The 103,405-nt window shown below is 38.3% G+C and overlaps 3 protein-coding genes, 1 long non-coding RNA gene and 1 other non-coding gene across 13 annotated transcripts; 2 read left to right on the top strand and 3 right to left on the bottom strand.

The window, feature by feature from the left end:
• Positions 1 to 474: 474 nt before the first annotated feature.
• Positions 475 to 12,284, top strand: DIPK1A (divergent protein kinase domain 1A). The gene is made up of 5 exons (XM_085068078.1): positions 475 to 900; positions 7,173 to 7,307; positions 7,581 to 7,688; positions 8,370 to 8,546; positions 9,500 to 12,284. The coding sequence occupies exons 1-5, from the start codon at positions 847 to 849 to the stop codon at positions 10,310 to 10,312; spliced, it is 1,287 nt and encodes a 428-aa protein (XP_084924204.1). The 5' UTR covers positions 475 to 846; the 3' UTR covers positions 10,313 to 12,284.
• Positions 12,285 to 13,416: 1,132 nt separating this feature from the next.
• Positions 13,417 to 20,196, bottom strand: RPL5 (ribosomal protein L5). Its single transcript, XM_085068079.1, has 8 exons — positions 19,789 to 20,196; positions 19,021 to 19,090; positions 18,809 to 18,924; positions 17,225 to 17,359; positions 16,459 to 16,661; positions 15,448 to 15,625; positions 14,245 to 14,333; positions 13,417 to 13,580 (listed from the first exon to the last, which is right to left on the bottom strand). The coding sequence occupies exons 1-8, from the start codon at positions 19,789 to 19,791 to the stop codon at positions 13,481 to 13,483; spliced, it is 894 nt and encodes a 297-aa protein (XP_084924205.1). The 5' UTR covers positions 19,792 to 20,196; the 3' UTR covers positions 13,417 to 13,480.
• Positions 15,778 to 15,875, bottom strand: LOC146433928 (small nucleolar RNA SNORD21). Its single transcript, XR_014853894.1, has one exon. It is a non-coding gene; the product is annotated as a small nucleolar RNA SNORD21 (small nucleolar RNA).
• On the top strand, positions 20,047 to 99,535 carry EVI5 (ecotropic viral integration site 5). 9 transcript variants are annotated; one of them, XM_085068069.1, is made up of 22 exons: positions 23,336 to 23,449; positions 33,680 to 33,811; positions 35,014 to 35,065; positions 35,321 to 35,550; positions 39,585 to 39,774; positions 42,792 to 43,016; positions 44,026 to 44,100; positions 44,778 to 44,903; positions 45,699 to 45,842; positions 46,384 to 46,473; positions 46,579 to 46,676; positions 48,075 to 48,135; positions 50,069 to 50,122; positions 52,426 to 52,458; positions 53,019 to 53,165; positions 59,437 to 59,571; positions 61,681 to 61,821; positions 62,352 to 62,510; positions 64,113 to 64,259; positions 66,597 to 66,692; positions 77,063 to 77,158; positions 98,263 to 99,535. In XM_085068069.1, the coding sequence occupies exons 3-22, from the start codon at positions 35,057 to 35,059 to the stop codon at positions 98,563 to 98,565; spliced, it is 2,559 nt and encodes an 852-aa protein (XP_084924195.1). In that variant the 5' UTR covers positions 23,336 to 23,449; positions 33,680 to 33,811; positions 35,014 to 35,056; the 3' UTR covers positions 98,566 to 99,535. The 9 variants fall into 9 exon arrangements, with proteins under 9 accessions (XP_084924203.1, XP_084924202.1, XP_084924196.1 ...); XM_085068070.1 differs by lacking the exon at positions 33,680 to 33,811 and having other exon boundaries at positions 23,330 to 23,449; XM_085068073.1 differs by lacking the exons at positions 23,336 to 23,449; positions 98,263 to 99,535 and adding an exon at positions 93,855 to 98,253.
• On the bottom strand, positions 74,517 to 101,055 carry LOC146433925 (uncharacterized). Its single transcript, XR_014853760.1, has 3 exons — positions 100,931 to 101,055; positions 84,442 to 84,587; positions 74,517 to 74,666 (listed from the first exon to the last, which is right to left on the bottom strand). It is a non-coding gene; the product is annotated as an uncharacterized LOC146433925 (long non-coding RNA).
• Between the last annotated feature and the right edge of the window lie 2,350 nt (positions 101,056 to 103,405).

The following is a 103,405-nucleotide window of genomic DNA, read 5'->3' as shown; positions in this document are numbered from 1 at the left end:
GAAGAAATTGGTAACTTTCCTTCACTTTATGGCACTAATGTAGAATCATAGAACGGCTGGGGTTAGAAGGGACCTTAAAGATCATCTTGTTCCAGCCCTCCTGCCATGGGTGGGGACAACTCTAACTAGACCAGGTTGCCCAAACCTGGCCTTGAACAGGGGCATCCACAGCTTCTCTGGGCAACCTGTTTAGGTGTCTCAGCAATCTCACAGAAAAGAATTTGCTCATCTGTGTTAATATGGGCCCAGGCAAATGCTCCTGCCTTATTTTGGAAGAACTATTCCTTTTTTGGTTTGTGTGACTTTTTTGTTGGTTTTTTGTTTAGTTTTGTGGGGTTTTTTTAAGCCTGTAACGATCCTGCAGCTGTTTTTAATACCCTGCCCAGTAAGTGACAGGAGCCTGTTCGCAATCAACGACACGCGTTATTTATTAACTGACTTGGCCGTAATTGTCCCCAGACAGCGCCCGAGCGCTTTTTGGCAGACACGAGGGGAACTCGGGGGTGCCTGTGGGCTCTCCGGGCTCCGCGCGCCCCTGGAGCGGGGCAGGGACTGGGACAGCCCCAGAGGCGCGGGGCGGGCGGGGCTCGCCTCGCCCCTCAGCCCCGCCTCGCTCCCGCACAGCTGCTGCGTTCGCCCCTTCAAGCAGCGGCGTGAGCGGCGCTGAGGCGGCAGCCCCCGCCCTGCCCGCTGACAGCCGCCGTCTCTCGGCGGCCGCCGGTGCCCGAGGCGGTTCTTCCCCGGCGAGCCGAGCGGAGCCGGCGGCGCGGCTGCAGCGGCAGGCGGGGGAGCGCTCCTCACCGCTCCGCCTCCGACCGCCGCCCGCTGCGGGGATGTGTGATTGCCATGGCGAGGCGGCTCTTCCCGGGGGCCTGGCTGAGGAAGCCCCACTCCGCGCAGGTAGGCCGGCGAAGGGCCGGTGCCGGCGCCCGTCCCTCCCCGCGAAGTTCCCTCCGGAGCGGGCGCCCCCCGCAGGCTCTCGCCGCTTCCCCCGGCCCGGCCCGGCGCGGCCGCCGCTCCTCTCCCGCCGGCGCCCGGCGGCGGCCGGGGCTCGGCTGCGCCGCGCTGCCGCTCGGCCGGCGGGAGGCGGCGGCGGCGGGCACGGCCGGCGGGTGTCGGGGCACGGGAGCAGGTGGCGGCGACCTCGGGGCCGCGGTGCCTCTCGCCGCCCGCCCGCCGTTCGGATCGGGCCTCTCCCGCCGCCTCCGGCTGCAGCGCGCTCGCGGAGCGCCCGCCCCGAGCGGCCGGCGCAGGACCTGTTACGCGGCAGCCGCGGGCGGCTCGCCGGGCTCGCGGCACTGCCAGCGGGGCAGCGACACCTGCGGCACTGCCGCGGCCCGGGAGCTCCCGTGCTGTGCTCCACGTCCCTCTTTACACCGACGCCGGTGCTGCAGGCATCCATCCTGTCAGCGCACGGACCAGAGCTTGCATGAGCAACTCATGTCCTTTTTTTCGTGTCTTCTAAAAAAATCAGTGTCGGGCAGTTTTCTTCTGCTGCTCCATGCGTTTGCTTGTATGTTCGTAGACACACTTTTGTATTTCAATATGCAGGTACATGTTTGCATTACTTCAGTTAGCCGAGCAAGGATGTTTTGGTTGGAAGTGTGGTGGCTATTGTGTAGTAGGAAGTTCTGCTGTAAAACGTTAGTCAGTTATGACGTTGTGGTAGCTTGGTGGTTTATCCTCTGGGTTTCCTTTTTGTCCTGGATTGTAGTTTAACTAGATTGTGACTAAGGTGAGCATTTGTTGAGTTGGAGGAGATAAATAATGTTTACTTTTCTTATGTATGCTACTTATGTGTTTGTCTACATATTTGTTGATATGCTTCGTGATCACTGGATTAAAAAAATTGAACTTCTTTTTTAAAGTCTTGAATGTTGGATTTTCTCCTCATCTGGAACTTTTCCAATCTTGTTCTCTTTTTGGAAGTACCTGGAGTGGGGTGTAATGTTTAACGAGAAGCATACAGATACAATTTTACCCCCTGTAGTATTTGTTTCATAGTATGTATCCGCAAGTCTGGGTCAGTATCACTTGGGTTTTAAACCAAAAAAGATTACTCTAGATCTATTTACTGAAGTAGACACTTGTAAAATATTTGGATTCCCATGGGATAAAGGCTTCAGTACAAATAAAAATGAGTTCCTGATCTATACGCTACCTTTCAAATTAGGATTCTCCAAATTGTTTGCCTCCTTTGCCTTGATAGTCTCATTATATGGTGATATCTGATAACACTCTTCTCTACTCTTCTTCTCAAAACTTCAGGCCTTCCAGGCAAAATATGTTATTTTAAAATCTGCTAAGAAACATGAAACCCAGAAATTTATGTATTAGAATAGCCAAAGAAGTTAAATTCTTGTTTCTATTGCAGATTAGAAAAAAGTATTTCTGATTGTGCTTTCTTATACTGAGAGCTGCTTTTGCATATTCTACAGACTTGTTTTAGGAGGTCTAATAGTGACTTTGTGAATATAAACATATTTTTCTGTGTTAGTGAATGTATGTTGATATTTGATGCATCCACAGAATGGCAGCAACTATCAATATATTGGCTTTTCTTGTCACTGCATGTTACTGTTGGTACATGATAAATGTAGTCATGACTTAACTACACTGCTTGCTGAGTGCTTTGTTGAGATTTATTTCCAAAGAAGCCAATTCTCTCTAAGTAAATGGCAGGCTTAACTCACTGAGGGCCATGAGCAAGATGGAAAGACTTGTGTAATGTTTCTATGCAGCATTTCAGGTAGCACACCGGGGAAGATGTTTGTCTAGTGGAAGGTTATCACTGAGTGAATTTCAGCTTTTGCTGGCTGCTGTTCCAGACTTTTTGAAAACTATACTGTGAAATTAACTGCCAGAACATCAGGTTCTGTGAGACAGAACTTATTACCTGTTCTGGCTTTTCTGCCCTAATAGGAGCATGATGTTATGGGCTGGGTTGTACCAGATGTTCTACAGCAAATGCTCTCTTTTTTTATGCATGCTTTAGCTTTTGTGCAGAATGCAAGATCCATAGGTAATCAGTTGATGATCTTTGAGCCTAAAAAAGACATGCTGCTATCTGTCAGCTTATGTAAAAGGAGCAAGGCAAACTCTTAGATATCTTATAGCTCAGCCCAAAATGTAGTGGTTAAGGACTCTCTGAGTCAATGTTAACATTCTGTCACAGAATAGTAACTCTGAAGTACAAAATTTTGCCATTGCTTAGACTATGTAATAATAGTAAAAAAACAACAAAAATACCTTAAAACCTGACAATCTTTTGACCATTAAAGACCAAAAAAATAATTTAATTGTATTTATAGGATTTTACAGTTTGGTGCTTAACACAGGGGTTTTGTTTTACAAGGAGAGGTTAGTATCCCAAGTTTAAGACACATTGCCCTGAAATTCTTTCTGATAGCTGTAGTTACCAATTGCATTGTGAGGCTGAGGACTAACAAGCAAGATTGCTCATAATAATAATCATTGCTCGTAATAAACTTGCATGCATGGAAGTTTGGCCTTTGTAGATTCTGGACCAAGTTTACAGACTCTCTTGAGGTGCCTCATGGACTTCAGTAATGTATGAGAGACTGACTTTGAAGGGCCAAAGAGCAAGCAAGTTTAAAGCCCCACATAACAGAAATTTCCTACATAATCTCTTTGCTCTAAGGTTTTAATCCCTTTTGTTTTGCTTAACCTTTTAAGGAGAGATGTCCTATTTTCCATCTTGGTCACTACTTTATTTCAAAAGATACCTCAGCTCTGTTTACTCAACTTGGTTACTCAGGATACAAAATAATTCAAGACACTGACATAATCATAAGCAGACACTGTCTATTCTTACAGATGTGAATGTGTCCCGTTCATGGCATCCAAAACAGTGTGGGCTAATGCTCTCAGACATCATGTCAGCCTACCTGAAGTGCATCCTGTGATAGACAAATCAACCTGAACAGAGAACAAAACAGAATTTCTAACATGATTGGCCCACTTTTTTTTACCTGTCCTTTTCTATTGTAAGCATGTAAGACAAATGAAATGAGCAACTCTGATTTGGAGAAGATTACTACACTATGGCTATGTAGAATACTTTCTAGAATTAAGCTCTATGTACTATGAAACAAAGAAACACTTTCATACTCTTTAACCATGAAAGTGTTTTATTTAAAAAGTACACTCACCAAAAATCTGTCAAGTTATGTTGCATGTTGATTCACTACTCTCCATATGCTTTGGAGTGCATCCAGGCTTGAGTTTTGCCAGAAGTGGTTTTCCAGTTCTATTTCAGGGGATGAATGTCTAATTATTATTCAATGCACGTGACTTAGCAGAATATGCAAGTGATGGAAGAAGTTGAATCTGTAACATCTATCATTACAAGTGCTTTCCCTCATTCTTGCATTCCCTGGCTCATATTTAAGTCTTGATGGAAGAGTAGGGTTGAAAAAAGAAACTGTTTCCTTGTTTTGAACACTTTCTTTCCTTTTTTGATAATTTTGGAACTCTCAGTCGTTCTGTTGCCCTATATATGTTCTTATTACAGGTTTCTTGGCAGTTTGTCACAGTTTCAAATGGAGTCCATCTATATGAGTTGTTCCCTGAATGCTGTCTGGGATTTCTTGCTCAGAAATGTGTTCCAATGATCTGCACAGTGGATGTAAGCAAATCCTCTGTGTTCAGGGTGCATTAGCACACGTGTGACCAAACCAGGCTCAGTGATCTGTCTCGCTGCATTAGGACAGCATATGCATGTGTCAGGTGAAGTGAACTGTGTTGGCACTCACAGACCAGATCTGGGGAGAAAATGAGAATTTTGTAGCGGGAATGTATGGGAAGAAACCAAATAATGATCAGGCCTTTTGCTGAACATGCTGAGGAAGTCCTTATTAGAAAAGTAATTCTCTTTGAGCCAGAGCGTGGAACTCTGTGGTTGTCGGTAAGCAGAGGAATGCTGCTCTCCATGCTCTGAACTGGCAGGGTGGCTTTTGCAAGTCAAAAGCTGCATGACTCCATTGGCACAGTGCTGAGCTCAAAATAAATCTAGCTTCTCTGGAACTTCCTGCCAAATACATGATGTAGTCAGATGGCATTTTGGGAGGATTTTTGGTCTCAAGTACATTCTCTTTCTGCCTAAGGAGGAGGGCAATGTATGCAGTATCTGTGACTGTGAGTATGGTCAATATTCTGCAGTGGTCCTGAAGCCTGCAGGCCACTGCTGGTCTCTGAGGTTGTACTAAATGTATACAATTAATGCAAAATTTCATTAAATAGCTCTTTGGTTTGAAGTGTATTGTAAAGGTTCATGGAAGGATTCAGCAAGAAACACTGCAGAATGAAGAGGGTTTGTTGTCCCAGAAGCTTTGGTTCCCAAGCAGTTTTTACATAAGAAACGTTTCCCTAAAATTTCCGGTTTTATTTCTGTTGATCTTCCCCAGATTTTACCAGTAGCTTTCTGTGCTTCATGTTCTGCTACATAACAGGGTTATTAGAAATAGCTTTTAAAACCCCCAAAATGATAAAATCTGTCTCTAAAAGATATCACTGGAATAAAAAGTTAATTATAGCTCTCTCTTTTTTTAACCAGGTAGTTTTAAGATTGTCAAATGAGTGTATGTGAAGGCGTGAAGGCATAGGGATGCACAGCTGAGGCATGTGGCAGGATCACAGCTGTGTGGATTGGAATCACCTTTGGGTCTTTTGCAACTGACTTTTTCTGGATTTGTTTCCAAGAGAAAGGCTGTAATGCATGCTGGTTGTCATATTTTAATAAATACTAATAAATCATTGCAGTCTTTCTAGTTAAAAAAAGTACTTATTTATGTCTTCTGCAGTTCTATAGATGTATGTATGTGATGGCAAAACTGTTCATCATTGCTACCTTTCTTGGAACCTTTTCCAAACACATGGAATAATTTCTCTATGATGAACAGTCAAGTTAGAACTGTCAATCTGGAAAAGAGGAGACATCACAGAGAGGACTACAAAATTACGTCAGATGGGGAGAGAGTAGACAGAAATTGTTACCTCTTCCCTTCTGATACATGAACTGGGAGCGTCTCAAGCAAAGCTGATATGAATCAGACTTCAACAAAATAAAGTCCAGTTCCTGACCTTGGCAGTGGATAATAGACCTGTGAATTAATTGCTAAGTTTGTTGTGTATACTAAAAGCTGGTGTGGATTTCTAAGGGAATCTGGGTAAATTAATGGAAGATAAATGATCTGAGATTTACTAAATATAGAATATCACATCTGGCTTAGCAAGCTCTTCTAGAGGAAACTGGGAGCACATTTTGTATATGTTTGTTCTCAGTCTTTTATAGCATCTTTTTATAGCTATTGCTGAAGATCAGGATACTGATAGAAATGGATCTCATATTGACCCAATATAGCTCCTCTCATGCACTTTTCTTATATCCTGTTCTAAAGCTGATTCTGACCTTCTAATCCTGATGTGGGTATGAAAATCAACCTGTTAGCACACCAGACTCTGAGGAGGAGAGGAAAAAAAGAAGGAAAAGATCAAAACATTCCCCCTACTCTGCCAGACACTTAGCTCTCCCTCAGTTCTTAATTTATAAATAGTTTTTCCTTCTGCCCTTGTGAAAACTGTATATGTCAGGCCACAAAAACAACAGGAAAGTCATCCAGAAGGTGAGGCTAATAGAGAAGAATTTTATTTGCATAATTAAATTGTGTCATTTCAAGGTAGGAGTGGGAGACTTCAGCACATGGAACCTGACCCTGATATCCACCCTGCTCATTGTATACCTATCTTGCATATTTACACATTAACACAGATTATTTTTTGACCGAATTGCTGGTCTGTTGGATTTGATTTACCATGAGTGGAACATAAGTAACTGGTCTTAGAGAAAAATGCATTTAATTAAACTCTGGCAGTTTATGATTTTGATCAAATTGGTTCCTGGAGTCTGGCTTGCCCTGTGAGGGTCTGACACCTTTTCTTCTATTTATTTATATCTCAATTTTCCTTCCACTTACATAAGTCAAACTGACCTCCCCTGTCAGTTTTGCTCACTGAAGGAAGCAAATCTTCCATGTAATGCAGTCTGCTTATTTTATCACTGCGGAAGTCAAATTCCTTAAAGATGAAACAGTAAATCATGTTTATTGCTGCTCAGTGAATTACAAACAATATTTTCTCTTTGTTTTGTTTAGGTACGTCTGTCATACGTGCGGATAAAGTATCTCTTCATCTCTTGGTTAGTAGTGTTTATTGGCAGCTGGATTATGTATGTTCAGTATTCCACCTACACAGAACTGTGCAGAGGACATGACTGTAGGAAAATAATAGTAAGTATATTTAGTATAGCTTTCTGAAGTGTTTGACTAATTCAGTCAGTGCCACATGTAACGTAACCAAATTCTCATATTCCATCATGCTGAAGTAAGATTACATCTTCAGTTACACATAAAACCAGTTGTGCCTCTTCACATTATTTTGGCATAGGGTTATTTAAATTTTTTCTTAGATTTTTCTTTCAAGACTTGGGTGTTGGAAGAGATACAGTTGTTGCCTCCTTTCTTAGGCACTTTGTTAAATATTTTTCTCCCTGTTTGTTTCAGTGTGATAAATACAAGACTGGAGTTATTGATGGGTCAGCATGTAGTAGTCTTTGTGCTAAAGAAACATTGTATTTTGGAAAATGTTTGTCAACAAAGCCCAATGACCAGGTAAGGCTTTACTCATCCAACCTAGTTTATTATTCCCCACTGCAATGTCTTTGTCTGGAATATTAAGTAGATCTTAGTGTCAGCAAGTTGAATCTGTTTAATATAGATTATTTCATACTTTATTAGTTGTGACATGCAGAGAATGCATGTGTGTGTGTGTATATATATATATATATATACTCATATATGCACCCACATATATATGTACACCTATGTAGAGAAGATTCAGTCTAATACATATTAATATATACAATATGCACCTATATGTAATAGTGAATATTATTCCTGTTTTTAGAGGGGTATATAATTATTGTATAATACATGTATTTTGGAAACATATATAGTGAATCCTTCCACAGTTTGACAGAATGTGCATACTTTTGTACAGTATACTGCTTCTTTGCTATCGTGCATGTCAAGTAGAAGCAGCAGCCTTGTAACAGCTATGCAAAGGTGGCAGTAGTGCCACTCTGTTGTTTGGGAAGCTGTCTCTGAAGTACCTGCAGCAATGTGTTTTATTTGAAATTGTCATTGTTCAAACTGCCATATTCATTGTCTGCACACGGGGTTCAGTTTTCTGATCTGTTGCTGTTTGACTCTTGAAGCAGAGGTTGGAGGACAGGTGGTCTTCAGATGGACTTCTAAAGTGTTTTATACCTTTCCCGCTCTTTTTCTGCACAGATGTATTTAGGAATCTGGGGAAATCTGCAAAGTGTTATAAAATGCCAGATGGGAGTAGCTTCTCAACTTGATTTTGGTACTGACCCAGAACCAAGGAAGGAAATAGTCCTATTTGATAAACCAACAAGAGGAACCACTGTTGAGAAATTCAAAGAAATGGTATATAGTCTTTTTAAAGTAAGTATATTCTTATTCATTCTACTTTGACATAAAGGCTTGTTTTCTTGAAGCTGGAGAGAATACCCTATTGTATGAGCCTTCTTCAAGGGTATGCTAGAAAAAGAATCAACACAAAAATAGTTTCTCCAGAGGTGCTTATCTTGAAGTAACTAATTATCAAGGTTTTTTTCCTTACCCTTTAAATGATGGAAGCTGGCATTCATCTTGTATGTCTATAGATTTTGCCAAAATTTGAATAGAAAATATGATGTAAAGCTGATGTCAGTTATCATGCATTACAGCAGATTTGTCTCTAACAGTGGTAAACAGCAGGTATGTTAGCGTAGTTTTTAGGAAAATTTGGAAAAAGTTGATCTGCCTTTGTGTGTGCATTCATGGTAGTTGAAAATGGAACAGCTCTGATTCCAGCAATAGCCTCTTTCTCTATAGTCCTACGACAGTGGTGGTTACATCAAATAACAAAATCAGGCATTTCAGTATAGTTATGGGATTTTTTCCCAGTTGTATCTTGGTACTTTTTATAGTTGGCCAAAATGTAGTTGATAATGTGATTTCTGTACCTTTGTAAGGTCTGATCAGCTGAAAACTAAACCTGCTCTAAACATTTGAATTCTGCATACTTTTTCTAAGAGAATGTTGAACAAGCTACTTGATAAAATTTTTCTAAAGACTGATCTGATGAAGAACAATGTTTGAATTTTAATGTTTGCACTTTGAAGTGCAAAGAAAGGTAGTACTTTCAGAGGATTGTATGCTTGGTGCCTATGAAAACAGAACAAAATGGAAACTCTGCAGAGATCTGATGGCAGGTTCTGTTACATCCATAACCAGTGAAACTAGAACATACCTTATTCATATTATTCATAGGAGAGTAACAGGAGGTAGAATGACAGATGGATTGGTGGTAGCTAATGAAGTCAGACTTAATCTTTTTTGTTTGTTGCTTTTAGGCAAAATTGGGTGAACAAGGAAATCTTTCAGAACTGGTTAATCTCATCCTGTCTTTCGCTGATGGAAACAAAGATGGCAGAGTCTCTTTGCCAGAGGCAAAATCTGCATGGGCACTCCTGCAGCTGGAAGAGTTTCTGTTAATGGTGATCTTGCAGGATAAAGAACATACTCCCAAGCTGATGGGTTTTTGTGGGGATCTCTATGTGACCGAAAGAGTTGAATATACCTCTCTCTATGGAATCAGCCTTCCATGGATTATAGAACTTCTCATTCCCTCTGGCTTCAGAAGAAGCATGGACCAATGGTTCACCCCATCATGGCCAAGAAAGGCAAAAATAGCTATAGGGCTTTTAGAATTTGTGGAAGATATTTTCCATGGACCTTATGGGAACTTTCTTATGTGTGATACAAGTGCCAAAAATTTGGGATATAATGATAAATATGATTTGAAAATGATGGACATGAGAAAAATTGTGCCAGAAATGAATTTGAAAGAAATAATTAAAGATCGTCAGTGTGACTCAGATTTGGACTGCATTTATGGTACAGACTGTAGAACACTGTGTGACCAAAGCAAAATGAGATGTACCACTGAAGTCATTCAGCCAAACTTGGCAAAAGCTTGTCAGCTCCTTAAAGACTATCTGCTTCGTGGTGCTCCTTCTGATATCCATGAAGAACTAGAGAAACAATTGTACTTGTGCATTGCCCTTAAAGTCACAGCAAATCAGATGGAAATGGAGCATTCTTTAATACTCAATAACTTAAAAACTTTACTGTGGAAGAAAATTTCTCATACAAATGATTCTTAGCTTCTCCACCAGCAGAAGAGAATATTGATGCCTGCCACTAGAGGTGGTCTAGGACATTTGATAAAAACAATCTGCACCTTTTTAAAAAGATATTTCTTTACTCAGATTTTATTAATGGTTCTTTTACTCTTGCCCTTCAGTCAGTACCTTATGACAGGGCTTCTCAAAGAATGAACGTACCACTGAATAATCAGGGAGAGGCCAGAAGTACTCCTGGTGTTCAGTGCTGTGTTATGGAAACAAGAACTCTGCATGCTTGACTGTTCTGTGCACTTTGTCAGATCTTGAACAGGATGAAAGTATTCACTGTGCCACCACATCAGCTGAGAGAACATCTTCCATTTCTGTGAAAAACATTGCTCACCTGTGAAATACCTGCAGAGGATTTTTTTCCTGAGTAGTTTTATGAAGAATCACCACTACTGCAAATAAGTTGTCCAAGTCCAAGCTGCTGTTATGAATAAACTGAACTGTGAGACTGAAGTTTACTAATACCTTGGCATGGCAGAATTTGCACATTAAATAATTTTTTAACTGTGGGAAATTAGAATTTTATTCTGGAATGGACAGGTTGTAATATGAGACAAATCAGATTCTGTTTACACATTGTTACCTCATGCTTACATCTTGAATGTTTAAGTAGTTCAACATTTTTTAATCAAGTCTTTGTATGGTGAGCCATGTGAGAGCCAAGAGTTTTAGAACGTTATTTCTTAAAATCATTTATATGGTCTAGCAGCAATCCCAGCATCCATTTGAAAAACTTCAGTGGAAACCTTTCACCCAAATAAAGCTGTAGCAAATACTGAAAAGCAAGGAGTTTGTGAACTAAGCTATAGTATGAAAACTGAAGTTAATTTTTAAAAATACTGAATAGCAGAAGTGTCCTACCAGCAAAAAAAAAAAGGAAGCTTGCATAGTGTAGGAATCTGCTGTATGACATGAGAAACAAGTTAACAGTTGTGGATGGTCTTGACTCTTTACATTTAGCTCCACACCTGTACTTCAAATTCTTAACTATTGCAGAAAGTACGTAAGCAAGAGCTAGACCTGAAATGTAAGACAGAACCTGGATTATTCAGAATTGTGCAATATTGCTAAATGGGAGCCTGAGATATTCTCCAGCTCATTCCTAGCTGTCACTAAGTGAGCTGCAGTGTTATTACTGTTCTTATTTTCTAGTAGCAGCTATGAGTTGTTAAGACTCAAGTAATGAGTACATAAACATCATCTGACTCTGGCACTCCACAAAGCATGACCACTCTACCACCTTTAACCTATACCCTTGTTATTTTTCAGATTTACATCTGTGTTCATAATTATGCAGAATTGGATGTCCATAAAAAACCCTAATACGTGCTCAATACTTACCTGTTGAATGTTTAAGTTATAAATGCTTTAAGTATAAAGTTGTTCAATCCTTGATGATTTTAATGGCAGTCATCTGTATACTTCTGAATCCTGGCCCCTTAATTCATTTTCACCAGAGGTAAGAACAAGCTTTATGTAAGTATTTGAAAGGTTAAAATGGCTTTAGGTATCCTGTCTTAAATGAATTCCTTGAACAATGAAACTGAAGTACAGGACCACTATAAAGTAATTTCTCCTTACCAGATATAATAATATGCAGCTTGGGTTAAGATTGTTTTGTGAACATCAGCTTTTTAGTTTAAGAAATACTATGCTCATGCTAATTATTGTCTTGAACTTGCTGATGTCCTCAACCGTGGACTAATAAGTATCTGTAACCAGCAATGCACTAAAAGTGTAAAGTGGTCATGTTCTTGGTGAAAAAATCTGACAGTGATTGCTACAATTTCGGCAGAGATTACTTAAAATACCTAACATCATTGGGTATTTTAACTGGAAAATATGTTTAATGCAGTTTGTTGTACAGAATCCTCATTTTTATTACTGTTGCATCAAGTTGAAGCTTTCATTGGAAAAAAAATACACTTTAGTTTACAATAAATCACAGGCCTCCTTTTCTCTTTCAATAGCGATATTTATGCCAACTACTAGAGCAAAACATTCTTCCATTGAGCCTACTTGACTCCTGTTTAAACTGTGCAAACAATTTCTGCCAGTCCAATGGGAAACAGGAAGTGCCTGTGAAACTGAGGTAGGAGACAAAGGATCAGAGAAGGCTGTTGAGGATTACTTCCAGATGGCTGAGCCTGCAAGCTGCAGAGGGAAACATAGATTGGGCTCTGGGTGGAAGCCACCCTTTAGGGTAGCAGAGGAGATGAAAACCGGTGACTGAGGAGATAGGTGGACATGGAGAGAGGAGGCAGAAGACTGAGGAAGTAGAGACTGGCGTGGGGTGGGAGTGTGAGGTGTAATAGCCTGGGGTTGCTCCTCAGAGGGACCATCTTGAGCTGTTACTGCACCAGGAAAAAACTGCCTTGCGGAGTAAGATGTTTTGGGCTCTACTAAGGGAAATCTAGGGTTGAACTGGAAGGGAACACAGTCTGGCTGCCTGTGAGTGTAGGGGGGGAATCAAGGGGCACAGTCTCTGGTGTGTAATTGCCAGTGAGTTTCATGAATGGTCAGACTGGGAAGTTTCCTTAACAAGGCCTCTGTACCTAACCCCATATACACAACTTCAAAGTGAATTATCAACCACTAAATAATGCAAAATATTCAGCTTGAGACAGTACCTGTTTGAGTAGAAGCCAGAACGTGGAGGTGGTAAGTGTAAGGTTACCTTTGAGCAGAGGCTTTAGAACCTTACTGTGACTATTCTGGTTTCTTTCCTAAGCTACATCCAGACTCCCCCCTAAAGTATGCTCAAAGAATTGTGAAGGACAGGTACAGCATTTTATAAAAGTTTAAAATCTTTCTCTTGTTAGAAGCAGCAAGCTCTTATACTTAGTCCTTGATACTAGCCATGCCAAAAATTTATTGAATTTATTCCCCTTCTTATAGGAGTAATTCCGATGCAGCAGCCTTGGTCTTTGAAGTCTGTCACCTCTCTTCTCTGTGAAAGCTCAATTCACACAGTACTTTGGAAGGGGAAAAAAACCAACGTTTCAGGTACAGAGTATCTAGATCAGAAAAAAAACTGTTTTCATAAATTATATGAATAAGCCAGTCTTACACAGTTGCTTCCTCAATAAGTTTATTGCCACTTTTTCCAAATCTTCACAAAAAACTGTGGAAGTTGTCTTAACTATCAGTTCTACGCTCCTGGGCCCTGAGGAAGCTGGCCTTCTTCTGAGCAACACGGTCTTTCTTCTGGGCGAGGGACATCTTGGGACAGTTCCACCTGCAATGCAAGGACAGTGCACAGTAGATCCAAGGCAGAAATAAGCAAAAAGGTAGGCAAGAAATGTGCAGTGCACCACAACTGTGATTAAGAGTGCAATGGAAGAATATATTCCCACTTCTCTAACATGCTTAACTTCCTTATGATGATCTAAGGCTGTAGTTAGGACACCACAAAAAGGCATGGTTGGACAGTTTTAATTTCTCAAGAGGTAAACTATGTACTCTCTTGTGACTAAAGTATAGACATTATCAAGCCTAATGCAATAACTGTGCTCTGATTTCTCCCACACCCCTGAAAAATCAAAATAGTTTAGTACTGACAAATTAGCCAATGTGCTCTCAGCTGAAGAGAAGCACCTTTCTCACTGAGAACACTGAAAGCTGAAGGTAACACACTGTTCCAGCTATTCAAGCCAAAAGCATTCTTCACTCTGATTTTTTAAATAGTTAATAAACTATATATTCAAATATTCAAGATATTCATATATTGAATTTCATATTCCTACTGCAACAGTTAAGTCCTAAGTTATACAGAATGGCTGCTTTCTTAATCTGATGTGGAACTATTGACACAACTGCAAAACTGCATTACTTGTTTTACTGTAACTAGAGTATCTCCAACAGAGAAATCACATGGATGTTAAAAAGAATGAGAATTTTACCTCTTTTTCTTGACTTCTCTCTTGGGTTTCTTTTCATGGACTGGATTATCCCGTATAGCAGCATGGGCTTTTTTATACATTTCTTCCATCTTGGGGAAAAAAAACCAATTAAATTCACCACAGTGGTCCAGTTGTAGGATTATCAGAAATCCAAGATCTCTGTGCCTGCATTGTCCCCAGGCATGCAATAATGCTGCTCTATCCCGAAGACAACTCTGGCTCCATAATGGCACAAATTTTAAGAATACCTTTGCTGGTGGTTAATTAAGACCACTCCATCTCAGCTGTGAAAAGCTTTCTAGATGTACAAAGAGAGTCTAAGACTCACTTCATTTGAATACAAGTTATAACTGCTGTTTGCTTAGAAAGCAGGTAAATTGGCATTTACATTACTTTTTAAAATGTTAGAAAAAACTAGCAATTAGTTAGATTTACAAAACACACCAAAACCCCATTGAAATAAAGGGATAGAGTGAAGTTAAGTTTGCCATAGCCTAAAAATGGGATATAAGGGAGCTATGTTTTAAAGCTCCAAGATCCCTTACTAGGAGAACCAAGCAAGAATATTAGAGGCAGCAGGACAAGCCATCTGGAAGGATTTTAATACTTGGAAAAATGAGAAGCAGCACCTCTGTGTTCTCACCTACCTTCTAGTATTTTGTACAACTCTAAAATGTGAAGCAGTACTAAAATAAAATGTATTCCAGTCTGCAGTTTCATGGAATGCTAGCTTGGGCTCTCTCTAGTCACCTGGAACACAGAACTACCCCTAGGGTCACACATACAGTAACACAGATTTGACACACAACCACCTGCTCACTCACAGCTACAACCAGTACAGCTGCAGGAATGACAGGCTGTGGTGCAGGATAAGGAATGAGTGGAGACCATGTATAGAAACTTATAATTTAGTTTCTGTATTTCAGAGAGGGGGAAGTGGTCCAGCACAGACTGAAGTGCTGTAAGCCTCAATTTATAGACAGAATGTTTAGTTTCACAGCAGGAAAAAAGGACCCACTTTCAGAAGTTCTACAATATACTAGAGCTCTTAATGAAGGAAAAAATATTTTCTTCATATGGGCAACACACAACACAAATAATGTAATTTTACATATCAAACTTACTTGCATTATTACACAAGTCCCTGTGCAAGATTTATCAGCATCTCTATAAATGCAAGAGCAACAGCTGGATAAATCTTACCCCATCAGGTGTTACATTGTTCTTTATGTACTGGGAGAACTGTTTCTTGTAAGCATCTTCATCCTCCTCCATCAGGTACCGCATATAATCAGCCACGTTCTGGCCCATGATGTGCTTGCGGTGAACCTCCGCATTGAACTCTTTGCTCTCTGAGTCGTAGCCAGGGAAACGTTTGGTGCTGTCAAACAGCAGGAACAGTCACATTAAAACTCTAATTCAGAGGCTAAGAACCACACTGAAATGACTGATACATCAGATTCTCTTACAGATAATTGAGGGATAGCACCCTCTAATTAAGAAATAAAACCCAGGAGTTTTAAATTCATCTCAGCTGCCATCAGTCCCGTCTTGAAACACTGCAGTACATCATATACACACCATGGACCAACTACAGCGTATTCAGTCATTGCAAAGTATCATCATGTAGCAGCCAAGTCAAAAAAACCTAGACAATTAGTCAAGGATATGACAGCATGGGAGAGGGAAGGAAAACACAGAAAAGACCTCAAGATTTTCTTTCCTCCACTGCTGCTAGCAGAAAGCAGCACTCAGCTGTACTACCAGTGCTAGATAACAGTCAAAACATCCACGTGGAATTCTAAATCAAGATGGACTGCTCAGACTTACTGTTGTACTGGCAACTGTAGCAAGTATCAGTCAGTTTGTATCTGGTACATAGTTCTGCACAGTGAAACTAATACCTATACACAATTTGGTAAAGATTTAAACCAAGCAAATACCCTTTGAAGATCAGCAACAAGATAGCTCTTTAGTTGCTACAAGTTTCATAACATCTCCTGACAGTTGCAAGATTCCCAGCAACACTATCAAAATTGCATTTGAGGATTAAAAAAACACCAAAAAAAAAAAGCAACCCAGAACCCAGATTACGTAACTATCACCATTATCCAAACAAAATTATTTCAACATGAAGTGATTAGTGTAAGTAGACTGCCACATGGAGAAGCATCTCAGAATAACCCTAAAGAAATTCTTCGTAACACACATTACCTGTGAGGGATAGACAGCCCACCGTCCACTGCACCCTTCAGAGCACCAAAGACTTTGTTTCCAGTGGTAGTTCTGGCAAGACCTGCATCCAGGTAGCATGTAAAAGCACCAGGCTTGCCATCCACGCTTTCCACATTGTATTCATCACCAGTGACTTCAACTTGGCCTTCATAGATCTTATCGAGGCCAAATTTATTCAAAAGCTGTGGAGAAAGAAAATGCACTTCTGAAACTGCTTCCATTTATTGATAAAAATGTAGAATCACCACTACTTTAAATGTGAATTTGCAGAAGAATCAAGTTTTTAACAAATTTCTTTACAAAAATTATGCACTCTATACCAGTAACAAAGCTTTAACAACCACCACTGTGTGCCTGTTAAGTCTCAACCTTCTGTTCCAATGGGTACACAACTGAACTTAAGACTTACTCGTGGGCCCCTGTGGAAAATGGATGGCTGCTGTTTAAACGTTTTTAAACTCTACAAGATACATTTCTTACATTTTTATCCTGACTCCCTCCCTCCACCAAACTTAAAGGTTGAGACACAAAAGTGGGCTGCTGGAGGTGAAACTGGGTACTGTCATACTTCTCACTGTGATTTGACAGTCACAAGACACATCGAATATATTATGGTAAAGAGCAAAAGTTACAGTTTTGCAAAACCTAAAGACTCAGGTGGGCTGACACTCCACTGAAGGAAGTGGGTTTTCCCCTCCACAAGGGCACCAGGAGAGCAGCTCCCAGGGGCCATGGCTGTACGTACCCTGCGTGCCAGGAGGAGGCCAGTGCAATAGGCGGCAGCGTAGTTGGTCAGGCCAACCTTGACGCCGTACTTGGGCAGCTCGTGGGCATAGGCAGCACAGACAATCACGTCACCTTCGATTCTGGCGTAGGCAATCTGACAACAAAGCAAACATTAATGTTTCCACCATTCAGGCCTCCAGTGATGGTTTCTTTGACATCTACTCAAGCCAACAGGAATACTGTATCCAAGTGTGCAAAAACCTGCCAACCTCTGCACGAAAGCTCAAGGAGTGGTGCTGTTTTGGTTTGTTGGGGTTTTTTTTGTTTGCCTCCCCCCCCCGTGGTTTCTTTTTGCAAAAGGAATAATCAGCTCCTCAAGTAAAGACACAAAGAATTCAAATCTGTATCAGGCCAGCTAAAATGTATGTCAGCAGCAACTCGTAATTACCTTTCCACATAGGTCAAGAGGCCAGAAACTACCTACAAAACCAACCTTTTAAAGAATCATTATGGATGGGATGAATTCTGTCCCACTTTCTGACACACCTCAAAAAATGCAAGAAGCATGTGATAGCCTTGTGGCAACATCATTAGTAACCTTATGGAATGATTTTATCAATGGTCTATCATCTCAGGGGTCTCCCATGAGACAGCAATACTATCAGATATGTTTCTGCTGTTCCCTTCATGGACAGAACCGTCTCCTTTTGACTCTCACACCTCCTCTCTACATTCAAAAGTTGTCCCCTTTTTGCAGGATTCCTACATACTGGAAAGGCACTATCAGTCAGATGTAAGCACCTGCTACCACTGATTTTTGCTTTGAGTTTCAAAGATAAAATAACTTAATCAATGACTGTTCTCAACAGGTAGCTGCTCTATGAAGAAACAACAGTTCAGCTTTTCTAGCTACTTCTTTTTCAAGCTTAACAACATATATTAATTATACAACAAGCATACAAATTAGTTAAAACATTCTGAAAGTGAAACAAGAAAAGTGAGCCACAGTGAGGAACTGCATATGATGCCACACGCAGCCACACACTTAATGACCATGAAAAAGTGCCTACTGTTCTTATTTACCAGTCCCTTTAAATCTCACAGGAAACCCATCATAAGGCCTCAGTGCCTCATGATCCACACAACATCATGGAAATAGAACTCTCAAAAGAGAAGGCACCTTTAGAGATAGCACGGGTCAATGCAGGTTGACAGGTCACACTTGCAACTTGGTTGGCTTCAGCCAAGCAAAAAAAGGCCTCTTTTTGAAGCCCTTTAAATATAGCAGAAAAACCTCAGAGACATATTCCCTCTCCCAAAAATCTTCTACTTATCCCAGCATCATTAAGGCAGTACAATCCTACATTGCAAATAACCTCACAGAAAAAATGTTAACACTTGTAGAAGTTCTTTTGTACAATGCACATGGTTTATTTCTGAAGTTGTGATAATCACTGAAGATTGTTCTCCTCTAAGGAGCTATTTTACAATAAAAAAACTGTGCAGATCCGGCCTAAAAAAACCCAGCTGCTCCACGCCTCCCTCTCTGTGCTGACTTCACAGGGAAGGCTGGCAGGTCAGCAGCAAACACCGCAGGCCTTACCTGGCAAATGATGTCTCTGTTGGTAACACGCACAATCATCCTGTATTTAGGAGTGTTGTACTTGTTTTTATCTTGAATTACCAAACGTTTGCGAGCATAGTAATCAGTTTTTCCCTCTGAAAAACAGCAGTTGCAGTGTGCAAAATGCATGAAAAAAGCAGGAATATTCACCAGGGACATTTAATTGTGTGCTACAGGGAATTTAATAATACCTCTCCTTCTCCTGAATTTCACTTGGTATCTCTTGAAGTACGCCTTATTCTTGACAACTTTCACAAACCCCTTGGATAAGAAATATAAACTAGATGTTATTATATAACCCTGTAAGCAAAGACCATTGTAACTAAACACGCGATAAATAAACCCATAGTGCAATCGGGAACTGAACAGATTTTCTTGTACGTTTAGATTAAAAAAACACCACTAAAATGAAATTGGAAAAAACACCTGGCACATCAAACCCCATAAATTCTACCCCTCCCACAGGAACTAATGTTACAAGAGAAAACTAAAGGGTATCTGTTAACTGAAGGCCTGTCTGCACGGAGCGGAGCAGAGACCGTGCTTATTTCCTGTCACTCCCGCACAGGCAGTGACTTCCCTGGCGCGTTGTGCCACGGAGCCGCTTGCCCCGCAGCCGCCCGCCCTCGGCCAGCCTGACACCCGCACCCCGGGGCCCGGCGCGCCTGCTGCGCTGCACCGGGGGCTGGATCAGACCCGGCCCAGCCGCCGCCGGCGGGACCCGGCAGGACGCGGCCGAGGGCGGCAGCGCAGCGGGTAACGGGGCCGTGCCAGGCCCGGCCGGAGCCCCTTGAGCCGCCCGCAGCGCAGCCCCGGCGGAACGGCAGCCATTGCCACGCCGGCGCCGGGCGGCCGCCCCGAGCCCGCGGCAATCGGGCTCCATCCGTGCGGGCGGCGCGGCGCAGCGGGCGCGGGACGGCGGACGCGATGCCCCCGAGCCCCCCGGTGCCGGTACCGACCATCGTGCCAGGCACTGTCCGGTCCCCGCAGGCCGGAGCCCGATCCGCACAACGACTGCGCTCTGCAGCAAGGGGGAAAAGGCCGCGCGCCCCGCGCAACCGCAGCTCCTGCCCTGCCCGGCGGGGCGGGGCCGCGCGAGCACCGTGCTGCCCCCTGCCGGCTCGGCGGACCGACTGCGGGCGGTGCGAGCAGCGCCGCTGGGCGCCCGGCGGGAGCGCGCGCTGCTGTGAGCCCCCGAGCGCGGGCCCGAGCCCCCCGTGCCGCTGCACACCGGCACCGCCTCCCGCCCGGGCCCGGACCTCAGGAACCACACCGAGGGGCTGCAGCGAGGCCGGAGAAGGGCGACAGAGCTGGCGACGGGTCTGGAGAGTAAGTCCCGTGAGGAGCGGCTGAGGGGCTGGGGGTGTTCAGCCTGGAGAGAAGGAGGCTCAGCTGAGGGAGACCTCGTCACTCCCTACAGCTGCTGAGGGGAGGGTGGAGCAAGGCGGGGTCGGCCTCTTCTCCCAGGCAACAAGAGGACACAGGCTAAAGCTGCACTAGGGGAGGTTTAGGATGGGCATTAGGAGGAATTTCTTCACAGAAAGAGAGATTGGGCATTGGAATGGGCTGCCCAGGGAAGCGGTGGAGTCACTGTCCCTGGAGGTGTTCAAGGCTGCACATGGCATTCAGTGGTTTAGTTGGCATGGTGGCTTTGACTAGATGATCTCAGAGGTCTTTTCCAACCTAACTGCTTCTGTGATATCAGAGAAATGCAATTCTAAGGAAAAATAATATTGCTGTCATTTAATGTCTACACATAATGCATGATTGCTTCCAAGTGTCCTTATGTTAAGTGCCTAGGCAGTTACTAGCCAGGGTTATGTCACAGAGAAGGGATTCTTATACAGAAGAGAATCCATTAATTTGATCCTTAAAAAAATCACCGATTATGTATATATTATAGGATTTTAATTCCCTTTATTTTCTAGGGAAAATTCTCACAACTGATCAAACAGCAAGTAATTAAAAATATCAAACCAACCAAACTCTCAAGTGAATACTGTTTTCACAATAAATTTTAGATGCTTGGGATTATTGATATTTGATGAATTAAAGCAAGACTAGGGTCTTGCATATATATATACATGCACTGGATCAAACAGGTCAAGTGGTATCAGATTTCTTGACATTGCCAGACAATAGTGAATCTTTGCTCCTGATGCATTTGTCTGGTTATCCTCATTCATTTCACAAAAAAAAATCCCAACAATCCAACTCACTAGTTACATAAACCAATATTTAAAATATATATTCATTTGATATAAATGAGCAAGGGAATGAAAGAAAAAATAAATGTTTACTACATCAGGCAAGTACCAGCTTGGTTCCTATTTGGTAGGGACCTGCTAGCTGTAGAAATAATTTAACTATCAGAAAGGATATTGTAGCAAGATGGGGATTGGCCTCTCCTCCCTGGCAACTAGTGACAGGAGAACCTAGGCTCGAGCTGTCCCAGAGGATGTTCAGGTTGAATATCAGAAAGAGTTTTTTAAACTGAAAAGGTGGTTAAGCTTTGGAAGTGGCTGCCCAGAGAAGTGGTGGAGTCACCATCCCTGGAGGAGTTCAAGAAATGACTGGATGTCACACTTAGTGCCTTGGCCTAATTGACACGGTGGTGATCAAAGGTTGGACTCAATGATCTTGAGATCTTTTCCAACCTAAACAAAAAATGATTCTGTGATCGAAGAATGAATTTTAGAAAGTTCAGAAGTCTATGTGCTTTTTGATTTTTATATAAAGTATCTCTTGGGGAGCACATTGTCTTAGCTACCCTGTAGCATATAAATCCACAGTCTTCAAAACATCTGCTGCTACTGCTGGGCAATTACTTCCATGACAAATGCCTCATGGTCAATAGTATCATAGGCAAGACTTAGTCTTTTCCTTAAACAAGGAACAACAAAATAAATTTCTTGTTCTTCTCTGTAATAAGATGTTTTACCCTCAAATAGCTCACCACCACAAAAATCAACCTGTTAAGCCACCACACCCACATGCTTTCTTGCTTATTGCCATCCTTAAAACGGAGGCTCCAACTGAGCTTATTAGCCTCACCCCAGAATCTCTTACAAATTCGGGGTGAATGGCTCCTCTGACCTTTTTTCCTCTGGCTTTTGGTGACAATGTTTGTTGAAAGGGTGACTGCTATTCATACACGCTTGGGCCACGTTGAGGTAAGAATATTTTCAATGTGTTAATGAAGTACCTTTTATTCACGACGCATTGGCAGGAAAAAAGAATATGTTTTGGTTTTTTTTCTCTAATGCTATTTCTCAATTTCTCTCATATGTGGTATTTTTACTTGGGTGTGTTCTGGAGAGTAAGGTATAAAGCAGGGATTTTAGAGCAGTGTCTTGTATTTCTAAGTCTCTTGGACCGGCAAAACTGGTACTTTAGCAGCAACTCCTGCAAGCAGGAACCCTCTCCCTGTTTGTCTGCAGAGGACTCAAGGCAGTAAAGCTGTTGTTTGTGACTGGACTGACCCAGTGGTCACTTGTAGGAATTGTTTTGGGCTTTTTTTGCTGTTACTTGCAGGAGTGGCAGCCTTCTTTCAGTGAAAAAGTGTTAGGCTGAAGGCCTGGCTATAACCTATCCCTGCTATTGCTGCTTACTTTCTTTTTAAAGAGTGTATTCTTCACACACTTGGCTATAAAGCAGTGTTGTAGAGTACTGTATGTGTTCTGGTAGTGTTCGAATTACTCTTATAAATATTTTTAAAATAAAAATTATTTATTAAAGGTTTTGTTAGAATTCTTCCAAATGGAAATTTCTGTATGGTTTTGTCGATGAGTGTCTATTCACTGTAGAAGGACAATGGCAAAGGGGCTCATTCTGAGATGGGGAGCTGCTCCAGGCAGACAGCCTCTCAGCTGTTTGTGTAACCTAATCGGCATGTGGCTGAAACGTGTCTGACAAATGCGGGAGGGACGGGCCCGGCTAGCCCGAGGCGGTGGTGCTTCCCGAGAACGCTACTGGCCGCAGCTTCCAGCGCAGAGACGGCATTATGGAAATGTCTGTCAGACGCCCCGATTACACCAAACCCCAGCTCTTCGCGGAGCAAGGGTTTCGCCTCCTCGCCTCGTGTGGTGGCGGTGCCGTGCCTTCGTGTCTCCGCCGCTGCCGTGAGGAGCGAGCGCGGACGAAGGGGATGCCGCGACCCGGGGCCGGACGGGGGCTCGGCTCACGGCCGGGGACAGTGCGGAGGCGGCAGCGGTGACACCGCGGGCGAGCGGCGCGAGGGGAGCACGCGAGCGACCTGCGCGCTGAGGGGACGGCTCGCCGCCCGGCCTGCCAGGACACGGCACCGGGACCCCCGAGAACCAGGGAGGGGAGTCGTGGAGGCGCCCGGGAGCGGCGCCGGTGCGTTCCCGACGGCGGCCCCGGGGCTCCGGCCCCCGCAGGCAGCGCGGCGGGGCAGAGCCGCCGCCCGCTCCTCCCGGGGGGCCCGCGGGGCCGGGGCTGCCCCTGGCGGCGGCTGCGCGCCCACTGCGCCTGCGCGCGGCGCGGGCAGGGACGTGGCCCGGCAGCCGGGGCCGGCGGAGCGGCGCGCGGGGTTCGGCGGGGCGCGGACGCCGATGCCCGCACGCGCCGCCGCTTCCCGCCGCGGGCAGCGCTCCCAAGGTGAGGCGCGCCGGGCGCGCGGCCCTCCGCGGGGCTGAGGGGGCGGCCGGGCCCGGGCTGGGCGCGGCGGTCGCGGCCGCGCTGTCCCGTCCTCTCGGGCGGTGGTGGGGCCGGGCCGGGCCGAGCGGCGTCGGGGCAGCGCCGGCAGCCCCCGCCCGGGCCCTCCTGGCGCGGTGGGCGGTGGAGCGGGCTGCGCGGCGGCGCTGCCGGGCGGGCGAGGGGAGGCCGCGCTGCGCGGCCCTGCCCGGCTCGGGGGCTGCGGAGCCGGCGTGTCCCGGCCCCTCCGTGCTTCGGCGGCGGCGGGACACGAGTGGGCAGCGGCAGCTGTAGAAGTGCCCTGAGGCACCGGCCACGGGAGGGGCCGCGGCCCGGGGAGCCTCCGGCCGCTCTGTCTGCAGGGGGCGAGTTCTGCCTTGGCTTATCGGCGTAACGCCGAGCCATGAACCCGCGGGTGTCATTCTTGAGTGAGATAATTTTCAAATGCGAGAACTCGTTTCTTAACACCTCCTGCTGCATCAGCCTGAATGTGATTATATAATGAGGGTAAAAAGTCGATATTAATGTTCTGGCTACTTGTCATATATTCCAGTTGTAGTTATTCAGTTATGGCCGTGTTTTTGTGGTTCCATGTATGATCTGCTGATCATCAACATTGATAATCTGAGCAATTTCATAGAGAAAGAGAAGTTGGCTTATACCATTTTCAATTCCAAGCGTGAGCTGCCATTAACACTGCCTGTATCAAAACACAGCATTCCACATCAGCTTAGGATAACTCTTTCTTTCCAAAAGATTGCATACAAAAGATGTAGAAAGGAGATGCTGATACAGAGAAAAACAAATAATACTCAATATGTTTTACTTATCTCAAAAAGCATTTATCAAAAAATTCAATTTTTTTCCGTATTTTTTAAATTCACTTTGCTTCACATGCCTAAAGGAGATGGTAGCTGGATCTTGTTTGGTTTATTGGTAGATAGCATTAAAATGTTTTGTATAAATGTGCCTGTTTATTTCTCTTCCCTTTCCCCAGTGTGAGTTGTCAGCTTTGATCACAATTGTACAGCTATTTATGCTTATAAAGATTTAAGGCTTATTTTGAAATACATAGATATGAGTTCTTTTTCAAGAAAGGATTAGGAGAGGAAGTAGAGACAGCCAGTGAAAGAAAGGCATGATCAGGAGGAAAGCACTCAGTGTTATGAGTCAGCATTGCCTGAATTTTATCAAGTGGCATGAGAGCAGCTGTAGTGGTTGTCACTGAGTGTCCATCCAGCCCCACAGTACTTCGAAGAGGAACAGATGTTTGGAGAAGAAAGCTTCAACAGAACAGCCCTACTTCCCTTCCATATCTCTTGCCATACTCCTGCAGGTTGAGGCTTAAAGACTTTTTGAGCTACAGCTGGTGGCTTGGATGTTTTGATTTGGTAATGTTGGTTTGTTTGGTTGGGTTTTTCCCATTGCTCTTCATATCTTTGTCTTCTATGGACTTGTTTAATTGCTGTTGAACAAGTAAGCAGGAGGTGGTTGGAGTAGGAAGGAGCTGGAGTTGGAAGGAAGAGATAGAAGAAAAGCCCTTCCAGAGTTAAGGCAGAAGAAGGGATGGAGAAAGTGACATACCTAAACAGTTACTGTCAGTTTATTCTCTGGGCAAGACTGATAGTAAACAGAGAAGTTTTAAAAATGGGAAGACAAGTCCTAACAAGTGAGTGTTAGAAAACAAAAATGCCTATCTTGCTATTTCAAGGGTCTAATATCACAATTCAGTAGGGACAAAACAGCTGAGTTGGGGATATGCGAACTTAAGATTATGTTTACTCTTTCTTACTCTTAAGTTTCCTTAACTTGTAGAAAAAAGAAATTCTAATGCTTAAGAAACAGACATAATGGAATTTAATGTTTTGCATATAATTTTAAGTGTCAAATGCATAGTTTAAAAGAAAAAAATCTTTTCTGGTCTTCCAAGAAACAATAATAAAAACTAACCCTGAGTTTATGAATGTTGCTTTCTAAACCAGCCTATACTTGCCTTGATTATAGTGTCTTAATTTTTTTTTCTAGACCCAAATAAAACAGTTATAATTTAAAAAAGGCAAATAGTAAGTATTATAGGATATGTAATCTTGAATTGTTTGTTGTGTTCTTTGAAGTTCTCGAATATATCACTGAAGTTTGTAGATAGCATGCTGAATTCAATCCTTGTGCTTTCTGTATTTGTAACAATTGACATCATCTGTTGCCAGTGTTTGGATTCCTTTAGGTTGGGAATACTGTCTTGCTTTCATTGTATTCATCTCTGCTCCAGTGTCTGTGGATTGCAGTGCATGCCTTCCCCTCCAGCAAGTGGTGATTGCAACAAATGGGTTGCTGGTTACTGATAGAGCCTGGATCTGCTCTGGCTTTGCCCATTTTACCTGCAGTTGTGCTTTGTTTTTGTTGTATGTGCGTGCACAGAAACTGACTGCTCAGAGGGAGCAGCAGAAGTGATTTAGTGAATTGTCATTTTTCTGTAATTACTGTCCATGTCATCCAATGTCTGTGAACTCTGGAAACTGTTCAGTTTAGCCATCAAGTGCTGTTTTGGGGACAGCCTAGGAAGTGTGGAGCTTGCTCTAGGGTTCAGGCAATGGATCTCCTTTCAGTCATGATGACAGGTGATGCTGTGGACCTCCTGTTATTTCAGGCTGCATGACTGTCAACTTTGTTTGCTAATTGCCTGTAGAAGTGATCCTTCCCAGTCCCAGTGAGGCAGATGTATATTTGGGGTTGAAGTGCAATACTAGGGTGGGTCTTTGTTCTGGACAAGAAGTAAGGTGGTATGATAGAATGACTGTGGACACTTATTTTGTCCTAATTTACAGTTTGAAAAGCAGCCAAAAGCCATCACCAAATATCTTTTTGTTCTTTTGTGTGAACAAACTTTACCTGTCTCTGATGGGTTATGTTACTTCATCATCTTGTCTGACCTGTATTGCTTTTGCTGCTACAGTTTAATCTTTAAAAAAACCAAAACCAAGCAAACAAACAAAACAATCAGAAAAATCCCCAAACAACAAAAACAAGTCCAAACATAGTATTTTTTTGTAGGCTGTTTTAATGTGTTCTGTTACCTGGTAAACTATTGAACTTCCCAAACTTCTGAGTTTTCTTATGGCCTATTGTCATGACTAAATCTTAGTGATTTTAACATAGCATTATTTAACCTGTTTGATGACATCATAACATGTTCTTGGAATTCTCACTCATCAGTATCTTATACTGTATTAACTATGTAGTTTTTCCTTTGTTTTCATCAGGCTGGCAGATGGGGTCAGTCTCTCAGTGGTGTATTGTTGTTGCGGTAAATTAACCCTGCACTGGTAGCTAAGAAGATGTTAGAGGAGCTTACTGTTATTTTTGTTATAGAAGGCTAAAACTATCAGATGTCACTTAAAATGGGTATAAAAAATTAATAGTTAGCCAAAACCTAACATTCTGAACATGCACTATCAACATAACTATTGTGTAAAGTTAGTTTTATGTCTCTCGTTTTTCTTTCATTCTTCTTGATGGTATGGACCTCAAACAGTGAACTGCTTCCAGGCATTGTAAAAATATATTCCAGGTTCTACGCTGTCTGATACAGCAGAGCTGATATCCAATATTCAAGGAATTTTTTTCTCCATTAGAGTCCATTACTGGTGGAACTTTGGGTTTGACTGAAGTCTTAGTAAATATTTCTCAGCCCTTTGGAGAAAGAATTGTGATCAGTCTTTCTAAAGACAAAACGACAAAAGCAAGTTTAAATTCCGTAATGAGTCACATTGTGTTAAAATGGGCTTGGGATTTTTACGTGAACTTTTTAGTGTCTGGCTGACACTGAAAATCATCTGTGTTTCATTGATCTCCTTTTGTGTTCTTCCCCTAGTAGGCTGTTTTGAAAGAAGTAAACAGGCCCTTATTTCTAAATAAAAGTGCAAAAGTCAGTTGCCAGCTAATCAGAACATAACTGACTTCATTTGATGATGAGCAGATACATTTCTCTGAAGAGTCATTTCCCTTTTTGTTATTCAATATCTAAGGAAAATCTAATTTTATGCTGTGCTCAGAGAAGGCTGCAGGAGCAGTGTTACAGACTTGAATAGCATGGAGGGACACCCTTCCATAGGACAAAAATACACTCTTTCCAGTTATGCTGTAAGTGCTTGTGAAGGCAAGTCATGGCTATGGTAAGTCAATTAGTGGCAAAATGAAATATTACTGCAGGACCACAGATGTTGGCATGGATTGTGTTAAAAGAATTGACTGTTGATGTTTGCAGCTGTGTTTATATCGACTCTGTTTACTGGATAGCTTGGACACCTTTCCTATGTGGAAATTACTAATTCTCACTGCTGAAACTTTTACCTTCCATTTCTTGTCTGTCAGCAGCTGCAGGTGGTAGTGAGTTGTTCACAAGAAAAGCTGGTTACCAGTCAGTTATTTAGAAACTGTTTCACTTGAGTTTAACTGACAGAAAGATGGCCTTTTAGCTGATCATTTAAAGGAGAGGAATATCCTGAAGGTGAGGGTCTCACCAACCTCTGTCATGTGGTTTATTTAATTCTAGACAGTAATTAATGAAGTTTTAGGTGTTACCATATTGCATAAGGGACATGCTTACGTCGTTTGGTTTCTCTATTAAGTCTCATTTCATACATCCCTTTGGAAAGGGAGCTGTGCACAGATTGGTACATGAGAGATGAGCATTTTGGTTCTAACCTGCACATTGTGACGTAAGTTAACCTGGTCTCTATAAAAAGGGAGAATTAGACCCAGAAAATTCTTGAGCTGCTAGTACATAAACAAAGTTGCATGGAATGGTATGTTTTCATGTGTCAGATACTAAATACTTTTAAACTTACCAATATAACTCCTTGTAAATTTTGTATCCTTTTAACATGAAGCATTGTGTTAAAAACATTGATTTTTATAAGGGTCAGTGAACGTTTAAAAATAGGACCCAGTTGTTTCTCACTTCCAAAATACGGACCTGAAGCTTTTAGTAAATTTAACTGCATTTGTGTACTTTTGTTTATTTTTGTCCTGACATAGTGTAAGTGCTAGACCTGTCTCCTTCCCAGGAGGCAGCTAGGCTTTGGGGAACGAGTAGGAAAGTAAGATCTGTAGAAAGGAGCTTTAGTTATAAACATATGTCCATCTGAATGTGTTACTCTTGTAAGTGCCTGGTGATACTTGAACTCCAGTTAAACAACTGAGTTGCATTTTACTGAAAAGACAAAACCCCTAAATCTTCCAATCTATTACATAAAAAAACCCTGACACTGTTGATTTTATTTAGTTGGTTAATCTGGTTGTTCCCTTTGTTCTGTTAGCCAAATATACTTGAGGATGGTCCTTCAAGTATATGTGTGTATCATTGGCATGCTGAACCTCCAATACGATGTTTTCCAGATTGAAGCTTAAGAGAACAAAGGAAGTTCTCCGTTAAAAGTTTTTACTGTAGTCCATTAGTATTTTCTCTTGCAGTTCTGTGGAGTTCTCAGCCATCTTTTGTACAAAAGCATTGTATCTAATTCTTTTCCCTCAAGAGAAGGTCTCAGTTTCCTGAAGATTGTTACATTCCTGTGTCAGATGAGAAACTTTCTGATAAATAATCATCTTTAGATGGACAGAGATAGTATCTGCAAAAGCACTATGGTTTGTCTTCTCAGCACCCTGGCACAATGCTTGACAAACTGTAAACCACACTGGACTGCAGAGGTAATTAAAAGCCTGGAATTGTTCTTGGAAAGAAATGAAATGTAGTGCAACTTTGGTTAGTGATGGAAATATTACTGATATGACTTTGAGCAATGGTTTCAACCTTTACTGAGTTGCTATACATGCGAACTGCCACTTCAAGTTTCTTTGGGACCATCAAAACCCCATGACGTGTTTGTCAGATGATGACTTTTAAAATATAATGCTAACCAAAGCTTTCTGATAGCCTAAATTTTATGCAATCTAAAATGTTAGACTGCTTTATTTTTTTGTATCAGAAAGACTTGGAGAGTTACTGTGTATCAACTGAAATGGAAGCTAGAGAATGCTAGCCATCATATTCCTGACTACTGTTAGGTGATACTACAAGAAAAATTAGGAATATGAGGGTAAGTCAGGACTTCTCACTCATGTTTTGGCAGAAATCAGTTATATGAGTTTGCAGTGTAAAAGACACAAATGAAGTTTATTGTGAAGCCGTGTTTGAGGCCTAAAGTAGGATTTTAGCTTGTCAGGGTGCATGATAGCAGGCTGATTCACCAGCTGCATCTCCTGCATGTGTCATTGACTGAGTCGGTTTAATTTATTCTACAGATATTAGAATGCTATTAACTTTGAAGCAAGAAGGAGACTGGAATGCTATAAAACTGGCTTCAAAACCACATATACAATTTAAGACCCAATTATGTCAGGCTTCTTTTTATATGTAGAGTAGTATGGAGATTCCTTCCGGTATTTTGGAAGTTCCCATTTCTTTCTCTTTTCATGAAGAAAAGAAATCGTTGAAATCGAATGATACATACAGTAGTGTTTGTGTAAGGCTTGCAGTTATTTTTACTTTGTCATATGGTAAGAATAGTTGAAACAGTATTTTGGGTAATGAAGATATCTTTGATACAAATGTTCCTCAGGGAAATGCAGGGAAAAGTTAGTAAGCTAATTCAGTGTATACATTGAAATACCTTTTAAAAAGAAATCTAAATAGACTTATTTAGGAAAAAACACATATTGTCTGGCAAATGTAAATACACGGGGTGCTAACATAATTGGGCTTTCTGTAAGGTGCTGCACATTACCTGAGTGTTCTCAGGGAAAGAGGTTTATACATTTGTGTATAATATGGAATGTTGCAGTCTACCTTTAGCTGGCCTTACTTAAAATAGTTTATATGCAGTGTCACTGCAGTATTCTTTTGAGTAACTTGGAAAACTACACACAGTATTGTAGTTCCTCTTGGTAATAAAATCCTGTAATCACCAGCTGATTAAATACACTAAACATGAAGTTGAGATACTGAATTTTATATAGTTTAATTGGCATATATATGCTGTATATCATGCATCTGTTGGAGCTTTGCAAGCGGGAGGGCTCCGGCAGTGGGTGAGGAGCGGCGGAGGTGGGACAATGATGGCAAAGACAAAAGTCCTGTGTCGTGTGTAGTTAGATTTATCTAGTGACCTGGCTAAGATCTTAGGAGGGGTGCTGTGGTGTATCTGGCTGTCCTTGTTACTGCTGAGCACAAACAGCTGAGCACATGACTACAATCTCTTTTCCACAGCAATGAAGAGTAGCAAAAGGAAGGACACTTTGTAACTGAAGTGAGGAGCATCGTTGTTGCAGACAAAAAGCAGACGCTGCTGCAGGCCTGCAGATGTATCCCTGTTAAAATAACCGTGTTTTTAAGAAAACGTTTAGGAAAGCCTTGAAGACAGTGTCCAAAAACCCAGAGATTAAAGGTTTAATGAGATTTGTTCTCTTGAGTCTTTGCAGAATGCTGTGTTAAGCAAAATCACATCTCTAAAGAAGTGAGGTTAAACCCAATGCTCATACAGGTTTTCCTGTGTTTGCTGGAGTTGGTGTTGCCCAATGAAACTATCTGCTGTCATTCATGTGAAATGTATTCTCATTGCCATGCCTGTGATTTTTAACTAGGGGAGCCCCAGTTCCTCTGACAGGGCTAGAGTGAAACCTTTAGTTCTTTCCTTTGTGCTGTCAGAGGAAAGAGGTACAGATCTGGACATCAGTAGGATTCACTTGTGTCCTGTGTGTACATATTGTCTTAGTAGAGTGACAGATTCCTTGTTGCAGGGGTTGTCAGCAGAAACGTGGGAGGCAGCAGTGGTCAGTGGTTTAGTGACTGCCAAACACAGCTACCCTGTTGGATAGAACAGTGTCCATGGGATTGGAAAGCTTGTGACATGTAGCAGGGATTTTCAGGCTTTATTAAGAGGAAGATAGAGTTGAAAAGGCAAGTATAGGAGTATGCCATTTGTCCATAGGAATGCCGGTGCATTATTCTTCACAGGAGAAAAAAAAATTAAACCAAACTATAGGTTTGCAGCTTAAAATTTGTAAAATAATTCAAGTAACTGGATCTTTATATGTTAATATTGATGTTCTGTGTTTTCCACATCACTAGAACTAGCTCAACAAATGTAACTGCTAATTCCATAATTTCCTGAAGAGAATCAATGTTACTAATAAACTAGCATCAAAATAATTTGCTTTATTGCCAGTGATTTTCTGTTACAATTTAGATTAAGTTCTATTTGCATGTTAGTATTTAAAGAGAACCAAAAGAAAAGACATACTAAAAAGAAACCAGCAAAACCAAATCCCTAAAATTACTAATGTCAATATATGCTCATTTTCAAAAATCCTAGTATTTTATAATTGACTTCCTGGACATTGTAATTCCTAATCAGAGTATTTTATTTCCACTTCTCATCAAAATACTGATTTGTTCTCAGATTTGAGTGAAACCACACAGAGGAAAGAAACTCTACAAACTGTGCATAAGATTTATTTTACAATTAGTGTTCTGATGCATATTGGGTTCTGGAGGCAGTTTGCTGGAGTCATAGATATAAAAATGTAGAATCATCTTAATTAATGAGGTATGCATTTGTTCAGATCAGGTTTCTTGGGATACAGCCCAAGGTTTTCTCATTTTCAAATTTCAGTGACCTGTTTTCTGGAAGGTCTTAAATAATTTTTCAAAGAGTAACTCTATGAAATCTCTGCCACTGTTATAAATTTTGAAATTAACTTAGGTGAAATGATGAAATACAAAAAATCCTTTTACTGGATCCTATTTAGGGAAATGGATGATGAACGCATAGCTAAATATTTTCATGTCTAAGTTCAGGAGCCTTCACTGATTCTGACAATTTAAGAGTGCTGGCTTTAGATATTTAGGAAACCAGGAAAAGCCTAGCAAAAAGGAAGTAGTCGTGACTAGTTAGCTGTTAGATCAGAATTGTGTTCACCTTAATTTAGCTTGGCCCTAGGTGACTGCCGTAACTGTTTTTCCCCAAACGAATTCTTCATGTGTTTTTGATGCAAACTCCACTGTGAGCCTTTTGATCTTCAAACATTTGCTTTTGGCAGCTGTGCACTCTGCCTGCTCTATGTGTCAGTGTTTTCAGATAGCTGGCTAGGAATAGTTTTGGGGTACTAATTCTCTGGTACATTCTAATGAAACTCTGGTACTAATTCTCTGGTACATTCTAATGAAACTCTGAGCTTCCCTGAGAAACATTATTGTTTGCCACATTGTTTTGACTGACTTAACTGCTGTCTTGCATGGTTTTCTTGAGCTTATGATATTCTTCACATAATTGGCTTCTACAAACCTTTGAGTTAATTTTTTTAGTGCCCAGTGGTATATTGGTGAATGAATGTAAGCAAGATTTTTGATTTCTATCCATACTCTACCCCCCTTCATCTCTCTTACTGTACAGTGAGCCTCATCATTTATAAACCAGATTGACCTTGAATTTTCTTTTTTGTCTTCAAGTCTTCCCAGTTACTTTACTTTGTGAAGGTATAAAGATTGAATGTGTGTTTTATCTTCCTGTTTGCACCACATAGGGTATTACTCAAAATCACTACTTTTCTAATCTTTATACCTAAGATTCTTAGAGCAGGTGACTCCTAAAGCCTGCTGTGTATGGCAGTCATTTTTACTGTGTTGAGATTGGCCCTGTTTCTGCCAGCATTTATTTTTGGAATAGTTGCATTACTTGTGATATTTTAAGCAGTTTAAAGCCTTTGAGAAAATAATCAGTCTTAAGTGAGATGTATGAGTTACCTTCATTATAATGTGATTTTATTCAAAGTGAAACAGTGGTAATTTATCCTTTCATAGCAGTAGTGAATAAAGGATATAAACTGAGTGAAATATTAATGCATGTATTAAACCTTGGATTTTGAAACCTCTAGTAATTTTCATTCCTTTCTTTTATAAAAGATGGTGTCAAATGCTGGTGTTGGAAGCAACTTTTTTCCAATATTTTATTTAAAAGATAGGTGTTTGGATCTTTGTGCTTTGGGTTGTTGTGGTGGTTTTGTTTTTGTTTTGTTTTTTTTTTCTTTGTCTTTTTTTCTTCTTTTCCTATACTGGAGTTTTTCTGTCTAACAGTGACACAAGAACCAACTGGAAACTTTCTGATGCTTACATTGGTATCTTACTATTTCCGCCTGTAGTTTGCATCCCTGCCTCTGAAGACTTCTAGCAAAATACGATACCATTTTCAGAATGAATGCTATGTGTATGGATATTGGAAACATCTTCCAGTCTTCTAGGAGGGCTCTTAGGTGTCACGTTGTTGTTGGAGAGTAAGTGTGAAGGTTGAGTACCACGTGTTTTGGTTTGGCCTGTGGTGTTCCTCTTGTTTTCTGAAGGCATTCAGTGTGTCTTCTTTTTGGTATGAAGTGAAAATAAAATACCGCTGGATTTGATTGACCAGAAAGTTCTTTGTAGCATTGTATCCAAATAAAAGCTTCTGTTTCAGGAACCAGTTTTTCAATCTATATATTGTGCTTCAGATAAGTGCACAGTGTGATGAGATGGAGTTTCTTATTCCGATCAAAATTTTGCTTTAATTGGATTCTATTGGAGGATCTTGGCAAGGGATTTTTTTTTCCCAGTAGCTCAGTGTCTTTTAGTATCTTAGTAATTATTTATAAGCTGTACTGCAGAATGGCTTGTGGCATTGAGTAATTCAGTGTTTTGAGGAAATCAGCAAAGTTCAAGATAGTTACGAACACCACCACTTCAGAAGTTCCTCTTCAGCCTTAGTTTTGCCAAGTTTTAACATTTGCTAGGCAGCCAGCCCTTCCTCTGAGGTGCATCTGGATTTCCTGAGTTGAGCTGTGGAAGAATTAAACTCTTGAGTCACTGTAGGTCAAAGCCTCTTACACGATGCTGAAGGGAAGCTCTAGTGAGGGTTCACTGAAAGATGCCCCCAACAGCTGCACTTCTTTCCATAGCATTGGTCAAGAAGCAGCGGCAGGTAATGATCTGCACCAGTTAACCTTTGCTTTCCCAACCCTACTGCTTCCCTGACTGTCTGCTTGAGTAGCACCTCTAGCTTTGTTCTCAAAACCCTGGCTCTGTCCAGGCACTGGCAGTGGGATTGGGGATCAAAGATGCTTGGTGTAGGAGTGACCTGAAGAGAAACTGAGGAGAGAAAAGAGGCAGCAATGGGATGCCTTACTGTGAGACTTTCAGGTGTTGTAGATTCATGGGCATAGATTATTTGTGACTGTTTTCTGCACAATGGCAGTGCTAGAGGATACTTTGCTTTGGTGTGATTAGAAATGTGGTGCCCCTGCTCCTCTGTTCTACCACTGTAGGGATTAGTGAAGGTGAGCAGTGGGTGGCCTGGGGGGTTACACTGGTATTCTGCTTCAGTGTCTATCAGTAAAGTAGTTGACTGTTTTTATATCTGTATTTCTACCGTTTCTGTGCCATTATTTTAGTTTATCAAGATGTTTTAAAATAAGCTTTTATTTCTATTTATTTTTATAATGGGAAGTCGGAGCTGATCCTGGATCCTGTGGTATTTCTGTACTGCAGAGATGAGCTCTGTGAGTATACATCAGGAGTTTCTCGGGGTTTGTCTTTGTGGATTAGCAACATACTTGCATGTTACTTCTATAATATTGTATTGCTGTTGATGCTTGTGTTACTTCTGACAGCCTTGGGGTCCTGGAGAAATAAATAATCTCAGTGTTGCTGTGTGCATATTGTATCATTTTTCCTTTGTTGGATGCAGCAGGTTTGCTGGAAAAAAGGAGTTTAAAAAGGACAACTTTAGCATCCTCTTCTCTTTGTTGATGCAGGTGGCGACAGACAAGGTTGCAGGCAAGCTGAGCTCTACTCTCTCATGGGTGAAGAACACAGTATCGCACACCGTCAGTCAAATGGCCAGCCAGGTGGCGAGTCCATCTGCCTCCTTACACACCACATCCCCCTCCACCACCCTGTCCACACCCGCCTTGTCACCCTCCTCACCAACACAGCTGAGCCCAGACGACTTAGAATTACTCGCTAAACTTGAGGAACAGAACAGGTGAATGGAAAACCTTTTGTTCTTCAAAGTACAATAATGAGACTAAAATTGGTTTATTGCAATTGTACCATAGAGACTATTAAAGGGGAATTAGTTAAAACTTCATGGCACAACACCTCAATTTGAAAGCCCAAAGGTTTAAGAACTTGTATTCTTGTGCTACGTTTTTACAAGCTATGTTTTTGTGGAACTCTAAAAGATGATTTTCCTCTTTTGGTCTTACAGGAGTATTTATAGCTGCCTCTAATAGTAAGAAATTACACTGACTCCATGATTTTAAGTATCCAATTTAAAGTAGAGTATCTCAGGGGTGCGACTTGTGTATAACCTTCTTACCTTTTAAGATCAAAACTATAATTTCTATTAATTTCTTGAAATCTTAAATATTTTTCAATTCTATTTTTTCCATTTTTATCCAGTTCTTGTTTCAGCTACATAACATGCTATGGTCAGCCACTGTCTTGCTGTTACACTAGTGGTGCCAGATGCGTTATGTCTTAAATTAATTAAAAGTAAATTCCTAATCAGTTTTTTCTCTTCATCTTGCCTGTATAGTAAGTAACCATTTTCCTGGTAGCCTTTCCATGAGTGCATATTTATCTGCACTGTGTACAATTCAAGATGCAGCTTTCAGGTGGATCAGTTGCTCTTGATATGCAAGGTGATTGCAAATTCACATCATCACTAAGAAATTAAATTGGTCTATATAATTTCTTAATGCTGAATTTCCAGAAGCCATACTCATTTTCACTTTTGAGGCAGGTCTTCTAAGTCATCTTCCCTTTTGCAAAATTTGGTTATACTTGACAAGTATGTTTCAGTAGTTTTTGAGAGGTTGACTGTAAACAACTTGAGCTTCAAGTAGATTTTCAGACTTGGCAGGTAGCAGCAGGGCTTTGTCACCTACTGAAGATGGCTATCCCTGTGCTGCAGTGATGTGCAGGGTTTGATAATCTAGATCAAACTAGCTTTAGTTCCAGCTTCTGTGAGTGTGCTGGACTTTGCACTGAGGCATTTAGATACTCTGGTTTTGGTTGGGTTAGGTTTTTTTGATTTGTTTGGGGTTTTTGGATATTTTTGGTTGGTTGGTTGGTTTGGGGGAGTTGGGTTTTTTTCTGGGGTTTTTTGGTTTGGTTTTTTTGTGGTTTGTTTTAGTTTTTTTGTTTGGTTTGGGTTTGGGTTTCTTTTTGTGGCTTTTTTGGTGTTTTTTGCTGTTTTTTAAAAATTACTATTCTTTCTAGAGGAGGTTGTTGGCTTGGGTTTTTTTGTTGTTGTCTAGTTTTTGTTTTGTTTGTTTGTTTGTTTTCTCTGCTGAGTCACTTCTGAGGGTAGCTACCACAAGTGGAGGAAGAGAGTAACTCTGGGGAGGAAGGGCCAATGCCTGTGTGTCACCTGGCTTGTGCTCTCTCATGTCTGCGTTCTGCAGCCTAATAGCAGCACGGTTTACAGGGAATTTGATACATCTGTCCAGATTTTGACAATACAAGAAATCTTCTAGAATCACCTCATACAGTCTTCTTTGTGATTTGAGATTGTCTCTTTTAGAAGATGAACTACGTGTGATTTTTGCCATGCAAATGAAAAGTTATCAAAAAAAGCAAAAAAGAGTTAAATAGGGGTTGTAAGAAAGCTAATTTGCATTTAATCTGAGGCTTTCTAGTCTATTCATGACAAAGTGATTAACTTTTATTTGAAAAGCAAACTGTTCTTTGGACTGCTTATCTATGTTGGAGCATAATGTTTTTACATCTGCAGTCTTCTCATCAAGGCCTGCAGTCAGACTACCTGGCTTGCTGAAACAATGTGAGCTTGGGCTTTCTATATCAAGTCAGCTCACTTCATTTAGTAAGTAAACTAGCAAATCTTGTCTGGTTTTATTAATTTTAGCCAGACATGTTGTTAGTCCCACTAGCCTTGTGTGTGAATTCTAATTAGAGGCTACCCTATCAAGTGTATCTTTGCTGGTGAGATATTGCCCTTTAATACTGAAATTCGATGCTCTTACACTGGGTGCACTGTGGTTTCAGAACAGTCTGTATCTGCAGTTTAGCACAGTGGCACTTTGTTGACAAGGAATTGTACTCTGTTCACAGGGAACCATTCTTCTTTCTGCTTGCTAGAAAAACTGCTGCTGATGGATGTTTGTAAAGGTTTCAGGTCTTTTGTAGGCTTTTATTTCAGAAGGAGAATATGAATTGGGTAAACAGTTAGAAAAGGGAAGAACTCAAATTGTTTCAAGCTTTGTCTTGTAGCATTCTGTAGTTTTATTATACTGAAAGTCCCCACAGAATAAAGAGGAAGCTCAGTCCAGAGTCCTGGTGGAACTGTTAGGCATTAGTAAATCATTTATAAAGTTTTAAATGAAAGCAAAGACTGACTAAACATCACAGAACTTGTGACTTACTGTAAAAAGAACTCATTTTCAAATCTAAGGACAATGAGTTTATCCAGGTAAGGTCAAATTACAGAAACTTAGTATAACTTCTACAGAAAGCAGTGAAAACTGGTAGTGTCTCATTAGAACCTTGGTTTTATAATCTTAATGTTTATTCTGTGCTTGTTTTTCCTCTGTGATTACTTTGAATTTGGTGTTTAGGCATTGTCTTGGATTGAGAGGAGTTTCAAATGAAATTTTCATTGTGGATCAGTATAATCCAGGTTTCTAAACATTTAACATGGATTTTAAAAGTATTTTCTTCAAAACTAAATTTTCTACATTCCATTAAAAATGGAAATTTATCTGAATTTTTTTAAGAACAAAATTTTAAATGAAAATTTGTCTTGAAAAGGCTTTGTTGTTTTTTTTTTTTCTGAAGGTATTACCATTTAGCTCTTTTCCAAACAAAACACTGCTGCTGAAACTACTATTTATCTTCGTGAATTAAATTACCTTTTCCCTGACTTTCAAAAACACCAGTAGGTGAAAACTGGAACAGGAAAAGCAAGTATAAACATCTTTATTGTAGCAGACAGCTTAAAAATTGAAGGTATGCTGAGATTTCTGTACCATCTCAGATACAATATACCCCAGGTTATAATTTATTAAATATCCAAAGCATAACCTGACCTTGCTGAAATGCTGGAGGATTAACCTGCATGCTAATTTTTGAGAAATTATTCAACCACGTGGCTCTGATGTACTGATGCTGGAATTCTTAGAAGTTAAAGTGCAAATGAAACTCTTGGTATAGCAAAACACTTTTAATTTAGTCTGAATTGTTGCTCGTACCTAACACATGGTGTAAAAAATTTCCCCCTGCTTATGGGGCTCAATATTGGTTAAAGATAAACAAAGCATTGCCTTTTTGCCACATCAATGGCCACAGCAACCAGCTCCCAGGGCAGTGTCCTCAGGAACTTGTCTGGCACTTGACACATCTTTATTTATACTTTGCTGCTGGATAACCCCAGAGGTTCTCACGTTTAAGCTTCTCACTTTAATTACACATTCATTAGCTCTACTAATCACTTCTGTTGCCTGGTCCTTGGTCTGTAGGTTTGGGATTTCTTCTGTGCACTTATAAAACACCATGTTGATTTGTGAACAGTTGTCAGCAAATGTCAGTTTTAAAATTGCTTCAAAGGTTTTAGTTGTTCTGTCTTTATTTACATTGTCAATTTTAAAACAGTGTGATCAGGTAGACTTCTAGGAGGCTAATTTTTTGTCTTTTAAATGACTGTAATTTTTAAAGTTCTTTGACATTTGATGCTATCATTGAGGATATTTAACTTCCTTAGGTTTTCTTTGTCACTCTGATCCATGACAGCTATGGGTGACAATTTTATCTGTTTCTTAAAATGCTGCAGTGTAAACTATTCTGTCTGCAGATTTACTTGAGATCTCAAGACAAAACGGTAGCATTGAAAGGTTTTTTTCACATTTAGTCCAAATGAGTGTTGGCAAAACTGTTTCACTGAACCTCTGGGGGCATTCCTTGTCAAGACGTTGGAAGAACTGACTTCTTAACAATTAATCCTGTGTGATCCTTCAATTGGAAGAACTTGAGTTTGGTTTTTGTGTGCTTTCTTTGCAGACTCTTGGAAACAGATAGCAAATCCTTACGATCAGTAAATGGGTCAAGAAGAAATAGTGGATCTTCTCTTGTATCTAGTTCATCAGCTTCCAGCAATCTCAGCCATCTTGAAGAAGACTCGTGGATCCTGTGGGGCAGGATTGTGAATGAATGGGAAGATGTACGGAAAAAGAAAGAAAAGCAAGTTAAGGTAGTAGTTGGAAACTGTTTTTTTAAAATATATTTTTGATGTGATATAGGTGATATTGTTTTATCTTTGTGTTGGGCATGTTCTTTTTAAATGAATATGTAATAGAAACTTCCAGCTGAATCTTTCCATCCCTAAGCCTTACTGCTTCCTATGTAACCTTCCTTTATGCAGTGACCCAGCAAATGTCTCCTGCTGAAAACCAGATGCATTTACTGTATCTTGAATACTAAAGCTTTCAGTTTATCTCTAATGAGAGATTTCCATGAGTACAGGGGTGATTGGCTTCATGTTTCCAAAAATGGAATTACGGCAAATCAACTTAAGGGCATCTGATGGCTTGATACTATGATTATGTATATACATGCTATGCTGCTATATACTCAGCAGCTTTCTTTTTAAAGCATTCTGAATAGGAGAGCTGATAATTCTACTTGGAGGCTCCAATGAGTTTAGGCTTTTGTGCATGCCAAATATGTTGACCCCAGGGATGACCTTAGGCAGAACACATAGTTTCTAAATTCTGGATGGAGGGGATGAACTTTGACCAGCATGTCCAGTCTGGGTTAGTTGTGGTCATGTACAGAAGTGGAGTTCAATTGCACTTTAAATTCAAACTAAAAAGCATTTAGTGCATTTGAGCATATCCATGTTTCAGTGGCAGCAAGTACAGCAGCGTGGGATTTTTTTGTTAGGCAAGTCTGTTCTGCTTTGGTCCTTTATTGGCTGTAGTCTGTAGTTTTATGTGCAGAATACAAATGTGTCAGGGTCTTTTGAGCAGTTTGAAATGTGTGTCTATGAATAGGTTGTGGGAAGGCAGAACAATGGGCTAAAGTAAAGTATCTTTTATATGAAGCAGTTGTGAAGAGAGAACATGACTTGAGAGAGGAAACAAGGGAAGAAAATGAACTCAAGATTTCTTGCTTGCATAGGCAAAGCAATTTCTGGAAAAGTGTTCCAAAAGGCCATGAAAAGAAGGCCATATGAACCTGGCAAGGGAAAGGAGAAGTGAAATGGTAATAAGTAGATCTGGTTAGTTAGAATTTGTTTGAACATTTTCAAGTGTCACAAGTACCACTTGTTTTTACAGCTGGCCAAGTACAATTTGGGGAGTATTTGACTAACTTTCAGGGAATATTTAATGATATTGCTGACTAATATTAGATTGAAAACTACCCAAGTTTCCCTTTGCTGTTAAATAATTCTCAGTCTTTTTTGGTCAAAAGTCAGCCTTAACTGTCAGTCTTCATTTTATGATGGAGTATTAGAACATCCATACCTATTCCCTGATTTTGCCAGTGCGTACATAGGTAGCAGCATCTTTTTGTCCTGGCTGTAAAAGCTGGTCTTAGGTTATTAGAAATCTGGTGAGTTCTTAAGTTTTAGGCATATATGTCTATACCTCCCTCCAAAGATGATGTGTTCAATCCACTTCACAACTTGCTTCCTGTTTATGGAGGGCTTTTGAAGGATGACTGAAGTCTTGCTGTTCAATTCACATGACATTGTGTAGAATAGCATCATTTTAGTGCTGCCTAGTAGGTGTGTTTTCCTGCTGTTCCTTTTAGGAAAGTTGGAGGGGTTAATGCTATTATTCTGTCAAGCAGGTACATGGTAACTTAATGAGGCATTAGCAAGAAGTTTCTTGCTTTATTAGTAGCCCTTGAGGCTTTAGATGACTGATGTACAGTCCAGTCATGTTGTTGACAAAGGGTAGCTACAGACAAAGAAAGTTCTCTAAAGCTGATGTGTTAGGGTTCTTGTCTCGGAGTTGGGAATCTTTTAGGCAATAACATCCTGTTGCGTTGTAGACAGGAGAAATAGTTGGAGTAGCATTACTATGATGGTTCTGAAGAAGGATGGATTGAGAGTTTAGGGATATTAGAAAATGGGGTCAGTGGTGCAAAACTCCTGCAGTAGAGTTCAAGCTTAAGAAAAGCAAAACTTGAAAGCAATAGTCTCTTTGAAAGATATCAGTGTTACATTAATTATTTGTAATGCTGGAGAAGCAGGAGAAATATCTAGAACAAACAGGAAGAAGAAGAAGCTTTGCAGAATAGAAGATAACTCTGGCTTCAGAAATAATAATAATAAAAGAAATTAGTTTTTAGGAGACAGAATACTTGATAACAGTTTTTAAAGTACAAAAATTATTAAAGGAAATAGTCTTGAAGAGACAATCTTCTAGGTCAGACTGATTCTAATTGCAGAAAGTTACCACCAAGACAGTCTGTAAAATTCCTGAATAATGCTGCTTTCTCTGGTTTCAGATCAAGCAACAAGACCACTTTGTCCTTGTGATTTCTTAAGAGACAAGTAACAGGTTCTTAGATATTTGAATTGTATAATACCTAGCTGATTTTTTTGGAAGATAAAATAAATTTAGTTAATTTAGTAGGTGTAAACTTAATGTTTTCTCCGTCCAGTGTCTGAAACTGCACTTAAATACTTTCTTAGAAGATAACTTGGAAATACTGGCACACCAGAGGAATTAGATGCAACTTGCCAAGCTTGTTAAATGACTTCTGTTAATTGTACTGTTCAGAGTTTTTGTTGCAGTTGGCTGTGCTACCGTTAGTTTTACTTTTTGTCATTTACCTGTTTTGGAAGTAATTCTTAGTTGATGATTTCTTAAATCTCAATTACTACAAATATTACTGAGGGTATTATCTTCAGTAATCTTTCGTGAAATAGAGAAATAATTGTATTAAATTCTGGTTAATGGAAGTTCTTGTATAAAATTATTTGAATATTCCATTTTCCATGTAGCTTACCATGGATAAGGGACTACTTTCTGTAGCTAATTTAGCCACTAAAAATTATTCAGAGACTGCTTACTTTTGTTAACTTAGTAATCTCACTAAAATTGAAGTTTACGTCTTTTAAACTGTATGAATAGTTTTTACCAAGATGTAAATTTTTTTTTGAAATTGTGGGGAACTGGAAGAGTTTTTTTCTCTGGGTTTATTTTTTGTAATATTCTCAGGAAATATACATTAATTTGTCTTTTTGTGCTTTAGGAGCTGGTTCGAAAAGGGATACCTCATCACTTCAGAGCAATTGTTTGGCAACTTTTATGTAGTGCTCAAAGCATGCCAATTAAGGATCAGTATTCAGAGCTTTTGAAAATGACATCTCCTTGTGAAAAATTAATAAGAAGGGACATTGCTAGAACATACCCTGAACATGACTTTTTCAAAGAAAAAGATAGCCTTGGGCAGGAGGTCTTGTTCAATGTAATGAAGGTGAGTTGCTATTTCAGCCCTTGACAGTATATTAGCAAGAGTATGCATCAACTTGGATTGCCTTGTATGTAGTGAATTTGCACCAGTTTCATGTGTTTTAAGTTTTTTTTTTTTTAGTTACTCTTTTTAAAACCATTGACTCTGGAATGGTTTAGCAAATCCCATTTTAGTTTCTATGGCATTCCTGTAAGATTTTTTAATCTCTTGTGAGGTTTTTTTAAATCTCACAAAGTAAAACCATCAAGTTGGCATTAAAACAAAGTCGCATATTAACTGCTGATAGTGTAATGGAATGAAGTGCCATGAATTAAACAGCATTGCCCAAGCCAAGAACATTGGCAATCAGAACTAGTATTCAGTTTGCAAGTGTATCTGAAGTGCATGTGGTAGCAGCAAATGGCAGGTACAAGCTAACGTGCAGTTGTTCCAGTGCCAAACACAAAATGAAAATGGCAACATAACATTGTTTGCATTATTTAGTCTTCACTACAGTTTAAACTTTGGAGGTCAGACTTTTCCATACAACACATTTTCAGCAGAAAAGTTGGCAGGTTTCCAAATCATAGTAACTTTGATATCTCTAAAACATAGATGCCGCGTGCATGGAGAGCACCACATTTCATCCATCCGTAAATAAAACTGCAGCACAAATTTTTTTTCTGAAGAGAACTTGTTTCATTGTCTGGTCTGTCTCCTATAAAAGTAGTACCTTGTGAGATTTGTATGCCAGTGCTCTTTCTTATCTTTTGGCAAATTCCTGTAGTTGAAAACTGCCTGTATTTTTGGTAGGTATGCCTTAGTTTTAGCTTTGTAGGTGATCAGAGAGCAGAATTTGTAGCAGCATTCAACATTGTACAATGTCTGACTAAAACTTCGGGGTAGGATGTCTGCCCTTGTTGGATTTAGGGAAAGGAAGAGTATATTATTAACAAGACAGCAGGATGAGCTGTGATTACTTTTTATTAATAATGAGGTTTTAATTGTTGAGAGTTTTAACTTTATTTCCCAGGCTTACTCTTTGGTGGATCGTGAGGTTGGATATTGTCAAGGAAGCGCTTTTATAGTTGGATTACTGCTTATGCAGGTAAAAATATTAAAAATACATGAACCTTTAAAATCTATGCTAGAATGCGTAATATACTGTGGTGGTTTATTGGGAATTTTTACAATAGTTTTCTTTATAATATTGTTACAATGGAGTTGTCAAGGGCAGCTGTTTACTCTGCAAATGAAATGAGATTTACTTTGTGTCATTCTATTTGCCAAGGCACTGTTTTGGAGTGGGAGAACATATTTCTCAGAGCTAAGGTAGGATTGCAGGCTTGCAAGTTATTTTAGTGAGTGATGTTTCAACAATAATGAAGTTCTCATTTTTGTTCTATTACATGGAATCTCCTCAGAGTTCAAATGGAACTTCCCAGTTTATGTGATTATCTTAAAGCTGCCTTTGTACTATTGGTTTTTGGTTTATGACAAAGTAGGGTATATTATAAGAAACTTGCAGACCTCCATTTCAATTTAGAAATTACTTGCTAGAATTTACAACGTGCTAGAATGTACAACGTTCATTGGAGTAATTGGCTGTAAATCCATTAAAACAAAAACCTCAAAACAAGCAAACCAACAACCAAAAAACTCCACTGCGTACAAACACACACACACAAACACAAAACCCCAACCCTGAATCCTCCCCGACAGTTACTGTGATATACCCTTATATTTGTCCAGAGTTTTTACTGTGCTTTTTTGTTTTTAATACAGATGCCAGAAGAAGAGGCATTCTGTGTGTTTGTTAAATTAATGCAAGATTACAGACTACGAGAACTCTTTAAACCAAGCATGGCTGAACTGGGCCTTTGTATGTACCAGTTTGAATGCATGATACAGGTATATACAAAATCTATCAAACTTGTTCTTCAGTAACTATTAAGAAGGAACTTGGGAATTACAGTTCAAGAGTAGTCATGTCTGTTGGCTAACAGGCTGTACTCTTGACAATAGCTAGTTTCAGAACTTCAGAAGTAAATGCATGTGGCTCTGTGAGCAATTTTTTTTAACCTTTGGCAGATAGTGACTGGCTTTAAACTCCAAAGCACGAGGATTTGTAGTGCTGCATTTTAAGTATATGAATGTTTAATTCTGTTTGGATGGAAGACTCTGAAAGTCAAAGTCTTCATAGTCAATTGATAGCATCTTAAAAGATGAAAACTGGGAGATAGCCTCATACATAGAATTAAAAATGTTTTCAGATTTGAAATACAGGTTCTTCCTGGCCAGGCTGATGGAGAAAAATAGGTTTCTGTTTTGTGATCCAGTTCCTAACATGATGATCAGGGGTGGGATACCACTTAGCCTTTGATTTTGTCAGCTCTTTTTAGTAGCCCATTCTAGATATTACTTGGGGATTTAGAAGCTTGACTTCCCCTTAGGATCAGGAAGTGTTTTTGTAATCTGCTTTGTAGGGTAGACATTTAATAGGATGTTCTATATTGGGACTTCTGTTGCATGGTTTTTGATAATGATGAGTCATATCTTTCCTAGCCCTGTTGCTAGTATAGATAGCTGCTATCTGTACAAAATATCCATTACTTTCTTGTTATTCAAAGTCAAAAACATGTCTGCATTAAAACTACAAGCAGAAGCTTAACATAATTGTATTTTTTTATTCCTCTTCTTTTCCAGGAACATCTTCCAGAACTTTATGTGCACTTTCAGTCTCAGAGTTTTCACACTTCTATGTATGCATCGTCGTGGTTTTTAACTATATTCCTTACAACTTTTCCACTACCAATTGCAACAAGAATATTTGATATCTTTATGTCTGAGGTAATTACTAAATACTCATAGGTTGTATTTCAAGAGTAGCTGTTGAAAGCCCTCATTTAGGTAGTGGTATAAATCCCATCATGATAAACAAATCTCATAGTCTTGGTTTTAATTTCTTACGCTGATTGGATTATTTTAAGGGAAGGTGTCTGTGCCTGCATTTTATTAAGGAAGAGCAAATAAGTCATTCAGTGTTGATACTGTGTGTAGCTTTGTGCTCTAAGCCTGTTGAAGTGTTACCAAATCTGTTCTTTCTGGATGCGGTGCAGTAGTGTTGTGGATGCAGTGCAATAGTGTTGCATGCAGCAGGGACATCCATTTGTCAGTATTATGGTGAGCTCGCAGTGGACAAACAGCTGGACTGCTTGTCCTTTGAACAAATAAAGAAACCCAGAAGCAATTTGTTGAGAATTTTTTTCAGTAGCACTTTTACTTGTTTAAGAAGCTGGTTGAGATTTCCAAAGTTAGTAAATAGTGGAATAACTGTACTGTTGAAAATGCCATGAATAATTGTTGGATAATTTTTAACTTCTGTTTTCAGGGTTTAGAGATAGTATTTCGAGTAGGTTTAGCACTACTTCAGATGAACCAGGCAGAATTACTGCAACTTGACATGGAAGGAATGTTACAGGTAAGCTGTGGTTATAATAATTTTAAGAGAAGATTGAAATGTGTAGAGTGTGTATTTCCTTGCAGCTGTTAATTATGTGTAATCTTGTGCTCTGATTGCTTTTAGCACTTTCAAAAGGTCATTCCACATCAGTTTGACAGTGGTCCAGACAAATTAATCCAAGCATCTTACCAAGTCAAATACAATGCAAAAAAGATGAAAAAGTAGGTATAACATTTTGAGAAAATAGTTTATACTGTTGCTGAATTATTGTTTACTCTTAAAACTTGTTATTCAGTGTTTCATTTTGAATTTTCCATCTTTATATATTTTTGGGTTTGTATACTATATAAACAGTTAAAACTGAAGTTCTTTCTGCAAGAAAATTATTCTAAAGTAGTATTTGCTATTTTTCATAAACATAATAAAGCTATATCTCATTTATAAAAATAACGAAAAAAAGCTTTTGAAGTAAACTGCAAGTTATGGGGAATTACAGCACTTCTGTAAAAAGGAAGTGAATAGGAGAGCTGGGTAGGGGGTGGTTTTTTGGAGGGAGGGAAGGTTGTTTTGGGTTTTTTCAGGGTTAAGCAGGGAAAAGAAATGAAACTTTTATGATCTGCCCTAAATTCTAAAGATTTTAATTCTCGGGCACTGGAAAAGTGTTCCTGGTGCTAAAGAGTGCATTTACAGTCAAAATTAGTGCTGTTTCAAATAAGAATTTATAAAACTATGTAATACCATTGACAACAGTAAAGTAACTTTCATTTGCGATTTGAAATCTTGAGAATATCACTACTTCTTTTGTTGTTGTTGTTAAGGTCGTTGTTGTTAAGGTTAGATGCATGTCTCTTTTGCTTTTGGTAAATTTTGTTTTGATTAGCCAAGCTGCACATAGTGCGATTTGCCAGGGTTAAGTTTACAGGTCACCTGTTGGTTGTCATGTATCTACAGTCACCGTTGCATTGCAAGTTGTGTCCAGGCTCTTCCAAGCTGAATTTGTCAATCTTTTTCTTTTTTTTCTGTCAGCAGCCTATGATCAGTAAAGTGAGCAGTCTTCTCTAAAAAAGAAGTTCAGGAAAAATATTTTCTTTGCAAACCTGTACAAGTGTATGTAGTTGAAAATCCTACCATTCCAAGTCTGAACTTCCTGCTCTGCCTCCTGTAGAGGCATTGTTATCTCAGCTTGTGGGTTTTTGTTGCCACCTTTTTCATTGGGACAACTTTGGTTTGCTGGGGAGAGGCCAAAATTGTTTTATATTTAAGGTATTTTTCTCAGATTTCTCTGCATCTTCTTTTTTCAGGTTTTCCAAGCTCTGTTTTCTTTTGGCTGAATCTATTGAATTGATGATTGTATTACATAAAGGGATTATTACAGAGTGGCTCCAAATCACTGTCACTGTAATGTATCCAAGCAAGCTCCTGCACTTCAGAGTGCTGGTTCAGTCTGTTCATATCTACTGAAATCTATATTTAAATGTAATGTCCAGTCTAAGCATTTACAGGAGTGCATTCCAGAGGAAATATCAATAATCTCTATCTCTGTTACTTGTTAAGTATTACACCAAAGAGTAAATTATCTGCAATGTTTCTGATCGTCATTTACTATTTCTAATTTTTAGGCTAGAAAAAGAATACACTACAATAAAGACAAAAGAAATGGAAGAACAAGTTGAAATTAAAGTAAGGAAGCCTCAACAAATTTATTTATGAATAAGTTTAATTCCTAGATGGGGGGGTTATATGGTTGGTCTCTGCATGTAGCAGGATGTCATTCAGGTCCCCAAATTATTTTCTTTCAGCATTTATATTTTGGATGTCTGTTCATAAAGGACACCTACAGTGAAATTATTAAGACTTCTGGTGGACATTAAAAAAAAAAATCTTTGGAGACCCACTGTACTTATATTTTTATTATTTCCTGCTGACAAAAGCTTAATGACAGATGCCCTAATTTATCAGAGGTTCCAAATATGCTGGTTTAGATGTAGGTGCTCCACACAGGAGGTTTGTATGTTAAGATAGAGTTTGTCAGAGTGCACTTGAGTGGTCTGTGTTTGATTTTAAGATCTTGATTTTTCTTATGCATTGGACCCAAGATGGAGTATCTTCCGTCTGCAGTCACTTTTTCTTTTGAAGCTTTTAGAATTAATACTAACTGTGGGGGGAAAAAAGCCAACCTGCCAGTGCAGTTTATTTTTCCCTTTTACTAACTGACCTACTTCCTGTATGTACTTAATCACTGCATCTTTTTGCTTTTGTGACATAAATAGGACTTTTATGCCTTTTTTCTCTATTTCACTTTTTTTTTCACAGCATGTTGTTTGATCTGGATTTTCTTCCTTGTGTTTTTAGCCAGTTCCATGAGAAAAGATAGTGGGAGAAATGATATTCAAGTGTATTATATAAAGCTTTGTTGAGGGAGTTATGTACAGCCTTCCTTCTTTTTGTCCACTGCTAGTCATTTTGCCTTTCAATATCAGTTTTTAAGGCATCAGTTCTTCAGAAAAATGACTGTGAGATGCACCTGGGAGCACAAAGGTGTTAGGAGCCTTTTCAGGCAGTTTGTTATTGTACCCCAGGTGGTGAGGCAGTTAGCAGCATGAATACCTGCTGTAACAGCAACTGCAATCAGATGATTTGCTGGGCTCAAATGACAGCTCTTTGCAGAACAAGACAAAATAAAACCATATGAAAGACAGCTGTAACTTTAGATTCTAGTACATTAACTCATTTCAAATCCTTTCTTGCTCCCTGCCACCACCATATTTGCTTCTCCCCCCCCCAAAAAAGATGAAAGCAACAAAAAACCTCCCCAAAACAAAAACCACCAAGCCCACCCCAACAAAAAACAAACCAAAAAACGCCAGCCAAACAATGCAAAACTGTCTAATTCTAGGCCTTACTTTGTGACTTCTGTAAATAATTTCTGACTTAGCAGAGCTTCTTAGCAGAAGAGACTATTTTAGGGAGATAGAAAAACAAGCGTATTTTGAGTTTGCCTTTTAGCCTGGAAGAATAAAGGGTTTACTGAACTGATATCCAATGCCCTGCTCTGAGGGGTATGAATCTCTTCTTTCTGACTGCTAAAATGTACAGGAAGTGCACTGATGAAGTGTACAGTTCAGTACAATTCATTACTTCTGGGGCATTTGAGGTAATTCTCAGTATAACCTTACAGATTAACATAAATTCTTGTGAGGAAAGGGAAGGAAACCTTGTTTCTGCCTCATTAGCCTGTCCTAGTGCAGGGAGTGCACTTTCATGTCCCTTAACCATGAAGACTTTGGCTCTGTTTATGAAGGGGAGGCTGCCAAGTCTGGTGGGGGGGGAGTAAGCCCTGTGGTTCACCTGCAGACATACTGCTTCCAGCTAATGCAACATAGATGCTTTTGTCTAACATGAGATGTCTTCTCATCTTCGCTGTATCAAGCTGTTTAAACTCATATTTTGAGCTAGTACATCATATGAAAGGATCATAAGAAGGTCTCTAATTATTTTTGTATTTGTATTGAACTTCATGGATGTGATCAGATAAAAATATTGTTTGCTTCGCTTTTATCAGACTTTCAATTCATAACTTAAGAAATGAATTTGTGAACTGTTTACCTTCCAGAGGTTACGAACGGAAAATAGACTCTTAAAACAGCGCATTGAAACACTAGAAAAAGTAAGTATGTTGGGGATTAGATTTAATACATGTTAATTTATACTTTAATTGATGGCAATTTCATTATATGAAATGGGAATCTCAGAATTATAGTTGACTGTATTCCTGATAAACTCTGGTGTTTACTAATAGTGCTTAGCCAAATAACATGGCTACCACAAAGCAATTAAGGTCTATGCTTCAAATATGTAAGGTTATGTCTGCTTCTTGTGATTATAAAATCAAACATTTTGACACATCCAACTTCTGTTGTACTGTTTTCTTTCTGAATTAGAAGCATATGTTCAAAGTCCAGAAGACTCCATGAAATAGTGGACTGCTTGGTTGGAAAAGAGGTCATTGTGAGAGAATCCTCAGTTTTCACAATCTGAAGTTGCTTGGTGTTTTTATGTAGGAGCAAAATGACAGACCTGCCAATGACCAGTGAGATGTTGTTGCAGCATTCAGAACAGGAACACTGCCATTCATTTGTTCTATGTAGTTCTGAGGTTTTGTGGCAATTTTTGGCACATTGTGGGGGGAATATCTAAAGACTTATTTCTCATAAGTTTAGCCTGCTGTAGAGTTTTGTTAGGTTTTTTATAACTGACTGAGGCTTCAGAAGTGTGCATGACAGCTGCTGTGGGTACATTACCAACATGAAGGCATTGTTCTCCAGTGGCCTCTCCTATATCCTGGTATCACACTTCCTGTGGCAGATTGCAGCTGAGCTGCTCTGCTCTAGAATGAGAACATTCCTGTCCATCTTAAGCAAAAACAGGGACCATCTTTCAACAAATGGGATTGAATGCTCTTGTGAGTTGCAAACAGTTGTTCATGTTTCACCAGGAAGAAAATGGGAATGTTTCAATTAAGAGTGACATAATTGAAAGATGTCACACTTCAGGTGTTCAACCCCTTTGCAATTTCTTGAGAAGCAGTCCATCTATGTTAAATTCTAATGATGAACTTATTTCAGAATTTAGTTTGAAAAAGACTCATAATAAGGACACATAGTGAAAGTTGTGACTAAAAATACAGTTTTATGAACATTTTTGTTTCTCATATTGAGATTTATAAAATGAATGGAAAAGAGCAGGCCCTCTTTTAGAAGTTTGAAGCTGTAGTAAATCATTTCAGTGCCCCTAACAAATTTATAGTAGTTAATATCCTTGGTTTATACTTAACTTGTAGAGTTTTGAAATATTTTCTTTTTTAAATTATAAAGTCCATGATGAACTGCCAGATACTAGTGCTTTTGCAAATTCTATACTTAGAATTTCAGAATTCACCTTCAGACTATCCCAATCTGATTGGAATTTAAACACTTCAAAATGGGAAAATATGATCTATTAATAAGAATTTCTGAAGATCCATTATCATTGCAGCATTTGAAAAACAGGTCATAAAATGTGGAATTTATTGGAAATTTATTTTTAAAATATTTTTCCATCATTCAAACCCATCTAATTTAGTTGTGATTTCCTTAGTGTACCTTAACTTCTAAATAATAGCTCTTACCTACTTGTTTGAACTTCAATTTTAATAAAAGTTCCAAGGACAAAGAAGGTCTATGAATAAATGTGTTTCTCTGTTGTATGATATTAAAAAAATTGAGGGGATGATAAAGTAGAAATTAATTAAATGCAACTGCAGAGGGTTAGTGCTTGTCAGTGTGCAAAAGTGAAGATTTTTCTGGCAAAAGTTTGGCAAGGAAAGAGAATCTATGAACTACTCAATGAGTTACTGTAAGAGTTCAGTTAAACAAAACATTGGCTGTCGTAGTTGACATTTCCTATTTGTCTGTCAGTTTGCACCATTTAACTTTCCTGCTTCGTCTTAGAGGAAGCTGTAGTTCTGCATGAGTGCCTCAGTGCTTAGTGGAGTTCCCTCTGTGCTCAAATTATGCCTTTGTTTCGTGTTGGGGGGGGACTGTAGATCGTGTCTGCATCTATCTGCTAGATCATATCAGATAATGCACCAGTAACTTTTCTGAAGTAGGGAAGCAAGCCATTCAAATAAAAATACCCAGTCTCCTGTAGGTCAATTTTAAGTCTTACTGAAATCTGGCTTTGAAACCTTTGTGGATCAAAGATGGACTGTGTTAAATCTATTGCAGAAAAGGCTGCTTCCTGGGACTTTTGGGCTGAGTTGCCTCAAGTTATATGAAGAGTTGTTAATTTTGCAAAAAGAGTTTGCACAGAAAATGGGTAGAATTTGGGCATTTTCTTTCTATCAGCTCTTGATCTTTTTTGTCACTATTATCAGCCCCTTGTTTTTTGGTTTCCCTTTTCCTTATTCCTATCTGAATTTTTCCTTTGTAGGAAAGTGCTTCCTTGGCAGATAGATTGATACAGGTATAGTCTTTTAGTCTTTTACTGTATGACTCTCTTCCTACTCATAAAAAACCCCAACTGCTTTAATGCATGCATATTTGCATGCTGTATTCTACCCCTGCTTTGCTGATTTGGAACAAACACAGAACTAATATCTTGCTAGAAACTTGTTTAATTTTGTTTACTAAAAATATATAAACCCAATACCTGCACGTTATAGCAATTTTCCTAACCTATTGTAATTTTTTGGTACAAATTCCTATGACAAATGGATTCTATGACAATGTATTAACAATGAAATTGAATATTGTGAACTTCAATCTGTGCATGTACAACTGAGTAATAATGCATGAAAGGAATTTTATTAAATGCAAGTACAAAACTGTTCTTGCTAAATGGATGCTGAACTTTGTCATAAAGTACTAAAGCAGCTGTTTAGTACTACCTTGTCCTAAAATTTCTACCAATTGTACTCTGTGCTGTTTGCAAAACCAATCTGATGAAATAAGCAGCTAAGCATCACAAAGGCAGTTTTCCTTGGATTTGTCATCAAATACTTAAAAAAAAAATTATGTCCTAAGGGACAAGTGACAAGGGCCCAGGAGGCTGAGGAAAACTACCTCATAAAACGGGAGCTGGCCACCATCAAACAGCAGAGTGATGAGGCCAATACTAAACTGGAGCAAGCTGAGAATACCATCAGGGAGCTCCAGCAACAGCAACAATGGGTAAGGAGCCTGGCAGCACATCACCTCATCTTTTTCATTCACTTGTGTTTATTTTTCCTCATCACTACATGACATGGTCTCTGTGCTGTCCTTGTAACCCCCTGTTCATTGTGATTTGCATTCTTAAAATTACACAAATTGGATTAAATGAAGTTTTGCTCTGTGCTGTTGATAGATGAGAGTCATAACCTTGGATAGATGGAAGTTATGAGCTTATTAAAAAAACCAAACAACACCTACAATGAAAGACACCAAGCAAAAAACTCAAAACTCCACAAACAAACCCCAAACCCTCCCAACCACAAAGAAATACTAATAAAAAACCACACATACAATGTTTGATAGCTCTTAATGCTAAGAATCTAGTCATTGCAAGTTGTGTCACTCTGAATACTCAAATTTGAAAATTGACTCATTATGCCCTTACCTAGTGTATAATTTGTCAGTTGCTTCCATGTTAATGTTTCTTCTGTGTACCTATATATTTTTTTCCTAGTATGCTAAAATTCACTGCTTGCTGAAGTAGAAGAGTATTGTCCTTGATTTTGAAATACAGAACTTGATTAAAAAGTGTGGGTTTATGTGCAAGTGGAGTAGGAAAATAATTTTCAGTAGTCCTTTATAGTACTGTGTTTGTGCACACTCTGTGTTTTAGGTAGTAAAATGTGCAAGACTTCAGACTGTTGCTGTGAGACTGAAGTTACTTCCTCTAAGACACTTAAAGTGCTCAGTGTCTTCTCTTGGCGGGCAGGGGGAAGCCATTTCAGAATCTCCACTTGCTGAATAAACTGTGCACTACTAGTGTTGTTGTGAATATCCTCATATTGTTTTAAGTAAGTGGTATCCAAGTGTTGCCTAGAGTCTTGGGAATTTCGGGTGCATGGAATACAACTTATTAGAACTACAGCATACTGCAGCTACTTACCAGGTTTCTTGAGATCAGTATAGCAGTTTGTTTTACACACCTTCCACCGAAGCTCAAGAAATACCTGTGTCTCATATTGAAAGGTAAAGATGAGATTTACTGTTAGACTGAAATCATTACTTTAATGCAACATTCTAGAACTAGTTGATTATGTCTACTTAATTCATTTCAGTGTAAAAATGATGCATATTTTAGAATAGTTGCAAGAAGTGATTAATGAGCTTTTACTCTCATGAAAAACTGCTTTTTATAAAATTTGAGCAATTTCTTTAGGGGGAAAAATATGAAGAAATTATGATTAGGAAGATGGGGGTGGTCTAGTTATGCTTTCCAACATTTTTAGATCTATTGTAATCTTTCAAGTGAAATGCAATGGGAAGTGTTGATAGACTTCTGGATATCCAGCTGTTTATTGTCTGATAACACTAGTACACAAACCTTTGGAATGTGTTTTTTAGAGGCATCCATGGTAATGACCTTGTATGCAATTAAAAGTTATTAGAAGACTAAGATACTGTATTTATTTATTTGTTAATTGGTGGGAATATGACTTTTAAAGCTAATACCTTTAATTTTGCCGGGGGCCTTATTGATTAGCAATGATGGGGAGTTACCTAGGTTACCTAGGTGTGGGAACTGATCCTGAGCAAAACCTTAGATAACTGTGGATTGCAAAATTGGCTGGATTGCAGCTGTGAGGGCAGACAACTGGACAAGTACTGCAGGAATTGACAGTAAGTTAAATTAGGAGCACTCTTCCTTCTTTCCCTGCTTGCAGCATTGTTTTCCTCCACTTAAACGTGAGCAAGGCTATAGGAAGTAGTCTGACTGTATGTGTGGAACTGAGACTGTAAATCCATATGGTTATAGACAGATTTCTGCCTTATAGCTGGCTTATCCTGAAGTGTAAGGAATAGCACTGTGGTTTTGAGATCCATTGGAATTAGACAACGTCGTGAAAGTGTTAAAATGGTTTAAATAAGGAGTTCGCTGGATTCTGCTGCAGCAGTACGATGCGTAATCGAACAAGCTTTTAACTGTTTCCACACTTGGAAGTGCGAGCAGCAAATGTAAGCCGTTGTGTGCGTTTAGGGCGCCACCTGGTGGGAATGCATGGATTTATTTGGAATTTTGGCATTTTGCTGTAGGCTGGTAAATTTTTTGCCACTTGGTAGTGCCAGTAGGTTTGTTCTTGGCAATACTCCTTTTCAGTATTGTCTTGCAAGTATCTGTTTTAATGTTTTCTTCTCTAATTATTTCATCTTTGTTTATTGTTAGCAAAAATGATTGCACTGTAAATTTATAAATGGCTGAATAGTTGTATCTTTAAATAAACCCAGATAAACATCTATAGTACATATTTTATCATCTACATCTTTTTCAGTCTGGAATATTCTGTTTCAGCATGATAGAAACTGTAATGTTTGAATATGAATCTCTGAATAGAAATGTTGGAAAAGAACTGCCTAAGGGTACTTGCAACTGCCTCTTCTGAGCAACAGTGTGGGATTAAAAAACCCCACTATTTTGCTGGTAGCAAAAACTATCTAAACAACAGTATTTCTAAGAAGGTTAACATATCCTTTGTAAAAAAGTTATGTATTTGTATTTGAGTATTATCAAGGGTTTATGCTATCTGTCCTGTGAGATTGGATAGCATAGATTGCATGGCTTAAAGGAAGTATTGAAAATGCTTACTGGATTTCTGTCTGAAGAAATTCTCCCCTGCAGCACTTCTGAATACAGAGATGGGTAGAGGAGTATTCTTTTGATCAAAGTCCAACACCAGAAGCCCAAATAAACACAAGTTTATTTCTTCCTGTGCTGAAGTATTTATAGGGAGGTTTTAGTTGGATCAGAATGACTTCATTATGAAGTGTGGAGTCTACTTAATGAGGTAATCATTGTACTAATGAAGGGTATTAATCTGTTTTTGGCTTGCCTAGTCTTTAAATGTAGAAACTTGCCAAAGGCAAGTCATGGTGGGTTACCAAATGATTAAGAGGAAGGTGGCTTCTTCCTCATACCACCAGTAAATCAAGAACTGCAGAGAGGAAATTGTACCCGACTTGAATGGAATACAGAGTTTTCTTCTGAGGCATGCTAAGTGCAATGGTGTTTGAGGAGTTAGGAGGAAGGGTAATCAGCCTTTTATAACTTACCCCTGATAATTTTGTACTGAAGGTTTTATTCTCTGCTCTTTTCCCCCTTGTGTTTCTAAATGAAAAAGGTAACTTCTTGCTGGATGTAAACACCTCCAGAATGCAAATCTTGTCTTTCCCAGTGACACTGTAATTGTCAATGATTGCCCAGTCCATCAGTCTGAATGCTTGAAAATTGAATCTGATAAATTAGAGGCAAATCAAGCTAAAATTAGTTCACATCTTATTTTTAAATAGGCTCTTCAACTATATTATGTGAAGATAGAATTTTAATTGACTAAGCATTCAGATGGAAGCATATGCATTTTGCAAGGTAATTTATAGTGATGTATTTGGTTATTGTTACAGAAAGTTCATAATGCATAGTTTCTTTTCAGGATCTCATGCTAAAATGACTGATAATAATTAAGAAGGTAGTAATTGATATTGGGAATATATACTTGTGAATGAGTGTTGCAACTTTAGGGAAGGCTTCACTTTATTTTACAGTATACTTTCCTAATACTGCCTTGTGCTTTGCAACCAAAAAGCAGAAAATAAGAATACTATATTTGGTGAAGTACTACAGTTAGTGCTTAAATGTGTAAATAAAGTTAGCTGGGCAGCTGCTGAATCATCTATTAATTGCTCTTCAGTAATAGTGTACTGGAGAAACATTGTGTAATTATATCTGTCATCAGCCCAAATAATATTTGATATGGTTATATTTCAAGAAAAGTTCAGTGGAAATAAATCTAGTTGTGTGAAGCCGAGCAAGGACTTGTTTCTCACAGAATTAAATGGCTGTAGAACTACAGTTTTAGTCCTTTATATTTACATATGTCTTTTCAACATAGGCAAGAAAGTGTTACTGTGGTCAAAATGTTTGGCTGGTACCTGAAAATCTGTATTTGCATTGTGGCTTTTGTCAGAAATTCTACGGCTTAAGGCAAATATATAAAAGCATGGTTTTCTCCTGCAGTCAATTTTGAAGTAGTTTTCAAACATTGTTTTAACTATAAACTTGTGTTACCTTCATATACTAAGTTATTGAAATTGTGCTTTGTTTTACTAAGGAGCAAAATTCACAACTTCTAACTTGTGAATCTTGTTTTCTTCAGTCTGTTCTGATCTTGGCTGGGGTTTTTTGCCAGTATATGAAGACTTGATTTAGAATTTGTTGTGGGTAAATGAATAAGCACTCTTAACATATTCCTTAGGCAGGCGAAATCTAAAGACAGATTTAAAAAAGGCATGACTTGTGCCTGAAACTAGATTAATAACTTTTCTTACACTCTCCATTACTAATTATTTGACAAATATCAATTAGATTTTTATAGAATTCACTTACATTATTGCAAAATCAGCATGTATTCAGCTCTTCAAATCTGCTGTTTTCTCTCAAAGTCCTGGAAACTACTAGAGAACTTCTTACCTTACAGGGGAGAGAACGCTGCATTTGTTCGTTCCGCATGTATCCAAGCAGAATCTGGAACAAGAAATGTAGAGTCTGTCTAAGTTGCTGTGTGTATCGTGTGATGAACTTGTACAAACAGCTGGGGAATAAACAAGAGCTGTTGCCTCTTCTCTGCACATTGTTACATATGGTACTTGTGTTCCTACATGATGTGAAGGAACTATAGAAATGAATCAGCATTGTCCACCATCCTCTTCCTTACATTTAAATCAGGTCTGCCTCCACTGCTTGCTGAGGCAAAAACGCTGTGTGGGTTGAAAATAATACAAATTATATTAGTATTGTATAAGGGAAAATTAATATTAATGTACAAAGATCACACTGTTTCTGTGTTCCATGTGTGTTCAAGTGCACAGTTAAGTAGGCTGAGTGCTTAAGTGGATGGTCTCAATGACACTAAAAACTGCCTGCCTGAGCTCTGCTTGCCTTTTAATGCTTTGTAAATACCCTCTCCACTACAGCTTCCTGGAGGCACATGTGTACAGGAAATACAGTCAAGTGTAACACTAAGAATAGTGTAGGTGTTGAATTTGGATTGAACTGTAAGTCATAACAAAAGGTTTAGTTGGTATACAGAAGTATTAAAATAAATGAAAAAATTATTTCCTTGACCATGTAGTATTTAAATCTTTGTTTTGTCCTGTTTGCCCTTTATTTGTATATTAAAAGTCAGGGAATGTCACACCCTAACAGAAGCATGTGGAACTGAAGACTTCTGAACTTTTTTTACTGTTTTTTAGATGCAGAAAACTAAATAGTTTGATGCAAACAAAAAGTAAGATACAGTGTGTCTTTAGTATAATGAATAATATTTAAAAAGTTGAATTGTAAATTAAAACTTAATCTATGAATCCAGGTATAGTACTTATATTTCACAATGTAGTTAATGACACCAAAAATGTATTAAATTATTTTCCTCTAAACTTAATTTTCAGGGTAGCTATGTAAACACAGTAACTAAACAACTACGCTTTGAGGATTTCAACACCCACTTTTTTCTTCAATCAGAAATTTAAATGCTGATTTAGGTTGGTATTGCCTATCAAGCAAGTTTGACAATCTGTCAATCAGTCATTTTAAAGTGACCCAGGAAAGAAATGTGTTTTTTAACTATTGACTGGGGGGGAAAGTTAAATGTGTCTTTTGAATATGAATGCTTCAGTTGGATGTGTCTGAATCTCAGAAGCAATATGTGTAGTGTGAGCAAATGAGAGCCAAGGGTTGGAGTGAAGAAAGTGGCAAACCAAAGTCATTGTGCATTGAAGCATATGTGGTTTTATTTTAAATCCAAGATTATGGAAGGATTCTGTTGAATTGGAGTTTAAGTGAGCAGGAATGAGTGCTATATCTATTACCCTTGTAATTAGCTAGTCTCTCCTAAGCATCTTCTGCGTATCACAAAATAATCACAGATCATTTGAGAAGTTCTCAATTTGATTGACAATGAGAGAAAAGTGTGAGTTGTTGCTTTTCAGTACTGCTAGGGGTCTCAGTTTAGTCAGACACATTTGGCTGTGTGGAGGTGCAGTTGTTTGAGGGGCAGAGCAGTAGGGATATATTCTTTAGCAGTCTGGATTGACGTATTAATTGACTTGTATAAGGTAAGCGCTTACGCTGGTATTCCTGGTCTTAAGCATTTGAATGTACTTTTCCCACCAAATCTGGTATATAAAACTCCTTTCAAACAATCTGTGCTTCATACTAAACATATTTCTGCAAACTTTGTAGCATAAATGCAGTTCACGATACAGTGAAGACTTTGTGCTACAGTTGGAAAAAGAGCTGGTCCAAGCCAGGCTGAGTGAAGCAGAATCCCATTGTGCCCTGAAGGAGATGCAAGATAAAGTTCTAGAGATGGAAAAGGTAAATCAAACCAGGACCCTCTATGTAGAAAAGCACTAAAACCAGACTACAGGTCCCTGTAATTTTTCGCAGAACTGTGCTCTAGAACCTTCTCTTCTCTGCTTCTGTGATTGCGAGATGCTTTTTTAACCTGAAAGTGCCACAACAAAACTAAGGTCTGTTTGCACTGGGAAGAGTTTGTAAATAACAGATCACTTTTCTTCTGTTCCTGAAGCCTGCTGTAGTAGAAAATTTGCATTCTGGTGGTCTTGACAGGAAACATCAGTTGTTTCAAAATTATATCCTGCAACAAGAGCAGTGGGCTTGGAGTGAGCATTGAGATTATATGAAACTGAATAGTTCGGGAGGGGAAGAGGAAAGTGTTCAATATTGCCATTCCTGAATATTGAGTATCTTCTGCTCCCATCCCATTATGGGCAGGGAAAGAATCCCTCCACTGCTCTGTAGCAGAATCTCTACTGCTTTTTGGGTGCCATGCTAGCTTGTAACTTATTGATGCCAGAGTTCAAGCTGTACTCAAACCAACTGTCAAACATTTACATTTATTTGAAGCAAAATTTAACTGCTAGATAAAATAGCAAAAGGAAAAAAAAACCCAGTAACTGACCTGGTATAAGGCATGATTTCAGGTCCTGCTGTACTGGCTTTGGAATTAGCTTCCCTAGGAAGTTTTAAAGAGCTATATACCCAGGCTTTGGCCAGAACTTACTAGCTAATTAGATTAACCCAGTGGAGTCAAGATGTACGTTTTCAATTATCTGAGGGGCTTGATGAGTGTCTGATGGGCTTGGTAGTAAAAGTGGTAGTTTTTACTGTATTGGCCACTGGTAAGAATTGAGGATATAAGGTATTTTTCAAAATTCAGGAGACTACTTAATCATCATCAATGTGGAGACAGCATACACTGAAAACTTATCTGTGAAGGAAAACTGGAATAGTGGGGTCAGTTCAGGCATACCAGACAAACTCAGATGTACAGGAGAATTTCAGTCTGCCACAGTGAACTTATGCACATGAGAAAGTGGCTGAAGTGAACTTCCTCAAATCCTACAACACAGCTCTTTACTGCTGTTAGTGATGAGTCGTGTAATCTGGGGAACTTCTCCTGAATAACCTGAGACTTGCATGGCTATACTGACAGTGGTGTAAACATTCAGAAACATATATTTGCCAATACTCAGATCACATGATTTTAAAACATGGAATGCTAATAAATGGCTGTTGTGCTGTGTTCTGTTAATGTTAATCATGTGCTTTACTTGACTCTCAAGAAAACCTGACAGCTGTCACAGTATTACATACCTGTAAAAACACTTGACTTTGCTGAAAACGGCTACTGGGAAATATAGTGGAAAGTGCTGAAGCACAGTTCAACTTCAAATATTTGGTGACCAATTATTTGCTGTAGGGATATTGTAGTTACGCAGACTGTTGATTTTCTTCCCCTCTTGATTTTTCCCCAGATTTGCATTATTAGGATTTCATCTCTGTTTTGCTTTTCCTGGTGTTTTCATGTTTTCTGTTTAGCCTTCCTTAGTCTTTCTGCTTTTTCCTCATGTGTCTTGCACTTTCATCTCTAAGACTTCTTCTTGACTGGTTGTTGTTTATAAATATTAACAGATGGTTCCTTTGTCAGCATAACTGTTTTCCTTTTCAAAGGCTGATGACCTACTTCCTAAAAAATAAATTTATGTTTATTATTTTTCCTGTAAACCTAAATAAAAGTCATAGCTTTAAGGTGTAATTTCAGTTTCTTGTTTGCTTTATTTTTATCAATTAGATCAAAACCTTTCAGATTCCTCTCTATATATTTGATGATGTGTAAAATATTGTAAATATAATTTCTTGTTGGGGATGCCATTCAGGGAAATCTTCAAGTCAGAATACCTAGTACTACTATCTTATATTTTTTTTCTGTAGTTGGCATTTAGAAGTTATTTATACACACTCATTATATCCAGAAGCTTAGATTTTCGAGGGATTTTATTTTGCGGAGGATGTGCGCCTGAAGTTTGCTTAGTTATTGTTCCATGTCTGTATTCTTGGAGTGGGTTTCACTAAGCACAATTTTATTCAAATACATATTTAAGAGGATGGTCCTTGTTGCAGAGGAACAGCTCCCTTCCTGATGAGGAAAATGTTGCCAGACTACAAGAAGAACTGATTGCAGTAAAATTAAGAGAAGCAGAATCTTTGATGGGTCTCAAAGAACTAAGGCAGCAAGTCAAAGATTTGGAGGAACACTGGCAGGTATGGGTAGCAATACACTTTTATGAATTTTTATTCTCAATGATAAAGCAAAAGACTGTAAAATTTTGAGATACAGAGATCAAGTAGAAACTAATGATTGTTGATAAGACTGCTGAGGTGAGAAAATCCTTAAATTCAGCTGCCACAAGAAACTCCATTTCAAAAGTATGTTAAAAATTGGTGCCTAGTTTTTATAGATGGCAGAGGGCCTGTACTACCAGTGAATTGTAATGGTAGGAGGGAAGTACCTGATCAGGATTCCTACTTTGCTAAGTGTTAAAGGGGGCTAGAAATAGACAAAAGTATCAGGATATACTTGCAATTCACTGACTGTAATTGGGAATGAATGTTGGGAATTCAACTTTTTAATTGTCTGTTCTTAAAACCAGTAAGTTTCCATGGGTTTTTAGCTTTTAGGATCAACAGGAGAACTATACCTATTTGTCCTTATATAACTGAGACCTTAAATGGAGTAAGGAAACACCAGGAAAGATCAGGCATTATCAGCAAAACCATGCTGTTTTTTCTAGCGTCATCTAGCTCGTACCACTGGAAGATGGAAAGATCCTCCCAAAAAAAATGCAGTGAATGAGCTACAGGATGAGCTCATGACGGTCCGGTTGAGAGAAGCAGAAACTCAAGCTGAACTGAAAGAGACCAAACAAAGAATGATGGAGATGGAAACACAGGTATATTATTAAACACTACCATGTGTGTATTGAACTGGATGCTGGCAATTTGGTGTTAAATAGTAGATATCTGATCAGGATCTTCACCATCTACAGGCAGAATTTAGTTCCAAAATGCGCAGGTCTTTTACTTCTGTTAGATGAGGATGGGAGAATCTTGTGCATACATTCCAACTTTAATGTCTCTTCTTTAATCTTTCCCAGGACTATGCTTACTGAATTTCTCATTCAGATTAGTTGGTAGGCTCTGAATGTGTGTGCATCTTAATTCATCAAACTTTAACAGGTGTAATAACAAGAAAAGTATTTTTAAGGTGTTTTAAATTTCACAAATCTGATTGGCAATTCTAATAATAGTAATGTTTAGCTGGCAGTGTATGCTTTCTTGTGATGACATTGGTGATACTAGATTTTCTACTGAGGTCATGAATTTGGTTACTAAGCTGTGGACTCAGCAAAGCTAGCCATGTATTGATCAGGTTTTTCTAGCACGAGGTTTGCCTTTTATGTGCCAGAATAGAAAAGCATGGGTTACCCCTGCTGAGGTTTGTGCAGAAAGGACAACTATACCTTGACTGCCAAGATTCTTTCTGTGTAACTAGGGAATAAGTTGTTAAGCACCTGAAAAGAAAGTGCACTAAAGTGGTGAGTTTATATTACATTAGTAAGCTTCCACTCAAGTTAGTAAGTACCATTTGCTGATGATTGAGAAGGATTTGCAATAGACTTTTCAGAAATCTTTGTATGAAAAACCTGTTAAATGTAACTTTTTGGAAAGAGACCTATGCATCCAAAAACTAAGTAACAACAGCTTTACTTGACAAGGTTCAGCAATTCTAGAAACCAGGAGAGCATGTAAGGATGTGCTATTGGAGAGAGATTAGGCAACTGCAATGGATACAAAGGCTTCTTTCTAACAGAGGCACCACTTTCTTGATACCAGCTGAATAAAAGCGGAATAAGTTTCCCTAGCCTTATTTTTACAATTTTCACTGGCATGTCAGTATTGTTTTGGTCAGTAGGGGGCATAGAGATCCTGCTGTCTGGCTTGCATGTGTTTAGGTACTTCTCACTTCAGTGTTCCACATTGAGAATTTGTATGTGCTTATGCTGTTTAGCTGTCATCTGAGAGAAATGCCATTCTCGTGATATGGTGGGCACAGCTTCAGGTACAAATGCTATGACTTGACCTGTGCACTGATCTCAACTAAGGTGTGATGTTGCTTTCAGGATCTCACTGGACAGAGAAATGTGCACAGAGTATTTCTGACATATCTGATCTTTCCTAGGTGCATATTGTAGGTGGGATACAAGTTCACAAAGTCTGCCTATCTAGGCAACAAAAAACCAGATCTACTGGAGCTTTGCAATAATGTTCTTACAATGAGTCATCTGTTGTTTAGGAACCATTTTAATATCCTGATCAGAAACAAAATGTCATGCAAACTCTTCAGATTACACTTGGAAAACTTGCAGTGCTTTTTCATCAAAAGTGTTTTATGGTAAATGATCTCTAAGTCTGTATTGTCAGACTTCAGGGAGTTAGATTAACATCCTTTCCTTAACATGCATTTTCTTTCCTTTTTTTGTCATGAATTTCAGAATCAGATCAATAGTAATCATTTACGAAGGGCAGAGCAAGAGGTTACCAACCTACAGGAGAAGGTGCAGTATCTTTCTGCACAGAACAAAGGACTTCTGGCTCAGCTGAATGAAGCAAAACGTAAACAAGCAGAGATTGAATGCAAGGTAAACAATATCCAGAAAAGACGACTTGTGTGCTTATATATGTACACTTTAGTCTTGTCTGCTATTGGTGGATAAAATTGTGTCTTAATGGCGAGGATAAATCATAAAACCAAAATTCTTTTTACTGATTTTGACAATATCATCTTGAATTTACCATCTCACAAAAACCACTTGAGGTTTTGACAGAGCTGCTTTTTTATGGTCCCATGAAGATAAACTTTTACTGTAAAACATGATTCTACTCAGGAAAATGTCGGTGGATAACATAAAAAGACACTCCTCAACAACAGATTCCTTCAGGTTTTTATCTTTTTTGCTGTCTAGCCAGTTCCTTTTGTTTCTAGTCAGACCTGAATCTAAACGGCAGCAAAGAGCTAACTTCTGCTGATTCATCAAACTCCGTCACAAGCTTCTAGGAAAAAAGATACTGAATCTTAAAGAGAAGAAATTACTTCTCCTGACTTTCTTGTTTGCCATAATCTCTGGTTTCCTAAGTATTATTTTTTTAATGCTGAGATGATTTTTACTGATCTTTTAAATAATCACAATCTTGGTGATGCCTTTTTCATATAACCCATAACTTACTTTGTTTGATTGGTTTTTGATACTGAAGGTGCTCATTAATCCTTAAGAGACTGAGGATTGAGAGTGTGTAGTCAATATTCTGGTTTTATGTTTACTATAAAGAGAGGAATATGTCTTTAACCTGGCTAATGAGTTAGTTACACATAACTATTCTCAGTGGGATTATACACTTGTAGAACAACATTCTAACATGGGCTAGAGAAAAGTGTGGTAATAGACAGAGTGCCAGTCACACTCTTTAGATTGTCTGAAAGTAGCAAGAGTCAGTGAAGTAGCTTTACTGACATACACTAACGTTAGATCCTAAAACTTCTTTTGTAGTTGATAGAAAAAGGATTAAAATTTACACAGTAAGATGTTTTACAAGTAATACTTCTTTATATATCAGAAACAAAAATTATTCCTGATTGCATTAGTAACTGATGGTGGATTATTTTTTCCTTCTGGTTTTTTGAAATTATTTGAAATCATACTCTAGTTTTATTTTTGTCTTGGCTAGGTAGCAATATTTCTACTTCGAGAGGTGTCTCAAAAATATATACTTGGATTTTCAACTCCCCTGTTTTATGTATAATGAACTAGTATGTTACTTCAGGAGCTTGTATTTTTATTTTAAAAGATAACTTAAAATGCTTAAGCAGAAATTAAAATTTTTGTAGCCAATTGCACCTCATACCACCTGTATGGCAACTATTTTTGTCATTGGTGTGTATGGTTATGTTTTTCCCTTTTTATCTGACTACTGCTTCTACAGCAAGGACTAGATTTGAAAATATTTTTTGAAACTCACCACTGATCTTTCTAATCAGTTTTGCTAAAGAATTTACGACATAAGATTTGTGCCCCCACCCAGTCTTGTCTTTCCTACCATATCAACTTCTGTGGTAATTTTTGAGAACACGCTCTGTTTCAGAGATAAAGCATCAGTGCCATCTAGAGCAACACTATTGACTCATCTCAGATACCAAAGTCAAACCAAGCCAGTCTTTCCTTCAGCTTTCAGTTAAATACATGCAATCCTGTGGACTTGTCGGTTTGGCTTCATTTGAGCAATCATGCAATAGAATTTAGCAAGAATGGCTAAACTTTGGCTAGCACATGATAGATTTCTCTGAAATGGACTCCACTGATTACAAATGCGGTTAATTGGATCCTGTAGATGATGTACCTCTGTTAGAGGAATCTTTTAGAAAACAAACAAATAGCATGTTTTGAAGTAGCTGCTATGGCTTTGATATGTTTGGTTTGATCTCAGCCATACTGTCTAATGAAGGGTGGTTGGGAACTGTTAATTTGAAGCACACATTGTGTTTGGTTTTTTTTAATTTTATTTTTTAAGACAGAGGAAATGATGAAATAAGTAACTCTTGTGTAGCTTTGTTGTTTCTATGTATAGAAAGTCCAAAATTAAAGCATGAGCTTGTTTTTTTTTTTTAATTATGTTGTTTCTTTTTCTTAATTTACAGTATAACATGTCTGAAAAACAAGACAGTTGTTTTCTGGACCTGGAAATTGATAACAGCAAGTTTTCAAAACTGCACAGATTTTGTTTAGATTATAACAGTTTAGAGTTTATATTAGATTATTATATACTCCTATGGATTAAAATTAAATTCGAGTTCTTGAAAATAGTGGTAGTTTGCACAGCAGTCTGTTAAGCTTTCTCTACTTAGGATTTTGGGTAAAAGCAGTGCACTGTCTTTAATCAGCTAAAACTGGTATTGGTTAGCTCCCATTTCTGACTTCTTTCAGAGTAAAGAAGAAGTAATGGCAGTACGGCTCCGTGAGGCAGACCGCATTGCAGCTGTGGCAGAACTCCAACAGCAAATTGCTGAATTAGAAATCCAGGTAACAAGTGATGGCATTAAATGTGAAATTTGATACTGATTAGATTCTGTACTTAGTGAGTTTTTTTTCCTCCTCTGCTGTCTTTCTTTATTAAGCTACTGTGAATACAAGGCACTGCTTTGCCAAGTGAGATAATGATATATTGTTGAATTCCTGTACAAGCAAAGCCTTAAATCTATCCTGTGTGCATATTTGTGAGCTGTTAGTAATTCCTTCTGTTCATGTTAAGGGCGACACTCTTTTCAACTCTGACTTCTGTTTTGTTTTTTCTTTCTTGTAATTGTTACTTCTTACCAATTGAATAATAATAGACGAGATTGAAAACATCCTCTGTCCAAAAAAAGATGCATACATTTTGATTCCAGCAACCATTTTTTTTCCTGTGTTTCCTCTTCTACTATGACCAGTATTGAAGGATTTATTGTAAAACTCTTGCTATCTTTATGTAAATCTTGAAACCAGAAATGTTTACAGCTACCATGTCACTGTAGGATCTCAAGATGCATCCTTTGGCCTCTGTGTTGTTCCTTACACTTTCAGTTCCTTTTGGAGCTTTCACTTTCCCATGAACTTGCTGCTGCCATGATGAGAAAACCAGAAATTTCTCATCTTTATATTTTCTTGGCTTTGGGAAATCATGGTGTCTTACTGTAGTCTGATCTTTCTATAATCATATACTGTTGTCCTGTCTGAATTCTGCTGCAATGATTTTCTTGGTTAGTATGACTTAGTTACAAGCTAGTTACTCACTGGTTTACTTTTTTAAAACCTGGTGTTGCTATTGTGTTTTCTTCCCTCTGAAATCTTTCCTTCGCGGTGATGATTTTGTTGTATTGTGTCAAAGCCACTTCTTCCCTATGATTTCTCAACTAGTTGTATCTTTTTCATCTCTTTGTATATGGAATGTACAAATGAATTTCATTAAGCTTGCATAAAGAATTTTTGTTTATATTATGTTTTGTTATGTTGTTACCCTAGTGCAGCAAGCGACAAATTTCTTTAAATCATATAATGCTTAGATAATGCTGTGATCAGTACATTAGAAATACCTAGATAAGTACAGTAAGCATTGTATATGAATCAGTTATCATCTAGTAAGATAACAAGACAGTAGCTGAGTTAAGGTCAATATTCTACTCATATTAACATTTTACTGAAAAAAAAGAGAGGGGAAGTTTAAAGGTTACTTCAAACAATGTGATTTTGTAGATGAGAAGTGAGTACTCATTTTGCATTATTTTTACTTTGGCACAGACTTCAAATGCCATCCTGGTTCCATTATCTGATTGATACACACCTCATAGTTGGGATCTTATGAAATGGTGAATCCCCTAATGATCAGTTGGGGGTTTTTTGATAGCTATCACAGAATTTGAATTGTGTTCATGTTTTAGTGTAAATACATCTGTCTTGGTTTTCTGTTTGACTGATCAAACCATTCATGCTCCATCATTTTATAGGTCTCTCCTATTCCCTTTCTGTGTTTCTGCTTAAATTTGGGATCCCAAAATTGCAGGCAGGTTTTTATAATACCTTGTCATGAGACATAAAGAAGTGCAGGAGCATAATCTATTTCATGACTCTGGCTAATACATCCAAAGATCACACTTTGCTGTTTTGTCATAATATTGCTTTCTCTCATGTTCAGTTGTTTATCCACATCATCTCTCCTTCCTTTTCACAAGTACTACTTCACATAATGCAATTTTTAGTAATGCTTGTATTCTAGGTTTTTTGTTTCCTTCCAAAGTGCATTTCAAGTTCCAGACTTTATGGTGTTCTCAGACTATCACCTGCTATGATTTCTTGAGTTTGATCTTAGTAAAATTCTTAATTTTCTTCACAAAAGTGAGAGTGGCTGTGCTGTCTTTGTATACAGTATGGAGTACGAAGTCATTTTGTGGCTGAGGTTCATGTTCATTTGATAAATTCATTGATGAGTTTGCACTGTTAGGTTTTTGGTGAATTGCTGATCTCAGACTTATACTAGCATAAAAGTTAACTTACTCAGTTGTGAAATACAGATTTTGAGTGTGAATTTATAATATTTAAAACAAATTATTTAGCAGATATAAGTTTTTCTGTTGTTAGTTTATTTTTGACCCTGTAGGCATGACTTGAAATGCTTTTATTGAACTGTGATAGATTTTTTTCTTTTAAGAGTCTAAGCAGATATTTATGACCAATGTGTTTTGCCAGCCAATATGAGACTTAGAATCAAAACTTCCTTTTTGGGTACTCATGCTCAAAAGCTTTTGAAGCACCTGCAGCACCAAAAAAACCCCCCCAGTAATAATGGAATTGGAAATCCTGAATTCTCAAAGCCTGTAAACTATAAAATGTGCAATCGATAATAGGGCTTAAACAAAAGCCACTTTTTAAGGGAATTGAAAATCTAGATAACTTCTTCCTCTTTGGAGAAAGAGCTGCCTCCCATTCTCTTCTGTTCAGCTTGTTGCTGTAATTGCTGAGATCTGATGTGGGGAGCAGAGGCCCTTTTAATCAGGGCTTGCCTTAATGACTTGAAATGCAATATTTAATACCAGAAATACCTTTAGCCAGTGTTGGAGCATAGGCGTCAGTATTAAAGTACAGATGCACAGACCATCACTAACAGGTCTGCTCGTCGTGCTGTTTCAAAGCTGATAAAAATGAAGGGAGGAAGTTAACCTACCACATGACCTTCTGGTTTCTATTGAGGGGGTGGTGCTTTTCCAAGGAGCTGAAGGGATTCATTGCTGGGTCCACATGGTCCATAGCAATGCTTAACCTAAATGGTGAGGTTTTCTTTTAAATGATTATGTAGGTGTAGGTGCAAGACAGTGATGTTAAATTTGTAATGCAGAGTATCACTACTCCCACATAAGAACTGATTTGACATTACACACACACATGCTAGAATTAAATCACAGTTTCTGGGCCACTCTTAGTTTTGGTCAATAATAATGACAGGGATGGAGAGAGAACTGTCATTCAATAGTAGATGTAATTCTACGACAAGTTGTCAGTTTATTATGATGTTATTTCTTAATATATTCTACATGTCACTTTGTCTTGTTTAAGCATTCAGTTCATGATGCTTAACTTTTAAACTTTTGTGTAAGTGTATTGAAATGCAATGAGTTTTTTTTCCACACTGGGGAGAAGCTTACATAGAATCATACAATCATTTAGGTTGGAAAAGACCTTTAAGATCATCAAGGCAGCTATTAACTCAGCATTGTCAAGTCCACCACTAAACCATGTCCCTAAGTGCCACATCTACATGTCTTTTAAATATCTTCAGGGATGGTGACTCAACCACTTGCCTGGGCAGCCTGTTCAAATGTTTGACAGCCCTTTCTATAAAGAAATTTTTCCTAATATCCAATCTAAGCCTCATCTAAGGCAACTTGAGGCCATTTCCTCCTGTCCTTTCACTTGCTACCTGGGAGAAGAGACTGATCCACACCTTGCTACAGCCTCCTTTCACATGGCTGTAGAGTGATTAGGTCTCCCCTCAGTCTCCTTTTCTCCAGACTAAACATGCCCAGCTCCCTCAGCTGCTGCTTGTAAGCCTTATGCTCCAAACTCTTCACCAGCTCCATTGCCCTTCTCTGGACATACTCCAGCACCTCAATGTCTATCTTGTATTGCGGGTCCCAAAACTGAACACAATATTCAAGGTGCAGCTTCACTTTCTCACAAAGCTTAGAGATTACCACCCTAGAACTAAATGGCTTGTCCTGGTCAGGTTGCATGCAGTTTGATCCTGTTTGTCCCATCCTTTTCTAAGATGCAAAGAGCCAAGGAATTGATATTGTCTCCTTCCGTGTGTACAGTCAATCAGCAAAGCGTCAAGTTTGCTTCCTCAGGAAGTTAGTCTTTCTTGTTTTCAGCTGAACTGATAGCTTCAGATGCTGCAGCAGGCAAATATTTCTGGCCTAATAATTAGCAAGTGCTCCTTCTGATTGCATATGGGCAGCCCTATTGGTCCACTGATGTTTTGTTTTGGTTTTTTTTTTAAGGTTTTCCCTGTAGTAATTGTCAGAAGAATAGAAAAATTCAGGCAAGGTTAAATCCATTACAAGCTACAGTCACTCATCTGCCTAGGGTGAGGAGCCATGGACCAGTGGAAGTGTAGACAGTTCAAGGAAGCAGAGTGGGGCAGTTGTAGTCTCTGCTTGGCAGCTTAATACCTTTCATTCCATTTCTATGCAGGCTGGTGACTTGTAGTATTCTCTTAAAATTATCCATGGCTGATTTGAGTTGGGAGGTATAGAGCATACTTGTAATATGAAAAACTGGTTTTACATCTGAGTAATCTCAAAGCAAAAAATATCCATAAGAATTAATTCTTTTTGTTAGATTGATCTGAACAGGCAGCAACATCACTTCCTCCTGCTGTGTTTCCTGGCAGATTCAGAGAATTTTGTCACATTTACCCTATCTCTAACCCTGTCAAAGCTGCTTTGAGAACAACTATAAAGGAAATCCATGATTGTACTAGTAATCTCCCCATGGTTTAAACTTTTAGCACTATTTCGTTAGAATGAAGCCTTTCTATGACCCCTGTTTAATAACTTTTCCAAGTACTGACTGTTCAGTAAAGAAATTGTTTCCATCTTTTCAAATTACAGGAAACCCATTTTTACTCTTATCAATAGTGGTGTGTGATGTTAGTGATGTGTTTTTTGAAAGTCTGGAATGAGTCACTGTAAAGTCACTGAAAGGACACAAGTTACCACATTTACCATTCTGAATATACTTAATTTACATTTTTAATGCAGTGCCTTTTGCCACAGAGTAAGAATATGAAAGCTTATCCTGAAAAGAGGCTGAGGCAAATTGTTACCAAATAAATATTTCTAAGTCAGAAAAGATTAAATTAAGGGTGTTAGGGAAACATCCTATCTTCCATTCATTATTAGTAAAAATGTTATCTGAGGACCAGCAACTGTCTAGTGAGCCTGGATTTTGACTACCTATGAAACAATGTTTTTGTTTGTCTGTGTTTTTAAGTTCACAGCTACTAAGGTGAAAACAAGCCTGGATGATTTCTTATTATTTAAAATGGCTTATTTTCTTGTTGACATATATTTGTTTTCTTACTCTGATGTGATAATTGAGTGTTTTAGAAAACTTTGTGCTTGCACTTCTCTTGGGATGAAACACCTGCAAATGGAATTTGATTACAGTGATTTTCTGTATCTGAAACTTGATCAAGCAGCAAAAGCTGGCTTAAGGCCTCCAGTGTTTTTCACGTGGTTTCTGGTGATTTATTTATTTGTTGTATAGACCCTCTTTTATTGTGAGTACTTAACTTGATTTTGGGAAGCCCTTATACAGTAATGGTTTCAGGTATTTTAAATCAGCTTTTTTTTTTTTTTTAAGCAATCTGTCCCTGCACTCTTGTGTTGCCAGCTGTACATCCTGTCCTGATGCTGATTGAGTTTGAAAGGTCTTCACATGTTCAGGAGTTCCCAGCAGGCATCAGGTGTTTCTTTGAGACTAGCTGCTCCTTCTTTGCAAGGTGCTTTTCTCTTAGAAAGCCAGACAAAAGAGGATTTAAATGTGATATGAAAACCATGATTGTCAGATGATACTTTTTGGTGGACAGATTTTTTCTTCATTTTAAAAAGCAAATTTTTGGGGTGCAGATTTTTCTTCTCAAGAGCTCTCAGTGTAACTCTTGGTATGCACATGGGTGGTCACTCTAATACTTCAGGAGCAGGATGAGAGATGTGAGAGTTTCCAAAACCGTGAAGGGGCCTAAGTTCTGTTTTAGCAGAAAAGGGGGTTTTTTTGATCTATAGCGCTCATTTCCTGCTTTGCTGCCCGTGCTACTCCCACTGTACACACAACCTCTGGGGCAGGGCGTTGGATTGTGTATCGGCTGTGTATGCTGTTACAAGCACCTGTCCCTAGAGCAGAGGTGAGACCTGCCATGAGGGTGTTTATTACCCTGATACACAGATTTCTAGCCCTGGTGGTGCTGGTGGAGCTGGTCTGTTGGAAGAGACTATAAGGGAGGAGTTATAAATCTTCAAAAGCAGTGAAACGGAGATGATTCGTCTTTAATTACAATGTAGCACCAATTGGCATTGCTTTTCTAAAAGCCCTTCTGGGACAAGTTGTTAGGCCCTGCAGTGGTGCCAGTATGCAGACTCAGTAGGCCAGGGATGTGGGTGTAGATTCATTCACATATGACTGCAAGGTGTTTTAAACAAATTCCTAAATTCTAGAATTGGCTGGCTTTCATTATTTTGTGATTCTGACAATACCCACACTTTGCTTGTTGATATCTGACCTTTTCTCTGTATATTCATTTTAAATTTAAAATTACTATTATTTGCCTAGCGGACCAGCTAGTTTTTGTGTTGTGACCTCTCCAAATATCACAGATTTTCTGTAATAGTGCTCCCCCTCAACCCCCACCACCAAAAAACCAAACCAGCAACCCACATCCTATGTGTATAACTCTAGATTTAAAAAATTAAACGTCAAGAGAGATTACTAATTGCTTATGCTATTTCCTTTCAAAAGGTGTGATGTTCATACCTTAAAGACTTCTAAATTGTACTTGGAGTCACAATATTCAGTTTTGAACCCATACAGTTGATCTGAGTGCTTTCCTCAGAAGTACAAAGCAGCTCAAGCACAGTAGTACAAAACTATTCAAGCACAGTATACAACCAATGCAGAGTGAAATGTCCAGTTCCTACTAAAGTAAGTACTACAACAGGAAGCAGTAAATGAAATTAAGCTGCGTGAAAGCAATTTAATTTTTCTTACGTCAGTGGGACTGTGTAGTAACTGGTAGTATGACCTCACTTTGGGTACTGCGTGCAGTTCTGGGCGCCACTATTTCAGAAGAATGTGAAGGTCTTTGAATGTGTCCAGAGGGTAATAAAGCTGATGAAAGGGCTGAAAAGAAAGAGTTGTGAGAAGTGGCTAAGGATTTTAGGCTTGTTTAGTTTGGAGAAAAGGAGGGTGAAGGGTGATGGTGTCAAGCTGCCTTAATGAAAAACTACTGTTAAAGAATATTACTACCAAATTTAAGTTCCTCACATTAAAATTTGCCTTTCAATAATGAATGCTCATCAGAAGGTGAGAATTATTTGCATTAAGTTCAGAATACTTTCTAACATGAAATGTCACTGGAAAGTGAAACAATTTGGAAGATCATGGTAATACTTTGTGTAAAAATGTATGTATTGAAGAGAAACATCAATCTCTTTTCACAGTATTGAAGAATATTGGGTAACTTAAAATCAAAGATGACAGATAAAGCTTTTTAGTATTTTTTGTTTGTTTGAAATACGTAAACTCTCAGCTGTCTACTTATTATTTTTTCTCTAAATTAGATGATATTGGTAGAAATATATTTTAATGCTATGGTGTCTGACTCGTGCATGTTTTTTAGTGGTTTTCTACCACTTGCATGATCATTTTTAAAAGATAATGGCAGGATCAACTTAGTAGACTGTATCTTTTCTGTTGGTCAGAGATGAACAGCAGCTGTAAAAAAGACTCTGATATCTTGTCCAAATTTTTTTCTGTCATCCTTCCAATTTATCTACTGTAGACTGACTCGGTAGCCCACAGAACATGGGATTATTTAATTAGAAATACATGATTATTTTTTTCTTAGCAGCAAGTTAAAAGGATTGGCTTCTGACCCCTAGCATTTTGAGTGCTGCAAGAGGAAGTCAGAACATGACCTTTTTTAAAGTATGTCTGCAGAAAGTGCCATGGCAGGGTTCCTTTTTTTTTTTGTCTAATGCTAAGTGCATTTTTGTGAATTGCCAGCTCTACAAAATCTATAGTCCTGAAAGGAAAACTGAAACTTGTCTTTCACTAATAATGGGCATCTTGCAAGGCAGGCTTATGCCCTCCATTCAGCTCCAACTGGCTGTAGCTATAGTCAGTTCTTCCATGAACAAATACACGCAATTATTCTGTGATATCTGCATAAGCTTTACAGTGTTATTTCTAGAATAAAAAGTAACAAAAACATCACTTAAATGTAGTAGGAGTGTGTAATTCTCATATGATACATACTAACAGCTTTCAGCTATTTGTGTGCCAAACCCAACCTTTTAAATTTTCCTGCTTCTGCTGTTAGTTTATACTGACTTAACTTGGGAGCACCTGGTTCATGGCCCCTTGTGTGCCCAGTTTCTGCATAAGCTCAGCTGTTTATTATGCTTCTGCTTTAAAAGGGCTATGGCACCTCTGATCTATTTGTGCTAAAACCTTGTTTTTCTGTTGCATTTTGATTGTATAGTGTATGGTGACGTAGTAGAGTCCATGGAGTAAGAGGCTTAAATGGGAAAGTCAAAGTTTCAAACAGAGGGAAAGGACTTAAGACAAGGATTTTTTCCTATATATTCCTGCTACCTCAAGAGATCAAGTCATTCTCATTGTGTGGAATCCTAGTGTCTGACAGCAAGGAAGATTTTTTCATATGCTGATGTATTTTTAGTCTGCGGGTTATGTGCCTTTTGTTTCATAGGCTGGTAGTCATCCTTGAGGGAGAGATGATGGGGTTAAGCTACATTTGGGATTTTTTGACTATTTAGGACAGGAACTATTAGTAATATTGTTAATACTTTCGTGTGTGTATGTGAATTTAACCATAATTTATCTTGGAAATTAGGCTCAGTGTGGAATTATGCATTAAAGAGTCTTGTTTTCCATGTTACAGACTATGGGAATTAATAGTGAATGTGACAAAATTATTGTTTGAGTACATCTGTAACGCATACCTCACTTCAAGAAAAACAAAGCCTGAAAATAGAGATATTGTTTTGATATTGTCAACACTGACAGTGTTCTAGTTGCTCTTCATTCAGCAGAAGGGTTTGGAAGGTAGCAGATTATCTCTCCTCATAGTTCTGTCCTGCGGTTTGTATCAGAGGGGTATTTTAAAGGAACCTTTTCATTAAAGCTTTTGTCTTATATTTTGAGGAACAGTTAACACTTTTCATTCTAAAAAATATTTAACCTCTGTCGCTGTTGAGCTGCTAGCAGAGAGAAGTAGTCCAGGTTCTCAGTGTGGCAAAAAGAGATATTTTATTAATTAATTCCAATTTATATAGACTTTCAAAGGTCACCCAGATTGGTCAGTTTGAAACCTCCCCCTAGGCCCATTGGCCAGGCCTGAACTGTCCACATCTTGAGAAACTGTTTTAATAACATCCAAACTTTAGCTTTGTTTATAAAACACAGGAAGAAGAAAGAAAGAATTCTCACGAGAAAGGTCTGTGCTAGCCACAAACCTCTCTTTGCAAATTACTTTTAATTTGGCTGTTGAAGTAAATGGTTTGCTTTCTTCAAGTGTAATTAAAACTTCAGCAAAATGAGCTATAGGTAGGAAAACAAGATATTCCCATTATATTTGTATTTCTGTAAGATATTGCTTGTATGTGATTTACAGTCAAGGTAAAGAATTATATGAAATCAAGGTGCTTGCATCCTTAAGAGCTGGTGGCTGCTTCAGAAATTACTTAGCTGGAAAAGGCCAAGAGCAGAGTTGTTCTGCATTGTACTAGTAGCAAGCAGAACACATGGAATGCATTCCTCATCAGGGTTATCATTTATCTCAGATCTGCCAAATTTGGTTCAGTCACATTCGGGTTCCCTTTAGGGACAAGATGGAAACTAGTGCTGCAGGCACTCAGTGCAGGTGAAACCTATTCAAGCATCCTGAGACTTAGGAGCTGCATTTGATTGACAAATGAGGGGAATACCATATTCCTCTTCATTTATTTTTGGGTTGGTTTATTTTTCTTTACTTGCCAGTTTTTCTGTATACTTCTTGAAGCTTTGGTGTTAGGGGACATTCCTTTCTTCATTTATACTCTCTGGAACTCCTACATGACAAATACCACATTATTCTGTATGTTACAATCCTTTTTACAGGAGAAAAAAACCTTGTCATATGTATTGTTTCCCAGTGCTTGTCCCACAATGCAAGGAAAAGACTGTTTTGTTTACTTGGAGACAAAAGGAAATGTCTTGTTGCTAAATGTAAAGTTTACATTAGTGAAAATAAAGTACACTAAGATATGTTCCATGTATGGATAGTATTCTGTAGGAGTGGTTTATTAAAATGCAATCTCCCATACACAGGATGTGGATTCCACCTGCAAAGGTGTTAATTCTTCATTTTCCTCCATAGAATCCTGCCTGTTACTACTGAGAGAGCCAGCTTGGTTTGGCCAGTGTCACCTCTAGATACCTGCTTCAACCAAATGAAAGTGCTGGGTGGTGTCTGGGACTAGCTTCTGTTCATGACAAAAATATGCAGAGAGTTAAAATAAGTTTTTTTAATGTAGGAGATCTTTGAATAATTTTAATATAATTCTATTTCTTAACCAAAACAGAAAGAAGAAGGAAAAATTCAAGGGCAGCTTAATAAATCTGATTCTAACCAGTACATCAGAGAACTGAAAGATCAGATAGCTGAGCTGCATCATGAGGTAAGTTATATATTACTGTCTCTGATTGGTTGTACCTTTTGTCCTTCCACCTGTAGCAGATTTTGCTTATTTAATAGTTATTACATCTTCACTGCCTGTTTTTGCTGAAGTATATTATTTTAAATGAATGCAATAAAACTCTTATACATGAATCTTGCCTTTATCTTGGTATGTAAGAGAACAAAAAAGTGTTTAGTTACATGATTTGATGTTAAATGAGATTGGCATTTATGTTCTGTCTTGGCTTTTTCTTTAATTTTATGAGTTGATTGTATTTGTGTTGCATTTACTCTATTTGGAACTGCATTTATGAAAATAAGCCCCTTTATGTCTTTATTTGCTACAACTGTTAAGGCTACTCTGCTTAGAAACTAAACTTCATTTGTGCAAGTAGAAGGATCCATGTGTAAATTTTCTGGTTCTTGCTGTTGTGAGGATGAATTTTATGTGGTAGTATACTGAGATTGCTTAAAAAAAAAAAAGGATGCTTGCTTAACATCTGTTAACAGATTTTTAAGTTTTAAACTGCCAAGACTTTCAACCTATGAAATTTCTGAATTCAAACTTCCTTGCTCTAATAGTTGTAGTAACTTTCTGTTAAAACGATGAGAAGGTCTTGAAACTGAAATGTCTTATGTAACTCCTTTGCTCACTGGCTCCTTTCAGTTCATGCTGCCTTGTGAAGAAATACCTTTACCTAATATTACATTGTGTGCAAAATGCCCATCATCTTTGCATTAAAGTCTGCTTCTGTTTCAATTACCTTTTCATACACAGCTCTGAGAGGGCTGCTTAAAACCATAGTCTTGTAGAGCAATTCAACCTAATTGTTTGTTGCCTTTTTGCTTTTATTAAATAAACACATCCTTTCTTTAAGTGTAGATATAGTGTTTTCGTAACAATCTTAGTAGATCCAAGCTTTTAGGATCAATCCCTTGAGAGTGATAACGCAGTTGATGATCTTGGAATGCTGTCTATGCTATAGATCACTATGCTATAGATTGAGGATAGTCTCCAGGGCCATCAGTCCAGCACCTTTACCAATCATTAAGCTCACTTAAAAACAGATTTAAAAATCAATAACCTGGCTTTTTCCATTAAAGCACTCTAACTAGTTTGCTTTGTTGCTTTTTTGTAGAATTCCCAGAAAGCCAGATATTTAGTGTATTTTTGCATTATGAATAACATAAGGCACTGTACTGACTTTTTCCTCTGCTCAGTGTAGGTTTAAAAGGTAACAAATACTGCTTTGGGGGAAAAGTAGAATTACTGTTGGAAAGCTGTTGCATAATTTTCTCTATGCAATGATTTGTTACATGCCTGGCTGAGCAACTGAATTGTCATGAAGGCAGACAATATTGTACGTCTTTATTGTGTATAAATTAATGTGAACAGGTTGGAATGAAGATGAGGTTCATAAGCTCACAGAACAATAATTCTGAGTAATACCAGTGATTTCCTAAGCAGTTCAGTCTAGACAGATCTTTATTAGCATTCCCATTTGAATGAAAGGAAATACTGTGAAGAATATGGATTCCAACAATAGCAGAGTTCAAGTAATTCCATGTAGAAGAGCACCTCTCTTCCAGATGTGTGCTTTGTTGTGGATTAATTTTTAATTTCCAAACTAGGTAAACACTATAGGAACAAAATCATTCTAGGATATAGAGAAACTTGATGACTTGATGATCTTACTGGTCTTTTCTGACCTTGGTGACTGTATGATTTTATGAAACTCTCTGTGTAATAGACAAGTTCTACCTTGGCAGCATTCTTACACAGACTTTCTTAAAGCCTGGAAGTCTTTGTTTACTAATGACTGTTTTCCCCTTTCCCCCTTACTGTTACACATCTATTAGTCTATTTTTAAAATAAAATCTTAAGAGGGAAAGTAGTGTTTCCTGCAGTGTTTCCTCAAAAAGCAAAATCTGAAGAAAATGGCAATAGAATGAGACAAAAATACTCTCAACTGTTAAATGTTAGGATTAGTATCATTCAGTCAATGCCAGTTAAATAAACAATTTCCTTAAATCTGAAGTGTTTTCATGCATGCATCCACTAATGACCATGTTATTTGGTATTTGGCTAGCTGCTTTCTGATTCTACTTCTGCAAAAGCTAAAAGAAACGTTACACATTTGCAAATGCACCTTCCTGAAGATAGCGTGATGGTGTATGTGACATGCTGACCACAACCTCCCAGCTGGTTAGCATGTAATAGGCACTGGAAAAGCAAAAAAACTCTCGGTGACTTTATGGTTACCTTCTAATATATTGTAATTGTGTAACTTTAAACTGCACATGAATGCAAATGTTCGTTAAAGCAGAAGTGATAGTTTATGGCAGGGATGGATATGTGTGAAGCAAGATTAAATTTCTTGGCATGACCATCAATGTTGATTCTGCTTATTTAACTTTTTCCCTCTCCAGCATTGCATTTTTACAGATTTTTACACCAGAAAAGTTGCAGGTTCTTCATCTGAGGGATGGAACAAAATAATGACCAAATCCTATATTGAATACAAATAACTGCAGACTTAGTCCATCTTCTGGCCTTTAGATAAACACTAATTCGTGCCTTTGGCCAGCAACGTGAATGTGTATGTTTCTGTATCAATGGAGCCTTGAGGAGCTACATACTTTGATTCTATCCTGTGATATCATCCATCAGATGGTGATGGTACCAAGTTGTGGCAACAGCATGATCCATTCCAATTGCAGAGCTCTTGTGAAAGGTCTACTGTTCCATCAGTGTTTGCAAGCCAGGCTAGTAGGCGGGCACAGAGCAAATCTAGAATATCAGTGAGGAACACTGAGAATGACAGCAGAGAGTCTCTATTACTGCCCAGTGTCTAAAGCTGAATACTTCACTGAAGTGGGGGTGAGAGTTTGCAATGGCACAGGTGCAACAAGCTGTTGCTGTATTGTCTCTTGACTTTCTAAATGAGAAAAGTTTGGCCCTTAAAGTTCAGATATTTTTCTCACCTGTTCCAATGTGGTAACCTAAATCAGCTACATATTGGAACTCTGCATGCTACATCAAATGGTTAATCAGTGGACTCAGATTACAAATGGCAATTGGTTGGAAGTTCTTGTAAGTATAAACAAAACTTTAAAAAAATTATTTTGGTCACCTTTTTCTGAGCACAAAATTTTGCATGCTGCTTAAATATAATGCAGCTTGCAGCCTAAAGGACAGGTTTCAGCAACCCTAGTACTCATCTAGGAATAATAATGCTACAGTCAGTCTTCAAATAACATTATATGAAAACTTATTTGTAATAAACTGAAGTTGTGTTCCTGTTACTGAATAAAACTGCACATACTGAAAATTGGTAGTATGGCACCAAAAATTGAGCGGATGAGCCACATTGGTACTAAATGTACAGGGTAATTAAATAAAAAATATGCCTTTTTTTTACCATTCAAATACAATAAAATAACTATAAATGGAATTCTTGGATTTCTGGCTTGTTCTAACAAGGTACCTGCCTGATTCCTTTTACACCTAATCAGAGGATTTCTGTAGCATGGTATGCTGAGTTGTATATTGATTACTTCAGAGTAGGTCTTACACATGTATTTGATGAACACTTCAGGAGAACAAACAGACCTAATTTGGAGCTTTGAGAACATTTTAACAAGAAGTTGTGGACTTCTGCTCTACTAGACTCTAGACTTCTGTAAACTTCTGCTTTAGTCATGAACACTGCAGTGTTAGGTTCATAGTTAGACTCTGTAGAGGCCTTTTCCAGCCTTAAAGTTCTATGGTTCTGTGCAAATTATCTTAAATCTACTCACATGCACCTCTTTGTTTGCACTGACTTGAACAATCAAGTATGGGTTAGAATATAGAGTGGGATTTTTAATGTTACCTAAAATAGTGAATTAATTCTTAAATTCCTCAGTGCAACCATAACTTCACTCAGAAGTCAAATACATGTAGATCAGTTACTACTTACTTGCATTTTTAACTTTAGTAAACATATCTGGTTTTATGCTCATTCCCTAGAAAGTTACTGACAGCTATTCTGTAATCTTTTACAATCCTATCAACATTCAAAGAACAGCTGATGTAGAATGAAAGGACACTCAGACTGTAGTATTTCTAGTTAGCCAGTAGCTAATCCTGTGGTAAGTCATGCATATTAACTGCTGTACTTCCTTTCTTCCTTATTGGCTGAGTTGCTTTATTGGGCACAAAGTTGTTGTTGACTTTATTGTTGAAGGCTGAAACTAATGTGAAAACTTGAAATGTTGAGGATCGTCACAAACAGGAAGCCATGATATAAACTTCTTTGAGAGCTTTTAGTATGTACTAGCCTTAGACACTCTGTTTGCCTTCTCAGAATTTCGTGTTCAGTTGCTGTTTGTTCTTTTCATTAATTGAAGTCTTTCCACCTAGCATTTTCTTTCTTCCTCCATTTCCTTCCCATTCTTAAAGCTATCTCTACAGCAGTCTTGACTTCTAGCTTAGTAGAATTGTAACTTAAAATGCTTTCTCATTGTGCAGCCCCAACAGGCTGCAGCTTCTGTGAAGCAACTTTTGTTACTCTTGTCAGTAAATACAGAAGTTTGGTTGCCCTGTGTTTGGCACAGAAGTATGGTCTAGTGATCAGTCTGTTCTGTCACTTGACCTTCCAGTTCACGTACTTTAACTGATGTAATATAAATGGCATGAACATACAGACACTGCAAGGTTTGTACCGTGGTTAGATACTTTCAGGCTAAACAAGGAGTGCTAGTGAAAGCAACTTCAGTGAAATATTTTTACCGCTCAAGAGAGTATCTCCCTAAGTATGTAGTAGTGAAGTAAAGCTGTTAAGCTATGTGGAAATTAATACGTTGGAAGTTTAGACTGTTAAAAGTTTACAATTAAGTAAATTTGAAGATTTAAGAAACACTATGGCTCTTGAACAAGCTGTTACTCTTTTAAACACAAATCATATACTGGAGAAACAAGGAGGAGGTTGTTTGTAGTCCCTCTTTTTCTTTTTAATTCGAACTGAATGGAATTAAATGATTTATAAACTGCTGAAGTTCTGCATTTCATGCACTACCCCTCTGTATGTGCAGTCACTTTATATATATATTACCCAGCAGCTGCCTCTGCTTCCTGTTGGATGTTGCAAGGCTTGCATGTGTTACCTAGATTACAGGGGTGGTACAAAAGATTAGGATTGACGTGTTTACCCACAAACTACACTGGCAGACCACAAGACACCTTTGGAGACAAAAGCAAGTGGTTTCCAGTCTTTCAGACTTTGTGATTTAGGACTGAAGTGCTTAAGTTGTTTCACATGAAATTTTACAAAGTTTGCCTTTGTCACAGCATTAGATGATTTGGGCTCTCTTGGAATCATTTCATGTGTTTGTTTTGCTGTTAAACTTCAGTTTTTTGTCTTTATATACTACAGTATTTCAAATGTGGGTTTGTTTTAATCTTACGACAGTTTTCATATTGAAAGCTGAATTCTGCCTAACGTGTTTAAGTCCACAAAAGCAAGTAGCCTCTACAGTTTGGGATAGTGGATGTATATTAGCTATCTGTGCTAGAGGACGGCTTTATGAAGGACAACAGCAACATACAGAAACAGAACTTCCTTCACTTAAGACTTTTTTTCCTTAGAAAGCAGGAATACGGATGTTGAAGATAGCCCATTTTTCAATTTTACTATGACATCTGTGCATCTGCAGAGACTATTCCATCCCACATCACTCTGATTGCCAGAGTTGAGGAAGAACATTGTAAAAGTACCACAACATACTTTGCCTTTTTTTTTCTGCATGCATCTGCTGTTGACCAATGTCAGAGGGAGAACACAGAGATAGTTTTCTCCTAGCTGTTTCTTTCTAATGAGATATCCTCTTGACAAATTATTAGTTGCAATATTTTGAGAAGAAGCAAGGATGATGTGCAAATCTTACACAGGTATGTTTGATATTTGAATGAAAAGCAAAGTCCTGTTGTTAGTGTGGCACACTGTTCCAACATTTAGAAAACCCTCTGCAAACTTGTCCAATTAACAATATTGCACCATGGCTGATGGAAAAAAACAAGATGTCAAATGACTGGAGCATTATTATTCTGCCAAAATATTTTTTCAGGCATTTAAAAGACTTCATAATAGTACCTCTAAGTAAAATTCTAGAGATTAAATTCTTGCATATTGACAATGCAGAAAATGGGGTGTTTTTAAAGGTATTTCCCATTTCACTATCTGCAAACTTGATAGCTCTTCAAAGAAGTAGTGACCATTAGTTTACTACTCTTCCATTTCCACGTACGTATGGTTTATCTAGGAATGGATCTGATATTATGTTTTAAGAACCTAATGCAGTCAGTAAGATTCTGATATAGGTGTTATCTCTTGGTCTGATCTTGCTCCTGGTGAGCTAACATTTTAAGATTGGCTTAATGAAAAGAGATATAAAAGTTGGAGATTAAATACTATGCTTTTAAAAGATTTTGATTGTGTAAATAAAATTCAAGACACTTTAAGTAATGACTTTGAGGATAAATAATGTATAAGTTGTGACTAAAGGAGTAATTGGTTATATGGCTGAATCGAGAATACATCTTGCAACTTGCATTAGCTTTCTAGGCTTTCACTGCTGAAACTAAAATGGAGAAGGGAAAGTGAACTGTAGCCCATTGGTGTGAAGGATTAAAAAAATTCCCACATAATAAAATACCTAAATAAATTTCAATGCACTGTAGTATACAGGATGAAATATTCAACCACATTAACAGTTTCTTTACCATAAACAGTAGGTAAACTGTGTTTTAAAGCTCTCAAATTATTTCTTCCTTGTTTTTTTTTTTTTTCTTGTTCTAGTAACTAATAATCTTAAATCAGTGAGTGGTTCTGGGCCCCAGCACTGATTGAACCAGGTTTGTCCCCTGAAGAGATGAGGAAATATCTTTACAAACAGCTAAATGATGATTCCTGCATTGGCCATAGATGAGAACAAAATTGTGATGCTGCTTATGGCGCATTGGAGTAGCGCATTGGCCAACAAGATGTGTTGGCCACTTCTAGTAGCATTCCTAGCTCCTGTTTCTGTCATAATAATTGCATCTGGGCTTCATGATGGGATACCAGTGGAAAGCATTACTCCTTTCCTCTGTTAATTTTATTACTAGACGTCCACTGAGTCAAATTCAATGCTTAACAAATCGAATGTTCTCTTATTTGTTGCACCACTAGACTACATTCAGAAGCAGCGCAAATAACTTGGAGTAAATTACATAGCTTTGCATAACGGAGATATGATGATTACCTGGGGAAAGTGAATTCTAGTTGAAGTCCAACCTATAGAAATTTTTTCAAGTTCTCTGAAGACATATTTAATGATGCATAGCAGTGGATCAGATCATATGCGCAAATGAGAATGAGAGAAGATCAGATTTATCACCATTCAAGTACCTGAGGAACAGAAATAGGTAACATTTCTTTCATCAGAGCTAAGGCAAAAACAGCAAGGCCCAAAAAGCCTAGAACTCTTCCTGTAGCATTTGCTATTCAATATAATGCTCTTTTACTCTCTTGCCAATTTATTCCGCCCCCCCCCCGCCATTTCTTCTGGAAGGAGTTTATTATTCCTTTTTCAAGCAGTACAAGCACATCTACATTTGTCTCTTGGAAACTGTCATTTTACTGGATCACTTTTATAAAACCAGCTAAGCTTTGTGGGATTCATTCCAGTCAATTTTTACTTCAGTCAATTGTTTTCCCTTCATAGTTCTCAGTAAAACATAGTTCTCAGTAATGTTGGTTGAAAGTCCTATTTTAACTTCTGTAAAACACTTGTTTCTCAATACAGACTAGAGTCACATTAACATCTTCTAATAGTTTTTTTTTTACTAGACAACTGCTTTCAAAATACGTGACTCTCTATAAATGTTTTCTTGCTTGATAAGAAATGTTGTCCCTGAAAGGAAATATGTTAGCACTCAGATTTACAAAGTAAGCATTTCAGCTTGTGGTGGAAGTTTATAGCACAATAAATCATGTGCTTTTCTTTTACCGTATCTTGCAAGCACAGTTGGACAAGAGATGATCAGATTTTTCCCTCCCCGCAAGTAAAGTTCTTGCAAGGACAGCTAAAAATGTAGTTGCTTTACTAGTATGTGTCAAAGTTACAGAGCCTCTGTGCTGGCAGAGTCTGATTTAAGTGGTTGTGGTCAGTCTGAGGAACCTGTGATGTGATAAGATAGCATTTGTGAGGTCATGTGGTTTGCAAACACCCAATCTAATGTAGCAGCTTTGTCTACACAGGATAGTTAAATATATACTCTATGGTTTAGAAAAGTGAATTGCTTTATTCCTTTAACTCAGCTTGTCCTTAAGAGTCAGAGGTGTTATAGTGGCTTGATAATGCCCAACTTGTTACAGAAGTGGAAGATTGAACTGATTGGGAGACTTAATTATCCAGTAACTTTCTCCAATTTAGTTAGTCCACCCTTAATAAAGCAACTAGCTTTAGAAACTATCTGGCTAAATGTGCAATCAACAGGCAGATGGAAAATACAATGGAATCCCTCTGCATTTTATGAATATAATTTGCTTAATCCAATTAACTTTGGGTCGTCACAGTGTAATTAACACAGACGTTACACCTGCCCAAAATGACAGGATTGATTCTATAATGATGGCACTTTATTCCATGAATCATTGTCTTTGCATCAGATAAGGTGGATTCCTCTCCCTTCCCCCCCAGTAACGCCATCAACAAAATATTTTCCGTCCCTGGTGAGGGTGAAGGAGACCTCTAAATGTGACCAGTATAACCAGGCCAGTGATGTAGTCTGTCCTTAAATGGAACAGCTATGACTTTGTTTACTTGGATGAGCGCAATGCTTTTCAGTATGAATCTTAACTGTTTCACTGCCACCAGTGACAGATTAGATTCAGTGGTAAAATAGATGAAGATTGGTGATTGCCGCTTTTATACACATTTTCCTCCTTTTTTTTTTCTGACTGTATCCTACTGCATGAAAGCTTCAGATATGTCTTGCTGAGCAATATAATTGTTCTTGATTGCAGCATTAGAGATAGCAGCAGATTGCAGCATTAATATTGCTAGCTATACTTAATTACACTGTGTCCTTTAGAGTTTGTGTGGATTACCAAAGCGAGTAAGATTATAATTATTTCATTATCATGGCAATAATGTTCTTGATTGTTGAAGCTGTGTGACCTGTCTGCTTTACTGATTAGAGCTTTGTCAGGGTTTGTTATGTTTTTCTGCCTATAAATCAAGTTTTGGGTTTTGAAAAGTGGAAGAATTGAGGTTCCACTGGTTTATCTGAGTGGTTGTTCCTTGCAAAAATTGTGTGCTAGCACCCATATACTGGTGCCAGCTATGGGAGAAAACAAGCTCAGAAGAGGACTGCTTATATTAGCTTGTAATAGGCGTCTGTAAACTTAGCTGAATATAAGTGGGGCAAATAGTGAAAATGTGATGGAAACACCTCCTAAAATTCGTTTATCAGTTTGAGTGGCAGCCAGCACAGATGAGCATAGTTTCTGCAATCAGGGGCAAAAATGTTATTTAGTCTATTTTAAAGTGCTGAGTTTAACTCCTGCTTTAAAAGGACAGAGTAAAAGTGTGAAATTATAATTTCCTGTAACTGTTGCCTGTAATGGGTACATTTTCAGTGTATCAGCTGGTACATTCTAGTTAATGCTTGAGGTTTCAGTAACGTTTGTATTTATAGATGCATACAGGAGGAGTATTGAGATTGAAGTATTTTCTTGGATATAGTAATTGGAGTGCATTAAGTGTGATTATACTGCTGTTTTAAAATATTTTTCTTGCCATGTCCTCACTCCAAATAAACACTTCCATTAGACCTTCTTGTAGAAAGAGTTTCTGGGAACTTTCTATAAATAACTAGCTAGTAGGTAGAAGGAAAATTCCTAGGCCTGTCAGCTTGGAACTTCCTTCAATTGCATACAATCTCACTACAACAGACCTGTCAGGTCTTAGAAAAATTCCCTGAAGAAATAAAACCTGACATAGTTACCAAATACTGACTTCTTTTTCAAATAGCATAAAAGTTGGGTATTCTTCAGCGCTGTTGCTATTTCAACTGCATATTTGATACCTAACTTCAAAGTTTAACTTGATTACACTGCACTAGATCAAAACCAGATACTTTCACCATATAGTGCAGTGATCAAAAAGTCATGACCTCCCATGGATCGCTTTATTGGTTTCCTGTTCTGATTCACTGGAAACCTTCTGGTCTGAACACTTGTTGCTGGTTTTAATCTTTGTCACGTTTACAATACAGCAGACTCATCTATGGTAAAACTGACATATAACATGTATTTAATTTAACATTGTATTTCATTTTAGCTCAAGTGCTCTCTAAATTATAATGTTGAAAAAATCCACTTTTTATAAAAAACTTAAATCAAGAAATTTAAGAGTACATTCAGAGCAATAGGAAATAAACAGCTGGAAAACGGAGATGAGCTTTCTTTTATGCAGTAAAATTATTCCATAGATTATATTTAAACTTCCTGACAGCTATAGGGATTTTGTAACACATTTCATATTACTATTAGACTGAATCTGACTTACAGAAGCGGGCAATTTAAATGAGAGGCCAGATATTTAAGTGCTGTTAAAAAAACCCCAAAGCCTGAAATTACTCAGTCTTGGAAATTCTCTGCTGCTCTTTTGCTTTTCACTTACAACACACTGCAGGGGTTTGAACTCTGTTTAGTGATATGGTCAGCAAAGTTAATTTGAGATAAATATTTCAGGTTGTATACCAATATATTAATTTTGGCCATCCTTTTAAAAATATGAGTTTTAAAACCAAAGGTTATAACTTCCTCAAACAGGAGATTTTAGTAATTAATCACATACATAATCTTGGTTTCCAAAGAGCTAATTATGAGTGGGGCAGATTCAATTAATGTTGTAATACCTCATGATTCTTGCTTTTAAGCCTGTTATAGATGGGGAAAAAAGTCAGTCTGGAGACAGAGTTTTTTAACTTTCAAGAATAACTGCCATACTGGCACAGCCTAGGTCTGTTCAGGTATTTAATATTGTCATTCACGGCTATTCTGGCTTAGGCCCACAGTACGATTATCCAGCCTGGAGTTTACTACGTGCTCTGATTTCTGGTTAGCTTCTGTTGCCAGTTTCAATGTTTTTTTGTAGCAATTGCTCAAAGAAGTGGATAAATGATACTGCAGTTATATTAGATTGAATTCAATTTATAAACTCCCAAAATCACAGAAGCACAGAATTAACTAGGTTGGAAAAGACCTTTGAGATCACAGAGTCCAACAGTATGACCTAACACCACCTTATCAACTAGACCATGGCACTTAGTGCCACACCCAGTCTTTTCTTAAACACCTTCAGGGATAGTGAGTTCACCACTTCCCTGGGCAGCCCATTCCAATGCCCAAACTCTTTCTGAGAAGAATTTTTTTTCTAATGTCCAGCCTAAACTTCCCCTGGCACAGCTTAAGATTGTGTCCTCTTGTCCTCTTGCTGGTTGCCTTGCTGGGAGAAGACCCCCATCTGGCTACAACCTCCTTTCAGGGAGTTGTAGAGAATGCTAAGGTCTCCCCTGAGCCTCCTCTTGTCCAGGCTAAACAGCCCCAGCTCCCTCAGTCACTCCTTACAGGGCTTGTCTTCTAGACTTTTCACCAGCCTTGTTGCCTTTCTCTGGATGCATTCAAGCATCCCAACATCCTTCTTAAACTGAGGGACGCAGGACTGAAAACAGCACTTAATGTGCAGTGTAACCACTGCTGAGTACAGGGGGAGATCAACTTCCCTGGTCCTTCTGGCCACACTATTCCTGATACAGGCCAGGATTCCATTGGCCTTCTTGGCCATGTGAGCACACTGCTGACTCATGTTCAGTCTGCCATCAGTCACTACCCCCAGATCTTTATCTGTCTGGCCACTGTCCAGCCACTCTGTCCCCAGCCTGTAGTGTGCAGGGAGTTGTTGTGGCCAAAGTGCATGATCTGGCACCTGGTTTGGTTAAACCTCGTATTGTTGGATTTGGCCCATCTATCCAGCCTGTCCAGGTCCCTCCCAGAGCTCTCCTACCATCCAGCACATCAACACTTGCTCCCAGCTTGGTGTCATCTGCAAATTTGCTGATGGTGAACTCTATCCCCTCATCCAGATCATCAGTAAAGATATTGAACAGAACTGGTGTCCCTGGGGAACACCACCAGTCACCGGCTGCTAACTGGATGCAGCAGCATTGCCCAGCACTCTCTGGGCCCAGCCATCCAGCTGGTTCTTAACCCAGCAGAGGGTGCACCTGTCCAAGCCATGGGCTGCCAGCTTCTCCACAGTATGCTGTAGGAGATAGTGTCAAAGGCTTTGCTGAAGTCCAGGTAGACAACATCCACAGCCTTCCCTGCACCCACCAAGCAGGTCACTTGGTCATGAAAGGAGATCAGGTTGGTCAGGCAGGACCTGTCCTTCCTAAATCTGTGCTGGCTGGGTTTGATACCTCAGCTGTCTTGTAGGTGTTGTGTGATCGTGTAGTTGCACTGTTTTGAGATAGTATGGATCAAGACATTCAAACATATATCAGACCCTGGAGATAACTGGATATGGACATTTACAGTCTTCCTACCATGAAGTATGCTGCAAATCAGCTGCCTTTGAATCCTTCTGCTATACTGAGAGTAACATAAAACTAACTTCTCCCTGTCTGCTTCTTTCTGCTTATCCTAAAAATTCTAACAAATCAAAATTAACTTTTCACCAAGATTCATTTTATTACACTTCAAAATAAGAAGTGTAATAAAATATTCCAACTTCAAATATTCCACCAAGTCCTCTAAAACTTTTTGTCAACAAATTTTTATCTTGGTATGGGCATTATAAAATTTTTGGGGAATCCAATGAGGTAATGCTGAAAGTAAACAAATACAGCTCTGAACACATCCATACAAAGCAGAGTTAATTTTCTTTAGGACCCTATTTTATATCCTTTAGAAATACTGTTTTATAGAAACCACTAAACTTCCACTATTCTAGAATCACTAACTCTTATCAGTGTTTGTTGTTGATTGTGCAGGTTTCCTGTTTTTGTCATGCAAAACTCAGTCCCAAATAAATGGCCAAATGTGCTAAGGTGGCCCCAGAAAGTCCTGAGTATGTTGGAGTGCTGCTTGGCTCTTCCTGTAGGGATCCTACAGGGACTCACTATCACCTTGATTTCAAAGGTCATTGCTGGACTCCCTAAAAATCAACATTTTGTTTATCTCACTGCATCTTCTGCTGGGTGACAGTTTTTAGATGAGGAAATTAAATTCCACATTTAAAGTATATATCAAAGACAAAACTATGTCTTAGGAGAAAAGCCTTTATGATAAATGAAATGTTTAATAATGAATAAATTAAATGTTCAATAATTGCTTCCACAAAGGAAGCAATTTAGCCAACAGATTTTGGAAATGCTCTCACTGCATGTTATTTGTAAGCATGATCAAGGTATTTCCTGCTTTGTTAAGTCTCAGCACCTAATGCACTGGATTATTTTTTTTTAAACAACAATTTCAGTTTGCTTTCTTTTGCTTAACTAGTTTAATTTGTTTAATTAGTCTCTGAAGAGAAACTTGAGTACTGCCCTACCAATATCACCTTTAGGGGTGGGGAGAAGGTAAAAGCAAAGACAAATGACAGAATTATGTAGTGGTAGTGCTAGCCTGCTAAACCTCAAATTTATGTCAAACGCTCACCTAACTAACTTTAATATTTTTAGTTTAGGTGAACTACAAGGGGAATGGTACTTTTTTCCATGTTAGTGTTGTTCTAAAACTTTAATGAAATAGTTTACTGGAGATTTTAAACACCTTTTTAAGTGTGTTCACTTTCCTCCTGGTGTCCGTGATTCTTCAGCACCAAGTAGAGTGTGTTAACTTGATTTCAGCAAAATCTAGCTGAGATTTTTTCTAAAATTTTGACACCTTAATAAAAATTAAATCTTAAAGAAAGGAGCAGTAAAGAGATATGCATAGTAACACTTCCTGTTTGAGAGTGTAATTGTCTATTGGACTAATTTCAAAATTAGTTAGATTTTTAAGAGGAAGCAGAACATCTTTAGGGAATTTGAGAAGACTCTAAGCTGTTCTGGAGGAGTTTTAGTATTTTAAATAAAAAGACAAATGTATGAAAGCAATTAATGAGGATATAACTTATTTCCGGAATTTCTCTACTAAGAATATCTGATTATTACAGATCTTGCTCATCTGCTTCATAGTGAAAGGAAAAGACATTGTGATATCTCTTTCCTTTGCCCCTCCTTTCTGAACATATTCCTTGGATATATTTTGAGGTCTACAAAATATATTTTGAGGTCTGCATTTCAGTTTTTAGATCTCTACAGGTAGATATGGCATTGGAGAATCCAGAATGGCTTTGGTGAGAGGCTGGGAGGAGGACCTATCTCTGCAGCTTTTTGTACCTATTTCAAGGAAGAGAAGCCTGTGCTGTACCTCTCATCTGTTACCTCTCAGTCAGCCTGGGCTGTTGGTGTCTCTTCCTCAGGAGGGACAACTGTGTTTGGTAGTGGGAGCAAAGAGAGGAAATGGGAGTTCCTGGATTCAGCATCTGTTTGGTCTGATTGGTTTGGGCTTCTTGAAACATCAGTAATTTCCAAGAATGACCCTTGTCTGGCACTGATCATGGCTGTTATTTAGAAGTTTTTAATACTAATTATGGCTGCATTTATAGCTATGGCTTTAGAAAAAAGCCCTTAATGCTAACTGAAGTGAAACAGGAAATTCTCTGACACTGAAATAAAAGCCACAACTTTGAGCTTTGTCCTAATACAGTTACAAAGATAATACATCACTAATTGAACTTATATTTCTAGAATTTATTTTTTAATTTGTTAGAGAACGTGTAATTGTTCCTAAACAAAGAATGTGGTATTACATGCAGTATGTGTTGTTGATTTTTACACATAATCTTAACATGCATATGATCCATGTGTTTGGGTAAAAGCTGCCGCATGCTTGAGGAAAATGATGACTGTCTGGTTTGTTTTTTCTTTAAAATTTTTCTTCATTGCAGGATTAATTAAACCATACTTAGTATTTTTTTAAATCTCAGACTGTTCAAAGATCAATGAGCAATGGCTTTCATTAAAATGCTCTGATAAAATTCTGTCATAATGCATGCTTTGCAGTCTCTTTCATATAAGGAATTTGATTCTGTTGGGAAACTTTAGAAACCCCATTTGCATGGAAACTGTACAGCTATTAAATTTGTTAAGAACTGCTTTAGATGATGGATTACTAACATTAGTTTCTGCAACCATTCGTGTAGCTCAGGATGTCTCCATTTGTGCAGTGTTCATGTTGCAGTGGTTTCACTATGAATGTGACTCAACCATGTATTTAAAAATGGGCTTCAGAGAGTTTAAGATATCTAAGGAGTTGCTTTTGTTCGTGGAAGTGAAAAGGTAGCATGAAATGGCCTGCAGCCTTAACATTGTTCATTCCCTTTGGGTGCACGTGCAGAAATGCTTCTGCGTTGTAGTACCTGCTGGCCATATAGTATTTGTCTGGACTGATATTTGTGTCCTTACTGGCAACATATTTTCCACTAATTCCATTGGAGATGCTCCAATTACTTGATTTTGTGTGATAATTATTTTTCCAAAAGAAGTTAGTGGGAGTGTATGCCTTAAACTGGAGTAATCTCATTACAACAGGAGTCATCAGTAAGTAGCAGTCAGCTGTTAGGTATGATAAGGGATCCCATTAGATGCTGTGGACAGTGTCAGGAATTTTTAAGAACTCAAATTAATTTGCTTTTATTAATGTAAAATGTGATTATAATTTAATAGATCATAACTGATTTTTTATTGGCTTGTAATTATGTTTTGACTTCTAAATCTCTTATTTTCATGTTGCTAAGTTGCCAATGTTTTTCTGAATTATAGGACAGGTATTTGAAAATGCTTATGACTTGTTTCTTCAGCTAAATGTGGTTAGATCATATTTTAAGCAACATTCTAGTTTTCTTTTGAATCATGTTTGCATTTTAAGTAGGAAATCTTATGAAGAGTTTCAACTCTTACTAAGGTTGGAACAAATAAAGAGGGAACTCTGATTTTTAGATTCCTCTTGCTATGAGTAAAAACACTGAGAGTTCAGGATCTTTATTCTTAAATAAACATTTAAATTGACATACTGTCTTCTGCCAAAACCAATTTTATTCACCCAAGGCAGCGGTCATATTTTGATCTTACTTGTGTATTGCTTGGTTATCTTACTGTGACTAGATTTAATATTTATTGGCAAGCTTTGTTAAAACCTGTCTTTACTGCTTTAGAATTGAGTAAATTTCAAGAATTAGTTACTGAAGCCTTTTAAAGGGAGCAGATAGTAGCATTTTAGTTTGACTTTTCACCACTGAACTCCTAGCTTAAAACCTCACATTACAACATAAAAGTGACTCCCAGACCTTAAGTCAAACTCTTTCACAAAGTCTCTCTTGAAAATTTGACATATGTTCCCCAGTCAAAAAAGCCAAAAGGACTTAGAAATACAGCTTGCTTGCAACTGACTATCACCTTTCAAACTTGATCCTATGATTTAATATAGAACACCTTCTGAATTGTTTAAAACTTCTAAATTTCTCTTTACTGTTTCTCCTTCATGCCTGGCTTGATGAGGCAGTCAGCATCAGGTAAGAAAGTTTATTCTGAAGTTCAAGGATCTGATTGTAACCCTTTTTTCAGCTATTCTGTATTTGTGGAAGTACACTGTTACCTGTTAAGAATATGTAGAGTTAAAGTATTTTCATATGTTGACCAGTAGACGTACAGTTTGTCTTTAAAATGCTGAATTCTTTAGACACAAGAGGGTATATAAATGCACATATTAGTAAGATTCTGTTCTTGATTCAGCTGGCTTTTTAAGAGATAATGATGACATATTTTGATCACAAGATGTTATTAACTCTTTGAAATCTCTAAAGACCATGTGAATGTGCTGTAGTGAAAAAACAGAGTTGAAGCTGCAGTCTTCTAGAGAACATGTCCTTTGAGAATTAAAAGCAAAACAGAAGGAGTTTACCAGACCAGGGTTTTTTTACTGGTTGTGCTTTTTTTTTTTTTTTTAGCAGATATGATCAGATTTGAGATTCTTGCAAAAATGAAGCAATAAGAAACAGGTTCGTTTAAATGTCACGTCTTGGAGTGACAGAGATCTAGTTCCCTTCACATGAAGGAAGGCCAGATTCAAAACTGAAAGCCTTTAACCAATATCAACTCTTTGTACATAAGAGAACAGAAAGTAAGAGACCCTGGGGTGCAAGTCCATACTTTGCTCAACATGGCTGTAGTTCCTTCAGGGATAAGGATAGAGTAGAACTAGGATATGGGGGGTGTGTTTGGGTTGGCTCCACACATCCTGCATTCCAAGCCCTTAGTTGGATTTCCCATTGTCTCAATATGCTTGGCTAGATAAATGGCAACATCTTGGTGTAATGCTTTAGCTCCTCCCTTAAGCCATGTTCAAATGAAACACTGACAGCAAGAATCTCAAGTCTGTCTTAAAATTAGCTGACAAATGAGCGTCAGTGTGAATAAGGTGATTTATCAATTGCAAAATCTACACAATGGCAAACATAGAATTGGTAGTTACAAATCAGGAAGGATGTTTTCAAGTTGTTACTGAGTCCTCTGACATCACTGGCTTAGCATGCAGCACCAGCCAAATCTGACAAGGCAGTGTTGAGCATCGATAGGAAATGTATTAGAAACCAAATAAAGGGGGTTGTATTTCCACTTGGTATCTAGATGGATGTAGAGAGTTTAAAGAAGGTCTGTAGGGAAGTTAAAGGGCAACTGAAGTGATAGTTATCTGGACCACTGCCTGTTTATGAGAGGTTAAAACGGATTGGAACTCATCTGCTCTAGAGAGAAAGCTGAAGAAGGTGGTGTGATGTAAATTTCAGAATAATAACCACAGAACTGCTTTTTGCCACTTGTTCCAGCATAATTAGAATTTGGGGGCAGTAACTAAAACAAGTAGATCAGTTTAAAACAAATAAAGGAATTTCTGGAATTTACTGCCACAGGAAGATGTGAAAGTGGACAGCAAATATATAATTGGTCATGGATGGCTGGTCTATAAGTGTGTGGTGAAGCAGCTAGAAAAAAATTTCAGTCCTATTTGCTTCAACAGCTTTTGGACAAGTGAATGGAGGCTTGGTAATATGAAAGTCCTATTGTCACTGTTGCAGACATATTAGGATGATGGACTGTTGCCCTGAGCCCTGAGGACAGTAATGTTCCTGCCTTGAAAAAAGATGCTGCTTTTTCTGTTAGAAGTGCAGATCCTCTCTTGCTAGACTGTAAAGTTATGTGACAGTACAAAACTTCATTTTAGGAAACCTCCATTTTAGAGCTTTACGCTGGCATTGGCCATTGGTACATAATGGCACTGGAGTGCAGGCTGTCTGCAAGTTGTTTCAAATGCTTTGAGAAGCCTTACAAAGCCTTCCTCTTGCAATGAAAATTGCAAATATTAGGGCTCCTTCAGAAATACTCCTGAACAAATACTAGGTGGAAGGGCCCCTGAACTATCTTCAGCTATGAAAGTACACTTTCCCTTGTCAGTGCAGCCTAGTATGCTGTTAGCCTTCATCACTTCCCAGGGACAGTGGAGATTCGAGCTCAGCCTCCTGTGTGTCAGGACCCCATTGTCCTCTTCAGCAGTGTTGCTCTCCAGCCTGTTGATCCCCATAATACAAACAAATTCTATGCTGTAGTGCTCTGGCTGAGGTGGGCATTTCTGAAGCAGACAGAAGTTATGGAACTCTGTGACCATTGATAGATGTGTAGTGTATATTCTCTGCAGTAAGTTCATGTTTCCTCGCAGCAGTCTCTTTCCCCTTGGATGTGAGGAGTACTTAAAAAAGGCAGGCAAGTGTAAAGCTGCAGATCAAAAGTGTTTCTGGAAGGTCACAGATTTGTTATTCTAATGAAAGGATGCACAAAGGTAACACAGTGTTTTCTGAGACTACCTTTAGGAACTGGCAAAGGCTGTGTCTATTCATGATTTTTTTCACCAACAGCATTTTCCACAGACTCCCATTTGGAAAGGTTACTGCCTAAAACTGTGAAACCATGATTTTGTCATGTTACCTAAATAAGTTCATCTAAAGGTATCATGTTTAAGTCTTCAGGAAAACAGTTGAGGTCATTGGTTTGGCTTTCTGAGTGTTCAAAACAACTAACATTGCGTATCAGCTTTATAATTTCAGGTGAACCAATGGCTTAGCTGTACAGACCTAAAACATATAATTTCTTACACTAATATGAAGTTTGTAGTCACTTGTACAGCCGTTCTTTTTTTTCCTGTGGTGAGGGTGGAGAGAAATTGTTGGGTTTCTGTGTTTTATTTTCTTAGTGACTAAAATTGATGGCTGTTTTGGAAAATTCATGTGGCAGCTAATCTGATCATATTGCAGGATATTTTCAGGAATAATATTTCTAAATAACACAGGAATGTCTGTATCATGCTTTCTGCATCTAGGTATAGAAGCTAGTAAAAATTATCTATACCAGATATATTTATATTTGGTATGAGCTGATTTTGCTTGCATCATGAGATATGCTGTGCAAGTGTAGAACTCTGCTTTGCTTGCCTTTATGCAAAGTCTTTATGAAACAACTGCAGCCTATGTATATGTGAAGAAAATGCAAAAAACCTAACATTAGCATGCATAGTGACAACCAAGATTTAGATCTACCTCATGTGCCCATATTCCTAACAGGGATTTTTTGATATAACATTAAAAGCTGGAGTTTTTACATGCTAACATGCAATTTAATGGCTTCTAGCATGATTATGACTCTTGTGATCTTTTTTCAACTCCTTTTTTATTCTCATCTTCTGCACAAGCCCATGGTAAGTACAGAGATTCCTTCTTCCCCAAATGGACAGGTAATAATCTCCTACTGGTGTCAGTACCAAGGGCATACATGCACTTGTTATTTATCAAAGTGAATATTGCTTCAGATTTCTGAAACATCAAACAGATTTCTGTCAAGAAACTCTTCAGGCATTTTATTCTTTCTATTCTCCAGATCTCCTACTGTAAAAAGTCACCTCCAAAGTAGTACCATTAGGAAGGTTCTATAATGCATTTTTAATGTTTTTCTGCATCCTCAGGATTTTTTATCTTAATACTCTTAGACTGTCAAACAGACCCAGAGTTATTTGCTACTAAAAGCTAACAGAAATTAAATTCTAGATCAAACAAACCTAAACACCAAAAAACCAAGCAACCTCCAGAATGTCTTCCATGAGTTGAAGTTATTTTTCATTAAATTAACAGGGGACTTGCCAGACATTAGTGCTTTGGGTTTTAGTTTTTAATAGCTTGAATGCATGGTTGAAATTGTGTATCACTCTGTGGCACACTGAATTAAAATGTTATCTGTCTATGGTCTGACAATCATTTTTGTCATGTTTGATGTTCTCTTAAAATTGCAACTACAATCAATTTATGCTGTACAAAGATGTTTCTCTCATACTATTTGATCTGAAATCTCATTGGATATTAATTAGATAATTAAGACTCTCAATGTTACAATGTAGGCCGAACTAAACATATTCTCTGCAATCTTTTCTGTGACTGTGAGAAACTGGCAATATTCACTTGGGACCCTGTTCTTTGGTGGGGAGGGGCTTCCTCAAGTAAGAAGTCAGGCAATATGAGAAAGAATGGAGCTGTAAAAGTAAAATGTTAAGGCCAAAAGTGCTGTCAAAACAAACAGGCCACTCTAGGAAACAGAAACCATCCCTGTGGGGATATTAAAGATGCAGTAAAAAAGGAATCTCTCATTACTGATTCTAGGTACCTTGATTATTATGTCTTAAAACTGTAATATTCAAAGTGATCATCAAATGTGCTTCTTTCACATCTTTCATTTTATCCAGCAAAAGTTCAATGAAGCATTTCTTGAAAATGCATTTGGTTGGGGGTTTTTTTGTTTGGTTTTGTTTGTTTGGGGTTTTTTATTGCTGGACTCTTGAGCTCTGATTAACTGTCAGTTTCCATTTTTTCTAACAGATCAAATGTCTAAAAGGCCAGAGAAACTTCTCAGACCAACCCACTTTTGATGGGATTCACATTGTCAACCATTTCACAGGAGATGATGAATCATTTCATTCTTCTGATGAAGATTTTATAACTAACTCCATACAGGAGAGTGGGGTGAACTTTCATCTACCCAGGAGGACTGGTCAGATGGCTTTGGATCACACACTTGTAGACAGCAGTGACAGTGATACTGAGGAAAGTGCCCTTCAGTCTGGGAACTCAGACAAGATGGTTTCTAAGAGAAGAATGGAATCTTACTCTACTACTGTGTGATTATCACTGTGACTAGCACTGAAGACTTCCATATTTCTTTAAGGCTGAAATTGTCAGATAACTGAAACTATCCAGCAGTTGGGTTAGGTAACTATTGGATTTGGTCTGGCCTGTGATAAATATATACATGTACTGTCTATCTGCCTTCTCTCTTTGCCAAATCTTGCTAATGACATACCATTGCCATAAAACAGGCTGGGAAGAAGTTGATGGATGACAGTTTTGACAGTATTACTGAATGTTCTTTGGTTTAGAAACTGCAAATATATTATTTCTTTAATGTGTAAGAACCATTTTGCTGTTCACAAATATGGGAATTATTTTCCTCAAAAGAAATTGCTTTTGTGCAATATTTTATGCTCTGAACAAATGTGTATGTTTTACATTGTTATCCTTTTGTGATCAAGATGGGCCCTAGTAAACCATCTGATCATGACACATAAATATATATAATTATCTTATGCTTCTCAATTAGTTTTGGTTTTTTACTAAAGTTATTGGATGCCCACAGAAGGCTTGAAAGACAAGCCTTTATCTGTACTACTTTATATATGCAAATAATGGTCACTAATGTCATAAAGGTGTTTTTCACCATTTTCACTTAAATATGTGTGCATCTGCTTTTGATGTTGCTAAATAATAACTGGTCTGAATATGTTAATTACAATAATGTGTATTTTGTACATATTTATGTATCTACACCAAGCTGAAAATGTACATTACTCCATTTTATATGAGGAATGTAAATGTTGCAATATTACTGTCTCTGGTATTCTAACGGGAAAATGAATTCTGTATATACACACTGAAAGTGAATTACTAAATAAAGGCAAAACACTAACTTTGCATTAAGTTTCAGCCTAGCTATACTAACAGGCTCATGTCAGAAATGCTTGTTCAAAACACTATTGACTGAAATCTTTTACCTTCATGTATATGTAATGAAAATAAATTTTTCATGATTTAACAAGGTTGCAGCATTTAGTGTTTAGTCCCTTCCAAGCTATAGTCCTTGGTTAACACATAGTTACTTGCAGGCTCTAGATAGGTTCAAATAAGGTGAAGAATTATTCATGTCTTAATTCTAATGACAACACGGTCAGTGCAGTGAAAATACATACATTCAGTCCTCTTACAGTTTATATTGCAGAGCTATCTAGGAAATAAGTTATTGGTGCCATCAACAAATTTCTGTGATTGAGCAAAGCAGTAAGAGCTGAGCTGAGCAATCTGCTTCCAGTGTCCTAAAAACTGAGATCCAATGAATCAGCCTTAGCTTCTTGAACAGAACAAGATATTTCACCGTTGTCATATGAACATTTACTTGCCCTCACAGACACATTCTAGTCAAGAATATTCTGTTATTGCCATCTGATGTAATTAAACAATCCTTAAGACTTCTTTTAGCAATGTTTGCAACTGTTCAATTCATTAAAAGAAGCCATGCAGAAGTTTGATAGTGATAGGCAATATATGTTAACTGGTTTGCTACCCATGAGAAGCAGTGTAGTTGTTTAAAATTGCAAAAAGTGTGGAAACATTCTGCTGAATGCATCTGCTAGTCCTGTTAGGCTTTTCTTTTCCCTCTGTTTTGAGTATGTTTTCAGGAAGAAACAGCACAACTGAGGAGATAACAAATGTTGAAGGAATGATAGAGAAGGCTGCATAGAAACAGCACATTATGGGCATCTCAACAATATGGTTGAGTGCCAAGGTGCAACCTAATTTAAATCTTTTAAGCCTGTGGGTGACAAATTCCAAAGTACTGATTTCTGTAGCTCCTAACTTGTTTCAGTATTTCTACAAAATTTCCCCACATCCTACCAGTAAATATGAAGTTCCAAGTATAGCCTGTGGAAATTGGCACCTCTGAGTTGGATTAGCTGAGTGATTCTTATTCAATGCCACGTATGCAAAACGAAATCAGGAGCACTTTCATTCACAAATGAGTAACAGTTGTCTTTTTTCCTTCCAATGAGCATCTGCTAACTTAGGTTTGCACCTGGATCATTGTTGCCCAAGGAGATAGGTGACAAATGTCTTGTCTGTCATCAATACCAGCTGCAAGCCTCTCTTAAAGGTAATGTTCTGTAATAAGTGGCAGGCGCAAAATTCAGTTGGAGGGCCATAAAAACTCTGTCTGTTTGAATAGTGAAGTGTTATGATTTTGCAATAACTGCCTTACTGTTTGAGTGATAGCAAATGAGATTAGATGTTAAGGGTTATTTCCTGAACTTTTGTGGTTTTAAAGTATACAAATAGAATAAATACGGATACCGAATAACAGCATAAATAAAAACATGCAAAAGTCCTTATCCAACAGACTACATCTCTTCTAGTGATGAAAGCGAATCACTGAACATACCGCAGTTTCAGAAGACTTGGTTATGTACAGACTGTCCTAGCAAGACAGCCCAGGACAAGGTGTTCAGAATCATCCTGCTTTTTCTCCAGCTCTCTGGCAAAAAAATGACGCTCATCTCTCTGCCTATGTATAATTTGAATATGCATCAGAATGACAAATCATTAACATCATAGACAATATATTTATTATGTCAATAAACAAAACATACTAATTATGCTACACACCATGACCTTGATTTCATGACCTTCTAACAAATGTTGTTTGCTTAGATTTGCTCTTGCATGCAGGCTATAAAAGATCAATGTGAATACTAAAAGCATAACATAAAAAAGCATGTAAACATGAAAACTCAGTTTATTGAATGTGCAAGTGCTACAGCTGAGAATATAGGTGGAATAGGGAAGAGAAATGCCCGCTATATGTGGAGTTTTTGTGTAAATTACATTCTATGCTTGGTAGTGGAAATGGTTCTTACTTCCCCAATCTGATAATCAACTGTCTTTGCTAATCAGAGAAGCCTGATTTTCTTGTTTCTCCATGCTAGAGGAGTGAATATTTTAGGTACTAATAACATTTATGGTTAGACCTCTTTTAAGTAATTTCATTTCATGTGTTAGAAGTTAGTGACATTTGTGAAAATTTTGTGACATGACTAGCTGGGAGAAAGTACATCTGTGGAGTTAAGAAGCATTGCCTTCACAGCTCAAAACCCCTTCATTTTGGTCAGGTTTTTCTGTTGTGTTTTTTATCAAAATGCAGGCATCATCTATATACACATCCACAAAGTACTATTTTCCACTAAATTAAATTTCCAACTGCATGTGCAATTTCTGTATTAACTAAAATACATTGCTATGAAAAGGATTAAAAGAAGCATTCACAGAGTTTGCATAAAATTATCAAAACCTTTGTACATCCTTCTATTGAACTTGATCAATTCTGCACTCTTTTGTGGAACTGCAACAGAAGGAACTGCATGTTTTTTCTGGGGTATTAATATGATCACTGTTTGATATCAGTGTTAGTGACTTAGTGAAACTTGATGCTTATACACTTATATTTTAAGCTAGAATGACCTAAAGATATGTTAGCATAAAAATATCCACATTTTATACAAGATGTGCTGCTAATTACCCTACCTGTAGAGGCTCCAAATAAAGTAATTCACTTTGGGGGAAGGTAGAGATAATGCAAATCCCCTAGGAAAACCATTATGGCAGCCCTGGAAATTAAAAAGTCAACCTATAAGATGGAAGTTAGTACAATATATGTGGAAATTACAGTGTTATGTTTGATCATGCACCAGCCACAAGCTCTGTATTGAGAGAAGATGAAAGCTATAGATAACTAACGGATTTCTAGATTCAATGAAGTACATTTTTGTTCTGTGACATACTCTTATCAGTATATTTTCTATAATTCTCTGAGGGTTTTGGCTGTTGATGAAGCTTTTTGGTTTTTTTTAGGGGTGGGTTGGTTGGTTGGTTTTGGTTTGGGAGTTTTTTTGTTTACAAACTAGTCCAAGACATAAGAAAAACCAGTGAAATACATTTACACAGCAGGCAATAGAACCAGAAATTCTGAATGATGGAAAGTACACAGTGAATTGACTTTTAGTATAACCTCTATGTAGCGTGAAGTTTCAGCTTCAGAGTAAACATGCTAACATATGCATGCCAGCTCATGCCTGGATACTGACTGACTAAGATACAACTGCTAGATCCAAGAGACAACAGCTTAACGCTCTCCCTTTCCAGGAACTAATACCTCATTTCACAACTATGAAAAACAAAAGCAATGTGGCATACTCTTTGAATTGCACACCAGTGCACAAGTGTCTGAAATTTCTAGTGCCCCACTACAAGAACTAAAATTCCTGTGAGAACATTTTGCGTAGTCTATGTTCTGTAACCATCAATTGAATCTTTTTCTATTAATGTTGGAGGTACATTCTGGGTCCACTCCTTCCTAAAGCTGGGATTGCTCTTTTCATTCCAGGCTTCAACACCACAGACTACTGTCACTTTCCCTCTCCAGCTTGTGCTCAGTGATCATGTTCTAATCTGGTCTGGGAACAGCAGAAGTTACTTTGGTTTACCTAGCAATCAAAAAAATTGCAATAAAAAAAAATTGCAATCAATATCACTGATAAATTTCTGACATATTTACAGCATGTGTTTATGCCACAAAGAGGACCATAAAGAGGGTGGTGACAAGATGCTGGGACAAAAAATAAACAATAATCAGCATGTTAAAAGTAACTGTTTAAAAAAAAAAAAGTTTAAAAACAGCAAAAACACACTTCCCAACAGAATGCACAGTGCTACCAGTTCTAGCAGCTTCTCATAGTGGAACTGTTCTGCATAACTGTGATCCCAAGTTGTATCACTTTAAAATGAGTATAAATTCTCTGCAGTATCACCCTTTTTGCTGCCTTCTCCCAATCCTGACTCCCACACACAGCAAAGTGCTTCT

This window comes from Lichenostomus cassidix, chromosome 8, assembly GCF_008360975.1.
Source record: "Lichenostomus cassidix isolate B80296 chromosome 8, HeHo_3.0, whole genome shotgun sequence".
Lineage (NCBI taxonomy): Eukaryota > Metazoa > Chordata > Aves > Passeriformes > Meliphagidae > Lichenostomus > Lichenostomus cassidix.
Note: the sequence above shows the minus strand (reverse complement) of the source record. Positions and strands in the feature narration are given on the sequence as shown.

Coding starts and splice junctions, on each gene's coding strand:
- DIPK1A (XM_085068078.1), top strand. CDS start 847: ATGGCGAGGCGGCTCTTCCCGGGGGCCTGGCTGAGGAAGCCCCACTCC. Junction 901..7,172: donor GGAAGCCCCACTCCGCGCAG/GTAGGCCGGCGA, acceptor TGTTTTGTTTAG/GTACGTCTGTCATACGTGCG. Junction 7,689..8,369: donor CAACAAAGCCCAATGACCAG/GTAAGGCTTTAC, acceptor TTTTCTGCACAG/ATGTATTTAGGAATCTGGGG.
- RPL5 (XM_085068079.1), bottom strand. Junction 18,925..19,020: donor GAAATTCAGGAGAAGGAGAG/GTATTATTAAAT, acceptor GCTGTTTTTCAG/AGGGAAAAACTGATTACTAT. Junction 17,360..18,808: donor ACAGAGACATCATTTGCCAG/GTAAGGCCTGCG, acceptor CTTTGTTGTCAG/ATTGCCTACGCCAGAATCGA.
- EVI5 (XM_085068070.1), top strand. Junction 53,166..59,436: donor TCCAGCAACAGCAACAATGG/GTAAGGAGCCTG, acceptor CAAACTTTGTAG/CATAAATGCAGTTCACGATA. Junction 61,822..62,351: donor ATTTGGAGGAACACTGGCAG/GTATGGGTAGCA, acceptor TGTTTTTTCTAG/CGTCATCTAGCTCGTACCAC.